This window comes from Coregonus lavaretus (assembly GCF_964263955.1).
Source record: "Coregonus lavaretus genome assembly, chromosome: 37".
NCBI classification, from domain to species: Eukaryota; Metazoa; Chordata; class Actinopteri; order Salmoniformes; family Salmonidae; genus Coregonus; species Coregonus lavaretus.
Window position 1 is genome coordinate 4,277,585 of NC_140024.1, and position 144,179 is coordinate 4,421,763.

Here is a 144,179-nt window from a genome sequence, read left to right on the forward strand (position 1 = left end):
ATGTATGAGGGTGAATGCATTATATGTAAGCAGCTTGTAAATAATAAAAATATTGTGCATAGTGAAGATTGTGTAACGTGTGTTTGAGTGAGAGAGAGAGAGAGAGAGAGAGAGAGAGAGAGAGAGAGAGAGAGATTGCCTACCTTTCATTCTGTCTGCAAGTCGTTTTAGGTCAGAGCTGTGGTAAACTAAAGGCAACAAAGTGATGCTTTGATATACTTTTTTAATGCTCTAATGACTTGCATTAAGACCACTGGTTGGTAATTAAGATGTTTCAGGGCATAGTGACGACTGTTTTGCTTTAGTTTTGAGCTTTTGACTGGTCTGCTAAACGGGACATTAGCATGAGTAAAGCACAGCACAAATCAGTAAAAAAAAAGTATGCATTAATTGCGCTGTAGTTTACACTGCGGGGAAAATATATTCTGTGCACAAATATCCCTTGCCGAGTACCCAACAACCGGATGTTCTGGTTTTCAGGGGAAATGGAAAGAGAGCGTTTGATACGACTTCCGCTTTTGGACATTAACAAGGCGATACTCCATCTTAACTCCGCCTCCACGTTTACTGGATTGGTTGAACAGTGCAGAAGATAACAGTTTGTACCCCCCTTTTTTTTCTGTCAAGACCAGTATTTGGGATCTAGTTTTAGGCGTTTCTTTTACGCCTGCTATGTTAGGTTAGTTCGCATATACTGTAACTGCATTTCGCTTCTTCAAGTATTTTCTTGGATAAACGAGTATAACGGTTTTAATATATTTACTCAAAACAGTTGAGCGAGAGATTGCTCAGTGGTCAAGCAACAATACAAAGAGAGAAACATCTGTCAAAAGTATCGCTCTTTTGGTGCTTTCAAGACAACTGGGAACTCGAAAATAACCTAGATCAAATCATTACTTCGGTCATTGGGAAAGTCGAAGCTCTCGAAAGATGGCCAAGTTTCCGACTTGGAATTCCGACATCAAAACGATTTTTCCCAGTCTGATCTCGTTTTTTCCTGAGTACATTGTTGTCTTGAACGCACTGAAGTCAGAGAGTCCCAGTTCCCAGTTGTTTTGAATGCAGCAATATGTCTAGCCTACGTCACAGTCAGCTGGTGAATTCCACTCCAAATCTCGAGGAGACTTGACTTTCCACCGCGGCAAAAAAAGAAAAACGTATCTCCACGGAAATATTTGCTCCACTGAATTCTGGATAGGCTAGTTCAACGGTTGGACTGTGCAAACGTTTTTTTAATTCAGACACTTGATGTGAGGTTGATTTATTTTGTTAATTCGGGAAATGTACGGATAAAATAACAAGGAGAGGTTTCGCGTGTTGGACGGAGAGGTAAGAGTTGCTAACGTTGCACTTGCACAATTTTTCAATTTTTCTTTAGCAAATTGTTTGCTTTCCATTTCATAGTAAATTGTTTGTAACATTTGCACACACTTTTGCGTTTACAAAGTAAGTTGTAGTTGCCTTGTCAAAATAATGTTGGTTTGTATTAACAATATTGTCAAACCGCGAGTTGCACACTGATTTGGCAGCGTGGTGATGCGGCTCAATTAGTGAAATTGACTATCGATGTTAGGCTACTTGGCGAGGCGTCCTAGGCTACAGCCCAAAGCCACATTTATCAAATTGCTTTGTTTTGTTTCCGATGCTTACAGAAAATGGCAACCGAGCACATCCAATTCACTGAAAACAACTGTGTTCACACCATTCCAGCTGTTTCCATTCGTGTAAATTTTTTTTATCTCTTCTGTCCCCCCAAAAAAATTCTCAGCGTTTTTATTTAAGTGCTGACCTTTGGGATGGTGAAAGGGGGTGTGTGTGTGTGCCCCTGCCAGAGAGAGGCAGCCGTGCCAGAGAGAGGCAGGCTGGCTAGAGTAGACAACACAAGATATTTCACCTTGGCTTGGGTACATTTTAAAAGCAGCGTGTCAGTTTCAATTTCATGGTTTGGTTTCCATTTTTGTACACAAGCATCCTGAACAGGAGCCCTTGGAGAGAGGGGGAACACATGGAGGCAGTTATGTGGTTAATCTCAGGGTGTGTCTAGTCGGCTTTACAGACCGTGCCAAAGAACGGATGTATGATCTAAAAGTAGAATAGTTGATTTATGAGTTATCCTACTTTTTTTGTTTTGTTGACAAGACAAGGAAATTGTTTCAGGGACAGTGGTCTTGATTTTGACATTGGAGCACATTTTCTAACCATGGGTAATAGAGAGCCTGTTGTTCATTGTTACAAGTCCTGCTTCAGGAATAGCTGTACATGTGGGTAACATCCCTCCCCTCTTACTGTTTGAAAATGAATAGCCCAGTCAATGTGGGGGTGACATATTTTGACAGGACCACTTTTGGAAAAAGCCCTCCCAGTTGTTACTGCACCAGAGGGGGCTGTGTTTGTATAAGATCTACTGCTAGAGCACACACAGAGTACACAGAGTACAGGGACATTCCAGTTTGTTCTGCATGTTCCCTACAGAACCTCTCCTCGCGTCATTACTGGTATGGCATTCCAGAGGCAGGAGTCACGAGCAGAACACACTGACCCTACCCCTCTCTGTTAGACCTGCATAGCTGAGAAAAATTAGACCGCTTTAACTCAATTTCATGTTGTTGGGAATGTTGATGGGAGGGAAGATAAAGGTCAGGGCATGTCTGCTAGGTCTCTGTATCTGTTCGGACTGTTATTGTGGGAACTGCTTAGACAGTTCCTATGTTGGACTTCCATGGCGATGGAGACACAATTCTGCCCCCCCCTAGATCATGTTCCACTGCAAGGTATAGTTGGACAAGACACCAGTCTGGGCTGGGAGGGTGTAGCGACAGAGAGCACTCGCACACAGTCAGTCTGTGTGGTTTCCGAAGGATGGGCTGGTTGAGTCACAGGCTGTAAAGAGAATAAGAGACTACTGGTGGAAAATTACATGTCATGCAGAGTGATTATGTAGCTCCAAGTGTGTGTGTGTGTGTGTGTGTGTGTGTGTGTGTGTGTGCAGCTACTAGCTACACATCAGACAATGTATTCCGTAAATATTTGCCAAAGACAATGTATGGGGAAATCTGTTTCAATTACATTAACATTTACATTTTCGTCATTTAGCAGACGCTCTTATCCAGAGCGACTTACACATTGGTGCATTCACCTTATGATAGCCAGTGGGACAACCACTTTACAATAATTTATAAAAAAGAAAAAAAGAGGTGGGGTTTCAAGTGTCTCCGGAAGGTGGTGAGTGACTCTAAACGTGCCTTGTCTGTTTGCACAAACGTGCGTGAGCTCACGCATGGGGATACTATTTGTTTGGATCAAATAAGTCCTGGATGATTTCACTTGTTTGGCTGCAGTAGTGGAGATGATGAGGTTAGGGAGTGGGCCATGTGAACCACTTTTTCCCTTTCATCATATAAAGGATGGCATGTTGTGACTTCTCAATGCATTCAGGCATTATGTAACAGCTCTGATTGGAAGCAGATTATTGTAGAACGTGTACAAAACCAAATAGCCAGTAGGTGGTGTTTGCTGCAATGTCTGTCACACAGATGGCCCTCTGGACCTCATTGAAGACCGAATGCGGCCCCTGTGTCAAAATTAATTTGACACTCCTGATCTAGGGAGTCGGACAACTTCATCCTATCGTCTTGCTCCCACACAAAGACCACACTCTCTCTGTAACATGGTCTCATGGTCATTTCAACACAACTTTTAAATCTGATTAGATTCTGAACAAGAGAAGATGTGGAAACGACAGCAGAGCCTTAGTTCAGCTGTAGCTAATCTGGCCCAATTAAACTGTGTGAAAGAGGGGTAGACGTTATATTAGGAAATGATCATGCCATGTTGCCCACAGCGGATTACTGCCTACCTTCATTTGCATGTTAATGGCTAAAAGATGCATTAAGAAAATGACTAGGCTATTTTAAGTGTGAGCGTGGGTTAGAACATTACACTATATGAGGTGTTGGGTTAAAATCTCTCTCTCTCTCTATATATATATATATATATATATATATATATATATATATATATATATATATATATATATATATATATATATATACACACACAGTGGGGAGAACAAGTATTTGATACACTGCCGATTTTGCGGGTTTTCCTACTTACAAAGCATGTAGAGGTCTGTAATTTTTATCATAGGTACACTTCAACTGTGAGAGACGGAATCTAAAACAAAAATCCAGAAAATCACATTGTATGATTTTTAAGTAATTAATTTGCATTTTATTGCATGACATAAGTATTTGATACATCAGAAAAGCAGAACTTAGTATTTGGTACAGAAACCTTTGTTTGCAATTACAGAGATCATACGTTTCCTGTAGGTCTTGACCAGGTTTGCACACACTGCAGCAGGGATTTTGGCCCACTCCTCCATACAGACCTTCTCCAGATCATTCAGGTTGCGGGGCGGTCGCTGTGCAATACGGACTTTCAGCTCCCTCCAAAGATGTTCTATTAGGTTCAGGTCTGGAGACTGGCTAGGCCACTCCAGGACCTTGAGATGCTTCTTACGGAGCCACTCCTTAGTTGCCCTGGCTGTGTGTTTCGGGTCGTTGTCATGCTGGAAGACCCAGCCACGACCCATCTTCAATGCTCTTACTGAGGGAAGGAGGTTGTTGGCCAAGATCTCGCAATACATGGTCCCATCCATCCTCCCCTCAATACGGTGCAGTCGTCCTGTCCACTTTGCAGAAAAGCATCGCCAAAGAATGATGTTTCCACCTCCATGCTTCACGGTTGGGATGGTGTTCTTGGGGTTGTACTCATCCTTCTTCTTCCCCCAAACACGGCGAGTGGAGTTTAGACCAAAAAGCTCTATTTTTGTCTCATCAGACCACATGACCTTCTCCCATTCCTCCTCTGGATCATCCAGATGGTCATTGGCAAACTTCAGACGGGCCTGGACATGCGCTGGCTTGAGCAGGGGGACCTTGCGTGCGCTGCAGGATTTTAATCCATGACGGCGTAGTCTGTTACTAATGGTTTTCTTTGAGACTGTGGTCCCAGCTCTCTTCAGGTCATTGACCAGGTCCTGCCATGTAGTTCTGGGCTGATCCCTCACCTTCCTCATGATCATTGATGCCCCACGAGGTGAGATCTTGCATGGAGCTCCAGACCGAGGGTGATTGACCGTCATCTTGATTTTCTTCCATTTTCTAATAATTGCGCCAACAGTTGTTGCCTTCTCAATCCCAGCCTTGTGCAGGTCTACAATTTTATCCCTGATGTCCTTACACAGCTCTCTGGTCTTGGCCATTGTGGGGAGGTTGGAGTCTGTTTGATTGAGTGTGTGGACAGGTGTCTTTTATACAGGTAACGAGTTCAAACAGGTGCAGTTAATACAGGTAATGAGTGGAGAACAGGAGGGCTTCTTAAAGAAAAACTAACAGGTCTGTGAGAGCCAGAATTCTTACTGGTTGGTAGGTGATCAAATACTTATGTCATGCAATAAAATGCAAATTAATTACTTAAAAATCATACAATGTGATTTTCTGGATTTTTATTTTAGATTCCGTCTCTCACAGTTGAAGTGTACCTATGATATAAATTACAGACCTCTACATGCTTTGTAAGTAGGAAAACCTGCAAAATCGGCAGTGTATCAAATACTTGTTCTCCCCACTGTGTGTATGTGTGTATATATATATATATATATATATATATATATAATATACACACACACACACAGTGCCTTCGGAAAGTATTCAGATCCCTTGACTTTTACCACATTTTGTTATGTTACAGCCTTATTCTAAAATTGATTAAATAAATACATTTTTGCAAATGTATTAAAAATAAAAAGCATACCTTATTTACATAAGTATTCAGACCCTTTGTTATGAGTCTCGAAATTGAGCTCCGGTACATCCTGTTTCCATTGATCATCCTTGATGTTTCTACAAGTTGGAATCCAGCTGTGGTAAATTCAATTGATTGGACATGATTTGTAAAGGCACACACCTGTCTATATAAGGTCCCACAGTTGACAATGCATGTCAGAGCAAAAACCAAGCCTTGAGGTCGAAGGAATTGTTCCGTAGAGCTCCGAGACAGGATTGTGTCGAGGCACAGATCTGAGGAAGGGTCCCAAAAAATGTCTGCTGCCTTGAAGGTCCCCAAGAACACAGTGGCCTCCATCATTCTTAAATGGAAGACGTTTGGAACCACCAAGACTCTTCCTAGAGCTGGCCAAACTGAGCAATCTGGGGAGAAGGGCCTTGTTCAGGGAGGTGACCAAGAACCCTATGGTCACTCTGACAGAGCTCCAGAGTTCCTCTGTGGAGATGGGAGAACCTTCCAGAAGGACAACCATCTCTGCAGCACGCCACCAATCAGGCCTTTATGGTAAAAGGCACATGACAAGCGTCACATCTGGAGGAAACCTGGCACCATCCCTACGGTGAAGCATGATGGTGGCAGCATCATGCTGTGGTGATGTTTTTCAGCGGCAGGAACTGGGAGACTTGTCCGGATCAAGGGAAAGATGAAAGGAGCAAAGTACAGAGAGATCCTTGATGAAAATCTGCTCCAGAGAGCTCAGGACCTCAGACTGGGGTGAAGGTTCACCTTCCAACAGTACAACAACCCTAAGCACACAGCCAAGACAATGCAGTAGTGGCTTCGGGACAAGTTTCTGAATATCGTTGAGTGGCCCAGCCAGAGCCCGGACTTGAAACCGATCGAACATCTCTGGAGAGACCTGAAAATAGCTGTGCAGCGACACTCCCCTTCCAACCTGACAGAGCTTGAGAGGATCTGCAGAGAAGAATGGGAGAAACTCCCCAAATACAAGTGTGCCAAGCTTGTAGCGTCATACCGAAGAGGACTTGAGGCTGTAATTGCTGCCAAAGATGCTTCAACAAAGTACTGATTAAAGGGTCTGAACACTTATGTAAATGTAATATTTCAGTTTTTTTATTTTTAATACCTTTTGTTTTTGCTTTGTCATTATGGGGTATTGTGTGTTGAGTTGATGAGGGGGAGAAAAAAAAATGTAATTCATTTTAGAATAAGGCTGTAACGTAACAAAATGTGGAAAAAGTCAAGGGGTCTGAATACCCTCCAAATGCTCTCTTTTTTTTTTGGGGGGGGGGGGGGGGGATACAAATTCAATATACTTTAAGATGACAAGGAGCGTCTCAAATTCCTAAAACGATAGATGGATGACTTTTTTTGCTCATTTTGACAGCATGCAAATATGACCCATTTTCATTGCAGCCTCGTTGAAGACCGAATGCGGCCCCCGTGCAAAATGAGTTCTACTCCCCTGCACTGTATACACATTCAATCACACTACACTGACACAAAACCCACACACATTCACATATACTACATACGCACACACACGAGACACGCATACCGACACAACATACACACACACACTTTTACACATCATATGCTGCTGCTTCTCTTATTTTTACTACTCTTACTTTTTTACTCTTATTATATATCCTGTTGCCTAGTCGCTTTATATTTTTGTTCAGTAAAGCTACCTCAAATACGTCGTACCCCTGCACAGTGATCTGGTACTGGTACTCCTTGTTTATAGCTCCATTCTTGTGCATTTTAATCCTCTTGTGTTACTATTTTACTATTTTATCATACTGAACAAAAATATAAACGCAACATGTAAAGTGTTGGTCCCATGTTTCATGAGCTGAAATAAAAGATCCCAGAATTTTTCCATACGCACAAAAAGGTTATTTCTCTCCAATTTTGTTTACATCCCTGTTATTGAGCATTTCTCCTTTGCCAAGATAATATATCCACCTGACAGGTATGGCATATCAAGAAGCTGATTAAACATCATGATCATTACACAGGTGCACCTTGTGCTGGGGACAATAAATAGCCACTCTAAAATGTACAGTTTTGTCACGCAACACAATGCCACAGATGTCTCAAGCTGTTGCCAGAGAATTGAATATTAATTTCTCTATCATAAGCCGCCTCCAACATCGTTCTAGAGAATTTGGCAATACTTCCAACCTGCTTCAAAACCGCAGAACATTTGTAACCACGCCAGCCCAGGACCACCACATCCGGCTTCTTCACCTGCGGGATCGTCTGAGACCAGCCACCTGGACAGCTGATGAAACTGAGGAGCATTTCTCTCTGTAATAAAGCCCTTTTTGTGGGGAAAAACTCATTCTGATTGGCTGGGCCTGGCTCCCCAGTGGGTGGGCCTATGCCCTCCCAGGCCCACCCATGGCTGCTCCCCTGCCCAGTCATGTGAAATCCATAGATTAGGGCCTAATGAATGTATTTAAATTGACTGATTTCCTTATATGAACTGTAATTGTTGATTGTTGCGTCTATTTTTGTTCAGTATATAATTTAACTGCATCATTGGGAAGGGCTTCACTGTAAAGTCTACACCTGTTGTATTCAGAGCTTTGATGTGATTAGACTTGCCTGGCCTTGCCACGAGGCATCGCTAACAGTAGGGTAGCAAGCGTGAAAGTGTGGAGAGACGGGCTCTCTTCTGAGGTGAGGAGACGGGAGGTGTGTTGGGGCTGGGAATTGCCAGGGACCTCACGATACGATATGTATTGTGATTCTCACAATTCAATATGTATTGTGATTTGATGTTCCAAACATATTGCTCACTAGACGAGAGAGCATGATAATTTTAGTTTTGATCAGTCATGGAAATAAAAGTGGAAGAAAACACGTTGGCTCACTATTTAAAAAGATGGCGAACAAGCTATAGGATGAAAAGCACTGGATTTTTGGTGCAGGTACAGCCGACTAGCGGCGCTAACGCTACCTAGCAACAAAAAATGTAAACATTTTTATTTTATTTATTTTAGCGATACTTGGAGTCAAAGTATCTTTCAAAATAATATTGCAATATGAAGCGATCTCTTTTTTTCTCCCCCATTACTACTCAAGATACGATATTATCATGATACGATATGTATTGCGATTCTCAGGATTCTATATGTATTGTGATTCGATATTGCAATTTGATGTTCCAAACATATTGCTCACTATGTCTGCTGCAGAGAGACGAGAGCATGAGCATTTTCATGTGGATCAGTCATGGAAATAAGTGCTGAAAACATGTTGGCTCACTATTTAAAAAGATGGAGAACAAGCTATAGGATGAAAAATACAGTAGTGTTAGCGCAGGTACGGTTTTGACTAGATGGGATTCAGCTTTTGTCAGATTTGACTTTTGGTAACAGGTATGCAGAATTTACACTACAGGTTAGGAGAATTAACGTAGCAGGTTAGGAAAAGGCTTAGGGTTAGCCTCGTCACGAACCAGGCTTCCCTAAAATGGGAAGCCTGAGGAAGTCCATGGTACAAAGATGGCTAAATCAGTGACGCCACGCAACCTGTCAAAAAAATGCCTTGCTTGGGGGGAGCTCCAATAGTACTAACTAGATTAGTGTCGTAGGTGCAACAGTGCGTGTTGATGGCCGGGAAATCGCAGCTTAAAACCCAATCTAAATATGTTGAAGTATGTTAATACAAAATTCTCCAGACCTCCAAGGGTCAACGACATGATTTTGGAGGTATGGCAACGCGCAGAATAGGGTTAGGGTTAGCCAGAATGCCCAAAAATGCAACTTTTGACGTTAATTTGACAAAAGTTATACCCCTTCTAGCCATGACCTGCAGGTACAGCTGACCTAGTATTTGTTTAAAAAACTAAAACAAATCGGTACTTGTAGTCAAAGTATCGCTATAATATCGACCAAAATAATATTGCGATATGAAACGATATATTCCCCCATCACTACTCATGATGCGATACTTGGGTGCCAATACGATATGTATTACGATTCTCACGATTCGAAATGTATTGCGATTTGATGTTTCAAACATATTGCTCACTATATGTCTGCTGCAGAGCGACGAGTGAGTCATTGAAATAAGTACTGAAAACATGTTGGCTCACTATTTAACCATTTAGAACCCATAGTGGCCGTCAACGGCATTTCTTTAAATTAATATAGCGTCCGCGAATGGCCTTGGTTTTCTTACGATAAATCGTAGCCGGCCGCGACCGGGAGACCCATGGGGCGGCGCACAATTAGCCCAGCGTCGTCCAGGGTAGGGGAGGGAATGGCCGGCAGGGGATGTAGCTCAGTTGGTAGAGCATGGCGTTTGCAACGACAGGGTTGTGGGTTCGATAAAATAATGTATGCGCTAACTGTAAGTCGCTCTGGATAAGAGCGTCTGCTAAATGACTAAAATGTAAATGTAAAAATGTAATTATGAGGTGAGTGAAATAGCTAAGTAAACAGCAGATGTATGTTTGGTGTTGAAGTTTGATGCTGTGAAACTTGGGGAATAGCTCTCAGATTAGCAAATCCTGTCATGATCACTTGGTTGGTACAGGCGAGCACATCAGCGGTGGTGCAGGAGCTTGAATGATTGCTCATGGAAATAGTTGCAGTGTATAGCGGTATATCGTCAGCTAACTAATTGGTTGTTTTGTTTCTACCGATGTAATTCATATGGAAACGGCCCAAGCTGCTTGCTATAGCTAGCTAGCTAGCTAGTCTGTCAGGCAAGAAAAGTTGTGTGTTGGTAAAATTGGGCTCCGCTAGCGAAGCGTCAACCTCAGATGTCACTTTCACTAGCTAGCCACAGTCAAACGGCTAACTAGCCACCGAAATGGAAATTAGAGTAATTTGCGTGTATCTGTTGGGCTTAGGTCATGGTTTGGCATGTTTTGCTAGGTACAGATATTCATAGGCTACACATTGCCTCATTTTCCTATTATTTGACAGTTTAGCTGTCGTGTTAGGGTAGATGCCCGCGCAGTGGAGCTCATATGAAACTGAGTTGCGGTGTTATTTATTTACATAGCCAGCTAACAAGTTGCTTGTTTTGTCCTGTTTCTACCGATGCAATTAATTTGGAAACTGTCCCAGCTTCGTAACTAATCAACTAACATTGGCGAACTCTGTAGTTAGTCTGTCAGGCAAGAAAATGAGAATTGGAGGCAACATTGTGCTTCGCTCGTGATGCTGTCACTTGATCGTCTCCCTCCCTACAAAGACAACCAGCTAACTATGCCCATCAAATTAGATGAAGAATTATTCTAAACCTGTTTGGCTATATTGCACAGTGTAATCTTTTACTTTCAAAAACCAAAATAAATAAACAATAATTGATGTGTTGAATCTGTATACCGTTGTGCCACATACTTTGACTTCTTACCATCTATGAAAAGTAATCTGACCTTGGGTCTTGAAGTGTGTGTACCCTACATAGCCTTTTATGGTTATAATCTGACCCATCTATTCATGAATGTATTTTTGTGTACTCTATCCTGTCTGCTTATCCATCAGTCTGGCATACATATGTATACCATGAACTGAGAAACAATCTGGTCACTAAGGGCTTCATAAAATAATTTTGATTGATTGAAAGTGCTGTATAGCATTATGATGATACTGTTTACTGTGTATCGGTGGGTGGGTGGAATTGGAGGCATGTAACTATCACAATTTATTATGGAAACCCCTAAGAAGTGATTATTAGGAAGAGTGTATGTGTATGGTTGAGAAAAAGAGAGTAAGGAAGAGAGAAAGTGTGAGAGGGAGAGAGATGATGTTCCTGACCACAATTGTATCCTATTTGTTGCTCTGCTCCTCTCTCTCCCTCTGTTAGTCGGTTCCTCAAGGTCAGTGAAAGCGAGGGAAGTGATGTGGAGAGTCAGGGCTCAGCAGCAGAAGGCGGGGAGGAAGAGGAGTTTAGAGATGATAGGAGGGATAGAGATGTGGAGGGAAGAAGAACATGGAGAGGAGGAGGAAGCAGAAGGAGAGCACAGCCGAGAGGGGAGCCTACGTTTCCATGGAGTGCATCTGCCCCAAGTCCCACCATTCACACTTGTACCACACAGTCTGGGCCTAAAGTTGAGTGGCATGGGGATTTGGAGTCGTTTTTAAAAGTGGTACGAGTATGTTTTTTATTTCTTCAGATCTGGTGTTTAACACCAAGCTGTCCGCCACAACATCCAGTTTACTCAATTGTTGTCAAAGTAGGCTACTATTTCTACATTTTGTCAGACCTAGTCTGTACTAAGTTTTATTGAGAGGTTATCTACATTTTGAAATAGTCTCTGAATAGTTTGCATTTTTACATTATTACAGAAGTAAATAGCCTACTTTTGAATATTGTCCGTGGGTCACATTTTAATAATGTAATAATATTTAAAAGTATAATGTTATACTTGGTACATTGAGTGAGTAATTTAGTCAAATTTACTACAATTTAAATACTCTAGGGTTTTTTGTTGTGTTAATAGTTTTTTGATAGTGTCTTTATGCAATTGTTGACAATAAGTTTTTCTTATTGACATGAATGTGGTGTCATTAAAGAAGAGGTTGTGCTCTTTAAAAATAAGGTAACGTGTAATTGTTATTTGTTCTTTGTTTTTGAGCTGTGTCTGTTTGAAATGTGTGAGAAAATTAGCTTTATCTTGAAAATTCTCAGTAATCTACAGCAGCATTCTAACATTTTTATTGGGGTCGAAAGAGTTAAAAAGATTGAAAACAAGCTATAGGATGAAAAATAGAAGGAACCCTTCTAAAAGACAGAGAGCAAGAGGAGAGCTATTTTTAAAATGTATTTTTGTAAAGTACCCGGGTTTGACCACATCAGTGAGGTGATGTGTAGTCCAGCTCATCGAGGTGGCCAGGGCTCCATTGTGGATGCAGTCCATTGAAAGCACATACATTAACTTAAGTTAAACTGAATAGCAAGGGGATACAGAGGAGCCAATGTAGACAGAAGAGACATATTCAGCTCACATGTAAGTATCATGTGTGGATGCACTTATTGGGATCAGAGTTTTCTGATCAGCATATACAGATTTAAGTAAGACATTTAGACAATGCATAGCCTAATCATACCTGTAGACGGCTGTTTGTCAATTGATATACTGACATGAATGTCTTCTTGCAGACAGTCAGTCTCTGGCCTCCCGGTTTTAAGGTGTATTGAAAGCTGCCTTCTCCGCTTCACTTTGTGGTGGATTGTAAACACACACAGGTTTGCAACAGTTCTCCAGGTTTGCAACGTTGTATCATATCAGTCAGTCAGTGAAATGTCTGATCCTTCTGACTCTCCCCACTGTCTCCTATTGTTATTATTATTGTTATTATAATCCCCCTGCTCATTCCTGGGCTTAGACCACACAGATACACACACACACACACACACACACACACACATTCTCCAGGTTTGCAACATTGTATCATTGCTGCCTGACCAGGACCTCAGTCCCTGTGTCTGTCAAACACCACGTTACACCAAGAGCCTTGACAGTTTTGATGATCTCATCAGGGCACCATCCCACTTTTGACAGTCACAAAGACCCGGATTCATGTTCTAGTCAGGCACTAATACTGTATCTCATTAAGCTACAAAAATAAACTGATGCCTGTATAATTCTCTATACCCACCTTACTGAATGTATAAAGTAGCTCTACATGTCCCTAACTAGCCTAGCATTAATAATATAATAAGAAGAAAGAAAAATAAGCTAAAACAATAACATCTATACAGGTCCATTAACCCATAGCTAACAATAACAGTGATGATAGACAATCTGCTTGAATATCCTTGTCTAGCTTACACTACATGAGTAATGGTCACACACTCTTTAGACCAGCACAGCAGGATTGCAACTTCTACTAGTGTATTATCTGCTTCAACTTTCAATGAGTGTACAATAATATGGCTATTCAGTCATTTTGGGTCTCACCTGCTCCAAGCCTGAGCGAATCAAAGCTTGCTGCTTCTCGTATGGGACTGTGTAGAATCCGCTGAAAATCTGCAGCTTGCGTTCCTCCAACTTTCCACAATTCCTTCTGCATGTAACAGTATAGGCACACACTCTTCCCTAATGCAGGAAACAGTGTAACATTACCGATTTAGCCATGAATCATCAGGTGGATAGATGGATGTAAATGATACATTTATCCTGACTAATCTAGCAACCACTTTCTTGGATAGCCTATTAGTTGATATGTTTCGCTATAGCGAGTTACACAAGTGAGCCAACACAGAAAAACATAATGTCGTTAGCTAGCTAGGTTGATATACAGTTCTTCCACGTACTTTGCAACTCTGCCTAGGTCAGCATCCCGGAGCTGCCTCTTCACTGTTGACGTTGAGACTGGTGTTTTGTGGGTACTATTTAATGAAGCTGCCAGTTGAGGACCTGTGAGGTGCCTGTTTCTCAAACTAGACACTCTAATGTATTTGTCCTCTTGCTCAATTTCTAAGTGACTCCAAACTTTTGAACGGTAGTGTATATGCAGTTAAGTCTGGCCTGTGTGTTAATCGCCAGTTTGTTTGAGTGGGAGTCGTCTTGGTGTGTGAACAGCCATGAGAGGAAGGAACATGTGTGTCACAGATGTTGAGAAAGGCTGCAAGGGCAAGTCGGTTTTCCACACGCGTGTTTGTCTAAGTCGATCAATGTGCTGAGAGTAAAACATTTTAAGGGCAAACCAGGGAGGGATCAGAGACCGGAAGAGGGGGAGGAGGTAGAACCTCAGGGTTCTGTCTTGTGGGATTTTGGCACTCTTCTTTCCTCCTTCTGTCACTCTCCCTACCCCTTTCTCCCCCTTCACCGTTACTCAACAGCCTCCCTCTGTCCTATTTCTCTCTCCACCCTCTGGCTGTCTGGCTGCCTCTCCACCCATCCTCATCCTTAGCGGAGGGACGTCAGTGGTGTGTTGGCCACACCGTGGCAGGGATGGTCCACCCTCTAACCTGTTATTAAGTGCGTGTGTGTGCCTGTCCCTCCCTGCTGTCACACTGTAATTTAGCTCTGAAATAGCCCAGTTGAGAAAGATGAAAAGGGTGTGTGCAGTGCATTGTGGGATAGTCGAAGAGTTTATAAGATTGAGGCTTTCTACTGACTGAACACTGCCTGCCTGTTTGTCTCTCTCTCTCTCTCCCACCTCTCTCTGACTCAGACTAGGGATGGATGGACGTTTTAAATAATTCCACTATTCCAATAGTATCATGAAATGTTTTCGGATATCGGGATATTTTTTTGGCACTGTTTTTAACCTGAGCACTGCTGTGCGAGGGAGAGACCCTGCCACCCTATTGCTGGAGCAGGGGGTGGGGTTGGTGTGTGGGAGCTGACGGGAGGAAGAGAGATGCAGTAGCCAACTCAGCTACAGCCAAGACTAGCTAACTTGTAGCAGCCACAATGTTATTTATCATCCCATATAACAGTGCCTGTCTTGACTGGCGTAGCCTAGAGAAGCTAGCTAGCTACCTAGGCTAATTGCAGGCTACACGCTGCGGGGTCTGCCCAACCCCATTCAGAGATTGTTAAACAACATCCTACCTGTTGGTTGCTTGTTGTAGCATACTCCTTCTCATTTAACTCGGCTTACTTTAATTCCATAATTCCATCTTGAATTGCGTTGAACTCACCTCACTTCCTACACATTGAGCCTTTGACTATAGTGCTGCTTTGATTGGCCGACAAAAACAACAAGCTACAGACAGGTGTGAAGGCTGTCATTTTATGGGGTGCATGTCATAAAAACTACATTCAAAAGTTTTTTTTTATTAAATGAAGAATTTGTAATGTCATGGTATATCCTTGTAAGTAACAATGTCACATGGATATTTTTCATTGTTAAAGTAGACCTATCATTTTTTTTATTCTCCAAAAATGAATACTCACAAGTAATCTAATACTAACGTCCGTTCAGATATTCGAATATGTCCATCCCTAATTCAGACTCTAATACCATATTTGTGACCGAGGTAAAGGCTTTAACTAAAGCCCTAAAGTGAAGTGTGGCACATTTCTCCTGTAAGCTGCTTAAACGCCCACACCAGTAGAAATCCACTTTTTCAAGCTGAATGACGACGGCCAGAGCTTACCCATGATGTTGCACAATGATTTAAGTCAAAAAGTCATCGTTTTAGTCAAAGTATGATACATTTGTGCTTGAAGTGACAAATCCGTGTGAATGCGGTGGATTTTCCTATGAAATGACGTACAAATAATTTTCAGCCTACGTTTTATTTCAGGGCTGGGTTTTATTTGAACGTTACCACCCACCAGCATGGCATTGTTTATTAATCAGAAACAGCTACAAAGTTATTCCTCTTCACGACTGAGGTGAGCCAAACAGCCTTGTGTCCACTTGGTCGCCTGAGCTAATGGCGCAAATAACTTTAACTATGTTTTCGCACCTACACTATTTTTATCAGAAAATTATCATAAACCATTTGATAATTTGAAAATGTTCACCTTTTGCTTTTAACTAGTCTGTATAAAAAAAAATATATATACATTGCGCTCCAAAAGCATTGGGACAGTGACAATTTTGTTGTTTTGGCTCTGTACTTCAGCACTTTGGATTTGAAATTATACAATGACTTTGAGGTTAAAGTGCAGACTGTCAGCTTTAATTTGAGGGTATTTACATTCATATCGGGTGAACCGTTTAGAAATTACAGCATTATTTGTGCATAGTCCCCTCCATTTTAGGGAACCAAAAGTATTGGGGCAAATTCACTTATGTGTATTAATGTAGTCAAAATGTAGTATTTGGTCCCATATTCCTAGCACGCAATGATTACATCAAACTTGTGACGCTACAAACTTGTTGGATGCATTTGCATGTCTGGGTGGTATGGTATTTGTGCGTCTAACTTGCTCACTCATCATTATTCAGGACTATCCGTAATCATGGTAGCATCCACATTTAGAAACTGTTTAGAAACGTATTATATTCTTATTTACAAGAATAGTGACTCCAAAATGACAGTACATGATTTACTATTAATTTCTATTCGGCACAAAATAGTCTGAAAAACAAACAGCAAAATTAATGCATCCAACAAGTAATTTGTCATTGTCATTTGCCACGTGTATGGTCATGAGCAAAGTCATTGTAGCCTATCATTTCACTTCCCCTGTGAGAACCTTGAGCACGGGCTGACTTGGCTTTGCTGTACTGCAGCCGAAGCCTGCCAGCAGCTTACCTACCATAGGTTGCACCATGTCCATTACAATGTAGAAAAACTCATATCAAACATCTTTCAATAGTTATCTATATTACCGGAACTTCATCTTATTCTTTCTAACTATTTTGTTATGGCAGATTCGTGGCCGCAATTGATGGAAGATGCCAAATCTTTTGGAGATGGCGAAGTCAAAGATAGGCCAGTGATTTCCATCTGTGGCGACGTTTTCCCCTAAATCAATGATTATGACAAATCCAGCTCCAGAACCAACTCACACACCTGAGATCGCTCGCACACACACACACACACACACACATTTGCACATTCTCACACTTTAGCACATTCTCTCTTTCACTGTCTCTTTCACACACACGCTCACCTCTAGGCCAAGGGTAAATGTTTGACTTCCTGGTTGACTCTGTGTAACACCACACCAGGTGTCCCACTGTAATTGTTTTGACTTGTCTCTGTAATGTAGGCTGAGATTATGGTTCTTTAATACACTGGAAACAAATCTGATCACTCCACCTAGGCCTTATCAGCTTTATGGTTCGATTCAAACTTATCAGCCACATAACCTGCTATTGAACCTCAGACCTTGTTTACTAGTCTCTCTCTCTCTGTGGCCTTTCCTTACTCTGTAAGGGTTTACTGTGTGTGGAGTAGACAGGTCTATTCAATACTGCCCGATGGTACAGGTCTAAAATGGTGGTGACATTCTTATGCAATCTTTTATTGTTAGTCAGGTCATTTCATGTGGTTGCTCAGCTGGCCTGCCACGTGCCATGTATTGTCATGGATTGTGTTACCCAAATGGTTTGTTGAACACATTTTGCTGTAATATTTGGTCTAATTCCTATCTTGTCGAGGAGAATGGGTCGTCGTAATCCGCGACTGTCTAGCGATCCAAAAGTTGCGAGTTCGTGTCGGGGACAACTGTAGCATTTTAGTTAACCCTTATTCTAAACTTAACCCAATTCAGCTAACCTGCTATGTAAATTTCCCTGACATTTGTCATTTTAGTTCCCCTTACCTTTTTACGTAAATGAACATAACCTTAGTCGTTAGTTCCCCTAACCACCAACGTAAAGTCTCCCCATAATCCTCCTTTGTTATGGCGCAACAAGCAACCTGGTCTCAGAGAAAGACGAATAACACTATACATCCTCCAAGATGTATCATAAGTTACATCATCCAATTCGTATGCTATTGTATGACCGGGTAAGATTTATGATACAATACGTCCTATAAATCGTATGATAATGTATATCAGCTATTCCATTCATAATGTGACCTAACATAATATATCATGCTAAATGGAGTGTCACGGATTTACAAACAGAATAATGATTACCCTGTTGACTTGGTGGCTCACAAAACTGGATTGGGTCACTGTGCTGAACAGTTTGGGATTCATTCAGTCATAGTGCCTTATTCATTGCGTAATAGCTCATCCTGGCCCGCCTCCTTTCTGAGGTCCCCTCCCAAAGTGTGTGTGTGTGTGTGTGTGTGTGCCCTGTCCCTTCCCATCCCCTCCCGTCCCCTTCGTTAGGATCCTGAAAGTGACCACTCAAGTGGAAGACTTCTCCTTTGTCCCCATAGGACCAAGTTAGCCTAGAGAACCACTCCATGTTTACAGTATGTCACAGAACAGGAAACCAGAACTGTGAATGACCAGGACCGCTGGGTACAAAGTGACCTCGCTGACTGCCGTGGACCGCACATCACGATTCAACCGCCGTGATCGACACTGTCAGTTCACATTGTGGCCTGGTTCCGTAGCTGCACGGTTGCCATGGCGTTTCCGTGCAGGGCTGTCACGTACCAGGAAGATGGTCAGGCATACAGGACGCCAACTAACGAGGTCGCCCCTCAGAGCCCAGAGATCAGTTTGAATTGATATGGTGGAACTCCAAACAGATGTAGGTGGGAAGCTTTTTTTTTACTCTTTCCACTCTCAGCGTTGGTTTTTCTTTTTACATCCATCCATATCAATAGTGTATTATGTGTTACATCACCAGCGCATGGCCGGCTCTGTCCCATTCCAGCGCTTATCCCGCGGCAACAGATGGACAGAGCGGGAGGGAGGGTGAGCGCGAGAGTGGATGAAGATACTTTCTCTCTTTCTGGAGAGTTGCAGAACAGCACATGATAGGACAGTCAACTCGGTGCATGAGTGGAGAGAGCGATGGAGAGCGACTGAACAAGGGAAGGGGTGTAGATATCGCCCCTCTCTCTGTCCAGGTACTTTTCAGAGAGGACGGGACAGTCCCCCGGCTGTCCACAGCAGGAAGAGGGAAAGGGGAGAGACATTACTTTGGACCTGTTGATCATTAAATGAGAATCTTCTTTACACCATCCTGGACTGGACTGTAAACCATTATATTATCAGGGCAGAAGAGGATGAATCAACAACAGACATTCCTACACTGTTCGAAGTTTGTGCAAAGGTTTTGGATGTGTGCATGTGTGTGTTTTGTAAAGGTTTGGGTGCATGTGTGAAGGTTGAGTGGGTTATCTGCTTGTGATCCTGCTTTTGGGTGTAGATTTAATATCTACTAGTGTCTGTAGTTACCTGGAGAGACTGAGCCAGCCTTCTCTCCTGGAGGTTTGGGTTACCTGAGCTCCACCGGCTTGGCAGCGGGACAGCAATCGCCTTTACAACAGGACAGGGTCCAAAATCTTATTGTTGTTCTGAGGAACTGTAAAGGTGGTGTGTTTGGGAGTGTTTCAAAGATGTGTGTAGTCTCGGAGTGGGAGGGGCTAGGAGAGGCACAGGGACAGAGGTGACACAGGTGAGATATAAAAGTGTGTGACCGTGTGTATCTGAGGATCACACTCACTCGCCTCTCGTCCGTCTGCGTCTGCTGACCAGAGAACAGACTTGGGGATTATCGGACAGTTGATGAGCGTTAGGGCACAGCCATTGTCCAGGGGATCAACACACACACAGAGGAGAGAAAGTGAGACTCCCTACTGGAGCCTCTCGCGCCCTCTGAGGAGCACCGGGGTTGTGTATTGTGGTGAATGCCCTAAAAGAGGAGAGGAGACTGGATATTTGTAGTCTTTTCGTCTTTGAACTTGGTACAGATTGTACAGTACAGACACTACAGTACAGGATAGAATTTTGGAACTGTTCTCGTTGTGGATACAGTTGTTGCCATCTCTCACACTCAGTCTTCAGCTCTCCAACTGATGACAACTATGCAAGGACTCGGACCACAGAAGATATGCCTGGAGCTCTTGACTGCCATTCACACCTAGACCTCAACAATAACAGCTTATAAGCGATCATAACAACCTGTGGAACTTCAACAGTTCCTGTCCCGTTCAAACAAGGGGGACCTTGTTTGGGGGAGAACGGAGTGAACCAACCTGCCAGTCTCCACGTGGGGGGATCATGTACGTGCTGTGCACCCTGGTGGTACTGAGTATCCACAGCCTCTTTAAGAGCCGACACAAGGCCTTGGAGCCCGGCGACAAAGAGGCTGGAGATGGGGCCACGCTGCCTGGGGACAAGGGCCCTCTGCTGGGGGAGGGAGGCAGGGCAAGGGACCCCGGGCCTGGAGGTCTTGGAGGGGGTGTGGGGCCCAGGGAGAGGGAGAGAGGGTTGACTGTAGCCCTCTCTCAGGAGAAGAGGCAGAGGGCTCCTGCTGTAGACAGGAAGGCTGCAGGCTGCAACTGCACAGACAAACTGAGAGGTGACGGGGAGCTGCGCTGCAGCCAGGGCAGGCTGGGATGCGGAGGAGGCAGCCTGGAGAATGTGCCGGACAGCACAAAACGATTGCAGGTAAGAGGAGGGATAGAGGGTGTTTTGAGAAAGGAGCAGAGAGGGATGGGGTGAGGGCACGCTAATGAGAACGGGAGGGAGGGGAGAGTGGTGTGCCCAGATGTGCCAACCGGTATGTTGGTAATCCCATGCCAGTCTCACAGACACAGATAAGGGCACCAATCTAATTAATCAAGTACCAATCATAAATATTGTGGTACAGAGGTACAGAAGTCCAAAGTTTAAAATTTGATTGCAGATTATGTTGAAATCCTTTTTAATGAGAAGCAGCACCATGTTGGTTTTAGTATTTTTAAGTAATTATGTGCTTGTGTGACTGAGATGGAGAGAGAATCTAAGCGCTGCTCCAGCAGTCTTAACCTTTCTGGGCTAATGAAAGAATGTGGGTGGTAGTTTATGGGTGATAAGGTAATCAATGGTGAACTGTCCTAGAGTTTCACGTTAGTGTTGAATGTGATGACCGTAGCCCATTCCTACCTCTCACTTGGGTGTGTATAGCCAAATAGATTTTCCTGCCCTCCATCTCTCTCCTTTTCCCTCCCTCTTTCTCTCCCTCTCTCCCTTATTCTGAAAAAAATGTATCCCCCTCCTGTCTTTCTTAATTTCACCCCCCCCCCTTCTCCTTCTTTCCCTTCTCCTTCCTCTCTAACCTACCTGTTCCATAGCACAGTTGTGATGTAGCTAGCTTTCATTATCCCACATTAGCATTGGAGGTAAAAGCCCAGTCAAATCCCCTCCTAACCTGCTGACTATATACAGTTGAAGTCGGAAGTTTACATACACTAAGGTTTTAAAACTTGTTTTTCAACCACTCCACACATTTCTTGTTAACTTTTGGCAAGTCGGTTAGGACATCTACTTCGTGCATGACACAAGTAATTTTTACAACAATTGTTTACAGACAGATTATTCACTTATAATTCACTGTATCACAATTCCAGTGGGTCAGAAGTTTACATGCACTAAGTTGACTGCCTTTAAACAGCTTGGAAAATTCCAGAAAATGATGTCATGGCTTTAGAAGCTTCTGATAGGCTAATTGACATAGCTAATTGACATTTCAGTCAATTGGAGGTGTACCTGTGGATGTATTTCAAGGCCTACCTTCAAACACAGTGCCTCTTTGCTTGACATCATGGGAAAATCCAAAGAAATCAGCCAAGACCTCAGAAAAACTATTGTAGACCTCCACAAGTCTGGTTCATCCTTGGGAGCAATTGCTAAAGGCCTGAAGGTACCACGTTTATCTGTACAAACAATAGTATGCCAGTATAAACACCATGGGACCACGCAGCCGTCATACCGCTCAGGAAGGAGACGCGTTCTGTCTCCTAGAGATGAACGTACTTTGGTGCGAAAAGTGCAAATCAATCCCAGAACAACAGCAAAGGACCCTGTGAAGATGCTGGAGGAAACGGGTACAAAAGTATCTATATCCACAGTAAAACAAGTCCTATATCGACATAACCTGAAAGGCCGCTCAGCAAGAAAGAAGCCACTGCTCAAAAAACGCCATAAAAAAGCCAGACTACGGTTTGCAACTGCACATGGTGACAAAGATCGTACTTTCTGGAGAAATGTCCTCTTGTCTGATGAAACAAAAATAGAGCTGTTTGGCCATAATGACCATCGTTATGTTTGGAGGATGAAGGGGGTCGCTTGCAAGCTGAAGAACACCATCCCAACCGTGAAGCACGGGGGGTGGCAGCATCATGCTGTGGGGGTGCTTTGCTGCAGGAGGGACTGGTGCACTTCACAAAATAGATGGCATCATGAGGAAGGAAAATTATGTGTATATATTGAAGCAATATCTGAAGACATCAGTCAGAAAGTTAAATCTTGGTCGCAAATGCGTCTTCCAAATGGACAATGACCCCAAGCATACTTCCAAAGTTGTGGCAAAATGGCTTAAGGACAAAAAGTCAAGGTATTGGAGTGGCCATCTCAAAGCCCTGACCTCAATCCTATAGAAAATGTGTGGGCAGAACTGAAAAGGCGTGTACGAGCAAGGAGGCCTACAAACCTGACTCAGTTACACCAGCTCTGTCAGGAGGAATGGGCCAAAAGTCACCCAACTTATTGTGGGAAGCTTGTGGAAGGCTACCCGAAACATTTGGCCCAAGTTAAACAATTTAAAGGCAATGCTACCAAATACTAATTGAGTGTATGTAAACTTCTGACCCACTGGGTATGTGATGAAAGAAATAAAAGCTGAAATAAATCTTTCTCTCTACTATTATTCTGACATTTAACCTTCTTAAAATAAAGTGGTGATCCTAACTGACCTAAGACAAGGAATATTTTACTAGGATTAAATGTCAGGAATTGTGAAAAACTGAGTTTAAATGTATTTGCCTAAGGTGTATGTAAACCTCCGACTTCAACTGTACGTATTGGTGGTATGAGAAATTAGTAATGGCAGTATGCGTGCTGATGCTAAAGTGGGCCGGAGTGTCCCTGCATTCCGGGGGAAAGGATTCAGATCACCGTTTATGTAACCATGTTAATCAGAGGACAGCATCACTCTCTCTGCTCTGTGTGTTTGGGGTCAAGTGGGCTTTAATCCCTCACAATGCTGTAATTCTGGCTGTCGGTCCAATGACACATCATAACCTTCACCTAGGGTTGTGCGATATGGCCAAAATATAATATCACGGTATAAAAATAAAAATACATTAACGGTATGACTGTTTGAATAATAAAAGTTATACATTTGCTTTATGAGTAGTGCGTGACCCTAGGGTGGTAACACATACAGTGAGGGGAAAAAAGCATTTGATCCCCTGCTGATTTTGTACGGTTGCCCACTGACAAAGACATGATCAGTCTATAATTTTAATGGTAGGTTTATTTGAACAGTGAGAGACAGAATAATAACAAAAAAATCCAGAAAAACGCATGTCAAAAATGTTATTAATTGATTTGCATTTTAATGAGGGAAATAAGTATTTGACCCCTCTACAAAACATGACTTAGTACTTGGTGGCAAAACCCTTGTTGGCAATCACAGAGGTCAGACGTTTCTTGTAGTTGGCCATCTCAGGAGGGATTTTGTTCCACTCCTCTTTGCAGATCTTCTCCAAGTCATTAAGGTTTTGAGGCTGACGTTTGGCAACTCGAACCTTCAGCTCCCTCCACAGATTTTCTATGGGATTAAGGACTGGAGACTGGCTAGGCCACTCCAGGACCTTAATGTGCTTCTTCTTGAGCCACTCCTTTGTTGCCTTGGCCGTGTGTTTTGGGTCACTGTCATGCTGGAATACTCATCCACGACCCATTTTCAATGCCCTGGCTGAGGGAAGGAGGTTCTCACCCAAGATTTGACGGTACATGGCCCCATCCATCGTCCCTTTGATGCAGTGAAGTTGTCCTGTCCCCTTAGCAGAAAAACACCCCCAAAGCATAATGTTTCCACCTTTGACGGTGGGGATGGTTTTCTTGGGGTCATAGGCAGCATTCCTCCTCCTCCAAACACAGCGAGATGAGTTGATGCCAAAGAGCTCGATTTTGGTCTCATCTGACCACAACACTTTCACCCAGTTCTCCTCTGAATCATTCAGATGTTCATTGGCAAACAGATGTTCACGGCCCTGTATATGTGCTTTCTTGAGCAGGGGGACCTTGCGGGCACTGCAGGATTTCAGTCCTTCACGGCGTAGTGTGTTACCAATTGTTTTCTTGGTGACTATGGTCCCAGCTGCCTTGAGATCATTGACAAGATCCTCCCGTGTAGTTCTGGGCTGATTACTCACCGTTCTCATGATCATTGCAACTCCACGAGGTGAGATCTTGCATGGAGCCCCAGGCAGAGGGAGATTGACAGTTCTTTTGTGTTTCTTCCATTTGCGAATAATCGCACCAACTGTTGTCAACTTCTCACCAAGCTGCTTGGCGATGGTCTTGTAGCCCATTCCAGCCTTGTGTAGGTCTACAATCTTGTCCCTGACATCCTTGGAGAGCTCTTTTGGTCTTGGCCATGGTGGAGAGTTTGGAATCTGATTCATTGATTGCTTCTGTGGACAGGTGTCTTTTATACAGGTAACAAGCTGAGATTAGGAGCACTCCCTTTAAGAGTGTGCTCCTAATCTCAGCTCGTTACCTGTATAAAAGACACCTGGGAGCCAGAAACCTTTCTGATTGAGAGGGGGTCAAATACTTATTTCCCACATTAAAATTTTTGACATGCGTTTTTCTGGATTTTTTTGTTGTTATTCTGTCTCTCACTGTTCAAATAAACCTACCATTAAAATTATAGACTGATCATTTCTTTGTCAGTGGGCAAACGTACAAAATCAGCAGGATATCAAATACTTTTTTCCCTCACTGTACATTCTAAGTGATTTCAATGGGTCTTTCTCCATTCTGATTGTTTTATACTGTTAAATTCAACTTCAACCCCCAAAAAGATCTACATTTCCTGCACTCATTTAAGATCCTTTCCACACTGCCACGTAGGGCTGCAAAATATGGGCAAACAATCTGATTTGACTTCCGATTTAGAGCAAAACACTTGGTTGAACTGTTGGAATCATGGAAATCGAATGATTATTCTAATTCTATAGTTAGAATATAATATAGTGGGCACTTTGAATACAGTGTTTGACAACGAATGAAAATGCCAGGGAGTAGTTATTGTGACAGGGTAGGAACCAAGGTGTTGATAATTGTTTCCTAGGGGACCCTGTAATCTTTGGCTACATTAAATGTTTTCTCTTAGCTACTTCATGTAGCTAACATCCATGCGTATTCCTCTTTGATTTAGAAGATACTGTTGCACAAACAACATGCTGATTTAGGTCTACACCATCACTGGTATTATCAGGCTGTATAGCTAATTACGTTTGCTCTGACTCAGTACATTTATTAGCTAGCTAGCTAGCCTGCCAGCCAGGTAACAAGCGATTAGCATTAGCGGCTAACACGATTTAGGCCCAACTTCCTAAGAAAAGACAAACTAGTTGTTTGCAGATGTAAGAAACACAAACTAATAGTGTAATTATAGAACGCTAGTGGATTTGTATTAAGAAGCAAAGTGAAAGCAGCAGCGTTGTCATCAACATTGTTGCATGTGCTGCATTGACCATGCAGACTGAACACAAGTGTCTCGTGGTCGAGGAACAACAAATGTGCTCCTTGAGTGACAGAGGGCGGGGATAGGTCTGTGTGGAAAGCAGCATGTAGAGGGCGAGAGAGCGGAGAGGGATGACTCAAGTAGCGAAGTAAACTATTAAAATGGACGTTACACACGGCATATCACATTTAACATTCAAATACGTTATAGCGGATAAAGTAAAAACACAAACCGCGCTGTGCATCAATACCAGTATATTGTAAAATACAGTATACCGCCCAGCCCTACCTTCACCTCACCCCACCCAGTCTCTCTCAACCCCGTTCCCCACCCTCCTGGTCAGGGAAGGGCCCTCTCTCTGGATCACCCTCATTTTGACATTTGCCCCTGTAAATCCCCAAACAACGCTTTGGTTACACAACTAAGACTTTGAGGGAACGGTAAGGTATTTCTATTAAGTAACATTATCACAGAGGGAGCATGGTCACTGTGCAGGCATCTGATGTCCTCTACTTTCAACATCTGCCATATGATTAATAGTAAAGGACAAACTACACCAGGAACTTGAGTGTTCTGATAACACTAGAATAATGCCCTGGAAATGTTGTGTTCATGTTTTACCGTTGTGCTCTCGTGGCTCATGAAGCCGGGGTACCTGAGCCAGGGTGTAGTAGTGTGTTTCATCTGTAATTCCCTGAGGAACAGCGACTACCCTGAGAACACCTGTGTGTGTGTGTCTGCTAGTTTCTCTGTATATACACACACACACACACACACACACCAGCCTTTACCTCAGTTTCCCTCAGTATGAGTAGTCACACAGACCTGGTCCAGAAAACTCCATTACCCAACAGCCTCTAGTGAGGGAGGGGCTCTGGCTTGAGTGTTAGTGAATTGTCAGTAAAGCAGCTCTCACACACAGTGTAATTTACAGTACTACTTGTTTGGATCAATATACCTTTGAGCAGTGGCAGCCATAGGAAACCATAAATGTTCTTTGTGTGTGCATATCGCAGTGTACACTTTTAGTTTCACTGTATGGCTTAGGAACAATAACAGAGTAGGGTGTGTGTGTGCCCTTGTTACAAGAGCCATTTTGCCTTTTAATTAATAAAGGATGTGAGGAGACAGGCAATGGTGTATTTCGTAAACGCATACGTGCACATACACAAACACACACACAGTTCTCTGTTAAATATTGCAGGCAGGGGGAGGAGAGCTGAGAAGAGCCACGCTTCATTTGTGGCTGAAATATTTATTCCTCCGCTGGAGAGGGAGGGGGAGTGATAAAAAAGAGAGGGAGGGGACTGGAAGATGGAGAGGGAGAAGGAGAAAGGGAGGAGGGGGGGAATGAGGGTGGCTACAGGAGGGAAATGATGCTGGCTCCGATTTTGCTGTTACTAAGGAACGGCGAGAGGGTGCAGAGTGTGTGTGTGTGTGTTAGAGACGGGGGAGAGAAAGGGGGGCTGGCTGGTGACAGTGAGCTCTCGTCGTTGGGGTGTGTGTTGATCGGCGAGTGTGTGTGTGTGTGTGTGTTTCCTCCGCGTAAAGATGGTCTCTACAGCGATGCAGGGATGATCAGGACACAGAGACTCCAGGGAGGGAGGTGAGTACCCTACTGATGAAGATAAAGAAAAAGGAATGGATGGATGGATGGATGGGGGGGGGGGGAATGGAGAGGGAGAGAAAAAAGAGGGGGGAAGAGAGGAGGGGGGGCATGTTAAGTGAGGTATGAGAGGTAGCCACTATAGTTATTCAGAGAGAAATAAAAGAAGGAGAGAAATGGCTGTTATAGTGTTGTTTCCCTCTTGTTGACTGGTGGTCCCTGTATGGTAGGATTCTCTCCTTTTCCCTCTCTTTGTTAAGGGTTTACCCATATCTAGTAATCCCAGTCTATATGGTGTTGTGCTGATGAATTGATCTCAATCTTATTCTGATGCATTAGGTTTTATTCAGATCCATGTTTGTGTTGGTAGTAAAAAACACAGCCCTGAACCTCCCAGAGCTGTGTGATGTTGAGCAGACAGGTTCTGACATTTGACGCATGGTGGCTGAGTTGCCACTGAATGATTTGACCCAGTTTAGTGGGAGGAGGAGGGAGAGGGGGGAATTTAACCCTGGAAGGAAGGGTTCTGTGATGTGCTCATTATAACAGAAAGCAGATTCCTTCCGTCAGAGTCCTGCACTCGCTCGCTCTGTCTGGTAGGCTATGTCTATCTTTTCTGTCTCAGGCTATGTCTATCTCCTTGTCCGCTAGCATCATTTCAACTACAGACTTATGTGGTAGCTGTCTAGTCTGTGTTTTATAAATATGCAATGAGCATAAAAAGACTCATTTATATAAGGAATTGGCGGCTAGTTCTCATTCTGAGAAACCAGCATCTTCTTATCCATGTAGGCCACTTGATTTCAACCTCTAAACAAAGTGAACAGGCTATGTTGTTCAAACAGTTGGAGATGGACAGGAGGTTGTATTCATAACAGTTCAACCTTTCTACTTTGTTAGCAAGCAAATAGATTATTTGGCTACTCACTAGCATGTGGGCTTGAGCGATTTGTTTGAGACCTACAGTATGTTAAAGGAAATTCCACCCAAAAACTATTGGTATTTGTTTCATTAGTCCATTGTTGATGTAGTCCCAAAATGTTTTGCATGTCACCAATCAAGTTTTCAAGACTAACTTTCGAAATACAGCCAGTACGATGCAGTTTCTTGAAAACTTGATTGCTGACCTGCAATGAAGCACTTTATCTACTCCCCCAGAGTCCGATGAACCATTGGATACCATTTTTATACAGTACCTCTGCATGCAGATTGAAGGAAGTTGCTAACTAATGTTAGCGCAATTGTTAACTAGCGTTAGCGCAATGTCTGGAAGTCTATGGGTAACTGCTAGCATGCTAGTCGATACATAGACTTCCAGTCATTGCGCTAACTCTAGTTAGCATTGGCTTGCAAAATTACCGCCAACTTCCTTCATACTGGATGCAGAGACATACAAATGGTATCCATGAGTTCATCTGACTGAGGAAGTAGATAAAAGGCTTCATTGCCAAAATCCCAAAGTATCCCTTTAAGACCAAAAAGCTAATTTTTGTTTAAATGAATCTTTACAAAATAGCCAATTTTGACTTTGCAGCTGGCCTATCTAAGGGGAAATCACTCGGTTCTGCCTCCAGGACAAGACTCAATACAATAAAAGTCAACCTGCTCATTATTAGTGCATTGTGCATGGTTCTGGTTAAATTTGTAACAAAAAGGTCATTTTCATAGACTTGAAAGCCAGATCAGTGATTATTGCAAAAAAGCAGGTTCAACTATTTTAATAAAATAATTAAATTATTACTTATGGTTGTGGAAGGCTTATATTTAGCCTAGGTATAATTTTACAAGCCCTGATTTAGATTATTCCTGACTGTTTAAAATGCAGTGTATTAACCTTATATATATCGTGAATCGCCCATAAGTTTTAAGAAATCTAGATTTTTAGGCCGTATCGCTAAGCCCTACTTCAAGGGGGGCTTCAGGCCATCTGCCTGTACAGTAGAAGCTAGACAGTGACATACTGCCTGACCACAGGAAGCTTGTGCTGTCAGAGACTCCCCAGTCCCTATAGCCCTGTGTGTTTAAATAATGTATGTTATAGGCTAGTAAATTAAAGAGGTCTTTGTTATTGATACAAAGCCCTCATCTCTCTCTCTGGGAGCACTAAAACTCAGTCCTCATAACTGGGTCTGTAAAAGCCCCCCTTAGAGGACAGTGAAAGTTCAATAAAATGTGTTTTGTTATTATTAAAACTCAACCTTCATTACTTGCCCCCCTTGGTCAGGAATGTTCCAATAAACAGGGCTTTATGGTCCCAGGTAGAGCCTGCTCAGACAGTGCATGGATCTGTAGCTGTGTTACACTGAAAGTCCTCGCCACACAATGAGACTGAGAAAAGGATACATAGACTTTCTTTTTCTTAACTGGTAATTAAAGTGTGCTTCCCATTCGCCGTTCAAGTGCATATGCAATGGTAGGAAGGCTTCAGCGCGTCACATGCCACTTTGCAATGAGCTGGAGGCAGTATGCATTTTGAAAACGTATACTTAATTGTTTGAAATCTGAACAATTTACTTTATATTATGAGGCATGCCATACCTTCAAAGTAGCCTAGCCAAAATGATTTTATAAAGACTTCTATCCTAGTAACTTCAATCCCAGTAATATTAGCAAGCCAATGCTAGTTAGCATCTTTAGATTGCCCCTCTTTCTACATTTCTAATGGATATTTTCATCTCTGTCACATGAAACCACTTGTGCGGTGCGCTTTTGGCAAGTGTTTTCCCGCTAATTGCATTGTGGAACGAACATTCGCATGCAGTCTACTGCCATGTGCGGATTGCTGTGCTTATGTGAAAAAAATAATAGTTTGTCAACATTTTAAGCTAAACGTTCTGTTGCATCAGGGTCATTGCATTTTTATGTTTATTTTTAATGTAGCTTAGGCCTACTGGTTGTATGAATTTGGGATCTATCGTCCCAGAGTCTGTATGGAATACTCTATTTCTTTCTTGCACAGAATGACAAGCTGACCAATAGAATAGGTAAACGTTTCTACAATGGGGGATAGTAGGTTGACGTAGGCTAGTGATTTTGCTGTTCGTTATTCATCTTGTTGGCTAAGGAAAAGTAAATGTGGACAGTTATAAACTCTTCAGTGTTCATTGGCTTTTGGTATGAAAACGCCATTGCGTCCTCGAGTTGCATGTTCTGTTAAGATGGATGTAATCTAAATGTGATTTCTGTCATTCTGAGCACCGTGGGTGGACGCCCTAATCAGGTTACGCACCCAATGCATAGGGATCCGGTAAATTTCTCAAACGTCCGATTTAAATTAAAATGCTGCTGGTCAAATGTCCGGCGCCACATTTTTCTAACGGAACACTTGTCTCACAGACACACGCACACTTATTCACATGCATTAGACCCTTTAGTGTGAACACGCTTACACACACAGACACATGCAGGCGCACACACACAAGGTCCACACTGCTGCAGATCTGGTTTGAAAAAGACCATTAGGATTGGGCCGTAGAGGACTGGAGTAAATTAATCTTCTCTGATGAGTCTAATTTTCAGCTTTGCCCGACACCTGGTCGTCTAATGGTTAGACGGAGACCTGGAGAGGCCTACAAGCCACAGTGTCTCGCACCCACTGTGAAATTTGGTGGAGGATCGTGACGATATGGGGGTGCTTCAGCAATGCTGGAATCGGGCAGATTTGTCTTTGTGAAGGACACATGAATCAAGCCACGTACAAGGTTGTCCTGGAAGAGAACTTGCTTCCTTTTGCTCTGACATTGTTCCCCAACTCTGAGGATTGGTTTTTCCAGCAGGACAATGCGCCATGCCACACAGCCAGGTCAATCAAGGTGTGGATGGAGGACCAACAGATCCAGACCCTGTCATGGCCAGCCCAATCTCCAGACCTGAAACCCATTGAAAACTTCTGGAATGTGATCAAGAGGAAGATGGATGGTCACAAGCCATCAAACAAAGCCGAGCTGCTTGCATTTTTGCGCCAGGAGTGGCATAAAGTCACCCAACATCAATGTGAAAGACTGGTGGAGAGCATGCCAAGACGCATGAAAGCTGTGATTAGAAAATCAGGGTTATTCCACCAAATATTGGTTTCTGAACTCTTCCTTAGTTAAAACATTAGTATTGTGTTGTTTTAAAAATGAACATGAACTTATTTTCTTTGCATTATTCAAGGTATTTTTTGTTATTTTGACCAGTTGTCATTTCCTGTAAATAAATGCTCTAAATGAAATGTTGTCAGTAGTTTATAGAATAAAACAAAAATGTCAATTTCACCCAAACAAATACCTATAAATAGTAAAACCAGAGAAACTTATATTTTTTCAGTGGTCTCTTAATTTTTTCCAGAGCTGTATATACAGTGGGGAGAACAAGTATTTGATACACTGCCGATTTTGCAGGTTTTCCTACTTACAAAGCATGTAGAGGTCTGTAATTGTTATCATAGGTACACTTCAACTGTGAGAGACGGAATCTAAAACAAAAATCCAGAAAATCACATTATTTGATTTTTATGTAATTAATTTGCATTTTATTGCATGACATAAGTATTTGATCACCTACCAACCAGTAAGAATTCCGGCTCTCACAGACCTGTTAGTTTTTCTTTAAGAAGCCCTCCTGTTCTCCACTCATTACCTGTATTAACTGCACCTGTTTGAACTCGTTACCTGTATAAAAGACACCTGTCCACACACTCAATCAAACAGACTCCAACCTCTCCACAATGGCCAAGACCAGAGAGCCTTCTTAAAAGTTAATTTGTGGAATTTCTTTCCTTCTAACTGCGTTTGAGCGAACCAGTTGTGTTGTGACAAGGTAGGGGGGGGGTATACAGAAGATAACCCTATTTGGTAAAGACCAAATCCATATTATGGCAAGAACAGTTCAAATCAGCAAAGAGAAACAACAGTCCATCATTACTTTAAGACATGAAGGTCAGTCAATACGGAAAATTAAGAACTTTGAAAGTTTCTTCAAGTGCAGTTGCAAAAACCATCAAGCGCCATGATGAAACTGGCTCTGATGAGGACCACCACAGGAATGGGAGACCCAGAGTTACCTCTGCTGCAGAGGATAAGTTAATTATAGTTACCCGCCTCAGAAATTGCAGTCCAAATAAAAGCTTCACAGAGTTCAAGTCACAGACACATCTCAACGTCAACTGTTCAGAGGGGACTGTGTGAATCAGGCCTTCATGGTCGAATTGCTGCAAAGAAATCACTACTAAATGACACCAATAAGAAGAAGAGACCTGCTTGGGCCAAGAGACACGAGCAATGGACATTAGACCGGTGGAAATGTGTCCTTTGGCCTGGAGTCCAATTTTGAGATTTTTGGTTTCAACCACCTTGTCTTTGTGAGACGCGGTGCTGGTGACACTGTCTGTGATTTATTTTGAATTCAAGACACACTTAACCATTATGGCTACCACAACATTCTGCAGCGATACACCATTCCATGTGGTTTGGACTTAGTGGGACTATCATTTTGTTTTTCAACAGGACAATGACCTAACACACCTCCAGGCTGTGTAAGGGCTATTTTACTAAGAAGGAGAGTGATGGAGTGCTGCATCAGATGACCTGGCCTCCACAATCCCCCGACCTCAACCCAATGGAGATGGTTTGGGATGAGTTCGACAGCAGAGTGAAGGAAAAGCAGCCAACAAGTGCTCAGCATATGTGGGAACTCCTTCAAGACTGTTGGAAAAGCATTCCAGGTGAAGCTGGTTGAGAGAGTGCAAAGCTGTCATCAAAGCATAGCATTATTATTATTATTATTATTATTATTATTATTAAAGCATAGGGTGGCTATTTGAAGAATCCCAAATATAAAATATATTTTGATTTGTTTAACACTTTTGGTTACTACATGATTCAGTATGTATTATTTCATAGTTTTGATGTCTTCACTATTATTCTACAATGTAGAAAAAAAGTAAACATAAAAATAAAAAAAACTTTAATGAGTAGGGTTTCAAACTTTTGACTTGTACTGTATATATCTCTCACTTACGTACTTACAGTGCATTCGGAAAGTATTCAGACACCTTGACTTTCAAAAATTACGTTACAGCCTTATTTTAAAATTGATTTATATAGTTGTTTTCCTCATCAATCCACACACAATAACCCATAATGACAAAGCAAAAACAGGTTTTAAGACTTTTTTGTACAAAGAAAACTCAAATATCACATTTACATAAGTATTCAGACCCTTTACTCAATACATTGTTGAAGCACATTTGGCAGTGATTACAGCCTCGATTATTCTTGGGTATGAAGCTACAAACTTGGCACACCTGTATTTGGGGATTTTCTCCCATTCTTCTCTGCAGATCCTCTCAAGCTCTGTCAGGTTGGTTCGGCAGCATCGCTGCACATATTTTCCGGTCTCTCCAGAGATGTTCGATCGGGTTCAAATCCGGGCTCTGGCTGGGCCACTCAAGGACATTCAGAGACTTGTCCCGAAGGCCTGATTGGTGGAGTGCTGCAGAGATGGTTGTCCTTCTGGAAGATTCTCTCATCTCCACAGAGGAGCTCTAGAGCTCTGTCAGAGTGACCATAGGGTTCTTGGTCACCTCCCTGACCAAGGCCCTTCTCCCCCGATTGCTCAGTTTGGCCGGGAGGCCGCTGTGTTCTTGGGAACTTCAATGCTGCAGGATTTTTTGGGGTACCCTTCTCCAGATCTGTGCCTCGACACAATCTTGTCTCGGAGCTCTACGGACAATTCCTTCGACCTCATAGCTTGGTTTTTGCTCTGACATGAACTGTCAACTGTGGTACCTTTTTATATAGACAGGTGTGTTTCTTTCCAAATCGTGTCCAATCAATTGAATTTACCACAGGTGGACTCCAATCTAGTTATAGAAACATCTAAAGGATGATCAATGGAAACAGGATGCACCTGAGCTCAATTTCGAGTCGCATTGCAAAGGGTCTGAATACTTATGTAAATAAGGTATTTCTGTGTTTCTTTTTAATACATTTGCAAAAATGTATTAACTTGTTTTTACTTTGTCATTATGGGGTGTTGTGTGTAGATTGAGGGGTAAACAATATTTTAATCCATTTTAGAATAAGGCTGTAACGTAACAAAATGTTGAAAAAGTCAAGGTCTGAATACTTTCCGAATTCCCTGTACTTACTTAAGGCACAAACATTTTAAAGACTTGACAGGGATAACACAAAAACATCTAACTTATTTCCATTGTGGTTGTTTTAGGGTTATAGTCACTAGTGGAATGCAGGTTAGCTGGTAGAGCTGAGAGTCTTAACTGGAATTGGGCTAATGAGATTCACATACGGTCTCTTCATATCCTCTGCTTTATGCAAAGCCCTTCCTCTGTGCTGTCATCAACTATTAGAATGCTAAACGCTAGCTAAAGTAGGAGAGTGAATACCGGGGGGGTGGGGGAAGAGAGAAAGTGCAACAGTAGCTCCTCACAGTAGATCACAGCTAGCCAGCCCCTCCTGTCCTCCCCCTGTTCCTCAACAGTAGTCTCCCACACAAACACATTGATATCACCCACTGTACTAGGGCCATATCGTTTTTTGCAATTTTCCTGGTCCATAGAGGGGACAGGTGATACTATAGAAGGCAGAGTTCCGACAGGAGTGTGTAAACTTATCCTACACACCATGCCTTGTGCTCAAAGAACCATGGAGAGCGTGGTCACTGTGGTAACCTAGAAACCTGACAAGCATCAGGCGTGTGTATGTTTCTGTGAGGACAATACCTTGGAAGCAATAAATAACCAGATTAGCTGAATGACTTTACTCGTTATTTCCAGCCCTTTGTGCTCATAACACCCCCTATGGGGTTGGCAGAGAACTGCAGGAACCACAAAGGCACCCACAACTCTATACTGTATCGCCTCATGTATCACAAGCTCAGTGTAAAAGTTGCCTTTAACCACAGATCTACACGATGATATTACATTACCTTGCCTCTACCGACTCCTTTTCTACTACCTAGGAAAATCCACAGGGGGTGTCTGATCTCACTGGAGCTTTGTAACCTATGTGCTGTGAATACAGAGATTAGAAAGAGTGGAAATGAGGTGATGGAGGGAGGGAGGGAAGGAAGCAGAGATCGAAAGGCCATCTACCTTTCTTCTGCAGTCATAGCGGGAGAAACAGCTGGTTGGATGGACAAGGGGAGGCAAGTGAGGACAAAATCCCTAAAGTGACCACCCCAGTCTCCCCAAAGAGTATGATGACGTTCTTGCTCCAAGGTCAGTTTTGGATTCCCACCTAATGCTAAAAGCTAGGATTTGAAGATAGATCCCTGATGATAGATCTGATCCTAGGTCTGTGGTTAGGGACAACTTGATCCTTCTCCTCAGAGGAAGATGAGGTGTTTATAAAGGAGGCCATCTGTTGTGGGGTTTAAAGGATTATGGGTGGATGAGGTAGAGGTTGCCTCTTACCACTGGTCCAGGGTCAGGTATTATTTAATCAGCCTAATGGTAAAGGTTAGGTTGGGTAGTTAATAAACCTGATCTTAGATCCGTAATTAATGGCAACGTCCATTCTGCGTTTCCTGTGTCTTTGTGGGCGAGGTCTAACCCTGTCCATACCGCTGGTTAACAGCTACAGCCTGTCTCTACGGATACTGACGTCTTTCTATGGATACCAAGCGTGTGTGTGTGTGTGTGTGTTCAGGTGGTAGAGTGAGGATGTTATGATGGCCGTCGGGCCTGGGGAAGGGGCTGCAGGTGTGTTCAAGTTGTATTATTTCATTTGTAGTTATTTGGAAAACATAGGCGTGTGTAAGAGTGGCCACATGGTAGAGTGTGTGTCTGTTGTTCTGGCTGTAGAAGGAGGGTGACGGCCACAAGGCCGGCTAAGGTGCAGGCAGGATGATTGGCTGGATGGGATCTCTGATCAACAAACGCTGGCTGGACCGAGATCGAGACAAAGACCAGGACTACTACTACTACTACACACAGGACCGCATTCCCTCCGGAGTCGCACACAGGGTATGGTTTCATTCAGGGACACAGGGTTGGTTCTTAGATTATGTATAGACTGAGGGTAAAGTCTGATATACACACTCTATGGGAGGGTAGATGGAGGCCCAGAGTATGGTCCAGTTAATTTGGTGCATCTCCATAGTCTGACCTGAAGACAGGTGGCAGCACTTCAGTAAATGAGGCGTTTGCTTTTAGCTGTCCAGTTTCATCACATCAGTGTACATGAAGGAAATAAGATGAGAAAGGAAAGGAAGAGACATTAGACTTGAAATCCAACCATGGGCTCTGGATTCTGGATAGACCCTGTATGGTCCAAGGACAGAACTTAGTATAGTACTGTAGCTATTGTAGCACATTGTTGAAGAACTCTGAAGACCTTTGTACGGTAAACCTCTGTTCTGGATATTCTGCTGTGGGAAACAGTACAACATACAGAACATTGATGAACACACACACTTGCTGAAGACTTTGTGTACAATAGAACACAAGGAACTGTGTGTACAGTACTTTGGAGAACTTCCCGCTGTGAGAGATTAGACTAGCTAATACAGTGGCTCGGGACTGGACCTGCTGATCCACCATGTCTACGACAGAACGGTCAACTCTGGGTCACGGTCAGTACAACCACATACACACAAGGGTTGCACCAGACTGACAACATGATCCATGACAATGACTCTTCAGTGGTCACATTCACTCACACAATCAGGTGTGAGTTTGACGTTTCTGCACAGTTCTTTGTGCAGGCATTGCTATATTTGCACACTGGGTGCATTCACATGTATTGTATCCCACTCTGTAATGTGTCGCTATTGAAAAGAGTTGAATAGTGTTGAGTAATGAATTGATGTGGCCTGTGTGTGTGGTGGGGGAGTGATTTATTTATTTATTTATTTATTTATTTATTTATTTATTTATACAGTGAGGGGAAAAAAGTATTTGATCCCCTGCTGATTTTGTACGTTTGCCCACTGACAAAGAAATGATCAGTCTATAATTTTAATGGTAGGTTTATTTGAACAGTGAGAGACAGAATAACAACAAATGGAAGAAACACAAAATAACTGTCAATCTCCCTCGGCCTGGGGCTCCATTCACCTCGTGGAGTTGCAATGATCATGAGAACGGTGAGGAATCAGCCCAGAACTACACGGGAGGATCTTGTCAATGATCTCAAAGCAGCTGGGACCATAGTCACCAAGAAAAAAATTGGTAACACACTACGTCGTGAAGGACTGAAATCCTGCAGCGCCCGCAAGGTCCCCCTGCTCAAGAAAGCACATATACAGGCCCGTCTGAAGTTTGCCAATGAACATCTGAATGATTCAGAGGAGAACTGGGTGAAAGTGTTGTGGTCAGATGAGACCAAAATCAAGCTCTTTGGCATCAACTTAACCTGCCGTGTTTGGAGGACCCAACACACGGCCAAGGCAACAAAGGAGTGGCTCAAGAAGAAGCACATTAAGGTCCTTGAGTGGCCTAGCCAGTCTCCAGACCTTAATCCCATAGAAAATCTGTGGAGGGAGCTGAAGGTTCGAGTTGCCAAATGTCAGCCTTGAAAACTTAATGACTTGGAGAAGATCTGCAAAGAGGAGTGGGACAAAATCCCTCCTGAGATGTGTGCAAACCTGGTGGCCAACTACAAGAAACGTCTGACCTCTGTGATTGCCAACAAGGGCTTTGCCACCAAGTACTAAGTAATGTTTTGCAGAGGGGTCAAATACTTATTTCCCTCATTAAAATGCAAATCAATTTATAACATTTTTGAAATGCGTTTTTCTGGATTTTGTTGTTGTTATTCTGTCTCTCACTGTTCAAATAAACCTACCATTAAAATTATAGACTGATCATTTCTTTGTCAGTGGGCAAACGTACAGAATCAGCAGGGGATCAAATACTTTTTTCCCTCACTGTATACTGTAGTTGAATAGTGTCGTACAGTGCCTTGCAAAACTATTCATCCCCCTTGGCGTTTTTCCTATTTTGTTGCATTGCAACCTGTAATTTGAATTGATTTTTATTTGGATGTAATGGACATGCACAAAATAGTCCAAATTGGTGAAGTGAAATGAAAAAAATAACTTGTTTCAAAAAATTCTAAAAAATAAGTAATGGGAAAGTGGTGCGTGCATATGTATTCACCCCCTTTGCTATGAAGCCCCTAAATAAGATCTGGTGCAACCAATTACCTTCAGAAGTCACATAATTCGTTAGATTGCACACAGGTGGACTTTATTTAAGTGTCACATGATCTGTCACATGACTCTGGGGCCTTTCAGAACAGGTGTATATTTTTACATTTTAGTCAAATTGGTTGTTGATCATTGCTATACAACTACTTTTAGGTCTTGCCATAGATTTTCAATTAGATTTAAGTCAAAACTGCAACTCCAGTGTAGATTTGGCCTTGTGTTGTAGGTTATTGTCCTGCTGAAAGGTGAATTAATCTGTGTCTAGTGGAAAGCAGACTGAAGCAGGTTTTCCTCTAGGATTTAGCCTGTGCTTAACTCCATTCCGTTTCTTTTTTATCCTGAAAAACTCCACAGTCCTTAACGATTACAAGCATACCCATAACATGATGCAGCCAACACTATGCTTGAAAATATGAAGAGTGATACTCCGTAATGTGTTATGCTTGGGGCTCATTCAATACAACACTTTGTATTCAGGAAAAAAAGTGAATTGCTTTGCCGCATTTTTTGCAGTTTTACTTTAGTGCCCTGTTGCAAACAGGATGCATGTTTTGGAATAGTTTTATTCTGTACAGGCTTCTGTCTTTTCACTCTGTCAATTAGTTTAGTATTGTGGAGTAACTACAATGTTGTTGATCCATCCTCAGTTTTCTCCTATCACAGTCATTAAACTCTGTAACTGTTTTAAAGTCACCATTGGCCTCATGGTGAAATCCCTGAGTGGTTTCCTTCCTCTCCGGCAACAGAATTGGGAAGGACGTATTTTTGTAGTGACTGGGTGAATTGAAATACCATCTCAAGGGTAATAACGTCACTATGCTCAAAGAGATATTCAATGAGTGTGGTTACATGCACACAATCATTTGATTATTGTGAATAGTCAGATAATATAATAGTTCGATTAAAACGTTTACATGCTTTGCAAGAAGAACGATTTCCCAAATAATCCTATTTACATTGACACATCAGAAATCAGGCTACCTGATGGCAGAAAATCGGCAATCAAAATAAAAGTTATACCACAGCGAACATGTTTGGTTCTGAGTTCGGACATATAAAGTTTGTATGTGAAAACTACCTCTAAGACGTATACATTCAGTTGTTCTGAACACACTTCAGTCACGCTAAAGAGGGAGGCTCGCTCGGCTGGTGCTAGCACATGCACAGATCAAATGCACTGCTGGAAAGCCTATTAAGGTGTTTACATGTCCTAATAATTTGAAAGATTGCTCAGAAAAATAGGGTGTTTTAATTGGCATACAGTGGGGGAAAAAAAGTATTTAGTCAGCCACCAATTGTGCAAGTTCTCCCACTTAAAAAGATGAGAGGCCTGTAATTTTCATCAAATGTACACGTCAACTATGACAGACAAATTGAGAAAAAAATCCAGAAAATCACATTGTAGGATTTTTAATGAATTTATTTGCAAATTATGGTGGAAAATAAGTATTTGGTCACCTACAAACAAGCAAGATTTCTGGCTCTCACAGACCTGTAACTTCTTCTTTAAGAGGCTCCTCTGTCCTCCACTCGTTACCTGTATTAATGGCACCTGTTTGAACTTGTTATCAGTATAAAAGACACCTGTCCACCACCTCACAGTCACACTCCAAACTCCACTATGGCCAAGACCAAAGAGCTGTCAAAGGACACCAGAAACAAAATTGTAGACCTGCACCAGGCTGTGAAGACTGAATCTGCAATAGGTAAGCAGCTTGGTTTGAAGAAATCAACTGTGGGAGCAATTATTAGGAAATGGAAGACATACAAGACCACTGATAATCTCCCTCGATCTGGGGCTCCACGCAAGATCTCACCCCGTGGGGTCAAAATGATCACAAGAACGGTGAGCAAAAATCTCAGAACCACACGGGGGGACCTAGTGAATGACCTGCAGAGAGCTGGAACCAAAGTAACAAAGCCTACCATCAGTAACACACTACGCTGCCAGGGACTCAAATCCTGCAGTGCCAGATGTGTCCCCCTGCTTAAGCTAGTACATGTCCAGGCCCGTCTGAAGTTTGCTAGAGTGCATTTGGATGATCCAGAAGAGGATTGGGAGAATGTCATATGGTCAGATGAAACCAAAATATAACTTTTTGGTAAAAACTCAACTCGTCGTGTTTGGAGGACAAAGAATGCTGAGTTGCATCCAAAGAACACCATACCTACTGTGAAGCATGGGGGTGGAAACATCATGCTTTGGGGCTGTTTATCTGCAAAGGGACCAGGACGACTGATCCGTCTAAAGGAAAGAATGAATGGGGCCATGTATCGTGAGATTTTGAGTGAAAACCTCCTTCCATCTGCAAGGGTCTTTCAGCATGACAATGATCCCAAACACACCGCCCGGGCAACGAAGGAGTGGCTTCGTAAGAAGCATTTCAAGGTCCTGGAGTGGCCTAGCCAGTCTCCAGATCTCAACCCCATAGAAAATCTTTGGAGGGAGTTGAAAGTCTGTGTTGCCCAGCGACAGCCCCAAAACATCACTGCTCTAGAGGAGATCTGCATGGAGGAATGGGCCAAAATACCAGCAACAGTGTGTGAAAACCTTGTGAAGACTTACAGAAAACGTTTGACCTGTGTCATTGCCATCAAAGGGTATATAACAAAGTATTGAGAAACTTTTGTTATTGACCAAAGACTTATTTTCCACCATAATTTGCAAATAAATTCATTAAAAATCCTAAAATGTGATTTTCTGGATTTCTTTTTCTCATTTTGTCTGTCATAGTTGACGTGTACCTATGATGAAAATTACAGGCCTCTCTCATCTTTTTAAGTGGGAGAACTTGCACAATTGGTGGCTGACTAAATACTTTTTTCCCCCACTGTATGCTTACTTTGATTTTGACCATACGCCAATTTAATATAAACAGAGTAAGGTGTTTGCATGAATATTGCATAATCTGCCTACTATAATCAGTTTAATATCGAATTATTAGTGTGCATGTAAACTTACTCAATGTCTGCTTTTAAGATTTTTACTCATCTACCAATCGATTCCCTTCTTTGCGAGGCATTGGAAAACCTCCCTGGTCTTTTGTGGTTGAATCTGTTTGAAATTCACTGCTCGACTGAGGGACATCACAGATAATTGTATGTGTGGGGTACAGAGATGAGGTATTCATAAAAAAATATTGCACACAGTGAGTTATGTGACTTGTTAAGGAAACCTTTACTCATTTGTAAAAACTTCTAAAAACATAATTCCACTTTGACATTGTTTTGTCACTGGCCTACACACAATACCTCAATCTCAATTTAATCCATTTTAAATTCAGGCTGTAACACAACAAAATGTGGAAAAGGTCAAGGGGTGTGAATACTTTCTGAAGGCGCTGTAGGTGATAATATCTCTCTAGGAGCTGATCCGTCGTCAGTATTGTGGAATAATTCCCAATGTTAAGGTCAGATTTGAATGGAGAAAGCTGATCCGAGAGCAGTGCTGCATTTTTTTCAATCGTATCAATATCGACCCATGCTCTGACGACCCACATTATGAAAGTTCTCCCTACGTGGTGTTTTGGGAAACGCGTGTGAGTTATTTGGCCGTTATAGGAACGATGCATCGTTAAAACACTCGTAAGCTTAAGTTCTATCGGGAAACCGGGCCCAGATCAGTATTCGTGTGGCTGTAGTAAACAGGTAACTGGTACCAGGGGTGTATTCATTAGGAACCAAGCTGAACCTATCGCAAGCAAACGGAATGAAACGGGGAGGGACCTACCTGAAATTGTCCAATAGTTGCAAAACATTTTCAGTTTGGAGTAAATGGTGTCCGACTAATGAATACACCCCAGTGTCGGCTGTGAGTGTGGTTGTCAGTCATGCAGGAATGTTGTCCTTCTCTTTCTCATTTCTCCTGTGTTTATCATGAACTCTGAAGGCTGTTCCCACCGCCCACTGTGTAAACAGATGCGCACACACACACAAATGCTCTCTTTCTCCTCTCTCCTATCACTCTCATACACCGTACTGTCGGTCTTTTTCTCTTTCAGTTACATTTCTGCTGAACTTTCAATGAGCTTTTTTTGGCATGACAAGTCGTTATCTTATATTGCCAAAGCAAGAACCTATTAAATCAATAATAGCAATGAAATTATAACACAGGGAATATTGACCACAAGCTCTTGTCTCTCTCTCTGTGTATGTAATCCCATGTAGCTCAGTTGGTAGAGCATGGCGCTTGCAACACCAGGGTTGTGGGTTCAATTCCCACGGGGGATCAGTATGATTTTTTTTTTATGAAAATGTATGCACTCACTACTGTAAGTCACTGTGGATAAGAGCGTCTGCTAAATGACAAAAATGTAAATGTACAGTATCTCTGTCTTTCTATCTCACGCTATCTCTGTCTTTTTCTGTCTCTCTCTAGCCGGTCCAGAGACCCAGTGCTTTGCTCAGCCCTGCGGTCATGTTCGGAACAAGAAAGACCTGGGACCTTGGCCACGCCCCCTGTCTGCAGGAGCTCTGGAAGAAAGACGTCTCATTGGATGGTGAGTGGATTCTGTAGGCCCACACCATTGGGCAGCAAGGGAGTCCCACTGTCACACAGGGGTGGGACTAAACCAGTGTGGCCGCATTTTTGGGATGACAAAGGGAGGGAGGGAGGGAGCATGAGAGGGAATGGGAGAGGTGTGTGTGCTGCCTGTCTGACAGGACTAAGAGTAGAGGAGTGTGTGACACATTCCCATGAGCTGTGCCTCTCAGTGAAACTGGGAGAGACAGGAAATATTGGAGAAGGGAAGGAATTCCTATGTCTGACTGGAGAGGGGAAAGGAAGCGTGTATGACAGCGGTCTGAGAATGTGGTGAGGAGTTAGTGTATGCCAGGCTTCTCTCTCTTTCTCTACCTCTCTCAGCTGAAGGAGTGCGTCTCTAGCAGGTACAGAGCTTCTAGCTGATCCCCTTACAGCCACAGCCCAGGGGCCAGGAGTGCAAACACTGGAGCTATTGTGTGTGTTCGTGTGTGTGTGTGTGTGTGCATCAGTCTGTGGGTGTGTGTTTCTCTGCGCTAATGTTCTCGCAGGACTGCTCAAGGTGACGATGGAGCAGCAGAACTGTGATTGTGCTAGTGCAGAAAAGAAAGCAAGAGAGTGACTGTCTGAGAAAGAAAGAGGCAGAGAGAGGGGAGAGAAATGGACAGTGTTGCTAGCGAAGCGGAGAACGGAAGTTGGAGAATGAGAGGAGGAGAGGATGGTAGCGTTTACGTGTCCAGTTGTATAATACTTAACAATGTGTGTCCTAATGGTGTGCGAGTTTGTGTGTACGTTTTGTACGTGTGTGACTCCGCTGTGGGACTTAATCTGCTGTTTCATCAGTTACCGAATGCATGCTGTTTTCCCAGCCTTAGAGGTACGAGTCAGCCTGTGTGTCTCTGTGTGTTAAACTGATTTGCGCAGTGTGTACACATAATTTATTTGTAGATTGTGTGGGGGATACTTTAAGCACTACTTCCCTGAATAAGTGTATTTTTCTTGGTGTGTGTTTTGCCTTAGTCTGTGATCCATTGTATGTATAAGGCGGTTTGTTCAGTTAAATTGCTCTTACGTGTGTATTAGGAAATAAACGTCTGTGTTTGAGTGTGAGCATGTGTGTTAATACAGGTTAATATTGTAGGGTTGATTGTGTGTTTAATAGACCCAGTGTAGTAGTACAGTGCACTGATTGTCCTCAGGTTGATAAGACTCTGGGCCCCCATACAGGTGACCATACACATGCATACACACAGGTAAACAGGCCTGTATGGAGTTAATGCATCACCTGCTGGTTCCTGTGTTATCACACTGCTAATCTAGCTGTGCTGGTTTCCATGGGATTGTCTGTGCGAACCTTGAAGGTTGGGCAGGGAGAATATGGGAGAGGAGAGAATAATGGTTAGTAGAGGGGGGGGGAGAAGGGTAGGGGGGGGGGGGGGGGGGGGGGAGAAAGGTAAGTGGGGAAAAGAAAGGGCAATAGCAAATTATCTCTGACACAGGTAGAAATGGAGGTAGAGAGAGGGAAGGAGAGAGCGGGAGAAGATGGAAAAGGGGAGAGGGATAAAGAGGTATAGAGGCTGTTTTCTGACTCAAGTGAATACAGGATCGTCTCTGCCACAGTGGATAAGAACCTAATCAACCCATTTGGCTGAGGCTTGTTTGTGTACTGTGTTTAACTGTGAGTGTACAGTCCATGTTTGTGTTTCCTAACTTTGTTTATCCCTCCCGTGTGTCCGTAGCGAGCTCGGTGGACTTCTTGATGAGTGATGGTGAGGAGGACTGCTCCTTCCTGTCTCTACCCGCAGCCACTTTCCCACAACGCACCGCTCTGACCACTACTGACCAATTAGAAACCAGCCAGCACAACCACAACCAACAGCTACTCATACAGGTGAGATGACTGCACACGCACAACTAATACTCAACTAACTAGGTCAATGTGGTTAGCGTATCGTTCATATTGGTGGGTGTTTTCCCAACATGGTTTGTCCTGGTTTCACTGGCTAAACTGGTCGGGGGGGGGTTTCAGGTCAGTAATAGCCCTGGGAAGTGGGACTCAGTCGATTTATCGATCAGGTTTTAATGAGCTTTTAACACACACCAATGCAAATACACACACACACACACACAGCCTAGCTGTCATTATCCTGTACACTCTGTATGGACTCTGCAGAACAGAGAATCCTGTGTGTCTGCATTGTATCCCTCCTGTGGTTTCATTTCATGTGTGTTCAGGATTGTGTTGCTTTGTCAGCATTTGGAATAACACAGGGTAGAGCACACACTGTTACAACAACACATACCTTTATAGTAATAAAACAAACAGATCTTTGTTCAGGAGGGTATAACGGACTGAACGTTGCATGTAGAAATGTAGAGCAGACCTAATTTTATCACATGACTGAGAGGCATGTCTGTTCTACATAGTATATTTCCGTTGGAACGTTCCACAATGTTGTGCCCCACTGAACACAGCACAGAGGAGTATACTACAAACCAGGATCAATGAGTTAGCCAGCTAACTTGGATAAACAAACAGAAATAAGTACTGATTTTCTGGTTCATTAGGAAAGATAAACTAAGATGTGTTTTTGGTTGTTGGGTCAATCAGACATGCCTATTTCAAGCTTATCTTTCTATAAAATGAAAGGTTATTTCAGAATATTTAGGAAAGTGAGCTGGCTAAGTCATTGATCTTGCTTTGTAGTATACCCCTCTGGCGTGGGTATTCTAAACTGTTCTGCCCAGCGCCTCGTGACCAGTGTTTCCTAATCTGCCGCTGTTACTTGGATTTGGACTTGCGTTGACAGCCCCAGTGCTGAGTCATAAAGCTCACATCAGCACTTCATAAGATGGCATTGGCGCCTCATAGCGACAGGTCTTGCAGATTAAAGTTGACAGTGCTGTCCGTGCCTTTTGACGCGTGGCTTTTAACTGGACGCGTACGTGCAAACTTACCCGCGTACACAAAAAGCTGTCTCTTCAACAAATCGTTGCATTTCCTCCATATTCCTCTTTGGTTCATCGTTGTGCTGGTTCTCCTTGATCTCATCTGCCATTTCTCTTTGTCTTCCTCCACCCCTCTACACCTTTCATTGCTGTACATCCTCTCATCCCTCTCTCCTCCCCCCATCCCCCTTTCATCCACAGAAGGTCACCTGGTCCTGTTCCTGGACATCTGCCTATGTAATGTCCTCATTCGCTCTCTTTCACTTTCTCTACAGTCTCTAGCTCTCGCTCTCTCGCGCTCTCTCTCTCTCGCTCTCTCGCGCTCTCTCTCTCTCTCTCTCTCTCTCTCTCTCTGTGTCTCTGTCTCTGTGTGTGTATTTAGTGTTTTAGTTTCTTTAGTCTGATTTGTATGGCTGTAGGTGGTTTCAGTTGGTAGAGTAGCAGTTTCATCTCTGCATCCGAGTCTATGTGTAGTGGTTTTCAAACCTCTTCTCGGGGACCCGATGCAGTTCAATGTATTTGATCTATTTCAAAACTAGCACACCTGATTTTAATCTTCAACTAATCATCAAACCCTTGATTAGGTGAATTACACTCACCGGCCAGTTTATTAGATACACCCCATCTAGTACCGGGTCGGACCCCCCTTTGCCTCCAGAACAGCCTGAATTCTTCAGGGCATGGATTCTACAAGGTGTCAGAAATGTTCTACAGGGATGGCATCACACAGCTGCTGCAGATTGGACGGCGGTACATTCATGCTGCAAACAGCCCATTCCATCTCATCCCAAAGATGCTGTATTGGGTTTGGTCAGCAACAATGTTCAGATATGCTGTGGCATTCAATTGTTGCACAATTGACCTAACATGTGCCCGGAAAACTTTCCCCACACCAGTACACCAGGCAGGATGGGTCCATGGACTCATGCTCCTTACGCCAAATCCTGACTCTGCCATCAGCATGACACAACAGGAACTGGGATTCGTTGGACCAGGCTCTATTTTTCCATTCCTCAATTGTCCAGTGTTGGTGATCGCGTGACCACTGGAGCCTGGCCTTAGCGGATAGTAGTGGAACCCGGTGTGGTCGTCTGCTGCATTAGCCCATTATTTTGTATTTATTTTTAAGTCATTTAGCAGACGCTTTTATCCAGAGCGACTTACAGGAGCAATTAGGGTTAAGTGCCTTGCTCAAGGGCACACCCGTCCGTGACAAGGATCGACGAGTTGTGCGTTCCGAGATGCTGTTCTGCACACCACTGTTGTACTGCACAGTTATTTGTCTGTTTGTGGCTCGCCTGTTAGCTTGCACGATTCTTGTCATTCTCCTTCGACTTCTCTTATCAACAAGCCGTTTTCGCCCACAGGACTGCCGCTGACTGGATGTTTTTCAGCGGCTGTTTCTGAGATACTGGATCCGGCGACCATACCACACTCAAAGTCGCTTAGGTCACTCGTTTTGCCCATTCTAATGTTCAATCGAACAGTAACTGGATGCCTGTCTGCCTGCTTTATAAAGCAAGTTACAGCCACGTGACTCACTGTCTGTAGGAGCGATCCATTTTTGTAAACTGGGTGGTGTACTTAATAAACTGGCAGGTGAGTGCAGATGAGCTAGTTCGGGGCCTCAACAAAATTGTGAAATGTCTGGGGGTCCCATAAGAGATGTTTGAAAACCACTGGTATAGGGGTATATCCATTTGAATTCAATCACTTTTTGACAGCACCTCTTGATTTGAACAAAACCTTCCATACACATTTGGCCGTTGTAGAAGTGCTCAGAAAGTGACTTTTTGGACCTGAATGCCAAAACATTCAAGAGATAAAGGTGCGCTCAAAGTTGACCCATTTTGCGTACCCCACCATACCATGAGACATCCATGTCTTCATCACTGGAAAAGATAATCGGTTGAGATGTATATAATTTAAAAGCTTGCGAACAGGGTTGTCAAACTTTTTTATAATGTCTGGAAAACAAGTTGTCAGGTTTTTTACCTTTCAAGTCAATTGTCTAAAAACGCTTAACTCCAATTTGTTTGTTTTAGCTTAGAGACCATTTTACATAAGGTTTTTGTGTTGTGCCCACCATTGGTTGAGACACTCTTGAAAACAGGGTGGGTGTCATGAGTTTACACGTTTGTTGATAAATGACGTTTAAGGTTGTTGTTTTTATAACGTTTTTTATAACGTTTTTGTTTTGTTTTAAATGATATCAAACTCAACCGTTTATCTTTTCCAGTGATGAAGACATGGATGTCTGTCTCATGCTATGGTGGGTTCTGCAAAATGGGTCAACTTTGAGTACCTTTATCTCCTGAATGTTTTGGCGTTCATGTCCAAAAAGAAACACTTTCTGACCACTTCTTCCATGGGCAAACATGTATAATAAATGTTTAAATCAAAAGGGATGCTGTCAAAAAAGTGATTGAATTCAAATCAATTAACCTATAGACTGACTGGATGGGTCAGTTTTGATCGGACCTGTGACCATGGATGATGTTATAAACGGCCCAATCCTCCTTTACACATCCTCGTTCCCTTGGAATTGTGACGTTTACGACCTGTCGGGCTTCTAACCTTTGACCTTTGCCGTGTATGTGTGCATGTGCACGTGTCTAGACACTGCAGGAGAAAGTGTGTGAGTTCCAGGCGCGTCTGCGACGCGAGGAAGCTTCCCGGCGTCTGCAGCTGCAGAGTCACGAACAGAGTCTGCAGGAGAAGACTAACGTCATACGCACTCTAAAGGAGGAGCCGCACACAGCACTGCCCAACGGTGAGAGAGGAACGGGGGGAGATGGATGGATACAGGGAGGGAGGGAGGGGATAGAGGGAGGAAGAAAGAGAGAGGGAGAGCTGTAATAGAGGAGTAGGAAGGAGAACTGCAGCTGTAAAGAAAGGACTGAGTCGTGACTGATACATCAGTAACTACTGTGAAATCAATGACTCCAAATGGTCTCGTCATGGTGTGTGTCTGTCAGGACGGTGTTCACAGTACTGACACAAACCAGCCTGTCAGCAAGAAGAGGGCTGTGTGTCACGGCTGTGACCGACTGTCAACATGCATTATCCACTACTGTGGGGCTGTTTTTAAATTCTGTTGGTGCGCGTATATGTGTTATCACTGTGTGTGTTGCAGGTGTGAGGGCAGTGCAGAGGCTGGCTGAGCCACAGGAGCAGCAGCAGCACAGCAACCGTCTCATTCAGGAAGGAGAGCAGCTCATCACAGCGCTGCGCACACAGGTGGGGGAGCTGGAGGAGAAGCTGCTAGACCAGACCCAGGAGGTGGAGAGACTGCGCTCGGAGCTGGTGAGTAGAGGGAGAGGAATGGAGGAAACTCAGGAGGAGAGAGACTGGTGAGGGGAGAGGAGGGATGGAGGAAACTCAGGAGGAGAGAGACTGGTGAGGGGAGGGGAGGGGAGAGGAGGGATGGAGGAAACTCAGGAGGAGAGAGACTGGTGAGGGGAGGGGAGGGGAGAGGAGGAATGGAGGAAACTCAGGAGGAGAGAGACTGGTGAGGGGAGGGGAGGGGAGAGGAGGGATGGAGGAAACTCAGGAGGAGAGAGACTGGTGAGGGGAGGGGAGAGGAGGGATGGAGGAAACTCAGGAGGAGAGAGACTGGGGAGGGGAGGGGAGAGGAGGGATGGAGGAAACTCAGGAGGAGAGAGACTGGTGAGGGGAGGGGAGGGGAGAGGAGGGATGGAGGAAACTCAGGAGGAGAGAGACTGGTGAGGGGAGGGGAGGGGAGAGGAGGGATGGAGGAAACTCAGGAGGAGAGAGACTGGTGAGGGGAGGGGAGGGGAGAGGAGGGATGGAGGAAACTCAGGAGGAGAGAGACTGGTGAGGGGAGAGGAGGGATGGAAAGAGAGAATGAGTGCAGAGCCCAGCTGGCCTACATTCTTGGGCAAGCCTGGGAAAGACGAGCTCAAGATAACTGACACCTTTTCTTCCAGGTGTAAGATCGCACCGTGACACACTTCTGCTTCACAGGTATTCTAAGGTGTTGCATGTGAGTGAGAGAGTGTGTAAGAGGGTGAGATGGGGAGGTGAGGGAGAGGGGGCAAGTCAAAGTGCAATGGTATGTACATCTGTATGTGTCTCCTGATGTTTGTGTCCGGGGGGCAGAGAAAAAGTGCTTGTGCATTGCTGTGTGTGTGAATACATTGTAATGTATTCCTGTGTGTATTTATATCCCTCTGTGTGGTGCCTTTGTGAGTGTGATACTGACATGTGCCTGTTCCTCCTGTCCTGTAGGGGGCGACCGACCTGGAGAAGCACCTGGAGCTGTTGGTGGTCGAGAACGAGCGGCTGAAGCAGGAGCTGAAGGCATGCAAGACCTCACTGCTCCAGGAGGCTCCTCCACCGGCCTGCACAGCCACTGACTGCCCCCACAGCCAGGTACGGGTGTGGGTGTGGGATGGGCAGAATCAAGTGCGGCAGAGGCTGTGAAAACCCTGTTTGTTTTTTATCTGTCTATTAGAAACTCAGCAAAAAAAGAAACGTCCTCTGTGTTTATTTTCAGCAAACTTAACGTGTAAATATTTGTATGAACATAACAAGATTCAACAACTGAGACATAAACTGAACAAGTTCCACAGACATGTGACTAACATAAATGGAATAATGTGTCCCTGAACAAAGCGGGGGTCAAAATCAAAAGTAACAGTCAGTATCTGGTGTGGCCACCAGCTGCATTAAGTACTGCAGTGCATCTCCTCCTCATGGAATGAACCAGATTTGCCAGTTCTTGCTGTGAGATGTTACCCCACTCTTCCACCAAGGCACCTGCAAGTTCCCGGACATTTCTGGGGGGAATGGCCCTAGCCCTCATCCTCCGATCCAACAGGTCCCAGACGTGCTCATTGGGATTGAGATCCGGGCTCTTCGCTGGCCGTGGCAGAACACTGACATTCCTGTCTTGCAGGATATCACGCACAGAACGAGCAGTATGGCTGGTGGCATTGTCATGCTGGAGGGTCATGTCAGGATGAGCCTGCAGGAAGGGCACCAAATAAGAGAGGAGGATGTCTTCCCTGTAACGCACAGCGTTGAGATTGCCTGCAATGACAACAAGCTCAGTCCGACTCATGTGGCGGGCCGGGCGCACTGCACGCTGACACGGTCGTCAGGTGTACGGTGTTTCCTCCGACATTGGTGCGGCTGGCTTCCGGGTTAAGCGGGCATTGTGTCAAGAAGCAGTGCGGCTCGGTTGGGTTGTGTTTCGGAGGACGCACGGCTCTCGACCTTCGCCTCTCCCAAGTCCGTACGGGAGTTGCAGCGATGGGACAAGACTGTAACTACCAATAGGATACCACGACATTGGGGAGAAAAAAGGGGGTCAAATAAATAATTGTAAAAAATAACTATGTTGTGTTATATAGGATGCAGAGGCCCTGCGTGGGGAGGTGTCTCGCTGGGAGAGCCAGGCCAGACCAAGGGAGAGGAGGCTGGCTGAGTTGGAGCAGCAGGTCCTGGAGAAGGCCGGCCGGGTGGAGACGCTCAGCCGACAGCTGGAGGAGTCCAAGCGCCACGCGGGGGAGATGCAGAGGCAATTGGAGGAGTCCAAGTGTCAGCAGGGGGAGGTGGAGCAGCAGCTGAGCGTCCGGCTCAGGGACTGTGAGGAGGAGCTGGCCAGACAGGCCACCCAGCCCCATCAGGTCAAGGTGAGGAATCGCAAAAACTGTCCCATTTCAAAAACAACCCCTTGCTAGCTCCTATGCTACTTAATGGTCCCTCATAGATCTGAAATTGTAGGATGGGTAAGCTATATGTTGGTAGCTTACCACCTATTCAATGTTTTTGAGTTATATGAATGACTGGGATGTTACGAGAGCATTTGCTGCTGAATTATGTTCCCTGATGATCTTACGATATCAATCTCTCTCTCCTGCTCCCTACTTTTATCGCTCTCCTCCTACCTCACCTATCTCGCTCTCTCTATTCTCTATCCGTCCAGTATGTGACTGAGATAGTGGAGGTGGAGTCGTCAGAGTCTCAGCAGGCCGTAGCTGAGGCCCAGGCCAAGAGCGCCACCCTGCAGGAGCAGCTATCACTGCAGAGACAGCTGCTCCGAGAGCTGGAGACACAGCTGCACGAGTCCCAGAGGACCAGCACCCAGCTCCGAGCTCAGGTACACACATAAGGAGATGCACATGTACACAGACACACACAACCATTTAACAACATGCACATACTACTCTCACACACGCATACGCGTAACCCTCTGTGCCCCTTCCTAATCCCATGTTATTTCTCAAGTTCTCCTCGTTCCTCCCCCTGGTACCAGCATTGGTACAATCCAACTCACCCCCTTGTAGTAGATTGTGGCGGTACGGTCCTTCACAAAAACACCCTTCCCTCCCAGTAGAGGTGATTGGTTTGACCCTCGTCCCATCCCCTCCCCTGTAGAGGCATGGTCCGTGTTAACCCCTCTCTCTTCGCTTACGTTTGGTTCCAGCTGCGTGCAGACCGCGGCCGTATCTGCGGCCTGCTCTCCAAGGCCGTCGGAAGGGGCAATGGCGAGGTCATTTGCAGGTTGTCGAAGGTTGGCCCCCCTTGATAGCCACATTAGACCCCTCATAGTGCGTCCTGTTTTCCACTACATCACTTCCTGTGTCTCAGGCACCAGCTCCCCAAACTCTGCCCATCTGTGTGGTTTCAACCCCCCACCAAAACCCTGTGTGCTGTAGTGACACGTATAAACTGTACCCTAAATCTGTTCGAGGGTCCTCCAGTCTTGTGTTGGGGGTGCAGTGTGTGGTTGTTTTGGATTAGCTTTTAGCTGTAATGATGGTTCACAACACATTGTGAACCCATTAATGTATCCTGTAGCTGAGAAGAAGCAAACCCGATGGTTTTGCTGGGAGCTAACTTTTAATTAGTTCCATCGGTCAGTTATAGGCTTCAGATTTTAGATGTTATGGGACATTTGAAGCCCTTAGCTCAAATTCCCTGGTAGCTATTAGATCTGAGTTCCAGCGTTAGCTTTTATGCTAGCTTTTAGCTCTCATCCCTTAGCTCCAGGTAGACCAAAAAACACGCTCCAGTCCCCATCCAGACCAGTGTGGTGTGTTGGTACGGTCCCAAGATCTACTCCAATCTCCATTTCCAACTCTCTCTCTGTCCCCTGTAGATCCTGGTGTACGAGGGGGAGATGGAGCGAGCCCAGGGCCAGTTGGAGGCTGAAATGCAGAACCTGGAGGAGGAGAAGAACAGAGTGATAGAGGAGGCCTTCATCAGGGCCGAAAGCGAGATGAAGGCCGTGCATGAGAACCTGGCGGGTAAGCCGAACGTTCAGGACTATGTGCTTTTTGCATTTGCGCGAATGCACACCGCAGTCCTGGGCGGTATTCATTAGGGCACACCGAAGCGAAACATTTTCCATCAAAAAACAAAAGTGATTTTCTTACTAGACAACTTCAGGTTTTATTCAATTTTGTTGGCCTTCGTAATGAATATGACCCAGTAATGTTTGTATGCTCTGTTTTATTTTTGTCATTATTCACTGTTGTAACAAAATGTGTGTGTATGTGTATCCCTCCCTGTCCCCAGGTGTGCGTATGAACCTTTTGACCCTGCAGCCAGCCCTGCGTACTCTCACCTGTGACTACAACTGTCTGAAGAGACAGGTGCAGGACTTCCCCTTAATGCTGGAGAAGGCCATCACCGAGGCCAAGCAGGAGATCTGCCAGGTGATAGGCGAAGTGAGCAGTGCCAACCAAGAGCTGCTGAGGAAGTACAAGAGAGAGATGAACCTGAGGAAGAAGTGCCACAACGAGCTGGTGCGCCTCAAAGGTACGACCCCTTGACTGTGCATACTGAGAGGTGTGTGTGATATCAGTCGTTCATAATAGCTAATACATCCAGTAGATTCCACAGGTGCATCTGTGTACATAACAGATCGATTCTGTTCAAAAGCAGTGTATCTTTGCATTTGTTGTCCCAAAACAGTATTGTAATGTGTCTGCTTTGCCTGCTCTTCCCAGGTAACATCCGGGTGTTCTGTCGGGTGCGGCCGGTGTGCCGAGGGGAGCGTGATTCTGCCGAAAACATGGTCAGCTTTGACCCAGACGACGACGCCCTTCTCTACCTCTCCAACAAAGGCAAACTGATGACCTTTGAACTGGACAAGGTGTTCCACCCTCAGGCCACACAGGAACAGGTCAGTAGAACATCATGACTTGGAGTACATCTCAATAGTCTAAAGTGGCTCCCTTGCCGTCATCTTTAATGATCTGAAAACGCACCACAGGTAAAAGCAACTGATGTTTCTCATCAGCACAGATGAAGGAAATGACATGAGAGGAAGCCCCTTTAGATTATCGCGATATACCACAAGGATGTTGCGGTCTATATATATTCTAAGGGTTTACTGTCACCAATCACAACAGCTGTCATCCTCTCTGATTGGCTAACCAGGTGTTCCAGGAGGTCCAGTCCCTGGTGACGTCCTGTATTGATGGCTTTAACGTGTGCATCTTCGCCTACGGACAGACGGGCTCAGGAAAGACCTACACCATGGAGGTACTCGCTGCTAATATACACACACACACACACACACACACTTACTTTCACTCTCTCTCCTCCTCTCTCATGGCTAAAAGAGATAAGTTAAGGTTAGATAGAAATTAAGAGATGTGTTGTAGTGATTGTTAATAGCAAATGTATTGTCTGTCCTTTTCTTTAGGGTGTGGCCAAGGACCCGGGCATTAACCAGAGGGCTCTCAGACTGCTGTTCTCTGAGGTGACTGAGAAAGCACCCGACTGGGACTTCAAGATCACTGTTAGCATGGTGGAGATCTACAACGAGACCCTACGGTGAGGACACACACACACACACACACACACACATCAGTATAAGGTCAGACAGGGTGTGTGGGTTTGGATTTGAGTGCAGGTGCATGTGCAGCCTTGCCTCAGAGGTTACACAATGACAGAGGTGAAGCAAGGGTGAAGTACAGTGGGGGAAAAAAGTATTTAGTCAGCCACCAATTGTGCAAGTTCTCCCACTTAAAAAAGATGAGAGAGGCCTGTAATTTTCATCATAGCTACACGTCAACTATGACAGACAAAATTAGATTTTTTTTTCCAGAAAATCACATTGTAGGATTTGTAATGAATTTATTTGCAAATTATGGTGGAAAATAAGTATTTGGTCAATAACAAAAGTTTCTCAATACCTTGTTATATACCCTTTGTTGGCAATGACACAGGTCAAACGTTTTCTGTAAGTCTTCACAAGGTTTTCACACACTGTTGCTGGTATTTTGGCCCATTCCTCCATGCAGATCTCCTCTAGAGCAGTGATGTTTTGGGGCTGTCGCTGGGCAACACGGACTTTCAACTCCCTCCAAAGATTTTCTATGGGGTTGAGATCTGGAGACTGGCTAGGCCACTCCAGGACCTTGAAATGCTTCTTACGAAGCCACTCCTTCGTTGCCCGGGCGGTGTGTTTGGGATCATTGTCATGCTGAAAGACCCAGCCACGTTTCATCTTCAATGCCCTTGCTGATGGAAGGAGGTTTTCACTCAAAATCTCACGATACATGGCCCCATTCATTCTTTCCTTTACACGGATCAGTCGTCCTGGTCCCTTTGCAGAAAAACAGCCCCAAAGCATGATGTTTCCACCCCCATGCTTCACAGTAGGTATGGTGTTCTTTGGATGCAACTCAGCATTCTTTGTCCTCCAAACATGACGAGTTGAGTTTTTACCAAAAAGTTCTATTTTGGTTTCATCTGACCATATGACATTCTCCCAATCCTCTTCTGGATCATCCAAATGCACTCTAGCAAACATCAGACGGGCCTGGACATGTACTGGCTTAAGCAGGGGGACACGTCTCGCACTGCAGGATTTGAGTCCCTGGCGGCGTAGTGTGTTACTGATGGTAGGCTTTGTTACTTTGGTCCCAGCTCTCTGCAAGTCATTCACTAGGTCCCCCTGTGTGGTTCTGGGATTTTTGCTCACCGTTCTTGTGATCATTTTGACCCCACGGGGTGAGATCTTGCATGGAGCCCCAGATCGAGGGAGATTATCAGTGGTCTTGTATGTCTTCCATTTCCTAATAATTGCTCCCACAGTTGATTTCTTCAAACCAAGCTGCTTACCTATTGCAGATTCAGTCTTCCCAGCCTGGTGCAGGTCTACAATTTTGTTTCTGGTGTCCTTTGACAGCTCTTTGGTCTTGGCCATAGTGGAGTTTGGAGTGTGACTGTTTGAGGTTGTGGACAGGTGTCTTTTATACTGATAACAATTTCAAACAGGTGCCATTAATACAGGTAACGAGTGGAGGACAGAGGAGCCTCTTAAAGAAGAAGTTACAGGTCTGTGAGAGCCAGAAATCTGGCTTGTTTGTAGGTGACCAAATACTTATTTTCCACCATAATTGGCAAATAAATTCATAAAAAATCCTACAATGTGATTTTCTGGAAAAAAAATTCTCAATTTGTCTGTCATAGTTGACGTGTACCTATGATGAAAATTACAGGCCTCTCTCATCTTTTTAAGTGGGAGAACTTGCACAATTGGTGGCTGACTAAATACTTTTTTCCCCCACTGTAGTTACAATACGTACCTTTATGAGAAGGCTTTTTTAGATCACGGCTCAAGCGTTATTTCATTGTAATTTAGACCTAAGCTGTCTTTCACACAGTTCCTGTGTGCATGTGTGTAAGCAATTTGAGTGCATGGGCCAGCAGTTATATAAAAGTGGATTATATATAATGTCCTTGGTTCATCTGTTGAATACAAGAGCTCCTCTCCTCCCTCTATCCCTCCCTCTCTCTGTTGCATAATCTCTGAACATCTGTGTGTCCTTTCTGCCAAAGCATGACGGCAGGACGCACCACGAGAAGAGGGGTGGAATATCATAGCGCATGAAAGAAGCCATTTTGGCCCCACTTAGTTGGAGTCGACTACAGATTATCTTGATCGTTTTTGTTAATTTGAGCTATCTATGTATCTATCTAGTTATCCACCTATCTGCCGAATGTTGTTGGGGGATATCATAGGACAAATATCAAACGTCACCATACACCCAAAGTAGTGCTGTATGTGTATCATTTTAAGACAGTCTTTTTCTTTGAGTGGGAACCATCTTTGTGACAGTGCGTTGCTGTTGTTTTCTGTAGGAACCTTTTGGGGGACAACCAGGGTGAGAAGCTGGACATCAAGATGAACCCAGACGGTAGCGGTCATCTCTATGTACCGGGCCTCACGGAGTTCACTGTCCAGAGCCCTGAGGACATCAACAGGGTGAGGCCACCGTTCAACTACTGCCACTTATACTATGCCTGCCACAGGGTAGCTTTGTGTCCGATGTCCATAAGTGTGCTCTGATCTGCAATCAATGTGTCAATCAATCAATTAATCACATTTTGTTCATATGGTGTTACTTACCAGTCACAAAGTGCCAAATGGTATTCCTGGCCTAAACCCCAAAGCAATACTTTTCCTTCAGTAGTGTTTTCCAATTAAATACAGATGTGTAGAGAAAGCTGTTATTGGGCTTTGTTTACAACCATGCGTCAGTTATTAAGATGGCTCCCACGGTTCTTAGACCTGAGGCTGAGTTCTCATCCTGAAATGTCTGTCAGAGCTCTTGTGTTCCCTGAACCAGTGGAATGTGCCCAAGCCGGGATTTGCCTCTAGTCTACAGATTAGTTTGTGTTAATGATTGAAATCTGCTCCTGTGTGTTTGTGTGTTCTGCCATGTGCATATGACGGAGCAGTTATTCACTTCCTATGACCCCTGACCTCTAACCCCTGGCCTGTGCCCTCTGTGTAGGTGTTTGAGCTGGGTCACATGAACAGGGCCACGGCCTGCACCAATCTGAATGAACACAGCTCCCGCTCTCACGCCCTCCTCATCATCACCGTAGCAGGCTTCAACTCCTCCACCGGGCACCGCACGCAAGGTACACACACACACAATTCCTGTACTGGACATCGCACGCAAGGTACACACAGATACACACACACACTCATTCAGGATTTTATCTCTGTACAACCTCTGCTAGGTAAGCTGAACCTGGTTGACCTGGCTGGCTCAGAGCGGATTGCTAAATCCGGGGCAGAGGGCAGCCGCCTGCGAGAGGCCCAGTGCATCAATAAGTCCCTGTCGGCCCTGGGTGACGTCATCAATGCGCTGCGGAGCCGACACTCCCACGTGCCCTTCAGGAACTCCCGGCTCACCTACCTGCTGTCTGACTCACTGAGCGGGGACAGCAAGACCCTGATGATGGTGCAGGTGAGAGAGGGAGGGGTACAGGAGGGTGTGAGAGGGATTGGGGAGGGAGAGAGGGGTGGGGGGTAAGGGGTTTCAAATTAAATTGTTTATTAGCCTATAATAAAACCATCAATGCTTGATGCCATCAATGCTAGCCTTTAGGCTAATATCAGAAGGTATTTTCTCTAGGTGTCTCCCCTGGTCAGTAACATGAGTGAGTCGGTGTGCTCTCTGAAGTTTGCCCAGCGGGTACGGACCATCGAGCTGGGCAACGCCACCAGGAGACAATGGGAGAACTCCTCCACCTCCTCCTCGCCCACCCATGACAGCGTGGAGGTAACCTACACACATCCCTCGAGAGAGAGTGAGGGATGCACTCACACATGAAATCTCACACACGTTTGCTAGGTCAGCCCAGGGCTTACGTCAAACCTTCCCCAGATCACTGAGGCCAATCTGGGGCATCAGATTTCATTCTGTCCCTCTGCCCTTAATGATCCAGGTCGGGAATGGGTTAGGCAGAGCTGAACACAAAGCAGTTGTTTTAGGAAACCCACTTTCTAGCTAAAAATATCTAGTAGGCTCAGGATGTTTGAAAAGTTTATCTCCAAAACGCCTCTGGGTCATTTCATTTTAGCAAGCCATGACACCCACCATCTCAGATTGTTCCGACATCGTTTCTGTAGATGGAAACAGATAAGATTAGCATTCCTGGTCATTCCACCTCAAAAAGAACAAGAAAGAGGATTTTGACACCCACCATCTCAGATTGTTCTGAAATTGTTTCTGTTAGAAACAGATAAGAGTAGCATTTCTGCAACATTATTTTGTTGAAATAATCATTACTTTCTTACATGAAATGGGAGGTTAACTTGGCCCCAGACAATCGATCTGAGATCGACTTAAGTTGCAGTCATGGGATTTTGCTTTAACCCCTGACTGCAGTAGATGAGAGCGAAACAGAGAAGCAGAGAAACAATCGTAATCCAGTTAGACAGGATCCTTAGCGGAATGGGGTTGAATGAGGAACTTGAACTTTGGTATTGATATTTCTATAATTGACCTTTGACCTTTCTGCAGCTGGACTCTCCCCCGGTGACTCCCGTGCCCCTCCCCATCTCCCGGGCCAGCAGTGCCGGCTCCACCCTCTCCGCCTCCTCCAAAACCCCCACCACACGACGGAGGTCTCAGTCCCAGCTCTCAACAGGTAAATGTATGTACACACACACACACCCCTTAGTCCCAGGTCTCAACAGGTACACATGCCTCTCTTGAAATGTCCTCTGTCACCATGAACCCTGGGACCCATCAATATACAACAACACTAACATGTACACACCCCCCCCCCCATACACACACACACACACACACACCACCTTATGCCACCATTATGATGATATAAAAAATATATACACAAACAAAGTGAACTCAAGTGAGGTGTGAATGGTCAGTGTGAATCCGTACACTCCTCTGTGTCCTGATCCTCTGGTCTGATTGGTTGGTTTGCAGACAGGCTGTTAGGCAGAGCCAGCCCATTGGTGGGGGACGGTGGGCAGGTAGGTGGGGTTTATGCTGATTGGTCGCTTGGCATGGAAAGTAAATGCTCAGCATGGCATGGTGCCCAGTGCCCACCCGTGTCACCTGGTCAATGCCCACCTATCTAACACACCCCGCCTCTAACCCCAGGAAGTCGTGCGATTGTAAACTTTTTGTGTGGGTCTTGACTCTTGTCCCTCTGTCTGTGTGTGAGAGACTGCAAGCTTTGTTTGTCTATCTGCAGATCCATGTGTGTGTGGGTGAAGGTGTCCGTACAGGTCTGTGATTGTCTGGCTATCTGTCTGTGACTCTGTGGCTGTCTGACTTCTGACTGTCTGTCTGTAGCTGTCTGGCTGTCTGTGATTTTGTCTGTGACTGATGGTCTGAATGCAATTATTTGTGTGATCTGCATATTGTATGATGGTGATGGTGTTTGTGTGTCTTGTCTATATGGATTTGGTGTGTGTGTGTGGAATCTGTGGATACATCACCTCTTCCTCTCCCCCATCTGTGCTGCTCTCTGGCTTGGTTGTAGTGAGCCGTTATTAACACAGGGACACCACTCCCCATGATTCACAGTATTACTCTTCCCCTACAGGACGATTGAAACTGTCTGTCTGAAGGCTCCAATGGATCCAGAATGAACCCGGACCCTGACCCAGTCAGCCATTGGGCCCTCTGAACAGGAGGGTGTTAACCAGCACCTTGACCCACCAATAGAAACTCTCTGCTTTGGGAACAACCTATCCGCTATCAGCCCTCTCTCCTTCTGCTGATCTCACTCAGCCAATGGGTGAGAGCAACTGGACTAGGCAAATTATCAGATCTGAATGACATTTCATTTATTGAGCTATTTGAACAGCAGAGGGATGAAGAGGGGGATAGAAACTTTGACCCCCATGGAAGGCCGCCTCATGCTGCATACCAAGACTGTCCCAATGCTCTAGAAATGGCCTCCAGGTCTCCTTTTCTTCATTACTACTGATAGCTGAAAGGAATGGACAGGTGTTAATTTTAGCCAGGACTGTTGTACAGCCTCCTATATCTTAACTACGTGTCCTCGTCTATACCCCTCAAGGAACACACCAGACTGCAAGTGACTACAGGACACCTGTCTGTCTTCCACATCTGACTAGGGGCCAAAGGGGAGGAGCACCTGAGAGTAACACAGGCCCCTGTCCTAAAAACAACTCTCATAAAGAAACCCTTTACTCCTCACAGCCCAGAACAACTCCACCCCACCTTTCACTCCTTCACCTTTGACCCTTCAACCGGGCCTGTGATCTATTCTCCCATTGGCCAATGGACTTGCTATCCCCACCCCTCACAATAACGCCACACCCACACCCCTAGTGCTAACCAATCCCTTCGTCCCATCATTCACTAACAGTATAGACCTTCCAATCACAGTATTTCTGGTTAAAAATGCACTTTAAACGAGGCTGTTACCTTCTTGATGTGTTTTCTAACAATGCTCCAGCTACGGATTATGATAATATGCATATACAGTATATATCTGTGTGTTTGAGATGTTTTTAATTCCTTTAGTCTCCGTTGTTTTTTTGTGTGTTTTTTACGAGGGTTCCATCCCGGTCTCCTTCCACACTTTCTCCCCCTCATCCAATCAGGGTACTCCACAGATATAGAGCTGGGCTTCTTTTACCCAATAGGATGCAAGCAATAAGAGACGTGAGTGCGGAGAGCGTTTAACTTCCTGTGTAGCCGTTTGTGTTTTAGATTAGATTTCTCCAGGGCAATACAGAGTACTGCATGGAAACGTTAATGTTCCTGGATATGTTGTCGTGTTTCTTGTACCAAGCGAATAAAGCTAGAACGATTCAAACTCCCTGCCAGACAGGAAATGCCATTCCTGTTATTGGATGCTGCCGGTTGAAGTTGCCCAGAGGCACAGATCTAGGATCAGTTTATTCTACCCAAATCCTAAGGTTATCCAATAGGGACACAAAACTTACCCTAGATCCGCATCCAGGACCGCTTTATCCTACTCCCTATGGCTGACCACAAGCTGCCAATGACAACGGATCACCTCACTGAACAGACACATGTAGCTGCAGAAACTGCTGCCCCTGAGGGAGTGATAAGCTTGTGAACTGCGTTTGAAAATGCATCCAGTGTAAATAGGAATGCTTAGTACATTTGATCAGCTGATCGATCAGTACATATCAGCTAATCGACAGTGTTTCTTCAATGTTAAACCAATGTTCCCTCCAATACCAGGATGTCCGAGGATCATTGAGGACACGCTGCATCGTGTTGCTTGCTTTTGTCCTTGTTGCCGCCGTAGGTTTCTACAGTGTTGTTTTTGTACACCCTTTTTAATAAACACTCAATACCAAATGAAACTCAACCGTCTTCTTATGCCGTCTCTATAGAGCACAGGTCTCTAACAGATGTTTTTTGAAATATGCTGCTTTCTAGAGGTTATATACTCTACCAGTCAAAAGTTTGGACACACCTACTCATTCAAGTGTTTTTCTTTATTTTTTACATTGAAGAGTAATAGTGAAGACATCAGAACTATTAAATAACACATATGGAATCATGTAGTAACCAAGAAAGTGTTAAACCAAAATATTTTATATTTGACATTCTTCAAATAGCCACCCTTTGCCTCGATGACAGCTTTGCACACTCTTGGCATTCTCTCAACCAGCTTCATGAGGTAGTCACCTGGAATGCATTTCAATTAACAGGTGTGCCTTCTTAAAAGTTAATTTGTGGGATTTCTTTCCTCCTTAATGCATTTGAGCCAACACTGTTCATGACAAACTGTTCACACCCCTCTTGTTGGTTTTGAGAATTCTGCAGGTTTAAAGCTTATTTCCTGCAATTCTACACATTTTGCCATGTCGGTGTGTTCATGTGATGTTTGAGTGACAATTTAATTTTACTATATGGGCTAAAAAACCTAAATAAAAAAACTTTAGCTGACATGGGCTAGTTGATCTGGACATATCTGATAAGTTATCAATAGCTCTTTAAGGTATGTGGCAGGTAGCCTAGCGGTTAAGAGCGTTGGGCCAGTAACTGAAAGGTGGCTTGTTCGAATCCCATAGCTGACTGAAATCTGTTGGTGCCCTTAATCGCTCCTATAAATCACTCTGGATAAGAGTGTCTGCTAAATTACTAAAATGTAAATGTATGCAATGACTAACATGAAAAGAGGAACTGATGATGCACTACCCAATTTCGAAATTGCACCTTGTGTATTCTGCTATTACAACTTTGAAGAGGAAGTTTAAAGCCGGACTGAGTTCTTGCAGGTGGCATTTTTTTTGTATGGAGTCGAATTTGGTTAACAAAAAGATGTAATGGCTTATTTGATCGAAATAGTAGTTTCGGGACACGTGACATCCCGGCAATAAACATTTTTTAAACAGTCGGCGTTGTGCCTGGTTATAAACCCTGCCTATTTCTCTTATTTTAAACCTAACCTTAACCACACAGCTAACCTTAAATTAAAACCAAAAAGCAATTTTTTGTTTTCATGAATTACTATGATAAAGCCAATTTTGACTGTGGAAGCCGTTGTGCCTGTATCTGCCCTCTCATTGGCTAGAATGGTCCCACCTGATCTTGCCTCCTCCCGACTGCCTTCCAGTTTAAGACGTTTCATGTGTTAGAGCGGCCACTAGTGTATCCATTACATTGACCAGATAATCTGTGGTGCCATTGAGGCCTTTCAACATTTTGAAGTAATCAACTGGGTGGGACTTCCTATGGGTTAAGTAAGGATCACAATTCCATCCAGGTCATCAGGAGGGATCAGCCAATGAATTATACTCGTGAGCAAACGTTCCATAACTGCAGATGGCAGTAAATCGACAACCTTGACACCTGTTTAAACACATTCCAGGTGACTGTATGCACCCTTTCAGTTTGTTTACCAACTCAGAAGAAAATGGACTACTTCAAAATGGAGATGGCGCTGCCCATGTGCTCACAGATGCCACAATGGGACCAATACAAAGTTGTGATCACCGTATAACTATGGTTGCAACTGATTCTACAAGAACCCTTAAACATGACCCTGTGCCCTATACATTTCACACTATGGAGTGGTGGATGGGCTAGTCTGCCTTGTTCGTTTAATTTAGCACCTTTCAAACAGTACCTTCCCAACCAGCTAGAACAGTGCTGCTCTCTGTTGGAGTGGAATTACACACATCATAACAAGCGTTGTTCCTTTCAATTCCGGAAGTCTTGTTGCTGATCAACTCCAGAAACATGCCTAAAGCTAGACTCCTTCCTTTTTAAACAATACTTTTTTTGAAAAAACATGTTCTTTTAGTGTTAACAATACTTTCAAAGAGTGCATCTAGGGTCGACATCTCAGGTACAGAATGTAGAAAAAGATTGAGAGAATATTTAAATAGAAATCACACCGTACACCCATCAGTGCTTCAGTCACCTGAACACGTGCTGGGTTTCAATCCGATGGCAGGTTATAGGCAATTTCCGATTGAGCCGACATATGCAGCCTTTCCTGTGAATAGGATCTCCGCGTGAACATTGCGGCTTTTAAAGGCAATGCCTATAACCCACAAATGGATTGAAACCCGGCCCTAGTCAGGTCTGTGTGCCATAGGTGTTTGCGTGCGTGGAGGAATTATGAAAAGTGTGTGTCCTCATCTGTGGGAAAGTCAAGGTCACAGAGGACATCATTTCTCACACAAACACATACTCTCACACAGATTAAGGAATCATAAGTGCCCAGTGTTTAAATAGGAGAGCTACGTCCTGAGCACACAGCTACTCCATGAGTTCTAACATGGACCCCTTCTGGACACAGGACTCATATCCCGCTCAGTCTCTGAGTCCACTGCTTCAGTCCATCCACACGCAGTGTGAATCTGTGATTGTCCCTTGATTTACCACTCCGGTAGATGAGAGAATGCAGCCATCAGTCAGTCGGACTTGAGTCCTCACAGCACAGTGCTCAGCCATTTTGGGTCTGTGGATCTGTGCGTGTCTCCAATTGCATAGTCGACTGTCAGTAGTCCAGTGGGGCCATGAGCAGTTGCAGCTCTTTGAAGGCGCTGCCGTGGCGACCCACCTGGTCGGCCTTGTTCTTCACCACGTTGCTGAGGTTCTTCAGCTGCTTGTAGCATGCCTTGCACTTCTGGTGGCTGGGCTCAATCACAAATAAACCATTAATCACAGTCTGCAATGGAAATGGCCTGTCTCACTGTGGCAGAGTATGAACTCTATCCAAATGTATCTGAGTCTTTCTTAAAGCAATAAGGCCATCCAAAGCAATACTGGATGAATACGGAGCTAGAACCCTTAAGAACAATGATTCTTTAGTGATGGGCTGCATAGTTTAACTCTCCAGGATTAGTGACCATTGCATTAACACACTACAGTTAGATGGTTAAAAGTACAAGCCAGTTTAGGATTTAAATGGGGCCGAAACTCACCGTTCCTCCCGTGTTATATCCACTCCGACAGAGGGGGGCGCTGTCAGGGTGTCTGAGATGAGAGGCCAGAAACGCTTCAGGATCAGCTTCAGAGACATGCAACCCGTCTGCATATAACTGACCACACGGAGAGAGAAGGTTAATACACATTTATAAAAATACACACACAGATTTGTTATCACTCATCTCTGCTGTCTCACCTCTCATACTTGCTTTGCAGCAGCTCTTCAATCTGGGGCAGGATAGCGGTACACAGGTCCAGTTTCCATAGCGACCTGGGGGACAGGTCAAATGACTTAAGAGGACAGTCATGGTACTCATACCAACACCAAGAGAGACAGTGAGAGTATGCGTGTGGCCTCCTTAGCCAAATAAGATCTGTAATCGTTTGTGTGTGGACGTGCGTTTCAACATCCACTCACGGTTTGAGGTTAACGATGTTGAGGATGTCCACGACGATAGAGAGATCCTTCATCGAGACAGCCGAGTCCAAGGAGGTCTGAAGAGAGAGCAGCAACCAAACACAATACTCAATCACTCAAAAAACACCTAAAGGCAACCAGTAACATCTCTCCATACTTGACGCCACAAACAGCTGATCAATCAAAAACTGATTGTCTGTCAGTTGAAGGATGTCTGAGTTTAACATTGAAAGTAAAGTACAGTAAGGGAAAAAAGCATTTGATCCCCTGCTGATTTTGTACGTTTGCCCACTGACAAAGACATGATCAGTCTGTAATTTTAATGGTAGGTTTATTTGAACAGTGAGACAGAATAACAACAAAATCCAGAAAGAACGCATGTCAAAAATGTTATAAATTGATTTGCATTTCAATGAGGGAAATAAGTATTTGACCCCTCTGCAAAACATGACTTAGTACTTGGTGGCAAAACCCTTGTTGGCAATCACAGAGGTCAGACGTTTCTTGTAGTTGGCCACCAGGTTTGCACACATCTCAGGAGGGATTTTGTCCCACTCCTCTTTGCAGATCTTCTCCAAGTCATTAAGGTTTCGAGCCTGACGTTTGGCAACTCGAACCTTCAGCTCCCTCCACAGATTTTCTATGGGATTAAGGTCTGGAGACTGGCTAGGCCACTCCAGGACCTTAATGTGCTTCTTCTTGAGCCACTCCTTTGTTGCCTTGGCCGTGTGTTTTGGGTCATTGTCATGCTGGAATACCCATCCAAGACCCATTTTCAATGCCCTGGCTGAGGGAAGGAGGTTCTCACCCAAGATTTGACGGTACATGGCCCCGTCCATCGTCCCTTTGATGCGGTGAAGTTATCCTGTCCCCTTAGCAGAAAAACACCCCCAAAGCATAATGTTTCCACCTCCATGTTTGACGGTGGGGATGGTGTTCTTGGGGTCATAGGCAGCATTCCTCCTCTTCCAAACACGGCGAGTTGAGTTGATGCCAAAGACTCGATTTTGGTCTCATCTGACCACAACACTTTCACCCAGTTCTCCTCTGAATCATTCAGATGTTCATTGGCAAACTTCTGACGGGCCTGTATATGTGCTTTCTTGAGCAGGGGGACCTTGCGGGCGCTGCAGGATTTCAGTACTTCACGGCGTAGTGTGTACCAATTGTTTTCTTGGTGACTGTGGTCCCAGCTGCCTTGAGATCATTGACAAGATCCTGCCGTGTAGTTCTGGGCTGATTCCTCACCGTTCTCATGATCATTGCAACTCCACGAGGTGAGAACTTGCATGGAGCCCCAGGCCGAGGGAGATTGACAGTTATTTTGTGTTTCTTCCATTTGCGAATAATCGCACCAACTGTTGTCACCTTCTCACCAAGCTGCTTGGCGATGGTCTTGTAGCCCATTCCAGCCTTGTGTAGGTCTACAATCTTGTCCCTGACATCCTTAGAGAGCTCTTTGGTCTTGGCCACGGTGGAGAGTTTGGAATCTGATTGATTGATTGCTTCTGTGGACAGGTGTCTTTTATACAGGTAACAAACTGAGATTAGGAGCACTCCCTTTAAGAGTGTGCTCCTAATCTCAGCTCGTTACCTGTATAAAAGACACCTGGGAGCCAGAAATCTTTCTGATTGAGAGGGGGTCAAATACTTATTTCCCTCATTAAAATGCTAATCAATTTATAACATTTTTGACATGCGTTTTTCTGGATTTTGTTGTTGTTATTCTGTCTCTTACTGTTCAAATAAACCTACCATTAAAATTATAGACTGATCATGTCTTTGTCAGTGGGCAAACGTACAAAATCAGCAGGGGATCAAATAGTTTTTTCCCCTCACTGTAATTATTTATTTCAAGTGATGTTAATATTGCATGAACATTGTCTGAACCTTGAGCATGGGGTGTTGCGCAATGTTGACGGTGTGTGAATGTTGTGTTAACGTTGTCTGTTAAGTGTCATACCTTGACGTCCCCGCTGCCCCACACAGCTCTGATGGTGTCCAGGTTCTTGTGTCGGCTGGTGAGCATCACACACATGGTGTCATGGCCCTTTCTGATCTGGGCCAGAGCCTCGTCATCACCCAGCACACTGGGCCGGTTGTTACGAGCAGGCTAGGACAGAGAGAGATACAAACTTACATAACCTGGTAAATACACACACCTGTTCAATCATATCTAAACCTACATAAAGGTAGGGGTCAATTCCATTTCTGTGCACGTGTTAAATATTTAAAAAGCTCACCATCTTGTTTTTGTAATTTTTGATGCGTACCACAATATAACTGGGTGATTGGAGCATTTCTGAGGGAATTTAAACTGTACCACTATGGTGGGGTTCAATGTTGAGCTGATTTTACATGTTGATCAGTATCAGATATGCATTAAAATACTATTTGTGTTCCATTTCATTCTATACCCAGTTTATCTTATGGGGCTTGTAGTGGAGAAGAAGTCCGAAGTTAAAGACAGTGGAGATGGCAGAGGTGTTCGGTGATGTCAGAGGCTAATAATAGGAGGACTATCATTCCACTCTGATCTACTGGCGCCACCAGCAGCTGCCGGGGCATCATCCAGGTGGGTGCTACCCGTTGGCAGCGAAGGAGTAGCTAGCTAGCGGTCTTTCTACCTACAAAGTCAAGTGGCTAGGCTACGGGATAGCTGTGAGGACGGCAAGGTGCTCTCCTGAATCATTCCGGACCCGTCTCCTGACCCACTATTCCCCCCTGGCTGTGACCGTCATGCTGCTCCATCCCTGTGACCGTGATTCTGCCTCCCACCGCTCGATGCTACCAAAAGAAGCTGCTTCAGCTCCCATGCCGACTTCCGGACTTCGCTTCAGTCATTATTCTGGCTTCCTGATTCTGTTTACTTGTATGTTCTTTAGCTACTTCTATGTGTATTGTATTAATAAGTTGTGTGCTCATGGATTTCAGTTTGTATTGACTGCTATATGAGTGTAATAAAAACATTAACTTATATACTAAATTCCATTGCCATGACGATTCTAGATGGCAAAAACACTTTCATTTTAAATTTGATGACCTCAAACAAATGTGTTGATTTGAAACAGTTCCATGACAATTCTAAACCATAAGAATACATTCAAATCTTATATCACAATTGAATGTATAGCAATCTTTGGTTGTTAGGTGCCAACTCAGTTTTGGTGGCAACCAAGAATTTGTTCTTAATTGACTTGCCTAGTTAAATAAAGAAATAAATTATACATTCAAAAGACAACACATGCGACTAGCATCTGCTATCTAAGATTGATAGATTTCTCAGAAATCAGCTTCTGGCAACAGCAATTTGACCAGTCTATACCATGGATGACACAGGAGCATCACCATCTTCCTGGGTACACTCCTCACACAGTATGGTAGGTAGAGGTACCTTACCATCTATACTGGATCTTATTAAATCAAAAATCTGATTTTTGTATGTACTTATGACTTTATTTAAATTGTACCCCTCCTCAGCCTGTGCAGGCGGCCAGCCTGAGTTTCTGGGAGTGCGAGCAGTACTGGAGGTACGAGCTCAGAAACATAGCGATTATCCGCTAGCACAGCCAGCACCTGCCTGAGCTGGAGCAACTCTGCATGGCCAACTGGCACATGGAGGTGGAGCGCAGGGTTCACTTATACAGTGTGGGTGTGAGGGAAACCCTAGGCAGACTGATCAGTGACATCAGAGAGAGCCAGCAGGAGCAGAGGAGAAAGACTTGGGTGAGTGAAGAATGAGGGCCTCTACTGTGAATGGACTGTTGAATATTATTTATTTTTTAGTAGTATTACAACTAAGATAAGAAAATATGTTTTAATTATTTATAAATACATTTGATTTTAACCATACAAATTGTGTCTTGAGATAAATTTCTCCATGGGAAATGAAACAAACAAGATTGTGTGTGTGTGTGTTATGCATGTATATACACACTCACAGGCAGGAAATCTCCCACGTTGAGTCCTATTGGTTCATTCCTGGTGGAGAGGATGACGCTAGGCTGGGGTTTGGCCTTCGCCATAGCAACGACCGGTGGGGGGGCTGGGTGGGGTGCAGGGGGGTGGTTAGAGGTCGGAGATCGTGCGGTTACCACAGGGATGGGACGGGGCGCCGTGGCGACCACGGTAGGCTCCACCCTCAGGACCGGAGTGGACGAGGCCACTGGAAGGTTCTTCAACAGGCCGGGCTGCAGTGACACACACAAGAAACAAATCTAACTTATTTACATAGAGAAACTCACACACTGACAGAGACAATCCCACATACACACTCAAGCATTACAAAAACACAAATGAGTCACACATACAACAGTACAGCACAAACCTGCTGTCTGTCAATCATAGGAGTCATGAGCTCCACCAGCCCTTGGTTAGCCCTCACCACAAAACTCTCTGAGAAAAAGAGGGAGAGAGAACTTGAATATGAGTGGCGCAGTCTGGTAAAGCGGACCCCACATGCCCCTTGACGACGGTGGTTCGAGCCCCGGCTCGACTGACTGTCTGTGCCCTTCCTTTCTGTACCCATCTCCATTACATGTCTCCCATTCTGTACTTCTATATAATACATGAATAACAAAATACACCTAAAAAAAGAACTTGAATATGAAACTTCGGACAGCAACATCTCATACACAACAGATCAATGTGATAGTTTTATCACAAACACATGTAATACTGCTCATACTAACAGCTTGGTAGAAGGTACTCACCATCTTCTAAAGGCGCAGGGAATGGCTCACTCTTTGGGGGGGTGCGAGCTGGAAGGGGGAAACAAGGAGACTTTTAGTATGAAATTCAAGCGTGATTAAGACACTGCTAGATGTTCATGTAGTAATACATGCATTCTGCTGTTAGTGTGAACACTGAATAGATAGCAATCAAACGTAAGACGTAATATGAGACTACAGATGGCGCTCTTTGGCTGGAAGATCTCCTTGTAGTCCTCAGGGTTACGGATCTCGGCGGAGGACTCCTTCTCGTCCTCACTGCTGGGGCTCCTCCTCTCCCCCTCTGGACTGCGCCGGTCTGACTCAGAACTCTGCTTTACCCTGGAAGAGCACACCCCAAAACCACACATCAAATAGTCTGCTTATTGATACAACGGAAACCAATGGATGCTGTATTTGCTATAACATATGCCATTTAGCAGCGTGCATACATTTTATATATGGGTGGACCCGGGAATGGAAGCCACCTGGCATTGCAAGCCCCATTCTCTACCAACTCAGCTACAGAGGACCACATGATTTGAACCACTATGATTTGAATCAGCTCATATGTGATTTTGTTGAAACAGATTCTGTAGCATATAGGGCTTAATCTGAGTTAAGTGTGCCCAACTCACGTTAGGGTTAGGATTCGCTCCATAGAAAGTAGGTATAGCGGCATTTAGAAGTGGGCAGTACCTCTGTGTGCTGCAGGTGGTCAGGGGTCGGTCGTAGTTGCGTCGCAGCGTGGATCCTTTCGGGGAGGGCTCTGTGAGCGGCTGGTCGTCCTGGATTACGCCTTGGATCACAGAGCCAGACTTCCTCACCCGCGTGAGATCCACCACGTAGGACGAAACATTCGTCAGATTGTACGACACGCCAATCTTGGAGAGAGAGCATCCATTGGTATTACTATGTAACACAGTAACAGTAACATTAAAATAGTAACTCCACCCCCACAAAAAATAATAATAATAATAAACACTAACTGTAATTACAATGACTGAAATGTGGTTGTCTCACCTAGCCATCTTAAGATGAATACACTAACTGTAAGTCGTTCTGGATAAGTGTCTGCTAAATTACTCAAATGTAAAACATTTAAAAAGTAAATGTCATGCTCACACACCAGCTGGTGGTTGCAGATAGCCAGGTCTGCCACCTTGCCCCAGCCCACTGGCACCACGTCAAAGCAGCGGTCGGGCTCCCAGCCATAGATACGCAGAGAGTCCACAGCTCCACTGTACAGACAGCAGCCATCCAGGTTAAAGGCCAGACACCTGGAGAGAGAAATGGGGGAGAGGAAAAAGGATGTAGGGATAGTTTATGTACAGTATAGAGTGTTAGTTGCATCTGAACTTCTAATATCGTGGCGTCCCACCAACTACACTTAGTGAAGGTAGCCCTTACCTGACTGGTCCCATCTCTCCCTCTGAAGAGCCAATCATCTTGAACTTTTCCAGATCCCACAGTTTGATGGTCCTGTAGGGAACAGACATACACACACAGATAGAGCTGTGATGAAGCCAGTGGAAAACACAGCCATCCTGAAGGCATTCCGCTTTAGTAATAGAGTTGAAGCCTCCGTAAGTACAGTTACCTCATATGTATTTATTTACCATATTTCACCCCCCGAGTGTGTGTGTGGATACCATACCTGTCAGAGCTGCCTGACGCTAGCAGATACTCGTTGGGGTGGAACTGGATGATGTTGATGGCTGCGGTGTGTGCTGTAAACTCTGTGATCATCTTCCCTGCAGTCAGGTCCCACAGCTAGGACACACAGGTCAAAGGTCAGAGGGCAATATGAGTTCCTGACTGGCACAGCTAGGAATATTATGATGTTGCCCTTAAGAATCAGGTAAGCTGATCCCAGATCTGTGCCTATAGAAGGAGAACTTCTATGCAGAGGGGTATACTACAAAGCAGGATCAATGAGTTAGCCAGCTGACTTTGATAACCAACCAGAAATAACTACTGATTTTCTGGTTCATTAAGAAAGTTAAACTTAGATATGTGTTTTTGGTTGTTGAATCAATTAGGCCATGCCCATTTCAAGCTTATTTTTCAAAAAAGTTATTTCAGAATATTTAAGCAAGTTAGCTGGCTAACACATTAATCGTGCTTTGTAGTGAACCCCTCTGAACATAAGGTTGAGAGTTTACAATAGGGCTCTGCAACCCTGTTCTTGGAGAGCTACCCTCCTGTAGGTTTTCGCTCCAGACCCAGTTGTAACTAACCTGATTCAGTTTATCAACCAGCTAATTATTAGAATCAGATGCGCTAGATTAGGGTTAGAGTGAAAACCTACAGGACAGTAGCTTTCCAGGAACAAAGTTGGAGCGCCCTACTTCACAAACTGACCACAGTCATGTGAGATGAGAAACATGTGAAAGCAAGCTTCTGACAATGTGTAGGTGGGTTCATACCTTGATGGTGCTGTCATCACTAGCAGAGGCCAACCATTTCCCATCTGGACTGAAAGCCAGGCACCTTACTGCCTGAGTGTGACCCTGCACAAACACACACAGATTGCATATGAAATTGATAAACACACACAGCCCCCCTACTCCTATCCAGACAAATCAAATCAAATTTTATTGGTCACATGCGCCGAATACAACAGGTGCAGACATTGCAGTGAAATGCTTACTTACAGCCCTTAACCAACAGTGCATTTATTTTAAACAAAAAAAGTAAGAATAAACAACAACAAAAAAAGTGTTGAGAAAAAAAGAGCAGAAGTAAAATAAAGTGACAGTAGGGAGGCTATATATACAGTAAAATAAAGTGACAGTAGGGAGGCTATATATACAGGGGGGTACCGTTGCAGAGTCAATGTGCGGGGGCACCGGCTAGTTGAGGTAGTTGAGGTAATATGTACATGTGGGTAGAGTTAAAGTGACTATGCATAAATACTTAACAGAGTAGCAGCAGCGTAAAAAGGATGGGGTGGGGGGGCAGTGCAAATAGTCCGGGTAGCCATGATTAGCTGTTCAGGAGTCTTATGGCTTGGGGGTAGAAGCTGTTGAGAAGTCTTTTGGACCTAGACTTGGCACTCCGGTACCGCTTGCCGTGCGGTAGCAGAGAGAACAGTCTATGACTAGGGTGGCTGGAGTCTTTGACAATTTTGAGGGCCTTCCTCTGACACCGCCTGGTATAGAGGTCCTGGATGGCAGGGAGCTTTGCCCCAGTGATGTACTGGGCCGTACGCACTACCCTCTGTAGTGCCTTGCGGTCAGAGGCCAAGCAGTTGCCATACCAGGCGGTGATGCAACCAGTCAGGATGCTCTCGATGGTGCAGCTGTAGAATTTTTTGAGGATCTGAGGACCCATGCCAAATCTTTTTAGTCTCCTGAGGGGGAATAGGCTTTGTCGTGCCCTCTTCACGACTGTCTTGGTGTGTTTGGACCATGATAGTTCGTTGGTGATGTGGACACCAAGGAACTTGAAGCTCTCAACCTGTTCCACTACAGCCCCGTCGATGAGAATGGGGGCGTGCTCAGTCCTCTTTTTTTTCCTGTAGTCCACAATCATCTCCTTTGTCTTGGTCACGTTGAGGGAGAGGTTGTTGTCCTGGCACCACACGGCCAGATCTCTGACCTCCTCCCTATAGGCTGTCTCATCGTTGTCGGTGATCAGGCCTACCACTGTTGTGTCGTCGGCAAACTTAATGATGGTGTTGGAGTCGTGCCTGGCCATGCAGTCATGGGTGAACAGAGAGTACAGGAGGGGACTGAGCACGCACCCCTGAGGGGCCCCCGTGTTGAGGATCAGTGTGGCAGATGTGTTGTTACCTACCCTTACCACCTGGGGGCGGCCCGTCAGGAAGTCCAGGATCCAGTTGCAGAGGGAGGTGTTTAGTCCCAGGATCCTTAGCTTAGTGATGAGCTTAGAGGGCACTATGGTGTTGAATGCTGAGCTGTAGTCAATGAATAGCATTCTCACGTAGGTGTTCCTCTTGTCCAGGTGGGAAAGGGCAGTGTGGGTGCGATAGAGATTGCATCATCTGTGGATCTGTTGGGGCGGTATGCAAATTGGAGTGGGTCTAGGGTTTCTGGGATTATGCTGTTGATGTGAGCCATGACCAGTCTTTCAAAGCACTTCATGGCTACAGACATCAGTGCTACGGGTCGGTAGTCATTTAGGCAGGTTATCTTAGAGTTCTTGGGCACGGGGACTATGGTGGTCTGCTTGAAACATGTTGGTATTACAGACTCAGTCAGGGACATGTTGAAAATGTCAGTGAAGACACTTGCCAGTTGGTCAGCACATGCTCGGAGTACACGTCCTGGTAATCCGTCTGGCCCTGCGGCCTTGTGAATGTTGACCTGCTTAAAAGTCTTACTCACATCGGCCACGGAGAGCGTGATCACACAGTCATCCGGAACAGCTGGTGCTCTCATGCATGCCTCAGTGTTGCTTGCCTCGAAGCGAGCATAGAAGTGGTTTAGCTCGTCTGGTAGGCTTGTGTCACTGGGCAGCTCGCGGCTGTGCTTCCCTTTGTAGTCTGTCCCCAGCCCCTCCTCCCCAGGCCATGGCAGACAAGTCAGTGTTTGCCGTCTCACTGTAATCCCTGGCTTAGTCCTACTGCCAGACATAAACACACAGCATTGGTGCTGATTAGCAGACCCACTCCCACGGCTAACAAGATAATCAGCCACTGACCAGACAGCAGGCCGCTAACAGAGTGAGAAGGTCGGTAAGAGGGGAGGCTGGGAGGGACGGGCCAGAGAGACAAAAGCTGCTCCTTTAAACAGGATCCCTGCCAAACTAAGGGGGCTGGGTCAATAATATACAGCGCTTTCTAACCACAAAAAGGCTTTAGCCAATAATTAACCTTGGTGGTCTTCAGTTGGGTATGAATTACACACGGGTGCAAGTCTTACCTTGTACCTGAACACACAGCCCTTTCTCCGTACATCCCACAGCTGAAAGAGAAAAAGTCTGTTTAAACACAGATATCACATAACAATCCACATACATAGTAGAGTTCTTAACAACGCTCACTCATGCAGCACACATACACACCTTGATGTTGGTGTCCATGGAGCCTGATGCCAGGTATTCCCCAAACGGGTGGAAGTCCAAGCTGCAGATATTGGCCTTGTGTCCCATTAAAGTTCTTAGGACTGGGATAAAATAGCAAAACATGGTTATGGCATTCTCAGAACAACTGGTAGCCTAGGTCTAGTTGACTCTAGTAGAAATACATCTCCACATCCCACACGCCTAACCTCCCCATACACACACAATATAGGAGAAATGCAGTCTCACTCTTTGCAGCCTCCAGGTCCCATACGCGCAGTGATCCAGACTGTGAGCCAGCCACCACCTGCTCCTCAGAGTTATTAAACTTTACACACTCCACTGGGTTATTATGGCCTGTCAGACTCTGTGAGAAAGACAGGGAAAGCAAACGGGAGAGGAGAAGAGAAAGGGAGAGGGGATGAGAAGGTGAGAGAGAGAGGTGGAAATACATGTTTTAGTGACAGGCAGCATCCACCAGAAATAAGCAGAGATCAAACTGTACACACACACACACACTTCTTCCCTAAAGGTCTGTACCATGATGCAGTTGGGTTTGCTGACTGCCCAGATGTTGACTCGGCAGTCCTCTCCCCCAGTGGCTAGCAGACGGCCTGAGTTCTTCCCCAGGGCCAGACACGCCACATTACTGGAGTGGGCTACAATCTCCTCTGGAACAGAAAATGATGCACAACACACCAGGATTAATCTCTTGGTCCATGAAACCAATAAGATTAGGGGCTTGAATTTGGGTCTTGAAAGGGTGAGTGAAATGGAGGCTCTACTCACGTAATCTCCATGATGTTTTGGTGGTGTTGGCCACAGCCATGGTGATTCTTGGGCGTCCAACACTCAACAGTGTTATTATTCACACAGAGCTAGCTGCTTCAGGTGTGTTGACTGTATGATGAAACTTTTAGCTTCTCTCCAATGAATGAACAAAAGGGAAAAGAATGTGTATGACAAATTGTTGACGGTGGCAGAAGAGACAGATAAAATGTCAACTTCTCCGCTTCATGTCCCCTGTCGGCTTCTCTTGGAGCTGAGGGAGGATGCAAACAAAATAGAAACTGTTTAAACCAGCTAATTATTACGAGCTAGATAGTCGAATCTACGCTGTTGGCGTTAGCTAGCTGGTTCGCTAACTTAGTTAGCTAGCTGGCTATGTACTGTTAGCTAGCTTAAACAAAACAAAGTACCAATTCATTTCGGGCTGCAATTTAGGCAAATGCAAAGTCATGCAAATTCTAATAACTGTTAGCTAGCTAGCTAGCAAACGCCATTTCGATGGTTAAACCGTTTGGTTGAACTTTATTAGTTAGCTACTAGCATAACTTGCTAACGTTAACAACAGCTCAATTAGCTAGCTACTGTACAGTGGCTAGCTAATTAGATTGCTTGTCCTGGGCAGGGCAAAATATAATACAGAACATACCTGCATTTTAAGCTAATTGCCAGTAGAATATCTCTAGCTATGATTGGTGAAAAGAGAATGGTTAAGACCGGAATCAATAGCTAGCTAATAACAAGTACTAATCTGATTCTGTCTGGCTCCTTCAATCCTTGTTGTTGACTTCATGTTGCTTGCGACCACAGTCTACACTTGCAGCTTAGCAACTGGGCTTGCAATGAGATCATTTATTCACTTCCGGATGGCTGAAGTTCAGGGGACACACTCAGGGTTGCCAGGTCTAGCTAAAATGTGAGCAACGACTACTAAAACCCGCACACAAAGACTGAAACTAGCCCAATTTTTAAGCAGCAAGAGAAGAGTTGCCACATTTAGCCAATAAACCCTTTCCCCATAACGTTATTGTCAAAGTTGCGTCAATTCAAATCTGGCATTAGGAACAAAAGAGGTCAACACGACTTCTAAGATATACTAGTTATTTTAATTAATGCAAAAACCTTCAATGGTAAATATGATGTTTCGTATATACGGGCTCCTTGAAATACCTCGCAGGGCATTCAGAGAACTAAATCCATTGTTTTAGGTTCTTCCTCAAATACTCTGACAGAGAGAGTTTCCCACCTCTCTGCTGGCCAATCAGAGTAGAGACTTGAGCGTGGTTTAGACTTACTCAGCCAATCCGTTGGCGCACAGGCTAGTCCCCCGCCTCTTAGCGCATCCCTGTTTCCAGGCATACGTTTATCATAACAACCTGTCATAGTGAGAAGAGCCAGCTCCCCTAGACACCATTCCTACGTCCAAGGATGGTTCACAGATCACAAAGAACTAGTATTGTCTAGTATTTGGAGACACAAATCCTTATCTCATTTTACCCCCTAAAACAGCTCTTCACATCAATCACAGCTTGCCAGGTGACACAACCTACATCAGCCCAGTCTAGAATGCATTCTTTCTAAGTTAGTCATCCCATCAATTATAAAAATAATAAATCCCCCATAATCCCCCTTTTCACACCCACTAGGGTGTGATTCAAAAAATAAGAAAACACAGGGTGTCATTCATTAAAATACAATACAAACAAAAATAATCACACTTTTATTAATAGGCTATGATGATACTAAAAAATAAAAACCCTCAGTCCATCTACACCCAACTTGCAAATTGTTACCAGTCATCAAAGAACTTCAAACCATCACATAAGGAAAGACAAATATTCACATGGTTAACTTGATTAATAAAGCATAAAACACGGGATTAATAGAACACAAAACATAAGATTATTAAAACATAAAACAAAAACAGAGAAGTAAATTTTGGCCCCCTTTAGACACCCTCTAGTGTCACTCCACCAAGCCTGGTAGGTCATATCCTCCATTCCTAGGTTGGAGTCCAGGATTGGGCCGTATCTCACCATCTGTTGGGAAACCACCTTCCCCATCTCCTTTCTCACCAAACCTCAGACACAGGAAATAAGACAACATCCACAAAGAACAAGTATACCCATAGAAGCTATAACTTCACCCAGAATAGTTACAACAATAGTTTTCCATTTATCAAATATGTTATCAAACCAACCGTTTATGGAGCTATCAATACCAGAGTTCTCAGCCAGTTCGTTCGTCAGCGTAGTTACTCCCCTGAAGCTCTTTTGTCACGGACCCGTCCGGTGCTATATTGTTTGAGGATGAAAATACAGCACATATATCCAAACAGAACACAAACTCCGCCCCGCTCAGCCAAAAGCATATCTAAAGCTATTCTATTCTGCCATGTCATTGAGCTAGTTGCCGCTGACTGTTCAGCTAATCCCTTTATTGCATCACGAGTGTGGTTTATAAATCTTTGCTGGTTATAGTAAATATAATTCATCCAATCTACGTTTTTATTAATTGTTGACCACCAAAAAAGACTTGATTCAAACTCAGCTGCGATCTGATTCCTAGCTTTGAATTGTTCTGGAACCCCTTCGAGGTACTCCTATCCCATCAATATATATATCCTTTCATCAAAGGATCCCGGGAGGAGGTCCCACTTTCTACGTGACAACTCACCAGTCTCTGACACGTTTGATTGTTTACATATGTAGGTGAATTCACAATCAGTTATCACCACACAACCATCAGATGTCAGCATGGGCCTGGTTTTGGTTCCTAAAATCCTCTGGCTGCAACAAAGAGGAGAGATTAGTCATGGTCTCTTTTAGTTGTGATATTCTCTGTGTAGGAGCAGGAGCTAAGATGCCCTACTCTGTATCCTATCTTACTAGTCCTAGAAAAACAATTAGAATCCCCTAAGACTTCAAACGTAGGCAACCTAGGTCGGAATGACTTTGTTATCGGGGGATACAGATAGTTCAAGTTACTACAAGACTCTTTCACCACATTCCCAGGTGGCTTGCATGGAGGATAAACCTGTTTTTGCGTACTTCAGACTTTCAGACAGTACCTACCCTTCTATGGGTCGCACTGCCATTTCTGGTAATTCCCTACTTTCACAATACTACACCTGTCCCTAAACTGTGTATGGAGATTTACATATCCCCCCCCCCCCCCGCTCGGTATGAGCAACTACATAGTCCCAGGATGTACATGGTGACATACATATGGTGATGTCCTTCCCTAAAGTCCCTAGTACTTCCCCTTTCCCTACGTCTAGCTGTCTCCTATGCCTTCGTAGACTGTGCTCAGGTATTATTTTATCAACTTGTGTTAGGTTAACTACTACTTCTGGCTGATCAGGAGGGTCTGAGTGTGTTAGGAATATGGCCCCCACAATCAGACAGCTACCTACCGTCAGGAGACCTGTGAATCCCCACCCTCGCCCTGAGAACATGTCAGACGCCAACCCATTGCTTCACCTTCTACCGAACTCACACAGGGATGATCAGACAGGGTAAGGGAATCTTCGTTAAGGAGCCAACCCCCGAGCCCTAGTGGTGATCGGTTCTTTCTCCTAACTCTGTGTTTGTTCGTCAGGTGTAACTGGGTTTACCTTTTTGCAGTGTGTGACATGCACCCAGGTGGATCTAATAGGACTTGATAGGGCCCTTCCCCAACAGGCCTGCTTCCAGTTTTTCTTTTTTTAGGGACTGGATGCTCACCCAGTCTCCTGGTGAGATAGAGTGGGTCACCTTCTCCTTTAGTTCACCTGTGGGGCACAAAACCTCTGACATACGGGTGTGGTTAATAAACTATCTTCACACATACATGTTCAGCTCTCAATTTCTATTTTTTTTTTTTTTTTATATATATATTTATTATTTAATCCTATCATTATTATTTAATCCTATCACTCCCCCTTTTTTGACACATGATTTGCCCATGTGTCAATATTACCACCTTCCTAAACAATTCCTTATGTAATTTATCATCCAATTGCCATGCCTTTCATTTTTGAGATTGTCTTTTGCTTCTTTATTGCTCCTCCCACTTCCTTTGTCTTTTATGGCAGCTAAATTCGACTTTCATCCAGTTCAGAATCAATTAGTAATCCAATCATCAATCTCTTATCTTGTAAAAACACTTATGTTTAGTTCAAACTCTGTTCTACCCAGGCTCTCCCGGGCTTGACCTGAAGACTGATTGTTGGACATGACAAGTCCATATTTAGGTCACCTAAGTCTTCTGTCTAGCAGCAAAGAATAAAAACCTCTATGTTCATGATTAACCCAGTTATATCTAATAGCCCACCAAAAAAAAAACTCATCATCTTTAAATCACGACCAATGTCATATCCCTCTTTACTCTCTACCATTTGGATAACATCCCTGATGTATGTATGCCTCCTTAGAGTTCCAAATGATTTTACCATGGGCTGCCATTGCCTTCCCATAGATAAGATCACTTAATTTACCCGCATGCAGTACATAATGGAGTACCCAAGCTTTACAGCAGTTTATCATTACCAAAAAGCTCATCATTTGTTTTTTGTTTAACGGTTTTGGCGCTTCAAGTACAGCAGTTTTCCTGGATGAGTTTAACATTCGCCCCTCCTGAGTTATAGTGTGTCCTAGGTAAATTACCTCGCTCTGCCAAAGTTGAAGTTTCTTTTTGCTCACTTTGTGTCCCTGTTCTGCCAGGAAGGTTAACAATTGGATTGTATCCCTCTTACATCCCTCCTGAGTGGGATTAGCCAATAGAATATCATCTACATAAACTAACATTTTTGGCTTCCTTCCCCAGGTTCAAACTTTCCCAAATTCCTAGTTATAGCCTGGACAAAGATTGTAAGACTTTCCGAGTAGCCTTGAGGCATCCTAGCGTAAGTCCATTTCCTTCCCTGAAAAGTAAAGCCAAACCACCCCTGACTATCCGGATGAACTGGGATACTAAAGAAAGCATTAGCTAAATCTATCACTGTAAAATAGGAGTTCTCTGGTTTCAATTGGTTCAGCAATGTATGTGGATCTGGTACACATGGAGCTCTGGGAATTATATTTCTATTAACCCCCTGCAAGTCCATGACCATCCTCCAGTCGGCGCTAGGTGCCGCCTTTTTAACAGGAAATACTGGAGAGTTGCATTGTGCCTCATCTCCAGGAATTATCACCCCTCCCTTAAGTAAATGCTCAAATGTAGGTGTTATCCCTTTTATTGCTTCTGGTTTCATAGGGTATTGCTTTTGGTATGGTCTATTATCGGATCGAGGAATCACTTGTACTGGAGCTACCCCCTTAATTAGTCCTACATCGGCTGGTCCTTGTGACCATAATTTGAACGGAATTGCTGCTAACTCAGCCTCCTGTTCCTGAGTTAAGAAAATCTCTTCCTGTCATCCGTTAAAACTTATCTCCAGATGGACACTGGGCTGGGTTTTTGCTCTCCCATTCTACTTTATTCTATATCTCCCAGTGGAGTGGCCATACTGATCCCCATTTGGTGTATTCTGCCAGTCAGTAATGTTTTTCCCCTGTTTTATCCATTTACCTAGTGATAACCATTCCTCTGAATGTTCTTTCACTAGGGCAACATGGGGGCTCCACCTTTCTCTGTACAGCCTCTGGCTCTGTGAACCCATTTTAACCCAATTTGAAAAACAACAACCACAAATAGCCAGGCCTCACTTAATTTTGGTAGCTCACTTTTATGACCTAAATACTGCCTAACTGAGATGAGCTAATCTCTTTCTCCTCGTTATAATCTAAAGATGGTAGTATACACAAAACATGATACAGATATCCCCAGTCTTAACCCATAAATAATTGTTTGTATCAATCTAATTCCTCATAACTAATCCATTAAACCACTCAAAATTCCTCGAGTATACAATGATTATTTAATTGATTACCCTATCTCTGCTACATGTGATCTCATCTCAAATGATCCATTATCAATTATTTGTTCAACCCCCTAGGAAAATCTGTCTCCCCTTCTATTGTTCCTGTCCCCCCTGTTTCACCAATCCAGAACCCACCACAGGCTGGCGCTATTCCCCCAGTGCAACAGCCAATGCATACTTGCATCCCCGTAACGAAAATAAATTATCGTTTTAAAATTGTCCAACTATTTTGTATTTTCCCGCTAACCCATTTCAGTTCGCTATTCAATTTCTTTAACTGTTCTCTCTGATTAGGCCCTAATTAATAAAACAAATACTTGCTATCGTTGATCAGCATACACTTAATGACATTCCTACCATCTGAACTATGTACTGTCTCTTACATCTCCTCCCCCTCTCCTGCTCCTTCCTACATTATGGGAGAGGCGCGGGAAACTTCCCTACAATCTTCCTTCTTAGGAAATAATGTCATTCGTACTTGTAACATATTTTCATAGACCTATCTAGAATACTACTAAAGCTATCTTATGCAACTATTAATACACGTAAAAACTCTCTCTCTCTCCACCCATTCCCTATTGAATAAGTGAGTCTTTCTATTTAACCCCAAAACACGCTACAAATAGTCCATTCAACATTACCAAACCAAATACTCCATCGTACCCATTCAATCAACACATCAGCAGTGGAATTTACACTCATAAATGCAGATTGTTACTCCATGCCTTGAAATGATAAATAGATTTCCACCAATAGCACCATTAATGATTTCTCATCTTACCCTCTGACACAAAATGAAGTTCCCTCACTGTACTACCTTAGCTCTACCATGATAATTAGTTCAATTGAACCCTCTATTTGCTTTGTACTATATTATACATTACGTCTAAAACAACATTAGTTATGGTCAGTTTATTCCACCATCACATGATCCAACAACGCCACAACCTTAAACTCATATGGGGCGGCAGGCAGCTTAGTGACCAATAGCGCCGCTCCAACAACCGAGAGGTCGCCGGTTCCAATCCCCGAGCCGACCAGGCGAAAAATCTGCCGATGTGCCCTCGAGCAAGGCACTCAACCCCAATTGCTCCCATAAATCGCTCTGGACAAGAGCGTCCGCCAAATTACCAAAAATGCAAATGTAAATGTTCTCTACTTTCTCACCCATGACGTACGTCTACGTTCGGGTGAGCAAGTTTAGAACATCTCTCGTCAGAAACCCACATGCACCTCTCAAATAATCACCCCGTGTGGCGTTCCCAGCCAACTCCCAGTCTTTCCTGGCTCCAAAAGCCACACTTTCGCTCTCTCCAGCCCCTCCCCTCGCAACTCTACCTTCCGTGTCCTCTGAGGAGCTGTGTTTCTTGTTTTAGTGTTTTCAATATTCTGCCGTTAATTAAGGTACTTTAGTCTATTTATTTAAATCAAATCATTCCCACCTAATTAGTTAAACTCGGTGCCAGATTATTTCAGCCTTAATTATTTGAAAGCAGTATTCTTACAGTGCCACACATCAAATGGTAAATCAAAACAAATAATCCAAAGTGTTTCAATTATTTAACCAATGGTTGATACGTCAAATTAAACGCCACACATCAAATGGTAAATCGAACGAATAAACCCAAGTGTTTCAATTATTTAACCAATGGTTGTTATATCAAATCAAGCGCCACACATCAAATGGTAAATCGAACGAATAAACCCAAGTGTTTCAATTATTTAACCAATGGTTGTTATATCAAATCAAGCGCCACACATCAAATGGTAAATCAAATGAATAAACCCAAGTGTTTCAATTATTTAACCAATGGTTGTTATATCAAATCAAGCGCTAAACCATATTACTTCAATTTACTTATTTAAAACCAGTTCTGCTATATCAAACGTCAAACGTTACAATTCAATTATATCAGTTCAAACGTTTCAGTTTAGTCACACTCCCATTCATCACTTTACATTTTATGTTTTCGATTGTCACTGACGGATTATACGGTTTGAGTAACCACAAATCCAACAGTTATTCCCAAATTATACAGTTTGGACAGTCACAGACATCTTTTGATTCCCAATTAGTTTTCTATCAAGGTATACAGGTTTATCATTCACACTCTCATGCATACGACAACACTCGCACTGTCTAACTTTTTATAGTACCTCATATGGGTGTCTTTTGTTAAGGTTTGCACACTTTAAACTTTATTTCCTAATTGTAATTCTCATTATTTACTGTTTCAAAATATTCTTTGTATTCACAGCCAAAAATGGCACACAGTTAAACGTAGTATACAGTTATCACACAGCAAAAATAGTACACAGTTATCGCACTCACTCACAATATACAGTCATAACCCTATCACACAGTCAAATATGTCACACAGTCATAAATGACACACCTACACTCCACACACAATCTATTTGGGCACACAGCCTCTTCTATTTGGGCACACAGTCTCCTCTACTATCTTTAAAAATACTCTGCTGAACCTAGCCATATCCTCGAAGTTATGGACCTTGCCAGTCGCTAGTATTTATCTAAAATTTCCCGAACCTAGCCGTATCCTCGTAGTTACGGACCTTGCCGGTGTAATTCTACGAACCTAGCCGTATCCACGTAGTTACGAACCTTGCCGATAGCAATTACTTAAGTCAATTATTCCCTGTATCTCCGAACCTTAGCCGTATTGTCGCAATTACGAACCTAGCCGTATCCACAGTACGGACCTTGCCGGTAGAACAAATACTCTCTGGTACCATGGTTTAACATCACATTCACCAAAGGTTTGTTTGTCACAATATTGTGCTTATCTACTCATAATAGTTTCATAATTTAGTTCACTTACATCAGACAGTTGTTTCACAAAATTAATTTGGATAAAGCCAATGTGCAGATCTTTAGTTATTTAACAATAGGTATCTGCTTACCTTTGTAGTAGTCCGGACTTTTTGTGAAACACACAGTCCAATGAAAGAGGTGACCAAATGGGCCGGACAATACCCAGCGAAGTCCCTTCTACCAGATCACGTCGGAAGTCACCAATTGTCAAAGTTGCGTCAATTCAAATCTGGCATTAGGAACAAAAGAGGTCAACATGACTTCTAAGATATACTAGTTATTTTAATTAATGCAAAAACCTTCAATGGTAAATATGATGTTTCGTATATATATGGGCTCCTTGAAATACCTCGCAGGGCATTCAGAGAACTAAATCCATTGTTTTAGGTTCTTCCTCAAACACTCTGACAGAGAGAGTTTCCCACCTCTCTGCTGGCCAATCAGAGTAGAGACTTGAGCGTGGTTTAGACTTACTCAGCCAATCCGTTGGCGCACAGGCTAGTCCCCCGCCTCTTAGCGCATCCCTGTTTCCAGGCATACGTTTATCATAACAACCTGTCATAGTGAGAAGAGCCAGCTCCCCTAGACACCATTCCTACGTCCAAGGATGGTTCACAGATCACAAAGAACCAGTATTGTCTAGTATTTGGAGACACAAATCCTTATCTCATTTTACCCCCTAAAATAGCTCTTCACATCAATCACAGCTTGCCAGGTGACACAACCTACATCAGCCCAGTCTAGAATGCATTCTTTCTAAGTTAGTCATCCCATCAATTATAAAAATAATAAATCCCCCATAGTTAGAGCAAATTAAGCAAGAATATCGACGTAACTTGTAACGATGAAAGAAGAAAAAATCGGTTTTCCATTGCACGATAAATGATAATTGCCCTTATTTTAAACTCGCCAGATCGTTTTCCATCAATGGATGTTGAATTAACTCGTTTCATTGTAAATATGTTTGAGGGATGAAAGTTGGACAGAGGATCTCAAAATCTCTGTGCAAGAAACACTTGGACAACCTTCAAAAGAACGTTAGGCTATTTTCTGGCAATTGTGCCATTATTGTATGCCTGATGTTAAGACTACAAACCATTATAAATGGCCAATTTGCAAGATTGACTTGTCATTTCAATAGGCATTGGCTAGGCCTACTAAAATCTGGGTTTATGACTGTAATTCAACTTTACCATGGTTTGGTTAGCTAGATGCAGGTAGCCTATAGCCTACAGTAGCCTAGGCATGATGTAAATTGACAGACTCATTTATTTAACATGAATAGCGAGGCGATTTCAAGGTAAGAAGTGCTTATGTTGCCCAATAGCCTGCTGGAATAGGCTACTGAGGTCTACAACAACAATAAACTGAAGTTGTAGGCTATTTATTAAATACGTTTGCCAGCTCCAGGTAGGCTACACAAGTGGCAAAAATTGATTTGCAATGACTCCAGTGATATCATCATTTCAACATATTTATTGTTTCAAATGGTAGGCTACAGTAGCCTGCACAGAAATTAATAGGCTACTTAACGGCCGACAGATGTATCCAGGGGTGCAACTTTGGTTTTAGAAGTGGGGGGGGGGGCATCATTTTTATTTATTTTATTTATTTATTATTTTTTCTCCAGTCAGATAAACACTCCAAACAGCCTACCCGACAGCTTGGAGGCGTCCGCATGGCCCTAAAGCACACAGTTGCCTTGTTTTGTGTCACATTCCAATGATAAAACTGGGGGGGGGTACAAAAATGCAATTTCAGAATGTGGGGGGGGACATGTCCCCTGTCCCCAGTGAAAGTTGCGCTCCAGTATTTGCAGTGTTGACCCTTCTTTTTCCAAGACTGCCCTGGCATGGCATGCTGTCAATTAACTTATGGGCCACATCCTGACTGATGGCAGCCCATTCTTGCATAATTAATGCTTGGAGTTTGTCAGAATTTGTGGGTTTTTGTTTGTCCACCCACCTCTTGAGGATCGACCACAAGTTCTCAATGGGATTAAGGTCTGGGGAGTTTCCTGGCCATGGACCCAAAATGTCGATGTTTTGTTCCCCGAGCCACTTAGTTATCACTTTTGCCTTATGGCAAGGTGCTCCATCATGCTGGAAAAGGCATTGGTCGTCACCAAACTGTTCTTGGATGGTTGGGAGAAGTTGCTCTCAGAGGATGTGTTGGTACCATTCTTTATTCATGGCTGTGTTCTTAGGCAAAATTGTGCGTGAGCCCACTCGCTTGGCTGAGAAGCAACCCCATGGTTAACAGAGGAAGAACAATGATTTCAAGCACCACCCTCCTTTTAAAGCTTCCAGTCTGTTATTCTAACTCAATCAGCATGACAGAGTGATCTCCAGCCTTGTCCTCGTCAACACTCACCTGTGTTAACGAGAGAATCACTGACATGATGGCAGCTGGTCCTTTTGTGGCAGGGCTGAAATGCAGTGGAAATGATTTTTGGGGATTAAGTTCATTTTCATGGCAAATAGGGACTTTGCAATTAATTGCAATTCATCTGATCACTCTTCATGACATTATGGAGTATATGCAAATTACCATCATCAAAACTGAGGCAGCAGACTTTGTGAAAATTAGTATTTGTGTCATTCTCAAAACTTTTGACCACGACTGTAAATACAGGGATTGTGCAAAAATGTGTACACTCTTTTTGAATTGGAAGCATTGTGATGCAAGCGGCAATCTGCCTTTGAAACAATAACAGAGGGCACCCGTTTCGGTAAAAAGCTGAGGGATGGGGCTGGAGAAATGTAACCACTCTCAAATTCATAGACAGCGCTAAGGAAGCAAGGACGCTCTGGATATGAGCGTCTGCTAAATGACGTAAATGTAAATGTAAATGACTTACCATCCATGATATCAACATTCTAGTTTTAACCATGTGTTGAGGCTATATAGTGTTCCTTTACAATTGCTTTGGAGTAAAACAAGTACATTGGAGTTAAACAAGCTTATATTTTGGGTTCTGTGGTACGGCAGTTGAATTAAGCTCATGAGGCATTTATAAGTTATATTCTTCAAGAATCAATGGGTACATATCATTCATTTAAGAGTCCAAAAATGGATGTAGCAACGGCCTTTAAGGTCACGTGACCATACCGATCATTTTCCAAATAAAAGTCCCCCGATTTGTTTTTTACTTGAACATTATCAGTTTTACAATACTTTTTTTCTGATTCTAAATTATGAAAAGGTTACTTTAATATACATTTATTGAAAACACAAACAATACTTCGACTTTTGGACACAGATGTTTGCTCTCTACAATGAAATAACAGATCAAATCTAGTTGTACTTGTTAAATCATTAAGAAAAAACAGACATAAAATGAGACCTAAGACAGGTTATTGTTTTCATACTGAAATCAATTTAATCATATGTACATTAAGACTTTGTAGCAACAGTATCTAGGCTTACATAGTTGTTGGCTGTTAGTAAAAAGGCAGACATTTCTGAAGCGATCAACGACCATGTTACCCCTGCTTTGACATGCTTACATTGTATAGGCATATTGATCACACAAATTGCTGCCAACTAACTACCAGTGGATCAATATATACTTCCATTTCATTTGTGTATTATTCAAAGATGATTTTGGCAAAGCCAGAGCAGCAGTCATAGGTCTTAGTCCCATTCCTAGCACCTTGTCTATGCTTGTCAATGACACAGTGGGGAATTCAGGCAATAACTCACTGGGGATGCATTAGCTACAGGAAGCTGTTTTCTACAATCTACCCTCCATCACTCCCCTTTGCGGATCTGAGGCGACAGTTCGATCACATCCGCAAAAGGGAGTGATGACACAGCCTGGGTCATTCGGTTGGAAGATATGGAGAAAGAAACAGAACAAACGACTGATTTCACACCAAGATGGTATACTACTAAAGTGACTTTAGAAAGTATTCATACCCCTTGACTTATTCCACATCTGTTGTGTTACAGCCTGAATTCAAAATGGAATAAATATATATGTTCCCCCTCATCCATCTACACACAATACCCCATAATTACAAAGTCTAGGTCCAAAAGACTTGTCAACAGCTTCTACCCCCAGGCCATAACACTCCTGAACAGCTAATCATGGCTACCCGGACTATTTGCACTGCCCCCCCACCCCCACCACATATTTTTACGCTGCTGCTACTCTGTTAATTATTTATGCAGTCACTTTAACTCTACCCACATGTACATATTACTTCAACTACCTCAACTAGCCGGTGCCCCCGTACATTGACTCTGCACCGGTACCCCCCTGTATATATATAGCCTCCCTACTGTTATTTTATTTTACTTCTGCTCTTTTTTTCTCAACACTTTTTTGTTTTATTTTACTTTTTTATTAAAAAAATAAATGCACTGTTGGTTAAGGGCTGTAAGTAAGCATTTCACTGTAATGTCTGCACCTGTTGTATTCGGCGCATGTGGCCAATACATTTTGATTTGATTTGAAAACATATTTTTAGACATTTTTGCAAATGTATTGAAAATGAAATACAGAAATATCTAATTTACATAAGTATTCATGCCCCTGGATCAATACTTTGTAGAAGCACCTTTGGCAGCGATTACAGCTGTGAGTATTTCTGGGTAAGTCTCTAAGAGCTTTCCACACCTGGATTACGCAACATTTGCCCATTGTTCTTTTAAAAATTCTTCAAGCTCTGTCAAATTGGTTGTTGATAATTGCTGGACATTCAACAACCATTTCCAGATACTGCCATAGATTTTCAAGTAGATTTAAGTCAAAACTAACTCGGCCACTCAGGAACATTCACGGTCTTCTTGGTAAACTACTCCAGTGTAGATTTGGCGTTGTGTTTTAGATTATTATCCTGTGAAAGGTGAATTCATCTCCCAGTGTCTGGTAGAAAGCAGACGGAACCAGGTTTTCCTCTAGGATTTTGCCTGTGCTTAGCGACATTCCATTCCCAAACATAACACATTGAATTTATTTAGGACAAAAAGTTAATTGCGCTGCCACATTTTTTGCATTATTACTTTAATATTTTGGAATATTTTTATTCTGTACAGGCTTCCTTCTTTTCACTCAATTAGGTTAGTATTGTGGAGTAACTACAATATTGTTGATCCATCATCCATTTTCTCCTATCACAGCCATTAAACTCGAACTGTTTTAAAGTCAATCTTGGCCCCAGATGAAATCCCTGAGCAGTTTCCTTCCTCTCCGGCAACTGAGCTAGGAAGGACGCCTGTATCTTTGTAGTGACTGGGTGTATTTATACACCATCCAAAGTGTAATTAATATCTTCACCATGCTCATAGGGATATTCAATGTCTGCTTTAAAAAAAAAACACAAATACATTTGCCCATCTACCAATAGCCGCCCTTTGCGAGGCATTGGAAAACCTCCCTGGTCTTTGTGGTTTAATCTGTGTGTGAAATTCACTGCTTGACTGGGGGACCTTACATATAATTGTATGTGTGGGGTAGAGATGCAAGGTAGTCATTCTAAAATCATGTTAAACACTATTATTGTACACAGAATGAGTCCATTCAACTTATGACTTCAAATGATTTAGGCTTGCCATAACAAAGGGCTTGAATACTTAACTCAATAATTTTTTTATTAATTTGTAAAAATTTCAAAAAACATAATTCCATTTTGACATTATGGGTGGGGTATCATGTGTAGGACAGTGACAAAATCTCAATTTAATCAACTTTAAATTCAGGCTGTAACAACAAAAACATGGAAAAAGTCAAAAGGTCTGAATACTTTCTGAAGGCACTGTATATTTCCTATTGCTTATTTATGTTGTGAATAAATGCATTTGAAATGTTAAATGTATGTATATGATACTTGAGAATCTGAGGATTGTTATTTTTTGTAATCAAATCATTTTTCAGCATTATGAAGGATGGGAGCTATAATGATGATTAAGGCCGAGATACAATCTGATCGCGGATTTAGACAATGCGCCATTTATACTGAACAAAAATATAAACGCAACATGCAACAATTTCAAAGATTTTACTGAGTTGCAGTTCATATGAGGAAATCATTAGGCCCTAATCTATGGATTCCACATGACTGGGAATACAGATATGCATCTGTTGGTCACAGATACCGTAAAAAAAAAAAAACAAGTAGGGGCGTGGATCAGAAAACTAGTCAGTATCTGGTGTGACCACCATTTGTCTCATGCAGCGTGACACATCTCCTTCGCAAAGAGTTTATCAGGCTGTTGATTGAGGCCTGTGGAATGTTGTCCCACTACTCTGCAATGGCTGTGCAAAGTTGCTGGATATTGGCGGAAACTGGAACACGCCATTGTACACGTCGATCCAGAGCATCCCAAATATGCTCAATGGGTGACATGTCTGGTGAGTATGCAGGCCATGGAAGAACTGGGACATTTTCAGCTTCCAGAAATTGTGTACAGATCCTTGCGACATAGGCCTGTGCATTATCATACTGAAACATGAGGTGATGGCAGTGGATGAATGGCATGACAATGGGCCTCAGGATCTCGTCACGGTATCTCTATGCATTCAAATTGCCATCGATAAAATGCAATTGTGTTCATTGTCCATAGCTTATGCCTGCCCATACCATAACCCCACCGCCACCATGGGGCACTCTGTTCACAACGTTGACATCAGCAAACCGCTCGCACACACAAAGCCATACACGTGGTCTGCGGTTGTGTGTCCGGTTGGACGTACTGCCAAATTCTCTAAAATGACGTTGGAGGCGTATTATGGTAGAGAAATGAACATTAAATTCTCTGGCAGCAGCTCTGGTGGACATTCCTACAGTCAGCATGCCAATTGCATGCTCTCTCAAAATCTGAAACATCTGTGGCGTTGTGTTGTGTGACAAATTTTAGAGTGGCCTTTTATTGTCCCCAGCACAAGGTGCACCTGGGTAATGATCCTGCTGTTTAATCAGCTTCTTGATATGCCATACCTGTAAGGTCGATGGATTATCTTGGCAAAGGAGAAATGCTCACTAACAGGGATGTAAACAAATTTGAGCACAACATTTGAGAGAAATAAGCTTTTTGTGCGTATGGAACATTTCTGGGATCTTTTATTTCAGCTCATGAAACATGGGACCAACACTTTATATGTTGCGTTGATATTTTTGTTCAGTGCAAGTCATTTCCGATTGAGCCGACATATGCAGCATTAACAGTGAATGTAGTCTCCGCGAGAACATTGCCTTTAAACTGTGCATTGCGGACAAAGCAGAATCAGATTTAATTTCAACCTTCGTCACATAGGCCCAATTTCAAATCAACACCTAGCCCCTAACCCTAGGCACTTCATGTAGATCTGAAATAAATAGCTGTAAAAGTAAGGTAATAGTTCCCCCTTGGTCTAGATTAGCACCTAGGTGGTAGTTGCTAGTGGCTATTTTGAATTGGGCAATGAGAGTGAGATCTGATGAGCAGTGTCTAAAATAAAAGGCCTGCCATAGGGTAAAATCACCACATCCTTTTCACTAGTTCATATGAAATTGATGTGATACATAGACCTAGATTATGAACAATTGGATGTAAACACAAATTACAGGCCAAGGTATATGACAACATGTATTGGTGATGATGATGTCATCTGCCCAACAAGGACGATTTCCTCTCCAGATGTAAAGAAAGAGGGATAAGGATAGAGGGGCGAGGAAGAAAGAAGGATGAAGGGATAGGGAGCGAGAGGAAAACCAGATAACCCCCAGGGTCCGGTTCAGTTCTTTATCCATACCTGGACGTCTGAGCACACATCAAAAGCTCCTCCTGAATAACTTAACTGTAGAGTTCCTGGCTGTCTGTATTTAGATTCATTCTGTGTATAGAAATACTGCGGCAGTCTGCCAAGTTAGAATCTCTTCATCTGTCTGCGCTCCTGTCGTCTCTGCTTCTTCTCATTCACCTCCTCTGGGGCGGCACCAGAGTTCTCGGCCGAAAACCAGGGGCTTAGGAAGTTGACCCACAGCAGGAACATTGCACGGGCCGGGGCCTGACACACACACAGATTGATTAAGAGATCAATAATGGCCATGATAAAGGGAAAATAAACAACCAAAGAGAGCGAGTACAGCAAGTATGGGATAAACTCTTACCAGTAGCCAAAGGTACCAGAAGTAGGAGGAGATGGTGCTGAGCACTTGTACTATGGCAGTTAGCAGGATAACATCCTTCAGATGCCTATAATGACAAAGAATCCATCATAACGCACCACACTACCATTATAGCTTTGAGAAATATACCCTTGAAGGGAGATAAGGGCACCATTGTTACATGCATTTTGAACATGCTGTGATACTCACCAATTCTCTCACACACATACTGTATGTTCGCACACTCATGTTCACAGAAACAAACACACTCCTGCAGTGTGAGCACTCACTCTGCCATCCCCTGCTCCATGTTCAGATCTATTCCTCCGTCCAGCAGACTCCCATCCTCACCAAACACTGCTTTGGCCATGGCAGTCATGGAGCGGTAACTGCCCACATACACTGCCAGGGCAAACACCATTGCAAACTACAGGGGTGGGAGAATGAGATGGAGGAAGGAAGAAGAGAGAGACAGGGGGAATGAGACCGTGGGGGAGAGACCAAGAAGGGAGGAACGAGAGAGAGGGAGAAAATAAAAAAGTAGAGAGCGTTAGTAATCCGCAATCGTCCCAGTTTCACTGCTCAACAGTAGAGGAGCCATCAATGTCAATAACATACACAGAATGAACTCACCCATGTCCAAAACGTTGAAGAGCTATAGAAGACCAAGAGGTTTAACGCAGTGTATATCGCCTAGGAGAGAAAGAAGTGTCAGGTGCTGTACTAGTCACAATTTCCATTCAAAAAGTAACATTGACAAGGAAGATGATGTCTTACGTTAGCGCCCAAGATTACTCTGGTGTAGAACTTGAGTGTCTCCTCATTCTCCTCATAGATTTGCTTCTTGCCTTTAGTGCCGACCTTACCTTTGGGCTGTGTGCATTAGAAAGGTGGGCTGTTAGTGTAGTCAACATTGCATGGACTTCAGAAATAAGAAAGCTTACCAGCAATTAACTTACTAGCATCAATATGGACACAGGCTGTGTAGGGTTTGTTAACTAACGTTGGCTCAAGCTAATTAATTGGCTTTGATACACATTAGTTTATCATTCTATCAAATGAATTAGCCAATAGGTACACATAACTGAAGGTGAGTTAGTTGCTGTGGTGTTATAACGCTTAGTAGGCTCGTTATCCTATGTAGTCAACTTGTCTGCCCAACCTGTCTGAAACATACGCAGGTGAAAGATCCACCTACCGCCATTAGTTCCTTAACCCTGTGCTGCTGTTCCCTTCACGTACGCGTAGTAGGTCCTTTTTTGACATCGACTTGTACAGTATTCGAGCAATTTAGATGGACTGTTATACCAACCACAGGCTTGAAGTTCAACTGTAACGAGATCTCAATGAAGGTAACACATCAGCGTTTACGAATTACACTTCCGGCGCAGGTTAGACGTCACTATTTAAAAGTGTTTGGACTTTGCAAAACGACTTTGTCGCCACCTGGCGTCATGAACGTGAATGCATTAAACTACAGCGTTTGTAGTTGTACAATTTTTGAACATTTACCAATATAACAATAGGCCCGCTCAACCAGAACCATTTTGACAGCCAAGCCTGACAATAACTATATAGATTCAAAATAAAACATAAGCAAATCAAACATATGAACCTGCTTCAAATATGGGGCCAGATAGATGGTGATGTGGTCCTCTGTAGCTCAGCTGGTAGAGCACGGCGCTTGTAACGCCAGGGTAGTGGGTTCGATCCCCGGGACCACCCATACACAAAAATGTATGCATGCATGACTGTAAGTTGTTTTGGATAAAAGCGTCTGCCAAATGGCATATTATTATTATCATGAGATCAGCTCCACTCCATACCAGCAGTGAAAGAGCAGCTTCACTGGGCTCCTGGCCTGCAGAGTTCAGTACTACTGCACTCTGTCCTGTTGGGTTAGGTCTGACTGGTTCGAAAGTATTTCCATACGTTCACCACTTGAGGTCACGAACTCAAAAGACAATCTTTGAATTATCACATTTTGATGAAGCCCTGACCACTGTAGTGAAATAAAAACAATAGTGCCCATGTAACATTTATTTTTAGCATTTCTAATCCCTGAAACCAAAGATTTCCCAAGGGCTCAGGATTTAACCATGTATTCAAAATCAGACCATAGCAGGGCACAGGGATGAAGCCAGTCATCTCAGGAGTGGAAGTAACCTGGGTCAACAATGCATTATGAGCAATAAAGTATAACCTCATCTAACATTAGGAATTTACCACCTTCATTTTCATTTTATTTCACTGGTATTTTATCACCACCATTACCTGCATCACTTGAACTGATAGAGGATCCGTTTGGTTATTTAAATAATAAATAAATAAATAATCCTGAACCAACACTTGCACTTGACTTACACACCCTTACTAGCTCTGACTTTGCTGATAGCTACTTTATTGAGGGAAAGTGTACTTACATTGGATACATTACTCAAATGTAATGCTGGTGTGGGCAGTTGCACTCTGAGAAGTGTTACCACTGGGTGGATACAGTGAGGAAAAAAAGTATTTAGTCAGCCACCAATTGTGCAAGTTCTCCCACTTAAAAAGATGAGAGAGGCCTGTAATTTTCATCATAGGTACACGTCAACTATGACAGACAAAATGAGATTTTTTTTCTCCAGAAAATCACATTGTAGGATTTTTAATGAATTTATTTGCAAATTATGGTGGAAAATAAGTATTTGGTCAATAACAAAAGTTTCTCAATACTTTGTTATATACCCTTTGTTGGCAATGACACAGGTCAAACGTTTTCTGTAAGTCTTCACAAGGTTTTCACACACTGTTGCTGGTATTTTGGCCCATTCCTCCATGCAGATCTCCTCTAGAGCAGTGATGTTTTGGGGCTGTCACTGGGCAACACGGACTTTCAACTCCCTCCAAAGATTTTCTATGGGGTTGAGATCTGGAGACTGGCTAGGCCACTCCAGGACCTTGAAATGCTTCTTACGAAGCCACTCCTTCGTTGCCCGGGCGGTGTGTTTGGGATCATTGTCATGCTGAAAGACCCAGCCACGTTTCATCTTCAATGCCCTTGCTGATGGAAGGAGGTTTTCACTCAAAATCTCACGATACATGGCCCCATTCATTCTTTCCTTTACACGGATCAGTCGTCCTGGTCCCTTTGCAGAAAAACAGCCCCAAAGCATGATGTTTCCACCCCCGTGCTTCACAGTAGGTATGGTGTTCTTTGGATGCAACTCAGCATTCTTTGTCCTCCAAACACGACGAGTTGAGTTTTTACCAAAAAGTTCTATTTTGGTTTCATCTGACCATATTACATTCTCCCAATCCTCTTCTGGATCATCCAAATGCACTCTAGCAAACTTCAGACGGGCCTGGACATGTACTGGCTTAAGCAGGGGGACACGTCTGGCACTGCAGGATTTGAGTCCCTGGCGGCGTAGTGTGTTACTGATGGTAGGCTTTGTTACTTTGGTCCCAGCTCTCTGCAGGTCATTCACTAGGTCCCCCCGTGTGGTTCTGGAATTTCTGCTCACCGTTCTTGTGATCATTTTGACCCCACGGGGTGAGATCTTGCGTGGAGCCCCAGATCGAGGGAGATTATCAGTGGTCTTGTATGTCTTCCATTTCCTAATAATTGCTCCCACAGTAGATTTAATCAAACCAAGCTGCTTACCTATTGCAGATTCAGTCTTCCCAGCCTGGTGCAGGTCTACAATTTTGTTTCTGGTGTCCTTTGACAGCTCTTTGGTCTTGGCCATAGTGGAGTTTGGAGTGTGACTGTTTGAGGTTGTGGACAGGTGTATTTTATACTGATAACAAGTTCAAACAGGTGCCATTAATACAGGTAACGAGTGTAGGACAGAGGAGCCTCTTAAAAAAGAAGTTACAGGTCTGTGAGAGCCAGAAATCTTGCTTGTTTGTAGGTGACCAAATACTTATTTTCCACCATAATTTGCAAATAAATTCATAAAAAATCCTACAATGTGATTATCTGGATTTTTTTCCCTCAATTTGTCTGTCATAGTTGACGTGTACCTATGATGAAAATTACAGGCCTCTCTCATCTTTTTAAGTGGGAGAACATGCACAATTGGTGGCTGACTAAATACTTTTTTTCCCCACTGTATGTGGTTGTTGGGGGACTAGTGCTTCCGGTGGAAGGGTTGAAACCATGTGGACCTAACTTCTCATCTTCAGATTGGTCAGGCTTGTCGTTTGACAAGGCTCCGCCCTGACTAGGTTTACTTGAGTCATCATGTTCAGTGTCACTGATGTGTTTGGGAACAGTCAATGAGCTTATAGAAGTGTCACTGATATGATGGCTGTTTTGGGAAGGTTTAAACCTGCTCTGAACAAGGCTATTTGGGGTATTAGTAGGCTCAGGGTGCCAGAGGCCTAGTCTGATACCTCTTAGACTGTAACTCTCCATATAAACATGCTCAAAAGCGCTAGGGCAGGGATCCCTAACTGGCGGCCTGCGGGTGGTTTAATTTGGCCCCCCAAGTTTTCTGAGCAAAAAAAAACAACATTTTTTTTATTATTGTTGGACATAAAAGCACCAGGAAATGAGTTCCAAGTGATTTTATTTAAGAAATCTGTTCCCAAGTATTCCCATGAATAATAGAGATACGCGTGATCATATATAAATGCAAGCAAGGTTTGAAATGATTATGTTTTAGTCAAACATCATATCTGTTTGGGCTTCTTGCAGTCAATTGCAGTCTCCTAATTATTTGTAATTATAAACTAGGTGGTTCGAGGCCTGAATGCTGATTGGGTGACAGCCGTGGTATATCAGTCCGTATACCACGGTTATGACAAAACATTTATTTTTGCTGCTCTAATTACGTTGGTAACCAGTTTATAATAGCAATAAGGCACCTCGGGGGGTTGTGGTATATGGCCAATATACCACGTCTAAGCGTCATGCATAAGAACAGCCCTTAGCCATTGGCCATACAGTGCATTCGGAAAGTATTCAGACACCTTCACTTCTTCAACATTTTGTAACATTACGGCCTTATTCTAAAATTGATTAAATTAATTGTCCTCATCAATCTATATACAGAATACCCATAAATGACGAAGCGAAAACAGGTTTTTAAACATTTTTTCAAATTTATTAAAAATAAAAAACAGAAATACCTTATTTACATAAGTATTCAGACCCTTTGTTATGAGACTCGAAATTGAGCTCAGGTGCATCCTGTTTCCATTGATCATCCTTTAGATGTTTCTACAACTTCATTGGAGTCCACCTGTGGTAAATTAAATTGATTGGACATGATTTGGAAAGGTACACACCTGTCTACAGTGCCTTTTTTTTTTTTTTTTAGTCATTTAGCAGACGCTCTTATCCAGAGCGACTTACAGGAGCAATTAGGGTTAAGTACCTTGCTCAAGGGCACATCGACAGATTTTTCACCTAATCGGCTCGGGGATTAGAACCAGCGACCTTTCGGTTACTGGCACAACACTCTTAACCACTAAGCTACCTGCCGCCCAGAAGGTATTCAGACCCCTTGACCTTTTCCACATTTTTTTAGGTTACCGCCTTATTCTAAAATTAATTAAATAGTTTTTTTCCTCATCAATCTACACAATACCCTATAATGACAAAGCAAAAACAGGGTTTTAGATTATTTTGCTAATTTGTTAAAAATAAAAACTGTAATATAACATTTACATAAGCTCTAGGAAGAGTCTTGGTGGTCCCAAACTTCTTCCATTTAAGAATGATGGAGGCCACTGTGTCCTTCAACGCTACAGAATCTTTTTGGTACCCTTCTCCAAATCTGTGCCTCGACACAATCCTGTCTCGAAGCTCTACGGACAATTCCTTTGACATCATGGCTTGGTTTTTGATCTGACATGCACTGAACCACCAAGACTCTTCCTAGAGCTGCCGCCCGGCCTAACTGAGCAAATGGGGGAGAAGGGCCTTGGTCAGGGAGGTGACCAAGAACCTGATGGTCACTCTGATAGAGGTCCAGAGTTCCTCTGTGCAGATCGGAGAACCTTCCAGAAGGACAACCCTCTCTGCAGCACTCCACCAATCAGGCCTTTATGGTAGAGTGGCCAGACGGAAGCCACTCCTCAGTAAAAGCCACATGACAGCCCACTTGGAGTTTGCCAAAAGGCACCTAAAGGACTCTCAGATCATGAGAAACAACCTTCTCTGGTATGATGAAATCAAGATTGAACTCTTTGGCCTGAATGCCAAGCGTCACGTCTGGAGGAAACCAGGCACCGCTCATCACCTGGCCAATACCATCCCTATGGTGAAGCATGGTGGTGGCAGCAGCAAAAAGGACACTCCTAAAGTGATGCTGCTAGGATCATGAACTGCTGATCTGAAGATTGTTTCCAGTGACTACAGTGCTGACCATCCAGTTTTGAAAATTTCTGTCTGATGCAGAATCAGATGTGTTCAAGAGAGGATTATGAGGCCCCCGTGTAGCTCAGTTGGTAGAGCATGGCGCTTGCAACACCAGGGTTGTTGGTTCGATTCCCACGGGGGGCCAGTATGATATAGATATATATTTTTTTTAATGTATGCACTCACTAACTGTAAATGACGTAGGGCAGCCCCCGAACTGAGTCTTCTTATCGACTGTATACAATAATTTCCTCTGTGTTGTCTTAGGAACTGAACATTCTCTGTGATGATCTTGCCAACCCCCACTGTCTCACCTCTGATTTATAGTAATACTATTGGTCAGATTGATACATACTTTCTCTCTCTCTCTCTCTCTCTCTCTCTCTCGTTATTTAGCATACTGGCCCCCCATGGGAATTGAACCCACAACCCTGGCGTTGCAAGCGCCATGCTCTACCAACTGAGCTACAGGAGGCCTGTATAATATACTGTACTGTATATACACATATCAAGTATTACTGCCTACTACTGATGTACATCTTCTAACGTAACACAGAAGCATAGTTGACTTGAAATGGAAAAATACATAGAATTTACATAACATCACAATTTAAATGTATACAAATCCAAGTCCATAGGAGTATGAACAACATAACCCTTGATTCAATTACATGCTTAGCATTGCTCAGAAAACAAAAGTGATCAAAGACAATAAAATAACTCAAGACATATTGCCTTAAAATCCCTCTCCAATGGTTCAGTATAGTGGAAAATAAACTCTTGCTTCAAGTAAGTGCATCATTTTTCAAAGTGGTTAAGGATGTGGTCTTATATCAAATCGCATTAACGTTGTAGGTTGAATGGCAGAGCTTCTACTAACTAAACCGTTTTGAGGAGGTAATGGACCCAGAAGAACCAGTCAAATACGTTTCCCTCTTCACCTAATATATTAAACTGATTCTAGCCTCGGTACCAGTCTGTTTCCTCTTCAGCCAACTCCTTCTTGTTGACCACAAAAATAGTCTGCACTCAGAAAAAGCACTTGGGATACAAAGACTTTACAGAGAAGGCAGATTTCAGAATTCATAATGACGTCATAATTTCCCAATCATATCTTATTTGCATTACCCATGAAGAGCTTTAATGGCACTTTTCATGATAAGGAAAAATTCCCCTTTGGACTCATTCCCACAGAGACACTCAACAACACGTGCTCCAGCAGTCAAAGTCTATGTTTTTTAGAGGACTTGAGAGCTAGCTACCGTGTTGACTCCATCATGGCTGAAAGGAACCTAAAGTTGAAGCCAATGAAGCTTTGAATGCTTGACCATGTGCACTGAGAGCATCTGCATTGCTCTAGAAATGCACCTTTACACGTGTTGTCAACCCTCCTCCATGCTTTCAAAGGCAGGGGTTAGTAGAAAAGATATAGTCATGAAGAAGACGCACCATCACATGAAATGACAGTAGCACAACACACTTCACCAATAGTCTCTGGCTGAGTTCCCAATACTAAAACATTTCCTCAACACCTTTCCTTCATTACCACTGATATGTGAAAGGACTGGATAGGGTTTCCCTTTACATTGCTCTCACATGTCGTGTCCAGACAGACCAGTGGTGATATAACCACATCAGTGGTTTATGGAGGAAAGGAGATGAGGAAATGAAGCTATTGAGATACACCTTCAGTCTTCCCTGTCCCTCATTTCCCTGGGGCCTTTCCCAAGTCATAGATGGCTTTATTCTCCAGGATCTCCACTTTCTCCCCTGCAGGGATCAGTGTGTTGGCCACCATGGCCCTGGTCACTGATTGGATGGGGATGGACATCGCCGTGGGAAACATGGAGGAAATAGGGCCCAGGACCTTCCTGGCAAACCACTCAGCAGGCCGGCTCTCCTGCCTGTCGACCATCAGCACCCTGGGAGGAAAAACAAGAAAGAGAGGAAGAATTCAGTTGTGAGTTGTTACGAGTGAAATAAGTTACAGCAATAAACACAGTATCATAATATCTCGGAGTGTATTTATGCAATGAAAGTGAACACTATGTGTTTACATCGTGATCACTGGAGAAATTTGTATATTGCTAATCATGACATGGGTGTGAGATATTTGCCTATGGTCACTATTTGTTTTGCCATGACTGATAAGGTAATGAACCAGTGTTGAGTCATTTCTGCAAAGGACAATTTTTACACATGACTAATGCAAATGAGACTTACGCAGGGCGATAGATGGAGTATCTCTCGAAGTCCAACGGCTCAATATCTGCCTCCACTTGTCCCTGGAGAGGCAAACATTTGCATTAACCAAACAATATACAGCACTTCATCAAACAGCTTTATGAGAGAGGCTGAACGAGGCCTTCATTATGAAAGGCTATAAATGTGGTGTCTTTACTCAGGTGAACATTTTGTGTATTACCTTCACTTTGAGATAGAGAAAACCACTTTTTTTGTCAGCCCCTTTAGAAGACTCTAGGTTGAAGTGTGAGCAGCCTCCTGCCTTGGCGAGCTCCGCTGACTTCAGGACATAGTCATGGTCAACGCGGATGAATCCATCCTACAATGACAGAAAGATCAGAGAAAATATGTGTACATTAATCTGCCTTTGACCACAACATCAAATCAAATTTTATTTGTCACATGCGCCGAATACAACAGGTGTAGACCTTACAGTGAAATGCTTACTTACAAGCCCTTAACCAACAATGCAGTTAAGAAAAATAAGTGTTAAGTAAAAAAATAGATAAGTAAAATGTTTTAATAACTACTAATTAAAGAGCAGCAGCGGGGGGCACAGGTTAGTCGAGGTAATATGTACATGTAGGTAGAGTTTAAGTGACTATGCATAGATAATAAACAGAGAGTAGCAGCGTAAAAAGAGGGGGTGGGGTGGGAAAACAATGCAAATAGCCATCCCGGAAGCCATTTGATTAGATGTTCAGGAGTCTTATGGCTTGGGGGTAGAAGCGGTTTAGAAGCCTCTTGGACCTAGACTTGGCGCTCCAGTACCGCTTGCCGTGCAGTAGCAGAGAGAACAGTCTATGACTAGGGTGGCTGGAGTCTTTGACAATTTTTAGGGCCTTCCTCTGACAACGCCTGGTATAGAGGTCCTGAATGGCAGGAAGCATGGCCCCAGTGATGTACTGGGCCGTACGCACTACCCTCTGTAGTGCCCTGCGGTCGGAGGCCGAGCAGTTGCCATACCAGGCAGTGGGTGCAACCAGTCAGGATGCTCTCGATAGTGCAGCTGTAGAACTTTTTGAGGATCTGAGGTCCCATGCCAAATCTTTTCAGTCTCCTGAGGGGGAATAGGCTCTGTCGTGCCCTCTTCATGACTGTCTTGGTGTGTTTGGACCATGATAGTTTGTTGGTGATGTGGACACCAAGGAACTTGAAGCTCTCAACCTGCTCCACTACAGCCCCGTCGATGAGAATGGGGGCGTGCTCGGTCCTCTTCTTTTTCCTGTAGTCCACAATCATCACCTTTGACTGATCCAAGCAGGTTGTGTATGGTGGGTCGTTCAATGTCATTTCAGCAAGCCATGACACCCACCATCTCAGATTGTTCTGAAATAGTTTCTGTAGTTAGAAGTCGCTCTGGATAAGAGCGTCTGCTAAATGACTAAAATGTAAAAATGTAGAATTCCTGCATCATTATTTTGTTGAAATTCTTCTGAGAAATTAAGCTGATTGATTGCACCCAAATTGGCCATTTTAATTTATAGGATTCATGTAACATTCAATTAATACAGCATCTAACATCTGATTTGGAACAAACTTCTTTCTAACAATGAGTAAGACATGAGGAATCTAAAGAAATAGTCAAAAGCCACCCACGGACCCCCCACACCCCACCCCAACAACGACTATACAGTATCAGTTCTCTACGTCTGAGAAGTAGTATTGAGCTGTGGTCGGAGTATTGTTTCTTCATTCTATGTAATGTATTATCAGTGAATTTGGCGGCGTTTCTTTTCTTCCCTGTTCAGAGAAATTAGTCATTGAAATTGTCCCATGTCCCATCCTACATCCTGATATTACCAGGTTCTGACCACTAGATGGTGCTGTTCCTGCTATTAGGTGATTTAAACCCCCCCCCCCAAACTTGGTCCTCAGGATCCCAAGGGATTGCACGTCTTGGTTTTTGCCCTAGCACTACACAGCTGATTCAAATAATCTACTAATCATCTTTGATCATTTGAATCAGCTGTGTAGTGTTAGGGCAAAAACCAAAATGTGCACCCCTTGGGGTCCCGAGGACAGAGTTTGGGAAACGCTGGGGTAAGGAAACCGATACCTACATTTGTAATTTGGTCTATGGACTAAGGAAACCAATTTTGTAATTTGGGTGAACTATCCCTTTAACATTGGGCTTCATTGGCTTGTGCTTCTACATCTGCATTGCTTGCTGTTTGGGGTTTTAGGCTGGGTTTCTGTATAGCACTTTGTGACATCTGCTTGATTGATTTGGGGGGGGGGGTCTTAACTTTTTTCACCTAATAGCAGGAACAGCACCATCTTGTGGTCAGAACCTGGTAATATCAGGATATAGGACTAAACCTAACAACTTCAATGAATAATTTATCTGAACGGGGAAAAAAACATCACCAAATTCACTGGGAATATATTACATAGGATGAAGAAACAAACATACTACTAGAAATATACGACTTGTCAGACACAGAAAACTGATACTATATACACTACCGTTGAAAAGTTTGGGGTCGCTTAGAAAGAAAAGCTTTTTTTTTGTCCATTAAAATAACATCAAATTTATCAGAAATACAGTGTAGACATTGTTCATGTTGTAAATGGCTATTGTAGCTGGAAACGGCTGATTTTCTATGGAATATCTACGTAGGCGTACAGAGGCCCATTATCAGCAACCATCAGTCCTGTGTGCCAATGGCACGTTGTGTTTGCCAAGAAGGTCAGCATCCCGGAGTCGCCTCTTCACTGTTGACGTTGAGACTGGTGTTTTGCAGGTACTATTTAATGAAGCTGCCAGTTGAGGACCTGTGAGGCGTCTGTTTCTCAAACTAAACACTAATGTATTTGTCCTCTTGCTCAGTTGTGCACAGGGCCTCCCACTCCTCTTTCTATGCTGGTTAGAGCCAGTTTGCGCTGTTCTGTGAATGGAGTAGTACACAGCGTTGTACGAGATCTTCAGTTTCTTGGCAATTTCTCGCATGGAATAGCCTTCATTTCTCAGAACAAGAATAGACTGACGAGTTTCAGAAGAAAGTTATTTGTTTCTGGACATTTTGATCCTGTAATCGAACCCACAATTGCTGATGCTCCAAATACTCAACTAGTCTCAAGAAGGCCAGTTTTATTGCTTCTTTAATCAGCACAACAGTTTTCAGCTGTGATAACATAATTGCAAAAGGGTTTTCTAATGATCAATTAGCCTTTTAAAATGATAGACTTGGATTAGCAAACACAACGTGCCATTGGAACACAGGACTGATGGTTGCTGATAATGGGCCTCTGTATGTCTACGTAGATATTCCATTAAAAATCAGCCGTTTCCAGCTACAATAGCCATTTACAACATTAACAATGTCTACACTGTATTTCTGATCAATTTGATGTTATTGTAATGGACAAAAAAAATTTGCTTTTCTTTCGAAAACAAGGACATTTCTAAGTGACCCCAAACTTTTGAACGGTAGTGTACTTGTCGTTGGGATGGGATTGGCGTGGGGTGTCCGTGGGTGGCTTTTGATCATTGGATAAATCATTGTTAGAAAAACTTTCATCCAAATCGGATGTTAGGTACTATATATATATTGAATATTATATGAATCCTATAAATTAAAGTGGCCAATTTGGATGCAATCAATTAGCTGAGATCAAATGATATTTAAACAAAATAATGTTGCAAGAATGCTAATCTTATCTGTTTCTAAAAACAACAATTATTTCAGAAAAATCTGAGATGGTGGGTGTCAAAATCTTCTTTCTTTTCTTATGACCCTGGTGGTACATGTTCAGCTATGTATAGTTGTTAGGAAAACCCTATCATATTCATATGAGTCCTCATCCAGTTACAGTATACACAGGGGTCTCTATATCAGTGACCATGAACTCACAGCCCCTGCTTTGGCTTTGGTCGTTCCCAGGCAGCAGTAGCCAACATCATGCCCTTGGAATGCTGCAGCGTAGTCATCCAGTTTCTCAAAGTTCACCACTTCCTGCACCTGAAAGAGGACAGAGAACAATACACAAGGCCAATCTTTAGAATGGAATAATGGATGTAGGCTTCGTTGTAGTCTGCACACACATTTAAAATGGTATTGAATGTTTAAGTTTATTCAAAGCTCATGGTATGGTGTTAGGTGACGCGACAAACAATGGACGCTATATGAGAATCTACAAAAAACACAGTAAACAAAACTGTTTTCACTAAATGTCAATAATGTGGTCATCAAAATACATAATAAATCATTTGAAAACATACATGTGGCAGTTGTTACCCATTTCTAAAAATCCCAATACTGTACGTTAAGATATTTACGCAATATGAGCCCAAATGTAAAGCAAGTGCCGTGCAAAGAATGTTCAAATCTGTGGGACAGCCCTTTTTGTGAAAAACGCGAAATCGGTGTGTTCTTATTTGCTCTTTGCGATGGGTATTCCTCAACCTATCAGAGTAAGACCACATTGCCAAGAAGTATGGGAAAGTCCTGAGGGTGTCTCACGGTCATCGGACGTATTTTGACTGAAATATAAGGTAAAACATTTTTCCTTCACTTCTGTTGTCAGATGTTTTCAGAGACACTAAAAAAATATAGCAAGCTGCAGGTCACAAAGTAGAGCTTCGTAGCTACGTTTTGATGTATGGGTTGTCAGGGATTGGTCCTAGCAGCTGGCAGCTCACTGTCTCTGCTGTGCCTAGCCTAATTATTTGCTGCAGTTTACCCTCCCATCACCAGAGTAACTCATTAAAACCAAAACGAACATTACAATGTAACCCAACTCAAGGGTAGGCCTACCTTAGAAGTAAGCTATCTTATTAGACTAGTAGCCCTCAGTGTTACAGTTCAGACTTTGTGAGAAGTGTGCATCTATGTTAGGCTGTGTGTGTCTGTGTTAGGCTTTGTGTGATGTGGTGTGTGTGTGTGTGTGTGTGTATGTGATGGTGGGGGTGCTGTGTGAGTGTATGGGGATGCTGAGAAGTGCATTAGGCTGTGTGTGTGTCTCTGAAGTATCTAATTTGCATAAAGTAGTATAAAAAGTTGTATTCTAATTTCATAAATTGTTACAATCTCCTAGTTTTGCATAAAGCATGAATATTTGTTAATGATATGACCACTCTACCTTAAATTATTTGGCTTAAATTACTGTAATTATGAATAGCATTTTAATTGAAGAATTTGTACTTTTATTTAAATAATCTCTGTTCTACATCAGCCCTAGCCCTTGATCATTGGTACGGTTTTGGAAGAATAAGGAGATTGATTATCTTTCATATCGGCGAGAAATTATACAAAAATTTATTAAAAGGTTAAATTGACACACCTTTATAGGGTTAGGGTTCCCACACGGCCATATTTCCACCTTACAGCGCTTGTTTACGGAAAACAGATGGAAGACAAGAGTGGACTACCTGTGCTAATTAGCTATCTGTGTCTCTGAACCCCTGTGTGTAAACGGAAGACAGATGCAACAAACGTGTTGTCACTGACAAATACTGTCGGCTGCAACTGTGTTAAAACCATGTACAGTAAGTGTGTATTTTGCATTTGTGAAATTATTTTGATGTGATATGAAAGTAGAGGGATTTATATTTCTAGAACTGTACCGCAATTGAGAATCGATTCACGTTTAGATGGAGTATTGGGCTATTTTGGCTTCCAGAGCCAATTCGCCCTTTAAACAGAACATGTAAGGTCCTTGGACTAAGGAGTAACGTTAGGCTCCTTTAGTCCAATATTGGGCTACATCAGCCCTGAAAATGTCATAACAATTTACACATTTACATTTTTAGTCATTTAGCAGACGCTCTTATCCAGAGCGACTTACAGGAGCAATTAGGGTTAAGTGCCTTGCTCAAGGGCACATCGGCAGATTTTTCACCTAGTTGGCTCAGGGATATGAACCAGCGACCTTTCGGTTACTGGCACTACGCTCTTAACCACTAAGCTACCTGCCGCCCCAATACTACCACCCTATCTATAAAACAGGTTATTTGGTGTCATTATTGACTAGGGATGAACATTTACCTTTACGATAACTTGAAAATAAGATCTCAGCAATGGTAAATCCTGTCCTCATGAAATAAAGCGTTCTGTGTTCCTGACAAGCTTATCTATAACACCAGAACCAAAGTTACATTTTTCCCCTAACACCCTACTCATGGGTGTGTGTTACTTTGCCAAATAGAGCTGGGACCGGTTTCCCAAAAGCATCTTAAGGCTAAATTCACAATTAACTTAGCCTTAAGATGCCTTTGGGAAACCGGCCCTGCTTGAAAATACAACAATACATTGACAATAAGACAAGTCGCACACCTACCAGGTTCTCATATGCTTCGTCTTCAAATGTGAGCTGCCTCCTTCCGATGAGAGTGATCTTCGAGAAGAGCTTCCTCACCACAATTTCTTTCAGTAACTCCTTGCCTGTCTCGCCAGAGGCACCCAGGATAAAACAACTTTTATTCTTCTGTCTGAAGTCCTCTGACAGTGTTTTCAGGTCGTGTGCCATCCTGAAGGAAAAAAACAAGACAGTGCTTCACCACTGAGGAGAGACCTAATGGTTTGATCGCTATTTTACACAGAAGGAGCATGATACAGCAGTTTTATTGCAACACAGGTGTGTGTCACGCCCTACAGCGGTCTCTTGACTACTAGCTAATTTTCCACTAACCTCTGACACTCTCTAGCGGTTGGAGGACTAAATCACCTCGAGCTCAACATTTAAATGGACTGGAAAATAACAGTAAGTTTTGCGACTAAAGAAACCCTTCTAGCTAGCTGACCACCGAGTTTCAGTGCAATTTATGTAAGTTAAGTTAGGTTTTGAGAGTTTCCAAAAAAGTTATATATGTACACATTTTGTGGGACACGCTGCATATTGTAAAATTCGACTGTGCGACAGACCACACATAATTTAATATCCAACTTTTTACCTCTGAAATATAGCTAACGGATTTTCTAATGTTGCTAGCTTAGTTGCTAAATGTTGATAGAACTGCTAAGACAGCAAAAAGGAAATAAGTTATAAGCGTTAGATAATAAATATCACGAAAACAGCTGAATGTTGTCAAGCTTTACCGTATCAAAATTGGAGTCCTCTGACGGGGGCGTTTTGCACAATCTGCAAAATTGTACTTGGAACTTTGAACCATGAACTTTTTGACACCTATCACTGTTGGTTATGTTTCATCTTACAACAGCTACATAGACGCAGTATTTAGTCAAATGTTACAATGTATGCATCAATATTAAACTAATTGGGACACTAATTTTCATTACAGATAACATCAAACAAAAAACGTGGGTACACTTTCAGTTATTGTGAAAACGTTCATCACCTTTCAATGCCTTAGCTTTGAAATGTAAATGTTTATACATATTCAGATTGAGTTATTTTCTAAAATGTGTATAGTATTCCACGTTATTTAGCTACATGTATTTACCACCACAGCATGGAGAAAGTCAACAGGAAGCAGTGGAGTGAGGAGGACATGTTCCATGCCATGGAGGACTGCGGGTCAGGGATGGCTATCCGCCAGGCTGCCAAGGTTAGGCATCTTTTGTTTTTAGGAGATTACCACGTGTACGTGAATTTTATCTGCTAGTAACAGTTTTATTTTCTTATCTACCAAGGTGCATGGTGTACCTCGGCAGACCCTGGCGGACATGCTGAGCAGCCGGGTGACCCATGGTTGTCGCAGTGGACCACCCACATTGCTTGCACCAGAGGATTACAATTATCTGGTGCAGTACTGTATCTACTGCGCCAGCCATGGGTTCCCCTTCACCAGACAGAGGCTGATGAAATACGCCGACAAAATACGCAGGTATTTGGTGTTCTTTGTGTTTATGTATGTAGATTGCTGGACTGACTGTTCTCAATGCGTGTGATGTAAATGTGTATGGTGATGCCAAAACAAACATTTTCATCATGGATGGACAATTATATATATTCTATTCTATTCTATTGTAGGTTTCGGCACCCATGGGAAACAATCCCACCACTGGGGAAGAGGTGGTGGGAAATGTTCAGGAGGAGGCACAAGAATCTGAGCATGAGGAGGCCGGACACCCTGGACAGGGGGAGAGCTGAGTGTGCCACACATGTCCGACGGACACCTTCTTCACTTCTTATGAGAAGCACTAGGAGGAGAGTGGGTTGAGGGAGAAACCCAGACAAATCTATAACTGCGATGAGTCTGGGTTTCGTAGTAACCAGAGCAGGCACAAAGTGCTGGCTCCCCGGGGTGCAAAACACGTGTACCAGCAGGCTCAGGGGACCATGGAGCACATCACAGTGCTGGCCTGCTTCAACGCAGATGGGGAGGACGTCCCCCCATTTATCATCTACCCCAAGTGTTTTCCCGGTGGCCACTACACACTGGGAGCCCCCCCCCCCCCCAAGCCTTGTATGGACGGTCAAACAGTGGCTACATTGACGGGGACCTGTTCAGGAAGTGGTTTCAGCACTTCATTAAGCATGACGTGAAAGAGCGCCCTCTCCTTCTCCTCTTCGATGGGCACAAGAGCCACATGGACCCCGGAGGTGCTCACGGCGGCACTAAGGGAAGGGGTTATACTTCTTTGTCTTCCACCACACTGCACCCATGTTCTGCAGCCGCTGGATGTTGGATACTTTGGCCCTTTAAAGGCTGAGTTCTCCAAGGTAGCTGGAAACCTTAGCCATTTTGACCACTCCTACATGGTAAACAAATCAGAATTTGCCAGAGTATTCCGCTACCCGTACCAGCGCTGCAAGGACATGCGCTATGTGGTGGAAGGGTTTAAGAAGTGTGGCCTCTTCCCTTTTTACCCTCCCGTTTAATGCCGTCTCGGTCCCTACCGGGTCCCACCACCGCCTCTCCTGGAACCTGAAGTATTGTCTAGACTGATACAGAAGAGTCCCTGTGGTCGCCACATGCCTCACAGGGGAGGAATACACGCGCCAGTGGCAGGAGAGGGGTGAGAAAGAGAGGGGTGAGGCAGAGGAGAAAGAGCGTCAGGCAGCCCTCAGAACACAGAGGGCACAGGAGAGGGCTGCCATGGATGAGACCATTGACGCCATCGCCTCTGCTGGACCCCCTGCTGGAACCACTCCTGACAGCTGTATCACCACTGCCAGTGCCTCTCAGTGTGCAACACCTGTAGGAGCCGCCAGAGTCCCCAGCTGCAGGAGAAGGCCACGTGCCTGCTCTCCCGGCCACACCATCGTCGGCCCCTCAACCCCACCATTACAAACACCAGCTCCTCCAAGCCATCGTCGGCGGTTTTGTCCACCACCACCACGATACACCCCCCCCCCCCCCTGTCTGTCACCATCTTTACATATCTACAGTCCATAGCACCAGCCCTCAAGTAATCTCCACCTCCTCCAAAACTTCTGCAGCTTCCTCCAGAGGTATTGATGTAAAAAAGTTGAAAAGGGTTTTCATGAAACATGCTCTGTCTAACACTACTTTTTCTCAAACTGCAGCAAAGAAAAATACGAGAAAAGCTCCACCGGTCACGTCTGTCACGCCACCCATGGCACCACTCTCAGGTACTTCATAATCTGTTTTTCTCTCTCTCAGTTGTATCAATTACTATTGTTGTTGAAGAACTTCTACATTTTGCAAAACCATGTTCATCATTTGTATTATTATTTTATATTAAAAAAAGACGCCACCTGCTGTGCTCGCTGCGGGGAGCATGATCCGCCTGCAAGCTCCCCTCAGGAGTGTAGATCCAAGGTGCCATGGGTGTGCTGTGACTTCTGCCAGCACTGGTTCCACTGCAGGTGTGTGCAGTGGAGCTGGATTTTTATTGTGATCTTTGTGATAATATAGGGATGGAGGTCGAGATTTAATTGTTTGTTTTGTTTGTGTTCATATGAAATCATTTATTTGTACAAAAAAATACATGTCTAAAATATAATATATATATTTATTCAACCCATCTTGTGTATTTCTTCCTTTACTTTCCAAGTGCATCTCTGCAACAAACTCCAACAGTTTTTTCATTGTTTGTCAATGCACATTACTGAAATTAAAGTTTTATTTGATGTAAATTATTCATACTCATTTATATTTTAGTATTCAACTGTTATCTACTTTCTCAAAACATAAGATTAATCTGTAAAACAAAGAATGAGACATTATTTGGTTACAACACTGAATATGTTGGTGAAGAACCACAGGAGGGCGCACCGGGCTACGCAAGGAAAAGTTGACAGGCAAGTCATTATTTTTTACCAGAAGACTAGCCAACTATTTAGTAAACACTTCGGATACGAGGTTGGTGTAGCTTTTTTGAACAAAATTAAACGGATATGTCTTGTAATTGAACAAAATAGTAAGGTCGCCAATAACTTAGGACCATATGCCGATAATAAGGGACGTATTTGTTTGCTAAACCGCTTATCAAAAAGCTGATCATAGTATTTCCACTGAAATGTCAAACATGCTAATTACTAACCCGTTACCTAACATTTTTACGACACCAATAATCACAAAATATTGATGGCTTGATCACAAGATAACACTGTTGAAGGTAATATATGTCTTAAACGCTGTTGAATATGGGGTTCCACGCTAGCTAGCTAACTAGCAAGCTAAATAAAGCAATTAACCTTTCTTGCAAGCCTCCCTCAAAGGCAATCACTCAGCATTACAACTAGCTGTAAAACAGACCAGTACGCTACTAGCTAGTACCAGTAGCTAGTTACTGTACATGCTAGCATTCCCAAGCCCGATTGCAGACTGACATGGTAAACTGTCAATCTGTCAGTGTAGTTCGAGTAGCTAATTAAAGTTAGCTAGCTAGCTGGTTAGCTTCTGCCTCTCACCTGGTGTATATCGTCCGTTCGCTGTTTTCTATATGGTGTAAAACGGCTGCAATGACAGCGACCAGAACGGCGAAAAAGCCAAGAGTTTTTCCCCAGCTGCTTTCCAGTAGTTTCATAACAGATCAGCGAGATAGCTGATACATCCGGGTTTATGCTGTCATTGGTGATAGGCATGCGCAGTAGAACAGATTAACAATACCTATCAAGCATTTTCAATCGTTAAACACTGCCAAATACACTGTCAAAAATATTCTGTGGAGATAATACATTCTGAAAATGTTTTGAATAGTTATTGTTTTATTGAAACACAAATACATCTAATGCCTGTATTCAATATGAAGCCTAGCTTTTACAGTTTTATTTGCTGGCTGCTAAGTAAAAAATCATCATCATTGTCATCACCATGATTACTTTGCACTTATCAATAGGCTAGGCAGAGGACAGTAAAGTTACAGGAATTGATACACACGGTCACAGTGGCTTCTTGTCAGGAGGTACCAAAGAGCATTTGGTAACACTATATTTCTGTCAGTCTTTGTCATAATGTGGTCAGTGTCTTTAGTTGTCAAAATAAATGTACATGGGATATAAAATGACATCAAACACGGTTTTGTCACAGTATAAACCATGTATTCCCAATCACCTGTTCACATTCAGAAATGAAATAAAAACAAAGTAAGCTGTAGCTTCTGTGTCTGTGTACATGCATTGTCTTATATCCGTTCATCTGTTACCATCCTTTCATAGTTAATTCACAGCTAGTGGTTCAGACCAACTGTTCAGACTCCTCCTTGTCACAAGAGAACATGTGTCATTGATGACTTCAAGCCACTGTTAGCGAGTTTGATGGCAGACCAACCAAGTCATTTTAATTTCACCCTTCTATGGAGCCACAGACACACAGGCGAACCACTCATAGTTTTGTCATGAAGATCAATGTGTTGGTGACTATTTTGGTTTAATTTGCAATTTCGTCAATTGCAGTTTTGGTTGAATTTGTCCCTTGTCATTTGTATAATAGTTTGGGTAACATAGCTTTCACACTGATGCAAGTTGTAAAATTCGATTTAAAAACAGATTTAAAAAACACCTTATGGAACAGCTGGGACTGTGAAGCAACACAAACATAGGCACAGCCACATGCATATACAGTGAGGGAAAAAAGTATTTGATCCCCTGCTGATTTTGTACGTTTGCCCACTGACAAAGACATGATCAGTCTATCATTTTAATGGTAGGTTTATTTGAACAGTGAGAGACAGAATAACAACAAAAACATCCAGAAAAAGGCATGTCAAAAATGTTATAAATTGATTTGCATTTTTTAATGAGGGAAATAAGTATTTGACCCCTCTGCAAAACATGTCTTAGTGCTTGGTGGAAAAACCCTTGTTGGCAATCACAGAGGTCAGATGTTTCTTGTAGTTGGCCACCAGGTTTGCACACATCTCAGGAGGGATTTTGTCCCACTCCTCTTTGCAGATCCTCTCCAAGTCATTAAGGTTTCGAGCCTGACGTTTGGCAACTCGAACCTTCAGCTCCCTCCACAGATTTTCTATGGGATTAAGGTCTGGAGACTGGCTAGGCCACTCCAGGACCTTAATGTGCTTCTTCTTGAGCCACTCGTTTGTTGCCTTGGCCGTGTGTTTTGGGTCATTGTCATGCTGGAATACCCATCCATGACCCATTTTCAATGCCCTGGCTGAGGGAAGGAGGTTCTCACCCAAGATTTGACGGTACATGGCGCCGTCCATCGTCCCTTTGATGCGGTGCAGTTGTCCTGTCCTCTTAGCAGAAAAACACCCCCAAAGCATAATGTTTCCACCTTCATGTTTGACGGTGGGGATGGTGTTCTTGTGGTCATAGGCAGCATTCCTCCTCCTCCAAACACGGCGAGTTGAGTTGATGGCAAAGAGCTAGATTTTGGTCTCATCTGACCACAACACTTTCACCCAGTTCTCCTCTGAATCATTCAGATGTTCATTGGCAAACTTCAGACGGGCCTGTATATGTGCTTTCTTGAGCAGGGGGACCTTGCGGGCGCTGCAGGATTTCAGTCCTTCACGGCGTAGTGTGTTACCAATTGTTTTCTTGGTGACTATGGTCCCAGCTGCCTTGAGATCATTGACAAGATCCTCCTGTGTAGTTCTGTGCTGATTCCTCACCGTTCTCATGATCATTGCAACTCCACGAGGTGAGCTCTTGGATGGAGCCCCAGGCCGAGGGAGATTGACAGTTATTTTGTGTTTCTTCCATTTGCGAATAATCGCACCAACTGTTGTCACCTTCTCACCAAGCTGCTTGGCAATGGTCTTGTAGCCCATTCCAGCCTTGTGTAGGTCTACAATCTTGTCCCTGACATCCTTGGAGAGCTCTTTGGTCTTGGCCATGGTGGAGAGTTTGGAATCTGATTGATTGATTGCTTCTGTGGACAGGTGTCTTTTATACAGGTAACAAGCTGAGATTAGGAGCACCTTTAAGAGTGTGCTCCTAATCTCAGCTCGTTACCTGTATAAAAGACACCTGGGAGCCAGAAATCTTTCTGATTGAGAGGGGGTCAAATACTTATTTCCCTCATTAAAATGCAAATCAATTTATAACATTCTTTACATGCGTTTTTCTGGATTTTTTTGTTGTTATTCTGTCTCTCACTGTTCAAATAAACCTACCATTAAAATTATAGACTGATCATTTCTTTGTCAGTGGGCAAACGTACAAAATCAGCAGGGGATCAAATACTTTTTTCCCTCATTGTACTTCCTGTGCTTGGCCCTCCTATGTTGAACATAATAAATGGCTCCCTATCCTCCGGATGTGTACCAAACTCACTAAAAGTGTTAGTAATAAAGCTTCTCTTGAAAAAGACAAGACACGGAAAATGTAAAAAACTGTCGACCTATATCGAATCTCCCATTCCTCTCAATAAAAATTGAAAAAGCTGTTGCACAGCAACTCACTGCCTTCCTGGAGAGAAATGATGTATACGAAACGCTTCAGTCTGGTTTTAGACCCCATCATAGCACTGAGACTGCACCCGTGAAGGTGGTAAATGACCTTTTAATGGCATCAGACCAAGGCTCTGCATCTGTTCTCGTGCTCCTAGTCTTTATTGCTGCCTTTGACACCATCGATCACCACATTCTTTTGGATAGATTGGAAACCCTAATTGGTCTACACGGACAAGTTCTTGTCTGGTTTAGAGCTGATCTGTCGGAAAGATATCAGTTTGTCTCTGTGGATGGTTTGTCCTCTGACAAATCAATTGTACGTTTTGGTATTCCTCTAGGTTCTGTTTTAGGACCACTATTGTTTTCACAATATATTCTACCTCTTGGTGATGTAATTCGGAAACACAATGTCAACTTTCACTGCTATGCAGACGACACACAGCTGTACATTTCGATGAAACATGGTGAAGCCACAAAGTTGCCTACCCTGGAAGACTGTGTTTCAGACATAAGGAAGTGGATGGCGGCAATCTTTTTACTTTTAAACTCAGACAAAACCAAGATGCTAGTTCTAGGTCCCAAGAAACAAAGAGATCTGCTGTTGGATCTGACAATTAATCTTGATGGTTGTACAGTCGTCTCAAAGAAAACTGTGAAGGACCTCGGCGTTACTCTGGACCCTGATCTCAGCCTCCAGTATCTATGCTGCAATATTCTATGTATTTTGTATTTTATTAGGGTCCCCATTAGCTGTTGCAAAAGCAGCAGCTACTTTTCCTGGGGTCCACACAAAACATGAAACATTATGTAATTGTCACGTTCGTTGAAGGACGGGGCAGACCAAGGCGCAGCGTGATATGCGTACATGTTTATTCAACTTAATAAACACACAACAAAACAATAAACGAAACGTGAAGTCCAAGGTAGAACACACACCATACCTTACCAGGAACAAGATCCCACAACTAGACAGTGCCAATAGGCTGCCTAAGTATTGGCCCCAATCAGAGACAACGAGCGACAGCTGCCTCTGATTGGGAACCACACCGGCCAACATAGATCCACACATACTAGATCGACAACATAGAATAAACACAACAAAGAATATACACACCCTGACTCAACATATACGAGTCCCCTGAGTCAGGGCGTGACAGTACCCCCCCCCCCCCCCCCCCCCCCCCCCCAAAGGTGCGGACTCCGACCGCACAACATAAAAATAACAGGGTAGGGGCCGGGTGGGCATTCCACCTTGGAGGCGGATCCGGCTCGGGGCGTGACGACCTCTCACTCTCCGCCTCCCTGTTGCGCCCCTGGTCTGGTCTGGACCTCGGTGCGCTGCTTCCCCTCTCCTTCCTCCCACGATACGCCAGGCCCTGTCTGGACCCTGGTGTGGGAGACCCCGAACCTGAAGAGGGGCTGACGTCATGGTCTGGACTGGAGCCGTTGACCGGAGCTGGACTAGGCACCGGTGGAGCGGACTACTCTGGCTCCGGAGTGGAGCCGCTGACCGGAGCTGGATCAGGCACTGGTGGAGCGGACTGCTCCGGAGTGGAGCCACCGACCGGAGCTGGACTGAACCCCGGTGGAGCGGACTGCTCTGGCTCCGGAGTGGCGCAGCTGACCGGAACTGGATCAGGCACCAGTGGAACGGGCACGGGCCGTGCCGGACTGGACAAACGCACCACTGGTCTGGTGCGAGGAGCAGGCACGGGCCGGACCTGACTAGAAACACGCACCACTGGCTTGGTGCGAGGGGCAGGAACGGGCCGGGCCGGACTGGCGACGCGCACCACTGGCTTGGTGCGAGGAGCAGGGACAGGCCAGGCCGGACTGGCGACGCGCACCACTGGCTTGGTGCGAGGAGCAGGAACAGGCCGGGCTGGCGACGCGCACCACAGGCTTGGTGCGAGGAGCAGGAACAGGCCAGGCCGGACTGGCGACGCGCACCACAGGCTTGGTGCGAGGAGCAGGAACAGGCCGGGCCGGACTGGCGACGCGCACCACAGGCTTGGTGCAAGTAGCAGGAACAGGCCGGGCCGGACTGGCTACGCGCACCACAGGCTTGGTGCGAGGAGCAGGAACAGGCCAGGCCGGACTGGCGATGCGCACCACAGGCTTGGTGCGAGGAGCAGGAACAGGCCGGGCCGGACTGGCAACGCGCACCACAGGCTTGGTGCGAGGAGCAAGAACGGGCCGGGCCGGACTGGGAACACGCACCACTGGCTTGGTGCGGGGAGCAGGAACGGGCCGGACCGGACTGGCGACACGCCCCACTTGCTTGGTGCGAGGAGCAGGACTAGGTTCCTTTATTAACCCCCGCTCCTTCTGCTGCCTAACCAGCTCCTCTCGCCGTGCCACTACTTTTTCCTTCTTCCTTTTGGCCTCCTGTAGCGCCTCCCTCTGACCGAATAACTCCTGCTCCCTCTGAGCCAACAGCCCCCGTAACATGGTGGCCTCCTCTCCTAACCTGCAGATCCGCCCTTTCACGGCCTCCTGCTGCCTCGTCCTCCACACTGTGTGCCCCCCCACATTTTTTTCTTGGGGTTGCCTCTCGGGTCTCCGTTGTCGGCACAGTTGGTGCCGTTTCTCCTCTCCTACCCAGGCTTCCTCCTTCATCGCCTTCCGATAACGGATGGCCTCCTCCTCTGTAATTCTCCCCCAACCAAGGAGGACATCTACTAATGTTACCTCCTGTTGAGTCCCAGTCCCTGCTTGGTCCTTGTTTGGTGGGATCTTCTGTCACGTTCGTTGAAGGACGGGGCAGACCAAGGCGCAGCGTGATATGCGTACATGTTTATTCAACTTAATAAACACACGACAAAACAATAAACGAAACGAAACGTGAAGTCCAAGGTAGAACACACACCATACCTTACCAGGAACAAGATCCCACAACTAGACAGTGCCAATAGGCTGCCTAAGTATGGACCCCAATCAGAGACAACGAGCGACAGCTGCCTCTGATCGACAACATAGAATAAACACAACAAAGAATATACACACCCTGACTCAACATATACGAGTCCCCTGAGTCAGGGCGTGACAATAATACAGAACATTAATAGACAAGAAAAGCTCAAGGACCGAACTACACACAGTCGGGGTCAAAAGTTTTGAGAATGACACAAGTATTGGTCTTCACAAAGTTCTTCACAAACCCTTCTTTTTCAAGACCTCTGCAATCCGCCCTGGCATGCTCTCAATTAACTTCTGGGCCACATCCTGACTGATGGCAGCCCATTCTTGCATAATCAATGCTTGGAGTTTTTCAGAATTTGTGGGTTTTTGTTTGTCCACCCGCCTCTTGAAGATTGACCACAAGTTCTCAATGGGATTAAGGTCTGGGGAGTTTCCTGGCCATGGACCCAAAATGTCGATGTTTTGTTCCCAAAGCCACTTAGTTATCACTTTTGCCTTATGGCAAGGTGCTCCATCATGCTGGAAAAGGCATTGGTCATCACCAAACTGTTCTTGGATGGTTGGGAGAAGTTGCTCTCGGAGGATGTGTTGGTACCATTCTTTATTCATGGCTGGTTCTTAGACAAAATTGTGAGTGAGCCCACTCCCTTGGCTGAAAAGCAACCCCACAAATGAATGGTCTCAGGATGCTTTACTGTTGGCATGACACAGGACTGATGGTAGCGCTCACCTTGTCTTCTCCGGACAAGGTGTTTTCCGGATGCCCCAAACAATCAGAAAGGGGATTCATCAGAGAAAATGACTTTACCCCAGTCCTCAGCAGTCCAATCCCTGTACCTTTTGCAGAATATCAGTCTGTCCCTGATGTTCTTCCTAGAGAGAAGTGGCTTCTTTGCTGCCCTTCTTGACACCAGGCCATCCTCCAAAAGTCTTTGCCTCACTGTGCATGCAGATGCACTCACACCTGCCTGCTGCCATTCCTGAGCAAGCTCTGCACTGGTGGTGCCCCGATCCCACAGCTGAATCAACTTTAGGAGACGGTCCTGGCGCTTCCTGGACTTTCTTGGGCGCCCTGACGCCTTCTTCACAACAATTGAACCTCTCTCCTTGAAGTTCTTGATGATCCGAAAAATTGTTGATTTAGGTGCAATCTTACTAGCAGCAATATCCTTGCCTGTGAAGCCCTTTTTGTGCAAAGCAATGATGACGGCACGTGTTTCCTTGCAGGTAACCATGGTTAACTGAGGAAGAACAATGATTTCAAGCACCACCCTCCTTTTAAAGCTTCCAGTCTGTTATTCTAACTCAATCAGCATGACAGAGTGATCTCCAGCCTTGTCCTCGTCAACACTCTCACCTGTGTTAACGAGAGAATCACTGACATGATGGCAGCTGGTCCTTTTGTGGCAGGGCAGAAATGCAGTGGAAATGTTTTGGGGGGATTAAGTTCATTTTCATGGCAAAGGGGGACTTTGCAATTAATTGCAATTCATCTGATCACTCTTCATGACATTCTGGAGTATATGCAAATTGTCATCATCAAAACTGAGGCCGCAGACTTTTGATACAAATACTTAAAGGCACACATTGTCGAAATATCAATACATTCACACAAACTATCTAGGTCAAATAGGGGAGAGGCGTTGTGCCGTGAGGTGTTGCTTTATCTATTTTTTGAAACCAGGTTTGCTGTTTATTTGAGCAATATGAGATGGAACGGAGTTCCATGCAATAATGGCTCTATATAATACTGTACGCCTTCTTGAATTTGTTCTGGATTTATGGACTGGGAAAAGATCCCTGGTGGCATGTCTGGTGGGATAAGTGTGTGTGTCAGAGCTGTGTGTAAGTTGACTATGCAAACAATTTGGTATTTTCAACACATTAATGTTTCTTATAAAAAGAAGAAGTGATGCAGTCAGTCTCTCCTCAACTCTTAGCCAAGAGAGACTGGCATGCATAGTATTTATATCAGCCCTCTGATTACAATGAAGAGCAAGATGTGCCACTCTGTTCTGGGCCAGCTGCAGCTTAACTAGGTCTTTCCTTGCAGCACTCGACCACACGACTGGACAATAATCAAGATAAGACTAAACTAGAGTCTGCAGAACTTTCTTTTTGGAGTGTGGTATCAAAAAAGCAGAATCTCTTTTTTACGGACAGACCTCTCCCCATCTTTACAACCATTGAATCTATTTGATTTGACCATGACAGTTTACAATCTAAGGTAATGCCAAGTAATTTAGTCTCCTCAACTTGTTCAACAGCCACACCATTCATTACCAGATTCAGCTGAGGTCTAGAATTTAGGGAATGATTTGTACCAAATACAATGCTCTTAGGTTTAGAGATGTTCAGGACCAGTTTATTACTGGCCAAAACAGACTGCAACTCTTTGTTAAGGGTTTCAGTGACTTCATTAGCGGTGGTTGCTGATGCGTATATGGTTGAATCATCAGCATACATGGACACACATGCTTTGTTTAATGCCAGTGACAGGTCATTGGTAAAAATAGAAAAGAGTAGAGGTCCAAGAGAGCTGCCCTGCGGTACACCACACTTTACATGTTTGACATTAGAGAAGCTTCCATTAAAGAAAACCCTTTGAGTTCTATTAGATAGATAGCTCTGAATCCACAATATGGCAGAGGTTGAAAAGCCATAACACATATGTTTTTTTAACAACAGGTTATGGTCAATAATATCAAAGACTGCACTAAAATCTAACAGTACAGCTCCCACAATCTTCTTTCTATCAATTTCTTTCAACCAATCATCAGTCATTTGTGTCAGTGCAGTACATGTTGAGTGGCCTTCTCTATAAGCATGCTGAAAGTGTGTTGTTCATTTGTTTACAGAGAAATAGCATTGTATTTGGTCAAACACCATTTTATTTTTTTTCCAACAGTTTGCTAAGTGTGGGCAGCAAGCTTATATGTCTGCTGTTAGAACCAGTAAAGGCCGCTTTACCACTCTTGGGTAGCGGAATTACTTTGGCTTCCCTCCAGGCCTGAGGACAAAGACTTTCCTCTAGGCTCAGATTAAAGATATGACAGATAGGAGTATGCAGCCAGACTTATTAGCCACTCCTTTTGCCCCATCTCTTTCAACCATACAGTTTTTCAATTCCTCATCAATCCATGGAGCCTTAACAGTTCTAACAGCCAGTTTCTTAACAGGTGCATGTGGATCAATAATTGAAAGAAGCAATTTCATAAATTCATCAAGTGCAGCGTCTGGATGCTCCTTATTAATCACATCAGACCAACAAATATTTTTAACATCATTCACGTAAGAGTCACAGCAAAATATTTTGTATGATCTCGAATACACTATTTTAGGCCCAGCTTCTGGGTTTCTTCCTAGGTTCCTGCCTTTCTAGGGAGTTTTTCCTAGCAACCGTGCTTCTACATCTGCATTGCTTGCTGTCTGGGGTTTTAGGCTGTGTTTCTGTATAGCACTTTGTGACATCTGCTGATATAAAAAGGGCTTCATAAATACATTTGATTTGATTTGATTTGGTGCCAGAAGCTCATTCTTGAGAACTCAATCTTAGATAGTAGATTCTAGTGCACTTGTTGATCGTTGCCATCAAAACTGAGTTGTCGCCTATCAACCAAATATTCTAAACTCAAACATTCTACTGACGTTGCTATACATTTAATTGTGATGTGGTCAGATTCAAATGTAATTGTATTCTTATGATTTACAATCACCATGGAAGTGAAACAGAATGTATGTTAACTATTTCAAATCAACACATTTGTTTGTGATATCGTCACATTATAATAATGAAATACTTGTTGCCCTCTAGAATGATCATGGCAATGGAATTTAATGTATAAACTGGACATAATGTAAAATCAGCTCCATATTGAACCCACCAATATTCACTCAGAAATGCACCAATCCCCCCGATATGTTATGGTATGAAAACATTTACTCATATTAAGGTATGCTGTTATAATGTTACAAAGTGTTGCAAAATATGAACGTGTTAGACACTGTATATTTAGATACGGTATGTGAAAGTGCTGAAAACATGGTTATTGAGTGTGGTCACTTCCTCTGTGAGCAATATGCAACCTTTCAAGACAAGCTGTTCCTTTCCTCAGACCTCCAGGGGTTTTCATGAACTCAACCCCACTAAAACACAAAAAGCAAGTCAGTCACATGCTATGAATTAATCAACACCCCTTGATTTCAACACCCCTACCACTTAAAACACAAGACATCGACTCCATACTGGCCACAGCCATACAAAACACGAAGCGAGAAATGATCTTTGAGAGATGCCAGCAGAAAGAGACAGAACGTGACAGAAAGAGAAAGAGAGAGGTTGATAGAAGAGGCCTTTAACTGGCACTCTGCTGAAATGAAATGAAAGTGACATATCTCCTCTTTGTTCCTTAGCAGTGGGTGCTAATTGGAGCTAGCGGTGGGGTGGAGGGCTGCCGCTGGGCCCCTGTCTGTCACACCTGTTGAGACATTGTCCCCTGCATTGATCAGACAGGAAATCGAATGGAGGAAGCAGCGGCTTACGCCACAGTGGATGTATGGCAGCAGCGTGGATCCATTTCCTTTTCAGAGACCCGCGGTTGGATATTGGAACTGGAAGTGCCATTGATGGTCAATGCCAGTGGTCAGTGATTTTGACCATCGACTAGGTTGCCTAAGAGGGCTTTGTGGATGATGAAAATATTATTTCCATTGGGTAAGTCATATGGCTAATGCATACGTTGAAATTTTGAATTTAAATCAAATAAAATGTTTTTGACTGTCAATCAACAGCTATGCCTGTAACATGTCTCAGGGGCCAAGTAATTTATTGGTTCTTGAATGTATATCGCTGAGCAGTAGGATGATGTAATAAGACACGGTTTGACGTTAACCACTGTACTTTTTTGTCCCCATCCTGCCCCACTGACACACACACACAAACACACACACACACACACACACACACACACACACACACACACACACACACACACACACACACACACACACACTCAGCTTAGGGTTTAGGAAGAACACAGCTCCTGTGACTCCAGAGTGTGATGCTAATGATGCCAAATAATGGACCCTGACAGCACAATCTGCTGCCCATTGTCTCCCAATCAGTAGCTCTGCTGACCACATGGGCCAGAGATGAGACTGGAGGCTTGTGTGTTCTATGTGTGTGTCTGTGTTCTCTCTGTGTGTGTGTGTGTGTGTGTGTGTGTGTGTGTGTGTGTGTGTGTCCATGCCCCATGGGACAGGGATTAGCGCAATTAGAGTGAGCCTGTCGAGACGAGGGGTTTGATGGTCTAATGGTCCACTGGTCCCTGTGGCAGTCAGTGTGTGTGTGTGTCGTGAGATCATTAGACTTGACTGTTGCCTTTATTTGTTGCTGTCACTCCTGATTCAGCTTATGGTAACAATAGTCAATATGATGCCCTGTGCTTTTCTATAGCAGTGACCTTCTGGTGGGATATCCATTCATTGTCATAAATTTCAATTCTAATTAATCTCCATTTCGTCACCTTTGAATGGATTTATTCCTTAAAAGGAAACAGGGGCAGAGTAGCCACATACATGTGTGCAAGCTTAAGATCCCAGAAGAACACATTATTTAACTGTCAATAACCTGATAATTTTCCTAAATCCACATTTCTCTGTTTTTCAGTTTACACATAATCTCTGATGTCACTCAGAAGCTGAATATAGGTGAGAAGCATTCCATTTTGAACCATTCAGTGAAATGATGAATCATCATAGCTAGGTCGCATCAAACTCACAAAGCGACCAGCTGCAACACTTCTGATTGGTCGAAACAGCATCTCAATAGAAAGACTCCAGAACTTTCCTCCTTTCTTACAGGCTCAGACATCAGGCACAGTGACTGCATATTGTGCCCAGAGCTAAGCAGAGTATCAATGCAGCAAGGATGAGCTTTCCTGCCCATAGAGCCTGGACTAAGCAGCACTGAGACCTGCTTTTCCTGGCCTAGGAAACAATAGGGTCATTAAACGAGCAAACAGATTAGAGCAGTTTTCAACAGGGGGATCCAGGAAGGGTCTGGAGAAGGATAGGTCTCCTACCAGATCCCAGCAGGTAGAGATAATACTAGGGGAAACACTGGCACATCTGGCCTGCCTGCTACTATATAGTGTATCACTATAGGAGGATGAGATGGAGGGGTTTCTTGTCATTCAGACCTGCTGATGTTAAATCCCCTCCTATTCTGTGTAGGACGAATGTCAAAGACAAGCTTCCCAGCCCATAGTGTAAGTGGATGCATATTGGCCCACTGGATTGCCTATTAGATGGAGTTTGGATATAGTGTATTGCTGTCTGGTGTTGTGTTGGACCTGTGTGGCTCAGTTGGTTAAGAGCATGGTTCTAGCAAATCAAATCACATTTTATTCATCACGCGCTGAATACAACGGCTGTACACTTTACCGTGAAATGTTTGCTTACGAGACTTCCCAACGATGCAGAGTAAAAAATTATAATAAAATAGTAACACAAGAGGAATAAAATACACAACAATGGAGTTATACATAGGGAGTACCAGTACCAGATCAATATGCAGGGGTATGAGGTAATTGAGGTATATATATACATGAAGGCAGGGTAAAGTGACAGGCATCAAGATAGATAATACCGTTTTTTTCAATTGTTTAAGCACAATTTTGAAAACAGGGCCCGGTTTGTCAAAACACTACACACAATTAGCACAACCCTACACCAAAGTAGCACAACACTTCAGATCATTTGCAAAATGGAACACTTTTGTCAAAACTATACACAACTTCATAAAAACAATATTTTGTTACCATACAAAACACACACATTTCATATGACTTCAATCTTTTTGAACCAGTTACACACTGCTGTTGCTAACCTAAAACACTTTTAGCAAGTCTAATTCTCAGTGATTAGAGTACTGTAAATGAAGTACACAGAGAAAGTGCAACTATATAAACACTACACAAGACCAATGCTGCAGACTGAGGAAAATATCATTTATTTCTCTCCATATACCCAAATATGTCAACATGGAGAACCACAACAAAACATGTCCCAGTTTTCATGCTACTACAGTAGTGTGCATAACACTGTTAGCTCAGCAAACAACAGACAAACGTAAAATACTGTATCCAGTACAGGTTACAATTACAGTAAATAACAACAACAACAAACATAAAAAATAATCTGAAAGAAACGGACAATATTGTACAGAAAATACTACAGTAAACATACTATACATTATCTCTTCGCCTAGCTGGATCTGGCCAGAGAATTTCATCAACATCACAAGCAATATCCTCATTAGCAAGACAACGTGGGAAGAACCGTCTTGAATGTCGAATCCATCCTTGCACAGCTGCGGTGTCGACTTGGTCACAGGCGTCCTCCATGGCCTGAATGAGGGGTACCTGAGCATGGGGCTAGAGATCGTAAACCTTCCACCGCCATGCAGAGAAAAACTATTCGATAGGGTTTAGAAACGGAGAGTATGGTGGAAGGTATAGTACTGTCAACTGTGGATGGTGTTGAAACCAGTTCTGGACCAAAGCAGAGCGGTGGAATGACACATTGTCCCAGATGACAGTGTATTGCATCTGGTGCATTTCATTACCTGTTGTGACGATGTGGTGCAATCGGTCAAAAAATGCGAGAATGTGAGGTGTGTTGTAAGGGCCCATTTTGGCATGACGGAGGAGAACCCCGTGCTGTGAAATGGCAGCGCAAAGGGTGATGTTACCCCCACGTTGCCCTGGGACATTGATTATAGCCCTGTGGCCAATGACATTTCTGCCTCTCCTTCTTGCTTTTGTGAAGTTGAACCCTGCCTCATCAATATATATGAATTCATGCAGGATTTCCTAAGCATCCATCTGCAAAACTCTCTGAAATACAGTGAAAGACAAGATTGTGTAGTCCAGGATAGGTCTAGTACACCTCCACATACTCGTGCCACAGCCGTTTGACCCTCTCTGAATTCCGCTCAAAAGGCACTCGATAAAGTTGTTTCATTTGAACCTGATGTCTTTTCAGGATGCGTGCCAGTGTTGACTGAGAGACCTGATGGACATTATTGAAAATGGCATGGTCACCGATAATGTTGGCTTGTAGTTCTCTGAGCCTGATAGCATTATTGGCCAAAACCATGTTGATTACCTCTCTCTCTTGTTCTTGCGTGAATATGGGCCCCCTTCCTCCTTGTCGTTCCCGACCCTCAATCCTATGTAGAGAATAATACATGTAACTTACTGTACAGTGTCACAGGAAGGGGTATCACAAGTGCTGATATGGTGCATACAATAAGCGGCTGATTACTGTAACTATAGACAGATCTTTTACCTGTTTTCCTGTCGAAAAGTCATTGTTGCACGAATGTCATTTGATAAGTTTGGTCCTCTTCTTCTTTGTGCAAGTTCTCCTCCTGCTTCAGGTCTTCCTCGACCTCTGGCTCGGCCTCTGCCTCTTCCTCTACCTCCTTCTCCTCCTCTGTGTACTCCTCCTCTCACCCTCACTCTTCTTCTGACTCCTTCCATTTTGGTTGAAGGCAGGTGAACCTACCTGCTGCATTTTTATAGTGCTTAAACCTGATTGGTGTGTCTACAATTTAGCAATCATGTGTTTGTGCACCTGATGGCTGTGTTTAACAGATTGGCTCATAGGTGTGGTAATTTGACAGTCAGTGCTTTGGAATTGCAAGGAAGTGACATCATGATATACTTCTGTGTCTGATGTATAGAAGTGTGTTTATTGTTTTGCAAATCACTGTGTGTAATGTTTTGCAAATAGTGTGAAGCTGACAATGTGCTTACAGTTGTGCAAATCTAGCCTTGTGTTTTGCTCCTTGAGTGTAAGGTTTTGCTAATTGTGGGAAAAGTTTAATTTTAGTGTTTAAGCAATCATAAAAAACTGTAATAAGAGTAATATAAAGAACAGACTAGCAGCAACATATGGTAAGTGTAAAAGTGTGTGTGTGTGTGTGTGTGTGTGTATGTGTGTGTGTGAGTGTGAGTGTGAGTGTGAGTGTGTGTGTGTGTGTGTGTGTGTGTGTGTGTGTGTGTGTGTGTGTGTGTGTGTGTGTGTGAGTGTGAGTGTGAGTGTGAGTGTGAGTGTGTGTGTGTGTGTGTGTGAGTGTGTATATGGCATGTATACCACCCCCCTCCCCTTTTTGCCCTCAGAACAGCCTAAATTCGTGGGGGCATGGACTCTACAAAGTGTCGAAAGCATTCCACAGGGATGCTGGCCAATGTTGACTCCAATGCTTCCCACAGTTGTGTCAAGTTGGCTGGATGTCCTTTGGGTGGTGGGTCATTCTTGATACACACAGGAAACTGTTGAGCGTGAAAAATCCAGCGCCGCTGCAGTTCTTGACACAAACCAGTGCACCTGGCACCAACTACCATACCCCGTTCAAAGGCACTTAAATATTTTGTCTTGCCCATTCACCCTCTGAATTGCACACATATACACAGTCTCTCAAGGCTTAAAAACCCTTATTTAACCTGTCTCCTCCCCTTCATCTACACCAGGGGTCGACAACCTAAGGCACGTGTGTGTATTTGCCTTAGCACGCCAAAGCTTGGCAAGCCACCCCCCCAATAAAAAAAAAGCAAATGGATATATATATAAACTGTAGAAAATAATTGAAATTGCATGCACTCTTCGTTAGGAGAGAAAGGCCAGTGCCTGTTGCGCACCGCAATATCACACATCTTGGATGTTTTTTTTTGTCATTTAATGGGGCATTTGTTAACAGTTTGTTTGATGCACAGCGGTTGTATGATTTTGGAATCTATTATCCCACAACAGTCCCAGAGTCTGTTTGGAATATTTGTTTCTGGCACAGAATGACAAGCTGACCAATTGAATAGGTAGGCTAACTAAACTATTGTACTATGGGGGATAGTAGATTGACAACTGCTGTATGGCAACTGCTCTGCCTCCGACTGCAAGGCTCTACAGAGGGTAGTGCATACGGCCCAGTACATCACTGGGGCCAAGCTTCCTGCCATTCAGGGCCTAAATACCAGGCGGTGTCAGAGGAAGGCCCTAAAAATTGACTCCAGCCATCCTAGTCATAGACTGTTCTCTCTGCTACCGCACGGCAAGCGGTACCGGAGCGCCAAATCTAGGTCCAAAATGCTTCTTAACAGCTTCTACCCCCAAGCCATAAGACTCCTGAACAGCTAATCAAATGGCTTCCCGGACTATTTGCATTGTTCGCCCCCCCCCCCCCCATCCCCTCTTTTACGCTGCTGCTACTCTCTGTTTACAACAACATCTCCCTCAACAGTGACAATGGTGGTCAGTTTGAAACATGTTGGGATTACAGACTGGGACAAGCAGAGATTGAAAATGTCAGTGAAGACACTTGCCAGCTGGCAATAGTTCTTGTAAGGCCTTGAAATACATTTGAAATAATAGTTTTTCTGCATTCTTTGCTTCTTTCACTGTTTTCATGGAATGTACTCTACAAATGTTATTTATCCATGCATATGAAGTTCCCACCAGCAGCTAGTTACAGCTGATGGCTGAGATACAAAGTCGTTTCGTGTCAAATGTAATTCTAAAAATGTCCTCATTTGCTCACTATTTAGAAACTCTGGTAAGTGTAATTTCCAACAAAGTTTTCTGACTTTTTGTTTACTTACTACGAGACAAAAATCTGTCTCAAGGACAGTCCACCTTACAGAATTGGCTGCTGGACTCAAAAGTCCTTACAAACAACACAGGACGAGACATGATAAGACTTTCTTAGGAGAAAAAGAGCAAGAAGGAGACACATTTGAATCTGTGGTTTTGTATGGGGACAGAGCAGCATAATACACCAAAGCCTCTTAGTGGATATGTGTGTTTGGCTTTGAGTTTTCCAAGATCTGTTTCTGTTTGCTGTTTTAAATCTCCTCTTTGTGACGGTGCTGGAGAAGACTAATGACTTCTTTGAACCACCGACATCCCCGACAGAATGGCTTTAGGCATGTTAGGTCACCCAACTAACCTTCACTTGCTTTCCCACATGTACTACACTTGGCAGATACACGCGTCCATTTTCTCAGAACTATCTATTCATTGTCACCTCACAATTTTATGCATTCAGAGTCATCTCCAACTCTGTCTCCCTCTCTTTCTCTCAACACACAAACCACCTGTTATGAATATATTACATGGTCATAAAAGATGGAAGATTCTACAAGCACCTTTGTCATCATTGGTGCCAGATTTGCCCCTCTAATAACAACAATAATGAAAGCAAAAATGGTATTCCTCAATGAAAGGGGAAAAAAGAAGAGGAGAATGGAGAGATGTAGCAGGGAATCAGTGGTCAGACCAGACGATCTGTGTGATCCCTGCTTCTCCTCAGTCCTCTTCCGGCCTCTGGTTCTCTTTAGACCGCCTGAGCATGTCTATGTCTCTGGGATGAGTCCTGCTGTCCAGGATATTACAGAAAGAAGAGAGAAGAAGAGAGTGAAAGAGAGAGAAGGGGGGATCTAGTCGGATCATGATGGACCCACCACAGTACAGAGAGACCTCCCTGCTGACGAGCAAACAGCGCTACAAATGGCAGAGCCGGCCAGACAATCACTCTCTGAATGGGGGCTAATTAGCTGGTGGCTAATGCCAGTTTACTAACACCTGTATTAGCGCGCTACCACGGCGGGGAGCCTGGGCCAGGGCTGGCCAACAAGCCCTAATCCTCCATAAGCCAACAGTGCTCCTCCCTCCAAACTAGCATTAGCATATTATCCATTAGCTAGCTATGAGTCCAACATGGAGGAGACAGGTTTTCATAGCTGGGGGGTCTAGCGAAGAGAGGGATGAGTGTGTGTGTGTGTGTGTGTGTGTGTGTGTGTGTGTGTGTGTGTGTGTGTGTGTGAGTGTGTGCATCCATGCATGTGTACGTTCATTTATGTGAACATACATGTGCGTTGTGAGTCCCATTCCATCACTCTCACTCTCTCACACACTCTCTTCCACTGCCTGGGTGGTGGAGTGATTATCCACTATCAGTGTGTGAGTCAGTGAGTATGAGGCCTGTGTGTGTAAGGGATTAGCCAGCTTTAGCATTAGTCTTATGACTGGCCGGGCTGCATTCCCCTGCTTTGCTGATAATTTGAGGGGAGGAGAAGACAGCCGGTCCATTAGCTGTCTGTTTGCTCAGGAGTCTGCCCGCTCTGATCCCCAATTTCACTCCCTGATTCCGGGAGAATCTGTTTCTTTTGTGAACGGAGGGATGGAGGGATGGAGGGATGAAGAGATAAAGGGTAGGACAGAGGGGCACGTTGATTCAGAGATCACTGGTTCTTGGGAGATTCTGTCCCCTTACCAAACTAATCAGGGTGTGTAAACAGAGGGAACGGCATGAAGGTTTAGCTGCTAAAAGGAAGAGAGAGTTGGTGAGGTCTGGAGTGTTGATTGAGAGATGTTCTCATGGGACCACCATCAGTCTGACCCAAACAGACCAAAGACAGTCGGCATCTAAGAACACCCTGAAACTCACTGTCTATGTCTCTGGTTCAACAGTGGAGAGATTTGGAAAATTCAGTGGCCTGACAGCCAGTTTGATGTAGTTTGATATAGTTATCCAGCCTAGTCACTTGGAAGAAATGTGCAGATCAACACGATTCTGTAGTAGGGTGATTCCAAGTGAAATCTTTATGATTTATCACAACATTGCAGAGAATAAATGTGGGTTACTTCTAAGTAACTTTGGGTTACTCCTAAGTCAACATCTCCAACATTGTCTCCATTACAGAGCTTTTCTTTGGTGTATGTTGAGGCCTATCCATTCATATCAGCAGTTCCTCCTCTGTATTCACCTGTCCTTATTTCTATTGGGAATTGTTTTTCTACTTGGTGATGAAAGTCTACAAACCTGTAAGCATTGTGATAATATTGATGAATGCACAATGTGCTTATTTTCCATTTTCGTTTTGATCAGGAACAATGTTTGACAATATTTGATGTGTATGAAATTGTTTGGTGAAGTGTGCATAACATGATAGTAATTGCCCAAAATGCTGCACCTTTTGATAGTTGTATTTCCAATAATCAACATGATTTAACGACTGCAAATAAAATACATTGATTCAAAGGGAATTTTTAAAAGAGAGATTAACTTTCTGTTTTGTCAGCTTGATTCAAGAGGTATGTATGGTTGTGTGTATTTGCAATTGTTACGGTATCATATCGTTTTGAGGAATGTGTTTGCTGTTTTGAGAAGACAAAATACTTTTTGAAAATGCATTTAATGTTTTTCAAAAGGCCAAACGGTACTGTGTCTTGTGTGCAATGTTTTGAAAATCAACAACATTGTTCCCCAAAACATGTTGTATGTGATTGAGAAATACTGCAACCGTTGTTTGAACTGTCCTAACCATAACCCTATAGCTTCATATCCACATCCCAGTTCAACCATAACCCTCAACCACAACCCTAACCCTAAACCTAACCCTAGCTTCATGTCCACATTTCGGTTCAACCCTAGCCTCAACCACTATCCTAACCCTAACCCTAAGGCTAGCTTCATGTTCTGTGCAACAAATACATATTTCGCCACAGTCAGGTGATTCTGTTTCTATAATGACCTATCAATCATCCAATCAAAGCACTATGCCCCTACAGACTACCTCTTGTGACACAACAAAGTAGAAGCTCAACATTATTTTGATTTTAAGTGGACATCAGATCAGATGTCACCATCTATTCCCTGTGTCCCGGCCCTCTCTGATACCCTTTACTGCCAATTAGGGAGGAGAGAGGGGGGGCAAATCTTCAATGGGAGGGCCACTAAGGCGATAGAGGGGGGTAGAGAGGGGTACACATGCTACCCTGCTAGAAGCCAGTCAATAGGGACCAGGGCTAATGGGTAATCACTAGGGGCCTTATGCTGCAAATCAACCCTGATCTGGAGGGCCCTTCTGGGGATAGCTGTCCAGTGAGAGCTGGGTCTGGAGCTAGGATGCCGTAATGGGTGCTGGGGTGGAGATCTGGAGGGGCCCAGAGGGGAATACGGTGTCAGACTGGCACAGGCGTCACCAGGCTCAAAGTGTCTTTGATAGGCAAAGTAGTCCCATATGGGGAACATAAAGGAATAGGTTCAGAGTCAACTTGTACAATAGAGACTCTTGGTTTCACATGAACAGATTATGTTTTGGGGGTTCAATTGCAGGGGATTTGTGGTAATGTGTTAACTACTCAGATAAAGGTTTGAGTTGCAATTTCAACTGTTGTGGTAAAGAAGGGGTACACTTTAAACCTTACAGGAGCAAGTAGAGTTAAGTGCCTCACCTAGTCGGCTCGGGGATTCAAGCCAACAACCTTTCAGTTACTGGCCCAACGCTCATAACCGCTAGGCTACCTGCCAAGCTCTGTTTCTCTACTGCTTTGTCTTCAATGTGGGTCAGAATGAGTTTCCCTATAGATTTCCCTGTCTCTGTTGGAGTACCCTATATGCAGCGTGCAAATTACAGGGAGGCCAGAGGGGAGTTCAGCCCCCCCAAATGAGACATGAGCTCCCTTAATTGCAATAAAAATAAAATAAAAGCTTATTCCAAATTAAACGAACACCCCCACCTCTCTCTCATGGTTTAAACTTGCCTAATAAACCAGACATGTATACCAATACTTGATAAATAGTCTGAAACATAGCAATGCAAAATTGTTGAAGTTTTCCTTACAAGGCAGAATGTTGAATAAAATTACATTTGAATTTACTCTACCGGTTGTCTGTGCGGTTGGTCCTTCAGCCGCTCAAAATCTGAAATCAAATATCCACAGGAAAGTATTGATGACCCGACTTCTTAGAGCGCCGGTACTGCCGTTGAAATGTATATCACCTGGCACATGCACAAAACCATGTAAACACCTGCAGACTCGTGCCTTTGATCACGAGCAAACAAATCTAGATTGCCACATATAAACCCACGGTTTGAAGTTGGGTTAATAACACTTTTCTGTGAACATTTTGTCTCATATTCCGACCAACTGAAGGACCGACACCACTGACAATCGGCAGCGTAAATTCAAATGAAGTCCATTCAACATTCTGAAAAATAAAGGGACTGTTTGGAGAAAAAAATTACGTGGTGTTGCCTACATAATTTGAAGGCATCTTCATGTTTCATGCTTAGGTTTAAACCAGTGACAGTTTGTTGAGGTTCTTTCAATCACATTTATCTCTCAACTCCGCCTGTCTCCCTCTCTCTCTGTCTGTCTTGAGCTTTCGCTAGCAAACTTGCAACATTGTATCGACTTGGTCCAGCTCGCAAGCGAACTTGCAACAGTGTTTTAACTGGGCCCTCGCAGTTTCCCGCACTAATGAGCTCGGGACAGACACAGCTGTATTTGCGTCCTGTATTTCAACCCCTTTTCAGGTGTCCTGATTATTATTAATTTTTTGTAAGGTTTATTTGTCAGCAAGATGCATGAATTAATAACAATCGGCGAATATCCACATCCCAGCTACACTTTTTGTCGTTTTGTAACATGTCTCTTTCCCTCCATCAATTGGCGCGTGCACAGTGCACTGTTTGGATACAGGATTTATTTTGGAGTGGATGAACGTGCGCAGGTAGCCTACTTTTTGAAGTGATTTGTTTGACAGTCAGGTGAAAACATCATGACTGGTTGTGTTCATGCCACATTAAAGGTTAGTACATGTTTACCGTTAAAATACATGTCTTTACTATTAGGCCCATAAAATAGGATATCCCCTGAACAAAAATAGAGACCCCCGAATGTCACGGTACAGTTTGCACTCTGCCTGTGGTGGGACAAATGAACAGGTCTCCCTGACTTGAACCAACTCTTACACACACCCTCTGCCTTTCACTATCGATCAAGGTGTTGACCCATAGAAAAATGTAGAATGATCACCAACTTATTGGAACACTATTGATCACTACAATACGCCAAACAGGGACATGATTAGTAACTAAGTTTATCTCTTTCTCTTCTCATTGACTACCGCTGAGTGTCTTCTCAGCTATCATTCTCCAAAGCAGGATGTGGTTGGATCGGGCTGGGGAGGTTCGAGGAGGAGGGAGGTGAGTGGGGGGATCTCCGTCTGTTGGCCTTGTCAGAGGATGGATGGATGTGTGGTGGAGGCAGGTGGTGTGACTAAAGTGAGGACTGGTCCGAACGGGGCGGATACCGGGTCTTGGACGTGGGAAGGGGGCAATAGGGAGCGAGGGGTAGAGATGGGACAGGGGTGTCACCACCACTAACCAGGCCCTGTCCCAAACAGTTCTGCCCACCACACCCACCACAACTGTTCCTCATTCATGAAACCTTCTGCCTTCTGTCCCCCTCTCCCCCTCTCTCTCTTTATCTCTCTTCTCCTCCTCTTTTCTTTTCTCTTCACAATACAATTGTTAACAAAACGGTTTACAAACCTCGACTGGTACATTATCCACGACCGCCTCCTCCTCAGATTGATTTAGGCAAATGGATTCAGAGAAAAGGGTGTGGAAGAGAGGGTGGAGAGAAAGAGAGAGAAGAGGCGTGTCCCTCTTCTCTCTCTTACAAAACCACCACATGGGCCACGCTGAATATTCCCTTTCTCCTCCATTTCAGAGCAGCCATACATTAAACGCTCATTATGCTGCCATTATGTGGAAGGGGAGTCCCTCTCTATGAGGGCAGAATGGCTGGAGACGGACTATGATCTCTCTAGTTATGCATGCATGATGCATCTTTGACAGGCTCCTGTGACGTGTCATATCATCATGACTACAATATTTGACTTTCATAAAGCTCGTCATGGAAAGGGAGGTGTGGGACCGTTGAGAGGCTAATTTTACGGTTAGATGTGATATTTGCAAGCGAAAACGAGGGATGAGAAATAAATAGATGTATGCAAAGAGAAAGAGGCCATATGTTTGACTCACGATCTGAATAAGAATAGGAGGAAAGTCAGGAGCTGAACTATCAGGAACCAAAGTGTCATAGACATTCAAGACACAGAAAACCCATTGAAACTATAAAGAGACTGAAGTTAACCCAAATAATACAAAGTGGAAAAATATCAATCAAAGAACAAAAGTGTGCACATGAAAAGGGATATAAAGTAAATGCATATAAAGCCAGCAGTAGGCCTCTCTTTTACCTGTTTCATACTTTTTACAAAAACGCAGCAAAGTTAGCCTGGCACCCTCCATACTATCCTCACTCTCGCCACACTCCTGCTACTGATGATTCTACTTTTTCACTTTCTTTTTTTATTTGACTTTTAAACTCAACCTAGACTCAGGGGTAGATCCAGGATACTCAATTAGTATGATATGTTACGTTTCGAATGGTAAGTATTAATTTCTGGATGTCCATCATTCATTTTGTATGATATGTTACGAATTACAATTTCTATGATATGTTACGAATTGCAAGTCGTACAATAGTTTACGAATTGCAATTCGTACAATATGTTAAGAATTAGCTAAACTTATGTTATGAATTCCAATTTGTTGTCGCTAACGTTAGCTAGGTGGCTAGGTGGCTAATGCTAATGTGAGCTAGGTTAGGGGTTAGGGGCTAAGGTTAGGGTTAAGGTTAGGGTTAGGAGTTAGGTTAAAGGGGAAGGGTTAGCTAACATGTTAAGTAGTTGCAAAGTAGCTAAAAAGTAGTAAGTAGTTGCAAAGTTGCTTATTAGCTAAAATGTTAAAGCTCTCTGTGATGAGATTGGAACACGCAACTTTTGGGTTGCTAGACGTTGACGTTATACGCCCATCCATCCACCCACCCACCCACACTACTTTCGTTTTTTTGCCTTAAGTAACCTTCTGTCTTATGTAACCATACCAAACGTAACATATTATACTAATTTGAGTGTCCCGAACAGTCTGACGGGGGGGGGGCAAAGGTTGGATTGGGCATCCCATCATGATAAATCACTAGTTAATGAGGAGTCCATTGTGTGGGGCCACATTGTCACCCCCTCTCGGTCCCTCGGACCACTACCTTCTGGTTGTTAAGCTGACACAGATAATGAACTGGTCCGCTTTGAACTGTCCCCACAATATTGACTGGTTGCATGCAGCAGATGTCCCCCTGGCAGAAAGCAACTGGTAAAAGCACATTAGGTTAACAAAGATAGAGCTTTGCTGTGGTGGGACAGGGCGGAGGGGAGAGGGAAGGGAGGGGGGTAGTGTGGGTGTGTTAGGATAGAGGATGGGAGGGTGAAGGGGGTTAGAGGGCAGGAGGAAGGAGGGGGTGGCGGGCGGTTTGGGGTTGACAGGACTAAAGATGTGCAGGTAGGGGGTTACTATAAAAACAACACATTTATCAATGGTGCAATGGAGAGGAGTCATGTTGGGATAGACAAATTTGGAATTTTATGTGTTTGTGCGTTGCTTGTGTGTTCGTACACTGCGTTCATTTGATCATTCAACTTCCAAATTGTCAGCAATCATATAAAATAAAATATTCCTAATACAAGGTACAAGACAGCAACAGGAAAGGCGGAAAATATTCAAACATAAACAATCACAATACTCACAGAAGACTATCCGATATCTCTCCACTCATAATCACAAATCCCTCAATTGATATTTCCTTGTTCCAGATAAGAATATAATCTTCATCACCACCATCATCATCATTATGATGACTGAATAAATGCAGTGAGTGAGTGTATGTGTGCATGTGTGTTGAATGGTTCCGCTTTGCCAGTGTGACTGTCTAATGGGTCAATAATAAGCCGTGACTAACCATCTCCCAGAGGAGCAGCTTGGCCAGACACACACACTGAGGGAACCAAAAAGGTATGAGCCACCAACACTGATTACCATATAATTGCTCCCATTGTATTTGACATTGGGAATTAGCAGCCCACTAGGTGGCTAGCTGGTCTTTTATTTTGCAGGACTGGACCAAAGAAACTGCCATACAGGGACATGTAGGAGCACACAGAACATGTAGGCAAATATGTGTATTTTTACAATGTCTATAGAAAAGTTTGTGGTCATAAGCACATCCTTAAAAACATAGGTGCTGGGCTAATAATTAATACTAGTAAAGAACAAGAAGGCCCCCACACTCTTTTTAAACTCCCAATTCACAGCTTTATTGACTACGTTTCGATCCGAAACAGATCTTCATCAGGTCAAACAAACAAACTGAGTGCTCACTTCCCAAAATATACACATTTCACATCACATGATCATTATGCACATGACGCATGGTGGGTGTGGAAACAATTAAATTCACTTTTGTGCATAATCAATCATAATTAATCACAGAGGTACATATGGTCATAAAGGATTATATACATACAAATGGTTTCAGGTTAAAATCCAGGCAACAGTAAAATATATTATGTTAGAAACTATTTTGGGAAGTGAGCACTCAGTATGTTTGTTTGACCCGACAAAGATCTGTTTCAGATCGAAGCGTAGTCAGTAAAGTGGTGAATTGGGAGTTTAAAGCATGTGGGGGCCTTCTTGTTCTTGACTATTTTTACATGTGCATACACACACATGAAAGCAGGAACACACACGCCAACACACACACTCTGAATATGTATGATGAACTATGTTGGAATTGGAATGTATTCATCTTAGACCATTTAAGGTTATATTCAAGGATAGAGTCACTGCACTGTGACTATATCCTCCATCTGTCTCTGTTGGGCTACCGCAAACATTCAGAGAACACACACCCATTATAAAAGTGGATGCGTCACCATATTGCCCCTTATTGGCCTTCTCAATGTTGTGTATTCAGATGCTGCGCATAATGAATTTGCTATGGCCTATTTGTCCAGTTTGTCCATCTGCACAAATGGAGAGGTCTCAGATACCTCAGAAAGATAGAAAGAAGTGTGACCACTTCAACTGTGAACCCTTGGTTTCCAACAGTCCGTTTGATTGACAGTCATGTGCCAGTTCAGAGAGAGAGAGAGAGAGGGAGAGAAAAAGCTTATTCTACTTTCCCCAACGTACAAGTGGTTATCTCCACCCTGCCACCCACGCCGAGAGGACCAACATACAGACCACAGCACCACCAGCCACATCCACACCCCCACCCCAACCAATCAACACCCCCCCAAGTTAACCATGCCCACACCCCATTTAGGCCCCCTCATCCTGGAATATCCAAGGCCTGAGGTCATCTGCCTTTGGCCTAAAGAGCAGGAACCTGGACTTCACCAAATAAATCAGAAATACAGACATTGTCATCCTACAAGAAACATGGTATAGAGGAGATGAACCCACTGGTTGCCCTCTAGGTTACAGAGAGATGGTAGTCCCATCCACCAAACTACCAGGTGTGACACAGGGAAGGGACTCAGGGGGTATGCTAATTTGGTATAGAGAAATGTCCTAACTCACTCTATTCAATTAATCAAAACAGGAACATTTTACATTTGGCTAGAAATTCAAAAGGAAATGATCTCAACAGAGAAAAATGTCCTCCTGTGTGCTACCTTTATCCCCCTACTAGAATCCTCATACTTTAATGAAGACAGCTTCTCCATCCTGGAGGGGGAAATCAATCACTTCCAGGCCCAGGGACATGTACTAGTCTGTGGTGGCCTAAATGCCAGAACTTGACAAGAACCTGACACCCTCAGCACACAGGGGGACAAACACATACCTGGAGGTGACAGCATTCCATCCCCCATATGCCCCCCTAGGCACAACTACGACAACATCACCAACAAAAATGGGTCACAACTCCTGCAGCTCTGTCACACGCTGGGTATGTACATAGTCAATGGTAGGCTTCGAGGAGACTCCTATGGTAGGTACACCTATAGCTCATCTCTTGGCAGTAGTACTGTAGACTACTTTATCACTGACCTCAACCCAGAGTCTCTCAGAGCGTTCACAGTCAGCCCACTTACACCCCTATCAGATCACAGCAAAATCACAGTCTACTTGAACAAAGCAATACTCAATCATGAGGCGTCAAAGCCAAAGGAACTGAATAATTAAGATATGCTATAGATGGAAGGAAAGTAGTGTAGAAACCTACCAAAAAACTATTAGGCAACAACAAATTCAATCCCTTTTAGATGACATCCTGGACAAAACGTTTCACCGTAATAGTGAAGGTGTAAACTTGGCAGTAGAAAACCTAAACAGTATATTTGACCTTTCAGGTTCCCATCAAATTCTAACAGAAAACCAAAGAAAATTAACAACAATGACAAATGGTCTGTTGAAGAATGCAAAAACCTAAGAAAGAAATTGAAATTGATATCCTCCAAAGGAAAAAAAATAAGAAAAAAAAGAAATTGAGAAACCTATCCAACCAAAAACATAGAGATCCAGAAAACCTGAGCCTACGCCTTCACTATGGTGAATCACTAAAACAATATAGAAATACACTACGAAAAAAATAAGGAACAGCACGTCAGAAATCAGCTCAATGTAATTGAAGAATCCATAGACTCTAACCACTTCTGGGAAAATTGGAAAACACTAAACAAACAACAACATGAAGAGTTATCGATCCAAAACGGAGACGTATGGGTAAACCACTTCTCCAATCTTTTTGGCACTATAACAAAGAACAAACAGCAAAAACATATACATGATCAAATACAAATCTTAGAATCAACTATTAAAGACTACCAGAACCCACTGGATTCTCCAATTACATTGAATGAACTACAGGACAAAATACAAACCCTCCAACCCAAAAAGGCCTGTGGTGTTGATGGTATCCTCGGCATTACCATACGAAAAACATACGACATAAAAAAATCCATGTACACAAACAACAAGTGTGCGGTTAAAATTGGCAAAAAACACACTATTTCTTTACACAGGGCCGTGGGGTGAGACAGGGATGCAGCTTAAACCCCACCCTCTTCAACATACAGTGCCTTGCAAAAGTATTCATCCCCCTTGGCGTTTTTTCCTATTTTGTTGCATTACTACCTGTAATTTAAATGGATTTTTATTTGGATTTTATGAAATGGACATACACAAAATAGTCCAAATTGGTGAAGTGAAATGAAAAAAATAACTTGTTTCCAAAAATTCTAAAAAACAAATACCGGAAAAGTGGTGCGTGCATATATATTCACCCCCTTTAATATGAAGCCCCTAAATAAGATCTGGTGCAACCAATTACCTTCAGAAGTCACATAATTCGTTAAATAAAGTCCACCTCTGTGCAATCTAAGTGTCACATGATCTGTCACATGATCTCAGTATATATACACCTGTTCTGAAAGGCCCCAGAGTCTGCAACAACACTAAGCAAGGGGCAACACCAAGCAAGCGGCACCATGAAGACCAAGGAGCTCCCCAAACAGGTCAGGGACAAAGTTGTGGAGAAGTACAAATCGGGGTTGGGTTATAAAAAAATATCTGAAACCTTGAACACCCCACGGAGCACCATTAAATCCATTATTACAAAATGGAAAGAATATGGCACCACAACAAACCTGCCAAGAGAGGGCCGCCCACCAAAACTCACAGACCAGGCAAGGAGGGCATTAATCAGAGAGGCAACAAAGAGACCAAAGATAACCCTGAAGGAGCTGCAAAGGTTGGCCATCAAGGAAAACGCTATGTCTGGCGCAAACCCAACACCTCTCATCACCCCGAGAACACCATCATGGTGGTGGCAGCATCATACTGTGGGGATGTTTTTCATCGGCAGGGACTGGGAAACTGGTCAGAATTGAAGAAACGATGGATGGCGCTAAATACAGGGAAATTCTTGAGGGAAACCTGTTTCATTCTTCCAGAGATTTGAGACTGGGACGGAGGTTCACCTTCCAGCAGGACAATGACCCTAAGCATACTGCTAAAGCAACACTCGAGTGGTTTAAGGGGAAACATTTAAATGTCTTGGAATGGCCTAGTCAAAGCCCAGACCTCAATCAAATTGATCCATCCAACTTGAAGGAGCTGGAGCAGTTTTGCCTTGAAAAGCTTATAGAGACATACCCCAAGAGACTTGCAGCTGTAATTGCTGCAAATGATGGCTCTACAAAGTATTGACTTTGGGGGGTTGAATAGTTATGCACGCTGAAGTTTTCAGTTTTTTTGTCTTATTTCTTGTTTGTTTCACAAAAAAATATATTTTGCATCTTCAAAGTGGTAGGCATGTTGTGTAAATCAAATGATACAAACCACCCCAAAATCAATTTTAATTCCAGGTTGTAAGGCAACAAAATAGCAAAAATGCCAAGGGGGGTGAATACTTTCGCAAGCCACTGTATATATCAAAGATTTGGCGAGGGCACTAGAACAGTCTGCAGGACCCGGCCTCACCCTACTAGAATCGAAAGTCAAATGTCTACTGTTTGCTGATTATCTGGTGCTTCTGTCCCCAACGAAGGAGGGCCTACAGCAGCACCTAGATCTTCTGCACAGATTCTGTCAGACCTGGGCCCTCACAGTAAATCTCAGTAAGACAAAAATAATGTTGTTCCAAAAATGGTCCAGTTGCCAGGACCACAAATACAAATTCCATCTAGACACCGCTGCCCAAGAGCACAGAAAAAATCTATACATTCATTGGCCTAAACATCAGTGCCACAGGTAACTTTCACAAAGCTGTGAACGATCTGAGAGACAAGGCAAGAATGGCATTCTATGCCATCAACAGGAACATAAAATTCGACATACCAATTAGGATCTGGCTAAAAATACTTGGATCAGTTATAGAACCCATTGCCCTTTATGGTCTGGGGTCTGCTCACCAACCAATAATTCAGAAAATGGGACAAACACCAAATTCAGACTGCATGCAGAATTCTGCAAAAATATCCTCCGTATACAACGTAAAACACCAAATAATGCATGCAGAGCAGAATTAGGCCGATACCCGCTAAATATCAAAATCCAGAAAATAACCGTTAAATTCTACAACCACCTAAAAGGAAGTGATTCCCAAACCTTCCATAACAAAGCCATCACCTACCGAGAGATTAACCTGGAGAAGAGTCCCCTAAGCAAGCTGGTCCTGGGGCTCTGTTCACAAACACAAACAGACCCCACAGAGCCCCAGGACAGCAACACAATTAGACTCAACCAAATCATGAGAAAACAAAAAGATAATTACTTGACACATTGGAAAGAATTTACAAAATAAACTGAGCAAACTAGAATGCTATTTGGCCCTAAACAGAGAGTACACAGTGGCAGAATACCTGACCACTGTGACTGACCTAAAATTAAGGAAATCTTTGACTATGTACAGACACAGTGAGCATAGCCTTGCTATTGAAAAAGGCCGCCGTAGGCAGACCTGGCTCTCAAGAGAAGACAGGCTTTGTGCACACTGCCCACAAAATGAGGTGGAAACTGAGCTGCACTTTCTAACTTCCTGCCAAATATATGACCACATTAGAGACACATACTTCCCTCAGATTACACAGACCCACAAAGAATTCGAAAACAATCCAATTTGAACAAACACCATTGTAAATACAACCTATATTTATGTTGATTTATTTTCCTTTTTGTACTTTAACTATTTGCACATCATTATAACACTGTATATAGACATAATATGACATTTGAAATGTCTTTATTCTTTTGGAACTTTTGTGAGTGTAATGTTTACTGTGAATTTTGTATTGCTTATTTCACTTTTGTTTATTATCTATTTCACTTGCTTTGGCAATGTAAACATATGTTTCCCATGCCAATAAAGCTCTTAAATTGAGTTGAATTGAATTGAGAGAGAGGTGTAGGTCTAAATTCCTCTTTCATGAAGAATGAGATAGCTTCTTCAATGTAATCGAAATTGGCCCTTGAGCTCTGATCTTAGGTTATTCGTTACCGGTTAGAATGAGACTATGACGAGACCTACACACAACAAACTCTCCTCCCCCTAAACGATCACTTCCCTACAGGCCTTGCTTCTTAAATATCTCTTTTCTCTCTCATTCTCCTTTCACTCTTTTGCCTGACTGGGTCTTTTTTACCAGCAGAGACAGAGAGGGAGTGAGAGAGAAAGTGAGAGAGAGAAAGAGAGATAAGAGGTGGGGGGGGCACAGAGAGAATATTCTTACTCCATAAAAGGTTTTGTGTGAGGACGACTGAGCATGCGGCTATTGTACAAAAAAAAAAAAAAAAGGCCCACAGTCAGACCACCAGTGGATGACCCTGCAAACAGCAACAAAACCCGATTGGTCTCGGCCGCCATTGGCTAATGGGCCAGAGAGGAATAGCCCTGGGTGGTAATGACTCTATTCTCTACCTTCTTCTCTTCTCCCTCCCTGTGCCTCGTATACCTTACTTCCCCAACCCCCCATATACCCCCCCCCCCCCCCCCACATACTGTACCACCAGCTCTCTGCCTTCGACTTTGCCTTACACCCCCAAACCCCACACTCTGTGCCCCCCTCGACCCCCTCCCTTCCCCCCCGTTTGTCACAGTATCTGTGTGGCACACTCGGCAGCCTGACATGGCACCAGATGCCGGGGAGATGAGGCATGGCGAGTCGAATCGGAGGACCATATGTCCGGATGAGTCATGGTCCCCTCTGCCTTTCCCACACTGGCCTGCAATAAGAGCCGCCTGCAGTTGGAGTCGCCTGCAGTAGGAGCCTGTGCATCGGTGGGGATGTCACTATACTGCCATGCTAGAAAGGACGGATACACGGCACTTAACTACATATTGTATGCCATTGTAACCACTGTGACCCTAACCTTACCCCTAACCTTAAAGTCCCACTCCAGCCTGCCGACCCCTTACAATACATAGCCATCTAGTGACAACTGTTTAAGGTAAAACGGAACATTTTATTATCTGTCATGGTTAAAGCACTGGTGGATCCAGCAGTCCCAGGTGGCAACACACCAATGACTCAAGACCATTCCCAGACCTTTATAAGACCACAAGAGTCTTCAACTTTTGATGGGTTCAAAAGTTAGCAGTTTATGACCAATATTTGAAAAGGCAGACCTAAACCATTAGTGCTGCCCAAACAATA

General features: G+C 43.6%; 4 protein-coding genes across 5 annotated transcripts; 1 reads left to right on the forward strand and 3 right to left on the reverse strand.

The window, feature by feature from the left end:
- The first annotated feature begins 1,138 nt into the window (after positions 1-1,138).
- Positions 1,139-61,639, forward strand: LOC311111771 (kinesin-like protein KIFC3). Of its 2 annotated transcripts, none has more exons than XM_084154596.1 (19): positions 1,139-1,329; positions 42,983-43,103; positions 44,824-44,975; positions 48,653-48,806; positions 49,170-49,339; positions 50,285-50,428; positions 51,412-51,693; positions 51,987-52,160; positions 53,163-53,310; positions 53,582-53,824; positions 54,016-54,191; positions 54,449-54,553; positions 54,717-54,847; positions 57,164-57,287; positions 57,820-57,949; positions 58,052-58,281; positions 58,450-58,596; positions 59,341-59,467; positions 60,395-61,639. In XM_084154596.1, exons 2-19 carry the CDS (start codon positions 43,022-43,024, stop codon positions 60,415-60,417), a joined length of 2,742 nt encoding a protein of 913 aa, XP_084010722.1. In that variant the 5' UTR covers positions 1,139-1,329; positions 42,983-43,021; the 3' UTR covers positions 60,418-61,639. The 2 variants fall into 2 exon arrangements, with proteins under 2 accessions (XP_084010722.1, XP_084010723.1); XM_084154597.1 differs by lacking the exon at positions 1,139-1,329 and adding an exon at positions 20,275-20,773.
- A 636-nt stretch (positions 61,640-62,275) lies between these two features.
- Positions 62,276-77,014, reverse strand: LOC311111772 (katanin p80 WD40 repeat-containing subunit B1-like). Its single transcript, XM_084154598.1, has 20 exons — positions 76,832-77,014; positions 76,186-76,438; positions 75,937-76,067; positions 75,646-75,763; positions 75,400-75,500; positions 75,258-75,299; positions 72,798-72,881; positions 72,026-72,141; positions 71,779-71,850; positions 71,498-71,648; positions 71,068-71,252; positions 70,568-70,710; positions 70,372-70,419; positions 69,987-70,054; positions 69,601-69,849; positions 67,623-67,772; positions 65,660-65,736; positions 65,438-65,512; positions 65,238-65,354; positions 62,276-64,946 (listed from the first exon to the last, which is right to left on the reverse strand). The coding sequence occupies exons 2-20, from the start codon at positions 76,223-76,225 to the stop codon at positions 64,811-64,813; spliced, it is 2,103 nt and encodes a 700-aa protein (XP_084010724.1). The 5' UTR covers positions 76,226-76,438; positions 76,832-77,014; the 3' UTR covers positions 62,276-64,810.
- A 13,478-nt stretch (positions 77,015-90,492) lies between these two features.
- Positions 90,493-94,384, reverse strand: LOC311111773 (transmembrane protein 208-like). Its single transcript, XM_084154599.1, has 6 exons — positions 94,212-94,384; positions 93,791-93,886; positions 93,647-93,706; positions 93,304-93,440; positions 93,017-93,101; positions 90,493-92,913 (listed from the first exon to the last, which is right to left on the reverse strand). Exons 1-6 carry the CDS (start codon positions 94,215-94,217, stop codon positions 92,773-92,775), a joined length of 525 nt encoding a protein of 174 aa, XP_084010725.1. The 5' UTR covers positions 94,218-94,384; the 3' UTR covers positions 90,493-92,772.
- A 5,550-nt stretch (positions 94,385-99,934) lies between these two features.
- Positions 99,935-112,519, reverse strand: LOC311111917 (oxidoreductase HTATIP2-like). Its single transcript, XM_084154840.1, has 6 exons — positions 112,398-112,519; positions 107,895-108,084; positions 105,470-105,577; positions 101,794-101,931; positions 101,592-101,653; positions 99,935-101,290 (listed from the first exon to the last, which is right to left on the reverse strand). The coding sequence occupies exons 1-6, from the start codon at positions 112,511-112,513 to the stop codon at positions 101,074-101,076; spliced, it is 831 nt and encodes a 276-aa protein (XP_084010966.1). The 5' UTR covers positions 112,514-112,519; the 3' UTR covers positions 99,935-101,073.
- Positions 112,520-144,179: the final 31,660 nt, after the last annotated feature.

Excerpts from the sequence above, each read along its gene's own strand:
- LOC311111773 (XM_084154599.1), bottom strand. Across the intron at positions 93,707-93,790 it reads GAGTAATCTTGGGCGCTAAC|GCGATATACACTGCGTTAAA; the intron begins GTAAGACATCAT and ends TTTCTCTCCTAG. Across the intron at positions 92,914-93,016 it reads TCTGGTACCTTTGGCTACTG|GCCCCGGCCCGTGCAATGTT; the intron begins GTAAGAGTTTAT and ends TGTGTGTGTCAG.
- LOC311111772 (XM_084154598.1), bottom strand. The coding sequence starts at position 76,225 with ATGGCTGTGGCCAACACCACCAAAACATCATGGAGATTAC. Across the intron at positions 71,851-72,025 it reads GCGTCAGGCAGCTCTGACAG|GACCATCAAACTGTGGGATC; the intron begins GTATGGTATCCA and ends TGTTCCCTACAG. Across the intron at positions 65,513-65,659 it reads AACATCGTTAACCTCAAACC|GTCGCTATGGAAACTGGACC; the intron begins GTGAGTGGATGT and ends CCTGTCCCCCAG.
- LOC311111917 (XM_084154840.1), bottom strand. The coding sequence starts at position 112,513 with ATGAAACTACTGGAAAGCAGCTGGGGAAAAACTCTTGGCTTTTTCGCC. Across the intron at positions 105,578-107,894 it reads ACGAAGCATATGAGAACCTG|GTGCAGGAAGTGGTGAACTT; the intron begins GTAGGTGTGCGA and ends GTCCTCTTTCAG. Across the intron at positions 101,932-105,469 it reads CCAAAGCCAAAGCAGGGGCT|GATGGATTCATCCGCGTTGA; the intron begins GTGAGTTCATGG and ends CTGTCATTGTAG.
- LOC311111771 (XM_084154597.1), top strand. The coding sequence starts at position 20,384 with ATGTACGTGCTGTGCACCCTGGTGGTACTGAGTATCCACAGCCTCTTT. Across the intron at positions 43,104-44,823 it reads GAAAGACGTCTCATTGGATG|CGAGCTCGGTGGACTTCTTG; the intron begins GTGAGTGGATTC and ends GTGTGTCCGTAG. Across the intron at positions 52,161-53,162 it reads GCACCCAGCTCCGAGCTCAG|ATCCTGGTGTACGAGGGGGA; the intron begins GTACACACATAA and ends TGTCCCCTGTAG.